The following is a 144,179-nucleotide window of genomic DNA, read 5'->3' as shown; positions in this document are numbered from 1 at the left end:
GGGGAAATCTAGGGAGACAAATCTCCTGGGCAGACATGAAGACCACTGAAATCAGAGATGTTTGGAAATTCAAACATTTTTTAAAATTAGACAATTTTCCTGCTATATAGTTTAAGCAAGGTAACATGCTACAGTAGAAAGAATGAATATCACTAAATCGTAATAATGTATTGAACAAAAGACATTAAGAATTATCACTTCAAATGTAATATCTCTTTTTAGACTAAGTCTCTCATCTACTCCTGAAGGAAAGTGAGAAGATGCTTTAATAATTCAAGAGTGCAGTTATTCGGGGAGGCTGATCTATTTGACTACTAAAGCACTGATGACAAGGATGTCTCTACTTCTCTTTTTTCATCTCCTGCTTTTCTGCCCTTCCTTGACAAGCCCATGTATGACTGTTTAAAATGATACTGTGAATTTGAGAACTGCTGTTCTTCTGATCAAAAATTCTTACTTATTGACAGGAAAAAAGTTTTGTTGGTAAAACAGCTAACTCAAAAAAAGTAGCAAGCAATTTGAGATGCTTAATGTTTCTAATTGTTAATGCGCATAGAGCCCGAAGTTACTGTTCCAAATCTGGGGCAGGGGAAGGCATAGTTGCAAATACTTACCTGAAATATACAGGAGCCCAACTCAGTGAATCTACCACCTTGCTACTGAACTAACAACAAAATTGCTGCTATAAATAAATGTGACCTAAAGTACTATATTTATGGCAGTGATAAGCTATATGTATACATTTATATAGTTGTCGTGGTTTAACACAAGTCAGCAACTAAGATGCATACAGCTGCTCGCTCACTCCCCTCACAGTGGGATGGGGAAGACAACTGGAAAAGTACAAGTGAGAAAACTTGTGGGTTGAGATAAAGACAGTTTAATAGGTAAAGCAAAAGCTGCGTGTGCAAGCAAAGCCAAACAAGGAATTCATTCACCATTTGCCATCAGCAGGCAGGTGCTCAGCCCTCTCCAGGAAAGCAGGGCTCCATCATGCGTAATGATTACTTAGGAAGACAAACGCCACCACCCTGAATATTTCCACGACCCCTTCCTCCTCCTTCTCACAGATTTATATGCTGACCACGATGTCATATGGTATGGGATATCCCTTTGGTCAGTTGGGGTCAGCTGTCCGAGCTGTGTCCCCTCCCAGCTTCTTGTGTACCCCCAGACCACTTGCTTGTGGGGTGGAAAAGGCCTTGACTCAGTGTAAGCACTGCTCAGCAGTAACTAAAACATCCCTGCAATATCAACACAGTTTCCAGCACAAATCCAGAACATAGCCCCATACTAGTTACTATGAAGAAAATTCACTCTGCACCAGCCCAAACCAGCACAATAGTTTTAAGCTGTCCCAAGTCAGCACATCCAAACTTCTTCTGAATGGAAATTCAGAGAAAAAGTATTTTTAAAAACAGAGATAGGATATTTCCAGGGCCTAGGCATTGAGTCAGTACTTCGTTCCAAAGATACAGACTGGAAAATATCTCAACTCTGTGCCTGTGATGAAGCATTTAGGGTTCATCAAACTAACATTTCCCAATAAAATCTTTTATTGGGAACTTCTTCATATTCTTATTGTACACTAACATGATTTCTGTTTTCAAAAGTACACTGTATATCATAAGCTACTATTACTTAAAATGGAAAGACGTTGTTACAGGGCTGTATTATTAGCTGGCCAAAACCAAAGAGAGAAAAAAAATCCCAAAGAAAAAAAAGGAAAAACTTTAGGAGTACAGTCCCTTCAGTCCTGTCTGCATCTATTTTCATATTCATGATATGTTCTCAGAAGAAGGAAACCTATAGTCAGATATAAAGCTGTTTGCAAGGTTTTGGACCTCTCAGCTAGAAACACACTGGTTTAGTATTTTAAATGTAAAAATATTTAATGAATATGGTTCATCTACAACAGTGCAAGGACATTTTCTTCTGAACAAAGTGTCTTGCTAGGATATTATAATAAAGTGAAAACAACAGAAAATAAATCTACCATATACATTTAGAACACCTTATAAGACATATCACTTGATTAACCTTAAAAGTGTTACTGGAGACTAAAGTTTGTATCTCAGGATACTGAAAATGGATGATGTGCTAGATTGAACTGAATCTCCATTACAGTTACTTCTAGGTGATGTTCCTAAATAAAGAAAAAACAGATGGATTTTTGTGACATTAATACACATTCATCTGCCTACCCATTTGTTCTTCTAACAAATATAAATATGAATTAAATGTAAATATTAATATATTTTGAAGTAACATGAGAATTATTCTATAACAATACTGCAACTGATTAGTTCAGAAAACAATGCCATTAACTATCCACATTTTCCCACAAAGATGATAATATTCTTGTAAATGACTTTTAATTTTGTGGAAAATCTGGGAAAACTAATGACTAGGAATAAAATGTCCTTTTTGCCATGTGGCAAAATTTCTCTGTCCAACAGAGAATTCTCTGTCCAACAGAGATACCTAATGAGCTAAATATCAGTATGATAACAAAAAATTTGAATGCTTAGAACAAATTAATAACTACTGTGATCTATAAGAAAAATATTGGATATACGTGTTCAGTTTTGCTTTTATGCAGTTATTAGATGTCAGCACGTTACAGTGAAAATAATTTTCACAGGATTGAGGTATCTGGCCAACATGTTTTTCACTAAACATAGATCTGTTAATGGCATATCTTTAAGAGTAACAATAAATTTTAGAAAACTTAGAAAATCTGTACTCTGTCAATTAACAGCACTGAAACTCCTAGGCAGACCTTCCCAGGGTAAAGCAGATCCACCTTTAACATTTAATGGCATCAACCATGATACAAAATAATTTTGGTTCTGTCTTCCATACTTTTCATTCTGTGTTGATATATAACATTGCTGTATTTAAAAGCAAAATATTACACTAAATATATTAAGGGTTGGATAGTAGAGCAAGATTAATAATTCCATAGGATTTCAAGGAAGAACTATAAACAAGTATTTAAAAGTTTTAGCTAATGTGGTCCATTGCGCAGTATGTCTTGCAATAAGGTTGTATATCTAAAATAAAACATATGTTGAGAAAGATATTTAACTTTCATTTATGATCTCTTATCCACTTATTGAGCAAGTTACTCGTCCTTTTAAATTATTCTATTCGTTTATTAAAATTAAACTGTAATATTACTATTAAAATTTGCACCATTTTCTTTCTGAATGTATTCAGCATCAGATTCTGAGGAACAGATTCACATATGTCTTTGCCTGGATAAAAACCACTTCTGTCTGACAAAGATTGTATTCTGATGTAAATAATATGTGATGGTAACATTGCTTCCTAAACTTGACCTTAATAAGCTAAATTAGCCAAAACACTAATTGTAGTAAAGATTTCTAGATTTTTTTTTCCAATGCTTTTCTCTTTCTTCCAATGTTGGTTTTGAGTGTGGGCATCAAAACTACTTATGTGATTCTAGTATGGATCTCAATAGCATTGTAAATTATTGACCACACTACTTCAACTAATTTCTCTAAGAAGTCAAGAAACATTTAACCTCCCTTTTTAGCCATTTCATTCCTTACATGTTTTTTATTAACTTTTCATCCATTGGGATGCCTAAGAATAAATTCCAAAAATTGGACTATTTTTTTTTTAATATTGAGTCATACTGTACAGTGATCTGACATGTCAGAAACCAAATTGCTCTGTAGAACTAATTCTTCTAATTACCCAGCATTTTAGCACTAATGCTTTAAAACGATAATGTTTTACAACTGCTGATTTATTAAAGTATGGACTAAGTCACTGAGCTTAGTCCTCATTTTTACCTGGATGAGATTTGAGTTAATCTAGTTCGCCTAAACATTTCCTGTTTTCTCAGCACTTCCTGCAACACACAGGCTGCCAAATATTGTGTATATTTAAAATACTGGAGATCTCTTTAATAAATATAATAGTATAGTGACTATTATAATGAGGGTAGATATATACTTCTGAAATATTTTGGTCTATTTACATGCAAACGACAAGAAATTAACCTGTACACATACCTTATTCTGCTTTATTTAGTGATACAGACAATCTCCGAGCTGTCTGCAGAAAAGTTCTGCAGTGGTAAAGAACATGCTCCCAGTATAATACCCTGCATCAGTCAGTGAGAGTATAACAGTGAGATAGGATAATTTTCTGAGACAATAACTCTCCTTTCCAATTCTAAGTTTTGAATAATTTCTTAAAAATATTTTACTACATGTACTGAAATAACCAAGACTCATAATTGACAGTAAAAAATTGCTTTTCAATGCATACACACTATGTAATATAACTAAAATTTAACAAGAATAAATTGTCCAATAGAAGAAATTAGCTTTGCCCCAGGGCACTGTATCCTTAAAGATACGTAAAATTTTATCTCTTTTCCAAAAAGCCAGCTTAACATTCCAGGCATGTCTCCGAACATCTACTCTACAATGACTGAAAGTGAAGATGAGTTAATCCAATAATGAAAATCAAAGAATGATTCTTCTTCTGAACCTTCATTTTTAAGAAAAACAAACAATACCCCCTCCCCCTCCCCCCCAAAAAAAAGAAAGCCCTAACATTTTTGTTTTCTGAAATTGAAGGAATAAACTTGAAGCAGCAGAGGTTTACAGTTCTGAGCTGTGACAAAATTGAATGCCATACTTTGTCCATTAATACATGGTATATATTTTTCTATGTTATTTACATAAGAACCCTTCTTGCCTTATTTTAGCAAACGATCTGGGGAAGAGAAGTTTGCTGGCCTTTTTCATACAGAAATACCAACACAGTATATTCTGTTCAGGCATTAATGTTGGGGTTTTGTTGTTGTTGTAGTCATTGAAAATCCTTCACCTGTATTACTCTTTAATCAGTGTAATTAGACCGCTTCTGTTTTATGTAACTGCCCTCCTCTTGTCCCTGCAGTTCAACAGTTTCTGATCCAGGAAATATTTTCATGTTAGATAATCTTTGCTTCTAAATTTCTGAAGGTCTATTTCTGCAACTATTTATATTTATTAACTGACTGTGTATCGAGGTAGCACTTCAAACCATTCAGTTAAAATCCCCACGTTTTGTATAGTACTTAGATTAATGTTTGATTTAGAAAAGTTTAGATGTGTTATAGATTTCCATTCAAATACACAAAGCTTTTTTACCTGGAACATTCTCTTTCATTGTATAACTCAGATATCTATAATTCAAGGAACCTTTCCAAAACATGCACCTGATTTTCCTAATTAGAGAAAGTTTAAAAAAAAAACAAACAACAGAACCCCCAAACCACTTCAAACCCAAACACCCCCCACCCCGAAAAAAACTCCTCCAAACAGAAACTTTGGAGGGGAAAAAGAAAAAAATTGCTCAGGAAGTGAGAGAAAACTGATGTAAAGATGGTGTTGGAACCTTTGAATCACTGATAAGATGCTGATACATGAATATAAATCTATATATAAAAGGGACATGTTTATCAAGAGCCAGCCAGTCGACTTGAGACATTCGGTGTAGTACTTGCAATAACAGACTGAGTAATAAAATTTCAGAAGATAATATTAAATGATAACTTTAAATATAAATTAATGCAATATTTTCATTGATTATTCATGGCTGCACAAGTCTAGAAGAATATTTCCCTGTGGTTATCATGACCTCATATGCAAGTCAATTTATGATAGTAACATAAGTAAAATGGACTAAGTATCCGAATTAAAAATAGAAGAATGTGATTTGGAAACAGGTATTTTTAAGAAGATATCTTTTAAAATTGTTAGTCTTAAACTCTAGTTTAAGATTTTTTTCTTTATCTTCTGAAATTTCTCTCTCACTAGAGCACAGAAAGGAGGGGTTTGTTGGAAAAAAACCCCGTAAGTCGAAATTCCTGCACACAGCATATGCTGGCAGGGTATGAGACTTTGTTTAATGCATGTTATCAGAGAAGAGAGAGTTCACAATAATGAAGGAACTAGAACACATCACAGATGTAGAGGAACTGTGTATAACCGTAACGATAAAAATTTTGAGGCTTTGCTGTGAAGGAAAAGGAGACATGTTATCTGAAGGAATAAAGAAGAGTAAAGTACTAGATAAAGTTGTTGATGTATCTAGAGCCAAAAATCTCTACGGGTAATACAATGCAGTTATTTGGGATAAAGCTGTCATCAAGGACATAGGCACACAGAGCTGTATAGCTGTATAGGTACCTAAACATACACATGAACATACCACAGAAGGAACAATTCACATTTGGTAGTCTAGTCCCTTTTGTAATACATCTATAAAGGCTCCTTCAACACCAAGGAAGCTCTGCCTCATTCTGATTGCTTCTGCAGTTCCCCTCCAAGGCTATACACAAAGCAGCCCTGTACTGAATGTTTCTAAATCTGGGAACGGGACACAATCATTGAGAAGCCATGGATTTTGTCCTCCTTTCAGAAGTATTTACACAGTTGAAAACACTGAACATGTCAGTTCATGGTAAGGTTTGGAGATGCCCAACACAGAGTTTTGTTGCATAAACTCAGACACCGGCAGCATCTAAACCCCAAGATTTAACCACACAGTGTGATGGGAAGGTGTTTCCTTTGCATGCATTCCTTTGGTGTGTTGCCTGCCAAATGAGTTTTGAAACAATGTCTGAATTAAGTGCCCCACAATATTGAGATTGGAGCATCCTGTAGCGAATCCTTGTGCCCAGCAGTTCCCTAGGAACTGCCTGCAGCAAATTATTTGACTGCATGAGAAGTGGAACCTAGCAAGCACATCAACATGAAGATTCAGCCTCTGCTGCTCAAGACACGCTTCACTAATTACAAAGGCAGGACAGGAAGAAGGAGTGTTTCTGGAATTTCCTACTGCGTCAGAGGATGTACTACGGTGGTATCTGTCTTGGGGTGGTCAGAGCTTCCTCCTGTACCACTTAACTTCTGTGCCCTGAGTACAGGTCCTGTGTTTCCTCTATGTCCCACATACCCAACCAGCACTGGTGCCGGTGTCAAGACATTGCCTTGTGTGAGTGCGAGCAGCCACCGCTGCTGCTTCTGAGTGCAGTGGAAGGGGAGCCTTTGCCACGGTCCTCAGCTGTCCCTATGACCAAAAAGGTTTGAAGGACAGGGCATTTAGAGGTACAGCTCCATCCCCATTTAAAAGATACTCTCAAAGATGTCATATAATGTAGCACAGAATAGGTAATTACTCTCTAGAATGCACTGGAGAGTTAATTCTTTCCTCTGCATGTATACGTATTTCTTCTGCCCCAAAGGAAACACTGTGAAAATAAGAGCCCTTCTAGGCAGACACCTACTCAGAGCTCAAGAACTGAGAGTTCCCGGGGACTGGTTGCCCCTAGACCTATTATTTTATATGGCAGCCTCTCAATAAAACAGCTGGTCAGACAGACACATCTAAGACGGAAGGTTTGTTATTAAAAAAGTAAATCAAAATAGTTAATTAAAAAAGATTGAAAGACATCTATTGGGAAAGTGAAGTCTTGACTTGAAGACCTTTCCATCGCTTAGTGTCGGAACAATGACGTTACCACCTACTGTTTGGGCTATTATTTACCACAATAGCCAAGAAAGAAGATGAAACGCATGCACAGAGATAGTGAGGAGAGAAAAATCAACTCTGCTAATCATACAGCTTCAAAGGGATTCTGAAAATACACCACGACACTGAATTTCTTTCTAGAATTGATTCATATTACAGCCACTGAATTTTCAAGTAGAGAAACACATGTACTTTAGGTGCTTTGAGAAAACCATTTTAGGAATCAGAGAGCAAATCATTGTTTAACCTCATATATCGGGATTTAGATATTTCCTTTTTACCACACCTTCTACCAAGAAGTAAACCATGGGTTGGCCAAGAGAAAGTTGAAATCCAGAGGGAAAAAAAATGAACCTGCAGACAGTTGGAGGTAAGCAACATTATAAAAAATAAAAAAAGGGAAAAAAACAACCACCCCAGAGATATCATGTTGAGTCTTAAAAAGCAGTTTCCATGTCCTGGATACAATAGAGTCCTGGATACGATAGATATAACAGGTCATATGTTAACAGATTTTTAATAGCTAAAATGAAATCCAGATTTCTTGTATGCTACACAATTACAACAGAACCTAATGAAAGTACATATATACATCTCTATATAAAAATGTATATATTTACAGTGTTCTCCCCCCTGTGCTAGAAAGACTTATCTGCACTGATATATCAAATTATAAATATTAAAGTTCTGTGAAGCATACATCAGTTTGCACACATGCGTATGTGTGTGACAAAGACAGTTATACAAGACAGTGAATAGAGAGGAAGGAGGGGTTAAATGAATTATATCTCATCCACCGATTCATCAACTGTAAAAATTGTTCCTGATCCTTTGAATGGAAAAGACATTTCTTTACAGAGATGCAATATTTTGCACATATATTTTTATCATCTAAGGAAAGAATACAAAAAGTAATTTTTTTAAATAATTCAAGACAATATTTCAATATGCAGGTTCTCCTAATTTGACAACATTGTTTTTGAAAAAGGACTAAACACCAAAGGGAAACCTTGAGTCAGTTCACTCCTCTCAAAACCCAGAAGAAATAAATATGATCTTATTCAAACTTCATTCATGAACTAAAGAACAATGCCATGATAAAGCCTACAACATTAATTGTTAATGATGCTATATAAAAGATATTTGCATTAGGTTAAATATCTTCACTATTTCAAAATAGAGAATTCTGAGATGGCTTACTTGGTGCAAAAGCATGTCAGTGTCAGAAGTACAATTAAAACTTCACAGGTTTACAAATCCTAGTCCTACACTATTAGCTCATGCATATATCTAAGCTATCAAGTGCAAAATGATGTCATACAGACATCTATCAATGTAAAAGCCTCCCAAAGCAGTGCATTTGGTCTGTAATATCATCTATGCATCAAAGTGACCTAAAGCACACTATAATACTCAGTTCTACAGAGGACCATTAACGTTACCAAGAATCAAGGCTTAGACTTCTGCTGCTGCTTGGTAAAGAATAAAACATGGTGGAATTTACCACTTTAAAGAGATCATAGGGAGCATAAACTAAGACAGAAGAGCTAGTGATACAATAGTAAAAGTAACTGAAAAGCAGCTTCCCCCAAAATGGGGCATATGAATAACAGTTATGTGTAACAGCAGGATTTAAATGCTGAACAATAATATTGCTGTAGACTTGGAAGAAAACACAAGCTACAGTCTTGTTTTCTGAAGTGTCAAATATGCGCCATGGAAAAGTGCAATAAGCATCTTTCCCAGTTATTGAGAAGAAGAAGAAAATGAGTTTTCTAGATACCTGAAGGATTTCAGCAGCCTATATGCTTAGTCCGGACACTTATGTCAAGCTGTACCCTGCTGAGCTTCAATTTAACATCTGTCAAGGTTGAGAAACGAGCTGATGAGATTTAAATTCTAGAGATTGCGTTTATATGCTGTGAATAAGTAATCCAATATTCCCTTGATTGATTACAATTTGAAAAACTGCAATGTAAAAGTAACACTTTCTTCTACTATAATTTCCTTACTGGGACACTTGTCAAGTAGAGGGACTATTATGTAAATAATAGAGCATCTCAACACATACCGCCTTTGTGTTTAGGTTTCTATCTGTAGTGTACATCCCTTTAATATCTATTTATATCATTCATAGCAAAGAGGATATACAGAGTGGTTTTTATACGTATGTATATGCATGTATATATATATGTGCATATGCATCTGTATATATATATGTATTTAACACATCTGTGGTTCCGTAGTGATTCATCGGTTTCACACGTTTTTCTTATGATTCTAAGAAACATCAAAAAAGAATGAAATTTCCTCTCAACTATATTGTTCCCCTTTTCTATCAAAAAGTAATACTGTAGTTCCTTTAAAAATTGCAAAATATTTACATTTGAAGGTGTGAGAAGACAAGACGTCAAAAGAATAAGGTCAGAAAAGGGAAGAACATAGGGGTTTTTTTCTTAATTTACAGATCTTTACCTTAGTACAATAAATGAAAACTAAAAATACATTTTTGTTATAGAATTGAAAAGGCTTGAAAAGAATGAAAAACCCCTACATGCTCAGTTCGTATTCTCTGTTAGTTTATATAATGATATTAGTATGAAAATCATTGATGCAAACAGATCTGTTTTACTCTGGTTTTCAGCTCAAGTAAATGTTCGATGGGGAAATTCTCATGTGATACAAAAAGCTAGTTTAAGTGGATCTGAGTGATGGTGAGGTTGGAAATACAGTACGGATACAAATTAGTTTATTAATAAAGCAGAGGTCTCCATTAGGATATTGATGATACAAGGCTTCTTTGATAAAAATCTCTTTCCTCTGTTTCTTTATTTATTGAAGGGAACTGGCTTACCATAATTTTAATATAAATAGAGCATTTTTTTCCTGCAGTGTCCTAACTGACCTAGAGAATCTAAATCCTTTGCAAATCTCAGATAATGCATATATATTCACTTCCTAGAATTAAGGAAAAAAAAAAGGAAAATAAGCCATCACTGCCTTTAACCCAATTAATTAGCTATCTTTATTCTATAGCGTGCATTAATCAGGATTTAGACTGACCTTCTCAGGAAAGGTATGATAGATATAACCAGTTAAGTAAACTAAGATATAACAGGAAATGTGTTATTACATGAGAGCATTAACTGTGAAAAGAGTTCTTGTTTATTTTCTGAAGTGTTGTTTCATTGGCACTGTCCTGGTTCAGCTAGGATAGGGTTAAGTTTCCCCAGCAGAGATGGAGAAGGGATCTCCAGCCGGGTTATTCATACCATGCTGACGTCAGGTCCGGCGCGGCAGCGTGGGAACTTTTTCCTTTGTGGCTTTGGTCGTGGGGAGCACGTGGCGGGCTTGTTCTGTAACCATTGCGGTATTTCTCTGTATATCTTTTGTCATGTTTACTGTTATTACTGTTTATTGTTCTTATTATTGCTATTGTTGTTGTTCAGATTGCTTATTACACTGTTGTATTAAATTTCTTCTTATTTTAACCCAGGGTTTTTGCCCTACTTGTGTCCAAGGGTGGGGGAGGGACAACGGCAACGTGGTCTCCGGTCCTGGCAGGGCTTAAAACTATCACAGGCACATGCTGTACTGAAAGAAGACAAAGCCATATGCTTGGTTTTCTCTTTGGACTTTTTTTTCTCGTAGAGAGTTATAGCAGTCAGGATTCCAGAAATATCTGTTCGTATAACTGGTTACTTAAAAGACCCATTTACAATGAAGATAATTTGTCCGGTAGCATGCCACCTCTTTTAACATGCTATCAATAGGATGCCTATGCCAACAGCCAGTTAATCATGAAGTTCCTGAATCCTAAGACATTCCAGCAACTTTTAGTCAACTAGGTCGTGTATCTGTATCTCAAGGAAGTTTTCTGTACTTTTCATGCACCTCTTTTCCTTTCCTGATTTTATGTTGATTAGAAAGAGAACTACATATAATGAGAACTTCTTTCTTTAACACACTGTCTGCTAGTTTCAGAAAAGCACTTTATCTCACAAATTTAGTTTGCTTGCTCTTATCTCCCTCTGTTTACAACTGCTAAACAATATTAATGCTAACTAAAAATACCTACTAAAACCAGAGCAAAATTAACAATGTCTTCTTGAAATCTTCCACTGCATCCTTATTAAATGAAAGCTCCTTATTCCATGACTCCCTTTACATCTTTGTACAACCCTGAATGCATGATCATCATGTAACTCTTACTATCTAACTAATTAGTTATTTGGTTTCACTACTGATTGGCCTAGGGAGCTTTTTGTTAGAATAGTCAGAGTTCCCGATCTCCTCCTATATAAGTAAAATATTGTAAATAGCTCCGTCTCAAAATTGCTCAAAAATATTTCAGAAAGAAACCAAGGATGTTTTTTCCTTGTCCTCTGCTGTTTCCAGTCCTAACAAAATAACTTAAGTATTGGAAGTTTAACACCAGAATTATAATATTTTACCAGAATTTTGTATGTCATCTGGGAGAAGGTTAAATGAATTCTACCTTATGTGCATCAATAAATTTCCAGAAAATTAGGACTACATTTTCATTGAGCCCAAAACTATAGACCGTTTTCTTTTGGTGCTGAAAACACAGGATATAGCCAGGAACTATTTTGTTGATTCCTACTCAATCAATTAGCAGCTTCAAGTTCCACAACCCAAAAAACCCCCAATCAACCAGCAAATATATAAGATTAAAAAAAATCATAGGACACCTTTGCAAGCTGAGACTCCTAGGTTGGAAAATTAAAATACGCTCTTCTCAGCCCCCTAACCCACACTGCTTCCTCAGTCCATGTTCCTAACTCAATACAGTCATAGCGAGAGAGAAAATATATTCTAAAACCTCTCAGTAACATGGAAAGCAGTCTCAGTAAGCACATTTTATTATGAACGAGTAGAAGATGGTTCCCAACCCTTTAAGATTTCCTGGCTTACAGTTCAACTTCTCTGTGCCATAGAAAATGAAATCTCACACACATTTTCAGGAATTTGTCAGGATCACTGTGTTCTCTAGATTTATTGCTACTTACTACATTTTATGATATAAAACTAGACTTCAGGTCCAGGAAATTAACATTTAAACAGTAGATATTTCAATATATGCTAATCAAGTAACTTTGATGGCAAGGAGTGTTCTGGTAAACAATGGCCAAAACCACTTCATGCCAATTATGTGTCACTCAGAGCAATTTTTCTCTCTTATGAAAGCTTATGTATTAAGAACATTTATAGAATGTTGTTTTCTTTCTCTGTTTCATGGAAGAAATACTTGAGCAAAACAAAATTATGATCTTATAAAAAAAACCCAAGCCAAAACAAAACCCGATGGGATTTACAGCTCTGTTCCTGACATTGCATGGTACAGGTACACATCGGGTGTACCTATATCACTCTTGCAAAACCGGAAAAAAGCCATCAGCTTTCCGAACTAAGAACTGTTATCAATCTCTGTGTTAATTAAGAGCTACTGGTTGGCTGAGGTCAGATCTATGAATATTTAATAGTAAATAGAAGTGCTAATTGTATTTGAGAAACACAGAATTAGACAAATATCTTCTGCATAGCCATTATAGGAGCATAAAACATTGTTCTAACTGGAGACTTTTAAGTGCTAGAAAGAAGAAGAAACATAAGAAAGGGCCAGTTATCTTATCAAATGCAGAAAAAATACAAACAAGAGTGATGACTGCTCAGGAGAATAAACATCTTTCTCCACAAACTGACTTCTTTGTATCAATGGCATAGGAGCACAGAGCTGCTTTAGGAGAGGAAGCACTTTCAGCATACACATCTTAACTAGTACAAAAAGGCTAGCAGCCATGTACCCTGAAAGCGGTCTACAGATTTACTGAATTACTTAAATATCCAGGTCTTGCCAATAACGATGAAAAGATAGCCTTTGAATCACTGCTAGCCTTTTTTTACACTGATGGGAAAATGCTTGAGTGAGATGCATATGGCACTATGGCAACCGTTTATAAACACCAAAGGACTGACTTTTGACATCATTCCAGATTTACTTCAGAGTAACTGGAGAAATGTCATGCTGCATATGGCCTAATTTTAAAATTATGACAAATGATTCATAAATTTTTGCTTCATGTTAGAGAATGGTTTCAGAAATGTTTTGGCCATAATGTGGTCATTTTTATTTATGTTAGAAAGTAAAAAATATCTTAGTAAATTATATTTTACTATCACTTCCTTATGTTTTGCCCACACAACAATGGTAGTAGAATTACTATTAGAGCTATTTTCAGGTTTTATGTATTCATATTTATAAGACAGGAAGAAAGCTCACAAGCATGTGTGGATAAGACGGGAACGTGTCAAGAAAAACTGAAATATTAAAATCAAATACTTTTGTTATTTAAGATAATTTGGGGATGACACCAGTGGGTGTTAACTTGTAGAACTTTGAAGTTGGAAGTTACTGTTGTTAAAAATAATAATGCTATCTTCAGTCATGTAGGTTCGCAGACAAAAAGCTTAGTTCATCATTGTATTTGTGTGCTATAACTTACTTTACATGGCTCCAACTCCGAAGTCATAGACTGTTTTATAGGAGCCCAGCCATGTTCTTCTCTTGGGTAAGCATCCTTCCTTCTACTAATGCAGACCTATGACAGATTTGATGTGTGCCCTTGCAGTTGAAGAAACTTTGGGATCCCCCCCTATGTCAGTTATACAACATTTTAAGTAGATTTGAAAAGTCAAGAATCTATGTTGTTACCACAGAAGATGAAAACGGAAAGAATAAACATTCTAACTGCAAGCACACTAAGACAAAAAATACATCTAACACATTAGTCCATAAAAATTAGTGAATTTAGAAAGATCAAGTGATATTTAAAATTTTACATTTGAGACTTGTTTTCTCAAAATTCTTAGTTTCTCAACTTAAAATTGTCCTTTTACACAATATTCTGTGATTTTAAAGCCAAGATCTTATTTTTCATATCTTTAAACAAAGCTCTTTCACATACCCTACATAATAAACCTATTTGGTTATTTACTTGAGGAAGAGAAAAATGGATCTATTCCATATAAATTTTCTCAAAATGGCTTCCTTATTTTTTTAATTGACTCAATGAGATCTTAATTGGATACCCATTTACCAGAGCAAAGGAAAAAATGGGATCTGTACCCATTTAATTTTACAGAAGGCAGATGTTCAAGGACAATAAAGAAAAGCAGTATGTAGGAGGGCTTTTTTCTATTTGTTTGGGGGTTTTTCAATATCAGAAAGTCACAGTGTACCTCAAATATAGGCACTCTTCTCATACACGCATACTCCTTAGCATGTCTACTAATGGCAAAGATTAACTGCAGCAAGGTTTCTCTTCTGTTTTAGTCTATATACATAAAAATGAAGAATATGGACTGAGAGCTACAGTATCTAAAAAACACATTCTGTTACTTAAACATATCAAACTTATTTTTTAAACATTTTTAAAAACATGGGGGAAAAATTCTTTTATTTCATCATACCAGTGGAATGGAGTCTCACTCTAAAGTAGCAAAAATAATGGATAAAGTCTGAGCCTGTTAAAAAGTACTGTGTCAAAGTACTGGCCAAGTAGATTAAGAGTGACTTGGATACATGGAAAAGTTGAATAAATTAATAAATAAATCTGAGGTAGGCAGGCCTCATTTATTCTGTTATAGTTGCTCCCAGCCATCTTTACCTTTGAATCAGTTGTCCCAGTCATTCATTGCCCAGGCAGCCACCAGCCAGTATCTTGTTCTGAATCAAGAAAACTAGATATGCATCATGAAAAATTATAACACTCAAAGATATAAAAACATTTGCAACCATGGTCCGTATAAACAAGACCACTTGGCAAATACTAATACCAGTAAAAGTAGTTGATTCTGTACGTGTTTATAGGGATCATCTCAGAATAATAGAGGACTGCCTAAATTCTTTGTTCAAGAATGATTGGAAATGCTAAGTTATTAAAACAGAAATCCCAGGGCAAATGTAGTTTATTCAGGGGATTACTTCTTTTTTACTTTTATCCCTTGTCATGTGTGACATGGGTACCAATGCCATCTTTCCCCAGGCTTGAACAAGGTGAAGACAGTAGTCTTCAATCTTTTAAAAAAGGTAGTCTGTGGAGGTGAATAGGCTCTTATGCAGAGATAGCCATAAACTGTTATGGCTATGCAGGTGCAACCAACTACAAAGAGATGTCCCAAAGTGTGGGCTTAGCAGCTACGTAGTTTCACCAATTTAAATGGTTCTGCTGAAGGAGACAGACGACACTGTTTATATTTTTTCACTGAGTTATGGCCGTAATTATCACTGCTCTCTGAATTGTATGGAAGCGTGCCTCAGAATATGGCATCTGGCCATTGCTGTGACTAAATCATCACAAGCGCCTCTTCCAGTGAATTGACCATAACAATATTTCAGAAGAAACCTGATATATAATAAACATTCAAACAGTAGCAATTAGTAAGTATTCTTAATATGAGCTAACTATAATGCAAATATTTGGTTGCTTCCTGTCTCAGAAATGAAGAGATAACACAGGGATACACAGTGAAATACTTAAAATGAAATCCCTCTCAGGATTAAACATATACTGCAGAAAAGGGTGAAAATCTTAGATGCTGTTTATAGAGGTGAATTAGTGCACAGTGAGCTTGTGTAGCCATTGCAGAGCAGTTTATTGCACCTGAAGTGTTTCATAAACCACATTCCCTTAGTGTATGTTCCCAAATTACTGGATCCACAAGAACTGGATGGGAGGTAACCAATGCACAGTAAATCTTCATGTAGCCCATGCAACATAATCACAGCTAATCTTTTAAATGCTCGTTTTTGAAATGTTCCTTAAAACTCACCATGTCTGAAAAAAATCTCCATAGGTATGTAATATGACTCTACAGAAATGGGTATAATAGCCTATGACTTATATAAAAGTGTATTGTAGAAGTTTTCATAGTACTCCATGAGACAGAATGTAATTTTCTATGATGTGCTATAGGACATCTATCACATCCACAAGGGCTTTTCCAAGAAATTATTAAATTTTAAGCATTATGCTTTCAGTAGCAAATGTGGCAAAAAAGATCCTTGTAGTTACAGTTAGTGTAAGTGGAAACTGCATGACTGATTCTTAGCATATTAAGAAGCAGCTTACTCATGATAAATGTTGGTGTACATCAACCTTTATTACTGTCTAGAAAAAGACCTGCTGCACAGAGGCAGCATCCACTGAAAAGATATACCTCCTTCTTCCGTAGGTGCAAATGCTGCACAACAGCTGGGGCCCACATCACTGATAAGTTACATGGGATGCTTAAACAAGTATCAAAGAAGTTAACTGAAGTTCTTACAAATAAAACAGTTCTTACAAGTAAAACAGAAGTTTCTCTACTAACAAAGTAGGTAAAACTAGCAAAGGAAGAAATATTATAGAAGGTTAAAACAAGCCAAAATGAAAAAGATCCCCAGGAATTGGGAAACTGAAATAATTTGTTTGCAACTGTATATGGAACGCTATGCACATTTGTCATACAAGTGCATGGGCAGGATATAGCATGGAGAGCTAGATCTGGTACCGTTGAACCAGATTCCAGAAGTACAGCTCTGCTTGGTTTAACAGGGGCAAATTGTCTATTACATAAATTCACCATTTATTGCCATTTAGAATAGCCCAAGAAAAACTGTAATACTAAAGACGTTTTTGAAACTACTTGGCATAAACCCAACTTATTTTTCTGATTTTATCTACCATGTACACAACAGACTAAATTCAGTTTTGTGGGCTTGCTACAGTAACAAGATTGTGCCTTGTTTAAGGATTATCAAAATACTTACTTTAACTGACTCATATTGTAGCTCAACTTGTCTTTTGTTACCTTAGTTATCTTCGGGTGGAGGTAGAGGAACAACCATCTATTAAAATATTCCCTATTTATGATGTATGAGAGACACTAAGTGAAGTCCATGAGAAAAACCTAGAAAGAACTGCTTGTTTAATTGTTGCTTCATAACTGGAAAAAATCTTAATAGAATATTAGATTAACATATCAGTGCAAATGCCTCTAATGGGCAATGAGGGCAGAAAGGGGACAACACAGGAAAAGCAATCATTTAATACATAAAGTAGGTACACAGCTGACAATCAAGCTCTTCAGATAAGGAGTTCACTGCAGTGATACTTCTCTGTTATACGGATACTGAAGAAGAGACACAAAACCAAATTTTACTGTTAATGTCCTCTTTTTCAGTGGGATGCTTTTATTTAGGTTCAATAAACAAAACTGATGCTTTGTAAAGGTAAAGGCTTTTAGGAAGGGGAGGCTTTTTTTTTTTTTTTTCAAATAACAACAAAAGAGAAAAGTCTCACAAATGCAACAGTCCAGATTTGCTTCTTATGAAGAAATGCATAGATAAGTCTATCTCAGCTACTATAATAGCAGCTAGTCAGAATTACTGAGTTACTCTTTACTGTGTGCTGGAATTGTTATTGGAAGAAATACTGTAAATGGACCTGCTGATTTCCTTAAAAGAAAGGAAATGTCTTTCATGAAATGTGGAGATAAAAGTGACAGAATTCTCTGGCTTCTAAATTATCCTTAAAACAGCCAGAACAAGTCTGAAATTTCCTCCTCTTTTAGGAATATCTCAAAACTGGAAAGATGGGTGAAACAGCTTTGTCATCATCTCATTTACCAGCCTCCCCAGTCATCTGAATTGGAGGAAAGGGCAGATATGGAGGCAGAGCCTGAAAAATAATAGCTCTTCTTACATTGTCAGAGAATAGCAAAAGTGATCAGAGTGTCTGGGTTTAATAAAATAAAAAGTTCAACTGAGAAAAATGCTAACCTTCTCCCTGCCTAATAATTTAAAGCATTTGGGTCTCCCTTAAATCTTTCTCTGGTTTGAAATGGCTGAGTTTTGCATGAGCAAGCAGGGTTCTATGGTCCCTCTTTTAATGTCAGTTCAATCAAAGCCACACTTCAACAGAAACTAAAATTGCATTTAAAACAAACAAAAAACCAACAAAACCATTTCTTCCTCCTTTCAATTAGACAAAATATCAAAATCCTTTCAGGTTGAAAGAGAGGGGACTGTTCCAGAAATGTCACCTAAGTGTAGTTTGTAAAAATGGCTTGAGAAACCACACACGATACTGCAGTTGACTTGGAATTTTTTGTTTGTGCCTCTGTTCTTACTCCTGCACCTCACTGGCCTAGCCGATGACATGAGCTGCTTGGTCATGTATAATGAAATACCAACTTTTGGTATTTCTCATACATCTGCATTATTCAAATGCCATCATAAACAGATGCTAGAGAAGCTTAAAATATTATGTTCTCTCTTTTATTCTTTTGTTTATGGAACCAGAGGGATGATAGTTATTGATAATTTTTACATCTGTACCTATCTTCTTTGCTTTGGCTCTCACTAGGGATGGAACACTAATCTTGCTGCAAAATTCTGATTATGATGAAGCTGATAAATTTTTTAAATGTACAGTGGAATAACTGCAGATCACATATTCCTAGCTTGCAGAGATCTAAACTCACTGAAATGAAAAGTTTTGCTTATGTTTAGGTGCCTTGCACTTCTCAGAAATTCTGTATCTACTACTGTAAACAGTTTATACAGTAAAAAACCCCTCACTCAAAAATGGAAAAAAATAGCTCCTTACAATACAAATTATTTCTAAAATAAGAGGAAACATCAAAGGTAACTACAGGGCAACTCAAGAGACTGAAGTCAAAACGAATGAAAGAAAAGAGTTAAGATACTTTAAGAAATAGAAGAGAAAAAAAGAAAAAAAAAAACAAAAACAAAAACAAAACCAAACAACTCCTATTTTCCTGAAGACAAGTTAGTAATGACACATCTTCTAGCAAGGATCATTCCAAGTTTTTACTTCCTCTTCCCAGCCACGCTGATCTGTGTGCATGCTATTCCTTAGAAAAAATGTGGTTTGACCATCCAAGAAGGAAGTGACTTGCAGTATTTAATAGTGTAATGCTGATTGGCTGCACGTGCCAATTCTAGCACAAAATCCACCTCTGAAAGGGTTTTCCCCACAGTACGATACAAAAGAAACTGTGGGACACGGAAACAGCTCAGAAGACAGAATGCTCGCATACAAATCACATACAGCAGCAGAGTTTGCTCTCTGTTTACAGAAGTAAATAAATATATAAAACTAATAATAAGAAAATCTTCATTTAGTGATTTAAGGGTAGGACCGCCATCTTTTCCTTGTTAGCTAAAACATTCTAAACACTCAAAATGAGCAACATCAACCTGCCTTTTCCTCTCTATTATACAAATGCTCTTGTCATTCACTGCACAAAGTGTTGCTTAAACAAATCAAAATGGTTTTTTGTTTTGTTTTGGTTTGGTTTGTTTTTTTTTTAATAATGATCATTTCTTTGCATACAAACTAAGAAAGAAAGGCTGATGTTGCCTCTCTTGAAGCACACGGGAGGGACTCAGGTTCTTCGTGTGCTCAAGGTAACTTGCTCCCGCCAACATAACCTCTGTAGACTTGACTGCATCTCCTTTGCTTACCAAGTGAACAGTGAGTTAAGCCTACATAGATCACACTACAGATGGTAAGAAGAGACTCTCAACTGCTTTTCATGGAGATTGGTATCAAACTCAGTGAGACTATTTGCAAGGCAAGATGCTAAGTGAATCCAAGAGCGTAGAATCCAGCACTATGTTACCATTGCATATTCGTTATATCAAAGAATCACGGAATCGTCTATGTTGGGAAAGAGCTTGAAGATCATCCCGTCCAACCATTAACCTAACACTAACAGTTCCCAACTACACCATATCCCTCAGTGCTATGTCAACCCGACTCTTAAACACCTCCAGGGATGGGGACTCCACCACCTCCCTGGGCAGCCCATTCCAACACCTAACAACCCCTTCTGTAAAGAAATGCTTCCTAATATCCAGTCTAAACCTTCCCTGGTGCAATTTAAGGCCATTACCTCTTGTCCTATCGCTTGTTACTGGGTTAAAGAGACTCATCCCCAGCTCTCTGCAACCTCCTTTGAGGCAGCTGTAGAGGGCGATGAGGTCTCCCCTCAGCCTAGACTTCTCCAGACTAAACACCCCCAGTTCCCTCCGCCGCTCCTCGTACGACCTGTGCTCCAGACCCTGCACCAGCTCCGTTTCCCTTCTCTGGACACGCTCGAGTCATTCAGTGTCCTTTTTGTAGTGAGGGGCCCAAAACTGAACCCAGGAATCGAGGGGCGGCCTCACCAGTGCCGAGCCCAGGGCTCAGATCCCTTCCCTGTCCCTGCTGGCCACGCTATTGCTGACACAAGCCAGGATGCCGTTGGCCTTCTTGGCCCCCTGGGCACACTGCTGGCTCCTGTTCATCGGGCTGTCAGTCAACCCCCCCAGGTCCCTCTCTGACTGGCAGCTCTCCAGCCACTCCCCCCCAAGCCTGTAGCGCTGCTGGGGGTTGTTGTGGCCCAAGGTGTGAGAGACGAGAAACCAGGCCTGTGAGAAACTAAGACAAACAACCTGGGAAAGCAAAAGTTGAGGCTGATTAAAGAAATGCCTCAAACACTCACAAGACAAAACTCTGAGTCCCAGGGTGCATCCTGTGGAGGCCGAAGCTGATAACGCTGCCCCATGCAGCTGGGGGACAGAGCCCTGTGGAGACAGGACGGCTCTGCCCTGGGGCACCTGGGCAAATTCCAAGGGCCATGTGTCCGGTGAATGAACTTTGCTTTTACCCACGAAATGCATATTAAAGTTAACATCCCTCAATATGCTAATGAGGGCTGTCATGATCATGCTATTTACATCATCCCATGAAACACCTTACCCCTCCCCGTACGTGGGATATGTAGGTCTGTGGGTCGACCTAGAGGATGGACCCAAGGAAAGCGGGTATATATCAAAGAGGAGCAGAAAGGACTCTCTCTCTCTCTGCCCCTCTCCCTGCCCCCCCGGCCATCTGGAGAGAGCAGTGAAGGGAAGAAGCCGGATGCCAGCGAAAAAGATGGCCGCCTCCTGGAACTCTCGCCGGCGAGATCAGCGTGGGAACCCAGACCAGTGATCTGTATTCCCCCATTCCCTCTATCTCCCTCTTTTCCTTTTTCTATTAAGAAATGAAAAGCATATTATATTGCTCGCCACAACTTGCTCTGTACTTAGCCAATTATCGTGTGTTCAATTAGTACATTGTAGGGAGTTAATAAATGGTTGAACTTGGAGACTTGTTGTCCGTTCCAATTGGGGATTTGCAAATCTGAGTCACTTGTCCCCCTCGTCGCAGCGGGACGTGACACAAGTGCAGCCCCCGGCATTTGGCCTTATGGAAACTTCTCCAGTTGGCCTCGGCCCATGGCTCCAGCCTGTCCAGGTCTCTCTGCAGAGCCTCCCCACCCTCGAGCAGATCAACACTCCCGCCCAACTGGGTGTCATCTGCAAACTGACTGAGGGTGCACTCGATCCCCTCGTCTAGATCATCAATAAAGATGTTAAACAGGAGTGGCCCCAAAACCGAGCCCTGGGGGACACCACTCGTGACCGGCCGCCAACCGGATTTAATTCCGTTCACCACAACTCTTTGGGCCCGGCCATCCAGACAGTTTTTTACCCAGCAAACCATGTGCCCATCCAAGCCACAAGCAGCCAGTTTTGCCAGGAGAATGCTGTGGGAAATGGCGTCAAAGGCCTTGCTAAAATCCAGGTAGACAACATCCACAGCCTTTCCCTTATCCAGTAAGCAGGTTGCCCTGTCATAGAAGGAGACCAGGTTTGTCAGCAGGACCTGCCTTTCATAAACCCATGCTGACTGGGCCTGATCCCCTGGTTGTCCCTCATGTGTTGCATGATGGTGTTTAGGATGAGCTGCTCCATCAGCTTCCCGGGCACCCAATTCAAGCTGACAGGCCTGTAATTTCCCGGATCATCCTTCTGACCCTTCCTATAGATGGGCATCACATTGGCCAATTTCCAATCTGTTGGGATCTCCCCGGTCAGCCAGGACTGCTGGGAAGTGATGGGAAGCAGCTTGGCGAGCACCCCAGCCAGCTCCTTCAGCACCCTCAGGTGTATCCCATCGGGTCCCACAGACTTGTGTATGTCTATGTGATGCAGCAGGTCACTGGCTCTCCTCCCGGATTGTGAGGGGGTCAATCTCCCAGTCTCTGCATTCTGGCTGAAGATGCTGAATTCGCTCAGTACAACTGGTCTTGTTATTAAAGACTGGGGCAAAGAAGGCATTAAGTATCTCAGCCTTTTCTCCATCACTTGTTACCATGTTCCCTCCTACATCTAGCAGGGGATGGAGGCTCTCCCTGGTCTTTCTTTTGCTGCTGACATACCTATAGAAACATATAGTTAGCTACCTCTTTATTTATGTTACATGTAACTCCTGGAGTATACTAATACACCAAAGGATTTTATCATGCCAAGCCATACAGCTATAGATCTAGTAATATTTCCATTCAGCTGCATTAAAGTTAATCTTGTGAAATTTTAGTTAATATATTGCCCTGATTAGCACTGAAAATCACTTCTGGTAGTTTATTAGGATCTACAGTGATGTTTCAAAACTTTTTTTTTTTTGACTGCAAAACTATTCCATGGGTGTTCTGCTGACAGTAAGCAGAAGTTTCATAAAAAGTTAAATAATTTTCTGAAAGCTCAATTTTTTACAGTAATTCTAATCACTTAGGTTAGAATTACTGAATCACTGTCGCTTTATACCTATAATCACTGTACATACCAACATAAGCCTTTGGTGGCAAATCAGTTTGTAATGTCAGAATAGTTTTTATGTTTGATGCAGTAGCCTTGTTATGAAAAATGCATAATTATTTCTTATAACAGGGACTCAAACCCAGACCTATCATTCTCCCAGGGTGTGTATTCACCATAAAAGTAATACCTAAATTCTTTAAGAAACCTTATCCCAAATAGCTAAAGCAGAAATCTGATGCTCCCATAAAAGTAGAATCACACTATGAAGATTTTAGTATTATATTTTTCTGAACTCAAACATAAGCACAGGGATATAGCAAAATCTTATACTTTTTTTTTTTTTTTTTTCTGTACAGTGACCTGTAAAAACATTTCCATAACTGCCAGTAAGAGGCCAGAAGCTTCATACTAATGGTGTTTGCTGCTCAGAGTGCAAGGTGCCAGTACTGACCTGCTGGGCCTCTTATCAGCTTGTTATGAGACCTGGCTATGTGAGCCTGAACTTGATATCACATGGCACTTGTTATGATGTGCACTTTAACCACAGGATAACAGCGAAGACTTTGACAATGTGGATACAGCTTGGAAGTGGAGGCCTCAAAACTCTAATGGTCAGAAAGTGCATCTGAAGAAGTTGAAAGTTGAAGAAAGTGTAACCTTGAGAGCTGGGGCGGGACTGGTTTTGGTTTAAGAAGCAGCAGCTCAGCAAGGAAAACAACGGCTGAGAAACAACATAAAGCACCTGCCCTGACAAAGTAACAGCCCTGAAAATACTTAGCCCAGGGACAGAGGCCAAGAGCTGAAAACTGTCTAGAAACTCAGCTCTCTTATAAAAGGGCAGATTTCAGACTCTGGGGGAGAGACAGTAGGTGCCTGGTTTGGTTTCGGCACCCCTCCTCACAGAAGACTTCTGAAGCTTGACTGCCTTGATGGCTACAACCATTAATGACCATTGCTAGCAGAGCCAATCAAATATCATAGCTGTGCCATTATTATATACTAATTTAGGTCAGTTTTCCAAATGCTTCTGTCACAGTGATCTCTAATTACCCAACTAACACACATTCATGTACATATATTCACTGTCAGGTCCACCATTAGACTCAGGAGTCAATGTAAAATGACTTTGCATGGTATTCTTCTCCAAATAATGTATTTGCTTTCTAAACCACAAATGCATAAGAGCTTTTTTGGGGGTTTTTTTTTGGGGGGGTTGGAGGGAGGGAAAAGACACAAGTGATGGCGCAATTTGGTCTATCACCGAGAAACACATATAGGAGTTTTGTTTTCTTTAATGAAGAGAATAATTACAGATCCAAAGATATTTAAGACCCTTTAGAAAACTGCCAGCACTGGGCATTTTTCTGCCATGGTCAAATTTACACTATACCTGTCATCATGTTGGTGACTTCATTCTGCTAAATTCCCCTGAAACTTCTCAAATTATTTTTTTACTTCTATCATAATAAATCAAGGGGTAGCTCATTCCATTTCTCTTCCAGATCATTAATGCAAACAGTACACTAAACCAGAGTGGTTCTCTTTCAATATTCAAACACACTGCTGTTAACATTTCACCCTCTTCAAAGATTATGAGTTATTCAGGCTCTTTGTTTTCTGTGTCTCATCCAACTTCTGACCTGTGACCGAATTTTAGCTTTCCCCTTAAGACTGATCATTTTTAATGGCTTCTTGTGAAAGACTTTGCCAAAACCTTATTGAAAGCTTAGACATACAAGCCTATCTGTCTCCTTCACTCATCATTTTATTGACACCCTCAAGGAAATTTACTACATTAAATTAGAGACATTTTTTTTTCCCCCTTATAGAAACCAATCTCCTTATAAAATGACTATCCACTAAGTACTTCATAATTTGATTTTTATATTGTTATTTCATCCAAATTATTTACTGAATATCTGTGATTTCTAGGATCTCGTTTGCCCCTCTCTCTCAAAGGTGGATAAAATATCTTCTGCTACAGAAAACTTTAATGAGTACCTGGGTTTGGAAATTTTATGTCTGGGGGTTTTTTGTTTGTTTTACAGGAGTTCAACCTCCTTCACTATGTTCCTTCAGAGCTCTTGGATGTGTCCCAGGAAATTCTGTTTTTTAATTTGTCATTTGTTAACAGAACTTCTGGTTTTGATACTTTTATCTCTAGTAGTGTCTCATCTTTAACATCTGAGAAACTGTTATCATTTTTCTCAAATATAAACATGAATACTTAGGATGTATTTGATAGGTATTCATTACCAAGTAGTGCTAGTCTCTCCAATTATGCAAATATATTTCTATTTGCTGGAGAAAAGATGTGAAGGTATTTCCTCTTTATCTTCTCCACTTCCCTGACAAGAAGTCCTCAAGTTCCTTTTACAAGGTTTTACCATAAATGAAGATGAACAAAACTGTGGGATTTCTCTTGAAAAATACTGGTAGTGTATTTCCAAGTACTGCACATATTGTTAGATTAATATTGCATGAATTACATGTGTCACTAAATACCTGGATCACTGGGAAAAAAAGTCAGTCAAAAATTCAGTATTTCATCTCTGTGTGAGCAGATTAATTTTCTTAAACTATCTTTAAAAATAACTTCTTTTTCATAAGCACTGGTGAAATTAGTTGGAAGCAATTCATGAACCCAGTTACTGGAGTGCCAGCAATATCTACCTTTTGAATTATTTCTTGTCACATGATGAATATTTCATCCAGATCAGCATGTCCATATTTATTTCAAGATGGTTTAGGAATATCATGTCCTGTTAAAATTGTATTAATTCCAACAATAACTATACTTTATATCAGTGAAAGAAAATAATATATTTCAGAGTAAGACAAGAAGGTATTTTTAAACATTAAAAATTCTTGGGTTTACATTTCTCCAACACTAACTTGCAAATTATTTAATAATGAATGAATGTTTCTTCACTTCTATCTTGAGTATACCGGAACAGTGATCTTACCTATGAGCTATATAGATTAATTTAATAACTACTGGGGAAATGACGCAGCTGAAGGACTCTTTCGGAAATGTCGTATCTGCAATACGTTCTAAGTGTTTGTGCAACATACAGAAGGCAGTGATCTTAATTTCTGACTTTGCTAAAACAAAACAGTGCTATGAAACAAGTAATTTTACACTAAATGTTACTGATTATGGCAATGACATCGACATACTTTAAAATGAAAAATCATTCTTAATAGGAAATCCTTAAAAGGGGTTTTTCTCTTCCCATGGACAAGCAGAAACTATTGACAGAAAAGCAAGAGATTGTTAAAGGCATTTAAAACAAACAAAACCAGCTTGTGCTTTCTAGCAGAGAAAATGTATTGCTTTGATTCATAAGTCCATATGTTTAACTTAATAAAATGGGTATTTCATACAATTTTGGTACTTATTATTAAAAATTATTCTGCTTCTTAAAGTAAGATCTTTCACTAAATCCTTTTTTGATATGTTGTAGAGCACCTCTATGAGGTCATGATTAGAATTCTGGTAGATTGTTAATTTTTTATTAATCGTAATTTAGAGTACTACAGGGAAAGTAGTACAGCTGAGGTGATGGCAAATCAGACGGAAGCATGTATTTTTAGGTTTGTAGAAAATAGCATATCAGCTTTTGCACAGGCATGGAAAATACCTTACCACTTCCTGATTAAAAGGTGCTAAAGAAAAAAATTCTCATATATATATATATATATATATATATATACACACACACACAATCTAAACTCTCATATTAGGAGAAGTTCAACTCTAAAATCTTCAATCATACTTGAAGTGAAATTCAATATTTGTTTAATCTGACAGGTGTTTAAGAGTTTCTTCTGTTCCTTTTAAAGCTGTCACAGATTCAACCTTTAAAGCTTCTAGTCGACTCCTTTGTTTTAATTCAAGAACGTTTCTTTAAGAAAAATACCTGCAGTTACCTTAAATACTTTTAAATGCTACTTTTTTAAAAAAAAATATTTTTCTGATGAAACACTCGTTTATCACCTTTTTACACTGAATTGCATAGAAGGGAAGCATACAGACTTTTACATTTTTACGGTTCTTAACGGCTTGAATGAAAGACAGTTCATATTCAAACTATATTAGGCCACAGGGCAATAAAAAATTGCATCATAGGTGAAGATAACTAAAATAAAAATCATGGAAATGTAATCAAAAGCTACACTTCCACTCGTATGAGGAAACATTACACTGTTCTGCAGCTCATGTGGATGGTCAGAGTAGGCAGGGATGGGAACCAATCCATCAGGGTTCGTAGTAGTTCTCTTAGGATCTGAAATTAGCTAAGCAGCAAAGTTCAAATCCTATTTCGGTTTTGAAGTCTCCCCAAACTGACTGATATTTAAAACAAAAAACTTCCGTTTCATCCCAACTCAAGTTACCATGATAAAATGTAGCAAGGACTTGTGTCAACTGCAGTCTGAGAGATCTGCTTTACTGGAGTGTTACCAGTAAAAGAACAACTAAGTGCACTGGCAGACATCAAGAAAAGAATTTATATTAATGTTTCAGTCTAAACTTCTGAATCATCTCAATCAATTATTATTTTTTTTCCTTTCCCATTTCTATCACTTTGTTCATGTTCATAACACTATGTAGGCTTTAAATATATCTAACCTTTACTGCCTGTCTGAACTCTGAAAAAATCCCACTAAATAAAAAAACCCCACACCACAAAACTCTTTATGACTTGATAAACAAAACATGGAATTACACTGTAGATATAGATATATGCATAAAGGAAAAATAATGTAATTTCACTGGTTATAAAATCAAATTAAATGGATAAATTAATAAAACTAATCCCATTTTTAAAAGTAGCTTACTTTACACACATCTAATCCTTGAAGGACAGTTCCCTCAACAGCGACTTCGTGATTTTGGCTGGTTAATTAAATTCGTTGCTTACATGACTGTTAAATTTTACTTCCATTTGATTTGTAACCACTTAGATGTGTACTCGTGCTTCAGACCACCCACCAATCATTCCTAGAAATGACAGCTACAAAGATAACTGTTACGTGCTTCTGTTAAAACTAAATAGGTTATTTTTAACTGCACCAAATTGTGAAAGGCAGCAGAGCAAGAAACAGTTTTTCTCACCCTGAGTCTGCAGAAATATAAGAACAGACAACCACAATAAAAATAATAGCATCCTCTTTTCCCTCTGCATTTGATTTCATTGAACACATAGCACTTCAGAGGAAAATTAACAAAAAAAGGAAATTTGACGGGACGTAAATAGTAATTTAAATGTTATTCAAATGCACGTTCTCTTTTAATTTTTTTTCACTACTTGAAGAATTTCCTTCTCCCTTACTTTTTCAAACAACTTTAAAGCATCAGTGAGTCAGCTACAGAACAAAAAGGTCAGACTAGTTTTGGTTTTTTGTGTGTTTCATATAATAGTGTACTTGTGAGATTACCAATCACATAAAGTCTATTCAGCAGATAAAAACTAATCTAAGCCACAAAATTCAGACATCTGGCAACAAAGGTTGTGGCTTGAACCTATCTGAGGTTCAAGCAGAATTCAAACTTGCAATGGGTAATGAACCAAAGCCACAAAGTCTCAAAAGCTCACTGCAATCCATCATCCTTATTCACTGGGTAAAAGTATCTCCAGACGTATCCTTTGAATAAGTTTAGGCAGAGTCTGCCTGTTTCTCATGTTTAAGTAATACTTAATTTTACTTAACATTATTTTAAACACTACTTTTGTCAGGAGTGTCTACCTGACTCTCTCTCTATCTATTTTCAGAGATTCCACTTTATGTTTCATGCGTGGTCCTCACAAAAACACTTGTTGGAGCTACTTGACTTCTCTGGCATACCAGAGAAGGGATATGTATGTGCTTTCAAATGAAGCAAGCAAAGACAAAGAACTTTCTTATATCTACGGTCATCCACCATCTTTATTGAGGTAGCTGTAAGAAGTAACCTATAAATGATGGATACAACTACCCAGAAAGTGCACAGTAAGATGTTCTGGGCTTCTTTTCATTATTTGAAATGTATAACAGGTTTTAAAAGGAAATAATTGTCATAACGGCAAGTATGTATTCCCTTTCAACTGCAAGTAGTGGTTCACAGCACCTCAGTTCTTACTGAGGCATACATTCAATATCTTCTGGAAGTCCTGGACATGCTGAAGATTGGCCTTTAGGATAATAAAGATTTAAAGCAATTGCATGAAATACCTTGGCAAAAAATTATGTTTCTCTGTTTTTATAGGGAGAAGAGTATTTGTACTTCTCCTTTTAAAGAGCTGCTTTCAAAAGTGGCTACTCTGAAATGTTAAAAGATCTTGTTGTATGAATATGACTAAGATATTTTGAAGATATCAATGTGAGAAAAACTGCTGGATGCCTGTCTATATCCCACGCACACTGCCTTTCCAAAATATGAAAAGAGAAACAAGGCAAAAATAGAGATATTTATTGTCTCATTTAGAGTTGCCTAATTTCCAACCCTATAGCTACAGCCTGTGAATTAATTTTCTTTGTCCATTTACAGGCCTATTTACACCACAGGCTTTAGCTTTCTAATAATTCCTAAAATCACAGATAAGAATTTTAGATTCATACTTACAAACCTGTTTCTATTATTAGGTTAGATTCTCAGTTTTTAAAATTCCAGTCACAAATGAAGTCTGACAGCTAGTAACAAGTGATGTTCTTCAAGGTTTCATACTGGAGCTGATAATGTTTAAAGTTTTCACTGGAAAAGAAGGAGGTGACTGGTGACAGCCAACATGGCTTCACAAGGACTAAATCGTGCCTGACAAATCTGGGGGCCGCCTACAACAGTGTGACAGCATTGGTGGATAAGGGAAGACCAACTCACGTCGTCTACCTGTATGTGTGAGAAGCATCTGACACCGGCACGCATGACATCCTTGTCTCTAAATTGGAGAGACACGATTTGACGGATTGACCACACAGTGGATAGGGAATTGGATGGATGGGTGTCACACTCAAAGAGTTGCAGTCGATGGCCGATGTCTGAGTGGAGAGCAGTGATAAGTGGTGTTCCTCAGCAGTGGTACTAGGAACAGTGTTATTTAACAATTTTATTTGTGACATGGACAGTTGGATTGAGTGCACCCTCAGCAAGTTTGCTGACACCAAGCCGTGTGGTGCAGTCAACACTCTGGAGGGAGGGACGCCTGGACAGGCTGGAGAGGTGGGCCCATGCAAACCTCATGAAGGTCAACAAGGCCCAGTGCAAGGTCCTGCACATGGGTCGGGGCAATCCCAAGCACAAATACAGGCTGGGTGATGAGTGGATTGAGAGCAGCCCTGCAGAGAAGGACTTAAGGATATTAGTGGATAGAAAACTGACTATGAGCCAGCAATGTGCGCTCGCAGACCAGAAAGCCAACCATGTCCTGGGCTGCATCAAGAGAGGTCTGGCCAGAAGGTCGAGCTAGAGAATTCTCCCCCTCTGCTCTACTCTTGTGAAACCCCACCTGGAGTACTGTGTCCATCTCCGGCGCCCCCAACATAAGGACATGGACTTATACGAGCAGGTCCAGAAGAGGGACACTAAGATGATCAGGGGGATGGAGCACCTTACTTGTGAGGACAGGCTGAGAGAGTTGAGGTTGTTCAGTCTGGAGAAGAGAAGGCTCCAGGGAGACCTTATAGCAGCCTTCCAGTACTTAAAGGGGGCCTGCAGGAAAGATGGGGAGGGACACTTTATTGGGGAGTCCAGTGATATGGTGAGGGCTAACAGTTTTAAACTGAAAGAGGATAAATTTGAATTAGCGGTAAGGAAGAAATCCTTTACTGTGAGGGTGGTGAGACACTGGAACAAGTTGCCCAGAGGGGTTGTGGATGCCCCCTCCTTGCAAGTGTTCAAGGCCAGATTGGACGGGGCTTTGAGCAAGCTGATCTAGTGGATGATGTCTTTGCCCATGGCAGAGAATTAGATGATCTCTAAGGTCCCTTCCAACCCAAACCATTCTATGATTCTATCATTCATTAATAGCCCGGACAATGAAAAAAAGGGGTCCTGCATCACATTTGCGGATGACATCAGACTGGATGAACTAATCTACATTGGAGAACTGGCATGGCATTCAGAAGGGTGTTGGATGGATGGAAAAGTGGGCTGATAGGATCATTATGAAGTTCAACAAATGCAATTGCAAAGTCTTGCATCTGAGATGAAATAACCCCTTGCAATTGTACAGGCTGGGAGCCAAGTGGTTAGAAAGGAGCTTTATACAAAATATTCTGGAAGGTTGTGGTAGACAAGTCGAGCAGAAGCCAGCAATACACCCTTTCAACAGTAAAGACAAATCTCACATTGTACTGCATTAGCAAAAGCATAGCCATAAGCTTCAGGGAAGTGAGTGGTTGAGCTGACCATCATGGAGCAGCAAGAACAGGACTCTTACATGGTGGAGGATGAACTAAAGGTGACCTTGGAACAGACTGGGGTACAGACTTCAATAACAAGGGTGCACTCCCACAGAACCAAGTAGAATTGGTGGCAGTAACAAGTTCAGCCCAATGATCATCAGACAAATGTGAGGTGAAAGTCAGGGCTGAGGTCAAGCTGTAAGTCCAACAAAAGCATGAGGAGCAGCAGGAAACCAGGCTGGGCACAGAGCTCCATACTCGACGGCTCAGGGATGGACTAGGGGCACAGACTTTTGCTTAAAGAAAGCTCCTGGACCAAAAGGAAGAGGATATGTAGGTGAACCGAGACTTGTCAGGGCAACTAGTGCTTGTGGGTGCTCTCAGAGCCCTCACACCTTGAGAGATGAGTTCTGCATAGTAAGAGTTTTTCCAGATTTAATCAGTTTTTTCCTAATGCATTTATAATGATGTGTCTATCAACCTATCTCTTCATATTCTCAGAACAGATTAGAACATTTCTTATGTCAGTTGCAAGTAATTAGTTTTTTTGTGCTTTTCAGCTGCATGCTGCAGGTGCAGAACGTTTATGCCTTTATTTATTCTTGCACTAGCTGATTATTGGGTAATTTTAACATATTTACATGTTCATTTATAAAGCATAATTATTTGTCCATTTATATTTTATGTAATCATACCTTGTAGTATGTCAGTAACCAAATCTATGTCTTACTCTTATCAAAAAGGCTGCAACATTACAGTCTGAAGCACACTAAATGCCAATAAATGTAGGACTTCTGAGTAATGACAGAAAATGGAGTATCCTTCTATTTCAACTTCAGAAAAAAAGGATATTTTTCTTGATATGTTAAACATGAATTAATACTTTCTTTCCATCTTTTTAGTTCTTTCCTTTAAAGTGATAATCATGACGTTATAGTTTTGGAAACTACAGAAAGAAGAACAGATGTTACAAAAATAATGGTCTCTTCTACATGAACTTGGCTGAGAGGTAAACATGAACCAGAGTAATTTAGGACAAACTGGGACAAACCACTCAGCATCAACACTCCGTCTAAGACATACAATATATTTTTAAACTTTTAAGAATAAAACTACTTTATTAGATTCACCAACATAGGCATTCTTCCAAACTTCAGTCAATCAAGTTTTCAAGATCTCCACCCATCAATATAAATTAATATAAATTTTATTCAGATACTCACAACAACACCACTTAACAGACAGAGTAGTACCATGAGAAGCATTACTACATCTTAAAAACACCTTCTCCCCACCCCTCCCTTCTTCCTGCGCTCAGCTTTTCTCCTGATTTCTCTACCTCCTCCACCCAGTGACACAGGGAGCAGGGAATGGGAGGGTGCAGCCAGTCCTGCTGGTTTTAACTCCTGGGCAGGAGGGAATTCCTCACATTCTTTCCCTACTCCAGCGTGATTCCCCTCTCATGGAAGACAGTCCTCCATGAACTCTCTCCAACGTGAGTCCCTTCCATGAGTCTCAGCATTTCCCTAGCTGCTCTGACATGGGTCACCCCTGTGTGTTGCAGTCCTCCCAGCACTGAACTACAACAACGGGGGCTGCTTCTCCCCACAGAGTCCCAGCCTCCTTTGGCTGCAGTCACCTGCTTCCATGTGAGGTCTTCCACAGGCTGCAGATTGGCATCTGCCCCTCCGTGGACCAGCATGAGTGGCGAGGAGGGGCAGCCCTGACATCTCACCTTGGGCTGCAAGGGAGTCTATGCTCCAGAACACTTCTCCCCTTCCTCCTCCTTCCTTCTACTGACCTTGGTGCTCACGTAAGTGTCCTCCTCACAACTCATCCTCACAACTCCCACCCCTCCTCCCAGATTCCCCTTCTTAAATATGTTGTCACAGAGGCGCAGCCACCATCACTAGTTGTCTCAGCCTTGCCCAGAGGCAGGTCTCACTTGGAGCTGGAGGACCTTTGGAAAGCTCCTCACAGCGGCCATCTCTGTAGCCACCTCTCCCGCTGCCAAAAACTCCCACCACACACACAAACACAGCACATCCCCAAAACCTGATGCCAGGTTTCTAGACTCTGTAAGCAATCTAAACAAAAGGAACAATTAGCAGCCAGCCACGTAAGTTAGTCAATGCAAAATACCAAGGCCTTGTAGAAAGGGTCACCCGTTAAAAGGGATACCTTCTAATACAGTATCCCAATTGTTACCATTTTACCCATGTAAGATTGAGATAGCATTCATTACTCTTCGGTTTCTATGACATAGAAGGCCCTGGAGTCTGTCTGCTCCTCCTCTTTAAGCTGTTATAACTTAGAGGGGACAAGGGAATAACAGAGGTCAAGATAGAATCCTGAAATATAATGGCAGACGCAACTGAGAAGGAAATGGAGTAGGTCACTGCAGAGAAACAGCAGAAAGAGAACAAATGCAACAACTATCAGTCAGAAAATATCTAAGACTTTGGGAAAAGAAAACTGACAGTACATGAACAAAATTATCTTCATGAAAAGGAGCAAAGAGGCAAAAATCTCAGGGATGTCTGACTGTGGAACAAACAAGAGAGACATCTTCACTATTTGGCTTGACATCCTTACAAAATGGCAAAAAAGAAAAGGAACGTTTCTGTCTGTGAAGGAAAGAGATAAGCTAAAAGAGGTCCTAGAGGTAGCAGCACAGCCAAAAACCCCAGAAGGTAGGACTCTGTGTGGGCATAACAGGGAGCAGGTTGTATTGAGTGTCTGCAAAGGTGGGGATGAACTTTCACTGCAGCTCTGCTGGATCATGAAAAGCTGCATTGCTCCAAAAGCTGCAGCTACCATTTCCTTGCGGGTTGTCAGTAGAAAGCAGACTATAAAGGCTCTTTTTTAAGCCTCCTACTGTTTTCTCAAAACATCAGAACTATATGAATTAAATTACGAAAAGGAAAAGAAAGACTGTGTCTGAAAAATGTCCTGAGGATGATTAACCAGAAAATCCTAATCCTCTCCAAGGGGTGGAAGCCCTGTTTCTTTTGACTTTAAGAACAATTCTGGGCAAAATGCTTGAAAATGCACAACAGAGAACATTTGTGCAGAGGCAGGAGATTAACTCAATGATCTAGTAGGTGTCTTTCCCCTCTAGCTTCTATCATCCTGGTTTAAATTGCTCTTTAAATTTGGAGAGTTAAAATTCAGTAAAGACAAGCTGTTGCATCAGTATAAGCCTTTTAAAAATCTGTTTGATTAATTTACCTGTGTTACAGCTCTCTACATGGGCCAAATCCTTCCTTCAATCATATTTGTCTAGTGCTGTTGAAATCAATATGAAAACTATGAGTAACTATTTGTTCTCTTTCAGAAGGAGATGTAGGTTGTTTGGGCAGCAACTGTCCTGAGAGTTTTACACCTTCAAGAACATCTGAGGGCTTACTGTTGATTATCCTGTATTTGAAGGCCTACTGCAATAACACACAGAAATGCAGCATAAAATTGATTCTGTGTGGGCCAAATACTGCTTTCAACTCCAGTGGCATAAATGACAGCAGAATTTACTTTGAGCTCCCATTGCTATTTCATGGTAAAAGCCTTGAAAGACAACTGTGAGCTGAGTTCCCCTGAGAAAAACAGACGTCATAACCTCTGCAACATCTCTATAATCTCTAAGAGTGTTATCAGAGCAATGGCCTGTTTCTTAAGTGGCTCTGCCAACTGATCCCTTCCCTGAGTTTCCAAGCGAGGTTGGAAGGGAAGTCTGGAGGTCATCTGGTCCAACCACTCTGCTCAAGCAGGGCCACCTAAAGCCAGTTGTCCAGGCCCATATGCAGATACCTTTTGATATAACTCCAAGGATGAACACTCCACAACCTCCCTGGAAAAGCTCTGCCAGTGCTCACAGTAAAAAGGTGTTTCCTGATGTTCAGATGGAGGGAACCTCCTGTGTTTCAGGTTGTTCCCATTTTGCCTCTTGTCCTGACACTGGGGCTTCACTGAAGTCTGGTTCCATCTTCTTTGCATTCTCCCTTCAGGTATTTATATACATTGATGAGATTCCTCCCAGAGCTTTCTCCTCTCCAGTATAACCAGTTGCAGCTCTCTCAGGCTTTCCTCATAAGAGACATGCTCCAGTTCCTTAATTAGCCCTTTGTTGGACTCTGTCTAGTATGTCCATGTCTTTCTTGTGCTGAGATGCTGTGAACCATTCTCATTTATAATCATTCTCTCATCTGCGTTAGCAGGCTGAACAGGCATGGACTACACCCACAGCAGTAATAGATTTGTGAGTCTTCTGACAAGTTCAAATGAGTTTAGAGAAGGACTATTTTCTGAACAAATGACCCTTTGTTTCTCTGGGTAGACTCAGAAGAAAATGAGCCGTCTTATCCCTTTAGTTATCTATACAGAATGTTGCTTTTGAATAGAACTTAAATTTGTTGTTACAGGCTTCCTGGTTTCCTTTATTATTTGTACATTTTTTAAAGAGTTGATTGAAAAAAGTTCATGAAGTAACCACTTGGAACAAATAAAAGCCTTTTATTCCTTGCTTTGCAACTGCAGTGATGTCAATTATGTCCCAAAGAGGGGCATATTATCAACCATAAAAGTATAAGTGAACTCTGCATCTAACTTATAAACTAAGCAACAGTAAGCATGTTACAAAAAATTGCTGTGGCAGGAGATTAAACTATTTTAGCTAGCAGCATGGTAACTCAGTATGGGGACCATTGCTAATGCAGGACTTACTGTTGTCAATTTCTAACACATCCACTGGGATTAGAAAATATAACAGCAGTCACAGCTAGATTTCTTTGATAATTATTTTAGTGGTAGGGAAATAGGTTCTTTATGTGGTGAGCAAGAAACCACTGCTTGCCTTCAAGGAGACATCCAACATCTCAGTCCAGCAAGGTTCTTAATCAAATATTTAATCCTAAATGCATAAGTGATCTTATTGCACTGAAAGGTCAGTCTGTAGAGAATCTTATAAAACAGAAATGCTCTGGCTACTTATGTGTACCCACACATCAATTCAAAACATACTCTCTCCATCTGTTATAAAGTGTAAAAAATGGCTAATGATGTATAAAATAGTACAGTATACTGACAGCAAATCATGCTCTATTCTTTGGCAATAAAAGGGGCATGGTATTCAGGCACTAGCAATTTATTGGTCAGCATGTGTTGATACAAAGCCTGTAACTGCCCCAAAGGAACAGATTAACAGACGTTTTTGCCTGAGCTCTTAAGTGTATTGTTTCCCACTAGGGGAAGAAAAACACACGTTTATTTAAAAGTATTGCAAATTCCACTGTAAAGCCAATTCATTTTTGCTCTTCTTGGCAGTAAGTCTGGTGTTAAAGTGGAACACCATTGTGGTGAACAACTGGTCTTCCACCTCCACAAATATAACTGGTGTGCCTCTTCCAGCCATAATTTATGTCTTATCACAAAAGTGTGTGCTGGGTATAGAGTTGACATTAGCTACAATATTAGCATATTAAGATTGACTTTGCAATGCACAGAGCAGGCCATAGTACAACTGGATTTGCAAGTGTGTGAAGAAAAGGATGTTAAGTGTGAATATTTTGTGTGAACCTGTACATCCCAAACACTGCACTCTGCCTCACAACCAGACACAGCTTATCTGTGGGATCAGACAAGTAAGTGTAAGACCACCATTACCGCTTTCAAATTCCACACTTTTCTGTAAGAAAGGGGTTTCCCTGAGGCAAAGGACTTGTCATATCCTACAGAATTGGGTAGCATGAACAATCTTTCTGTGGCTGGGTCACAGAGGGAAGTGATGTGCCTTGATGGGAATCAAGAACTTTCTTTGAGGAAATCAAGTAATTGGGAAGGGGGGGGACAATAAGAAGAAAATACATGTAAAGCTTCACAGAAAAACAATTTCAAAGACAGAAATAAAGAACGATAATGATGTACCTATGATTAAATTATTGGTTCAGTCATCAAGTGAGCCTCTAACAAAGCCAAATATTACGAGGTTTTTCTTTATTTTCTCATATTCTACACATTCTATATTTTGGCCTTGTTTTCACACACTTTCATAATCGTGAAACAACCTGTTATGCTATACTTGTATGAAGCTACTAAAACTGCTGATGCAAACTAAAACACAGTAGACATGAAAAATCTGTAGCAAAAGAATCCAGTTAGTCAGGAGTGAAAGAGTCCTCAAAAAAAGAGTACTGCAAACGGCAGACATTATGTGATGCTTTTTAGATGTTACTCCTTTTACAGAATGGTGAATGTGGAGTTAAAGTGAACATGTTATTACTGTCATTGGAGGTCTGAGACAACACACTCAACAGGTAATCACACTGGATTAACAGGACATTCAAAATATATTTACTGTTTCTCTATAAACTTCTCAGCATTATCATAACATAGTTAATAATTTTCAGTGGGATTTTGACTTTAATGCGGTTCTTTAATGAGGAAGCCTATTAACATTCACACTTGGGAATTAAAAGGTCATCCCAGTCTATGAGCGAATGAATTTTATTCCCCTTGGAAACTATTAGAAAACCTGTGTATACCTTTGATAATCATTGCACCTGCACTACAAGAGGATCAGAAAGTTTGGTGTTAATCTGCAAACATGAAACTTTGCCACACCTCTTGAGGATTTACCTCCTCATTATTTCTCCTTTGTTTTACCACAAGAGGTCGGTGTTTCATCAGCTGCATTGACAGTCTGTGACTCCAAGACAGTGCCTTTAACTTTACCCTTTAAACTGGTGGGATTTCAACTGAATATTGTAGTAGATTGCGAATGGGTGCATATATTTGAGAACACAGACGTGTATGATATGATATGGTTTAAGAGAAAATTACCACACAAACACAAACAGCCTAGGTTGTTCATTATCATGACAATACTAGCCAGAAATGAATGTTTAGCTTTCACATGTTGGAAATCAGATGTCATATCCATTATTTTGTAAAAGACCTTCTAACTTTCTCTGACATGCCTACATTCACATTTGTCACTCTGAGCTTGGGTTAGCCAGGAAAAACCCCACTGAGGACTACTGTTCAGGTACAAGTGTGCATTGAAAACGATGGGGTGCGTTTGTTGAACTTGTTTTTCAATGAAAAACAAAGTATTTTCCTCATGCCTGTAGAAAAAAGATGTCCACAGCAAGAAGTTATTCAATAAATTCTCACCATTCTGCTCAAAAAAAAAAAAAGCCAGGACAGTCAGGGTGTTGGGACCTTCTCATTTTTTCTACATGACAGTTTTGCATTCAGCCTCAGTCACTGCATGCCAGTGTCTTTGGTCCTGGGGACAGCTGTGGAAATTCCCGCTGAGGGTGACTGCACAAGCACAGCATATATCTAGCTTGAATATGCTCCTCATGTTTTCATTGCGTTGCCATGCAAAGGTTGATGTAAGAAAGTGTGCTGTCTGCAATTAGAAGGAAATGAGATACAAAGGTTTTACTAAGGTTTAGACATTTCTGGCGAGTATTCTGCTACACCCAAAATAAGAACTTTGATCCTTTCTCCCTCCTAATTCTTTTTTTTCGTAGCTACACCGTACATTTTTGTTTAGACGTGGCTAATGTTTTGTTAGTGTGTTTGGTTTTCTTAAATATATTTTGCTTGTTGTTGTTCTGGAAACTTATGCGTTGCCCTTCAGCTTTCCAATATATTTTCAATAATTTTGGCTAAAAAACCCAGCAGCTGCATTTAGTAATGACGCAGCTTCCTTTCTTTCCCCACACTTTTCCTAATAAATGCCAATGACTCACCAGACTATCTTGCATTCTCTTTGCACACAACCTGCTCTCTTTCAAATGCAACATAGGTGTTCAGCACTCCAGAAAGCATGCATGGGTAAGGAGTGGCTGAAAAGATAATATAATCAATTCAGAGAGTAAACATAGAACGGACAGGACACATACAGAAAGAGAGGACGGTTGTCGGGGGGGGGGGGGAGAGAAAAAAAGAAAATTACCATTACTTGGGTTTCAGAGAGAAATATTGTGATGGCTGAATATATAACAAGGTCTGGAGGAAAATAACCAGGATGTCAGGACACTGGCCACATTTTGCTACCTTCTAAAGCTCAATTTAGAGGCAATCCCACCATGATCTCCAAACCCTTTGTAGTATTCCTGCCTATGGGCTGTTGTACTCTGAATCACTAGGGTGGTGGGTTCTTTTTTTCTCCATAATCCATGCCAGTTTCTCTCCACCTTACTTAGTCTGACAGGCTTCTATTTTAGTAATATAATTCTGCTTTTCTCTCTCTCCTAGCTTTGTGCTTTGACTCTAAGAGCTTCTCTTTCTGCTGTGGCAGTCAAACGCACTTCTGCTTTCTCTAAGAGGACTTGCCACATTCATTTAAGATTCAGTTTGACAAACACGATATGCAGGCTTAATTTTAGGTTTGAACTTCAGTGAGATAAAGTACATGTCCAGTGCCTTCCGTGAATCACTATCTGTTTCATAATTCTAATCTCATGCTCTTCCATGGTGTTTAGGTAGTGATTAATGTATTTATGAATTAATAATCGCGCTGAAATTTTTAAATCCGTGTGCACACAGAAGAAATAGCTCCATAAAATGTGAGTTGAAAATTGCCAATCTCTGACTCTTAATCTAGAATATCTCTCTGAAACTGTGTTATTTGTGTGTGTTTACTGTCTAAAATCAAATCGTTACATTGTACCAAGCAGTTACAAATTCTGTTATTTGAGAAAAGAAACAAAAGTATCCTGAATTTATTTACATAGAAAAATGTTCATGGAACCTTTCCTTGCTCCAACAGCCCATTTTTCCTATGAGTAAAACGGATCACAGAAGTTGAAAGATAATTTTAATAGCAATTCCCATTGTACGCGACTTCTACTCCCATTATACAGTGCATGCACAGCCCCAAAAAGGCAGAGTGTATTTTTTCAGCTGCCTTCTTTCCCATTGCAAGCCTTTTGCTATCAAAATGCGTGCATGAATTTATGATAATAAGCTAATTCGAGGCACTGATCCAGAGTCTGAGCATCATTTCGTGGGTGTAAATCTGGAATAGCTATTAGTTTCAGTAGGACTGTTTGTATTTATACCAGTGTAATGACACTTAGATAAGGTGTGTTATCATTTCCTAACAGGAACAAGTATTGTTATTCTGTTCTGAAATGGAATTTTTGCTGCTGTGTTTAACAGTAGGGTTGAGCCTCCATGCCAGAAGAAAGCATTAGAGTTTTAAATCACTAATGACTCAAATAATATGTGGAAATGTCAAAATTATGGCTTCTCTGAGTTTGCATATTAGCAGCCTTTCTCTATTTCAGCAAAACACCTGTCTTAAAAGGAACTATCACAATGCTGGGAATTCAAGGACCATGTAGCATCTTTGCAGGCATGGAATCTACAGACACTCTCAAGAAAAATAAATCCTACCTTTTGCTTTTTTGCACTAAACTAGTTTACCTATTTACCGTGTCCCATTTTGAAGACAAAATATATTTCTGAAGCATGACACATTGACACATTTTTTTTAGAGTTCCACATAGCTCTTAGTCATTAGTCTTTGGTAGGTTACAGTCTAGTCATTAAGCAGAAATGTGTGTGATATATTAGTGCAAATAATACAAGATGTTTACTCTATACCTCCATTTGCTCCCACTTACCCCAACTCTGACCTCTACAAAATATCAGATAGAAAAAGCTACTTCATGATTTATCCTCAAGAACTAGTTCAGTAGCCTATTGAAAGTAAAAGTAAGTAAAAGTAATGTAAGTCTTCATATGAAATGGAAAATTAAGCCTCAGACTTTCTGTTACATCTTAAGTTGATTAAGCAATGTAATACTGTTGTTTGTTTTTTTTTTCCCCCTGCAGTTTGTACACAACTTTGTAGGCTGTTAAAAATATTCCAAAACTGAAACATACATTTACTTTACATCTTTTACACAGTGCACAAGCATATTAATTATATAACACAACATGTATATATATAAAAAATAATCACAAAAATATCTATCTATCTTAGTCTTGTTGCATTCACTAGATTTCTCTCCCAGAACAGATTTTATTACCCTTGGCCCTGACTCTCTTTTTTGCTTTTAGAGTACCATCTGTGATTTAGTGGATTGGCCCCTTACAGGTAATATACTTAAGCAGCAGCAGAAAAATTAAAATCTTTTTTAATTTGTAACCTGTTAATCACTTTTATTGTAGCAATGTCTAGTTTGCTTCTGAAAACAGTGTTTACTGAAAACTAATATAAGTTACTGCAATAAAAGCGGTGCAAGCCACAGCATATTTCAAGTTACAACATAATGATTCAGAATTATCTGAAGTAGTTTTTATGATCTACAGTTATCACTCCTTAAGCAGTAGCATGCTGCTAATAGGCCAGAGTGTGCTGGCCTCATATGCTGATCAGGAGAGATGAAATTGGACAAAGATGTTAGCTTGCTTGAGGGTCCTTATTTAAAATATTTTACAGTGCATTGTTCTAAAAAAGACACTGACATATTTTCCCTTAAAAATGTGTTGGGGTAACTTGATTATCTAAAATGATCTAAGTGTCAGAGCTAAGACAACATTAGAAAAAGCGTGACTGAATCTTAAGATTCTGAAACAATTCTGATTTAGTGAAATTCATGTTAATCCAAACCAGCAAAGGTAGACATATAAGACTGAAAAATATTCAAACTCAGAATCAAACAATCATGACTTATGTGTATGTTGGTTAATTTGGGGAATTATTGAATTAGAAGACAGACACAACCATGTGACCTGGATAACTAACCAACTCTGCGAGAAGATAATTAATCTTCCTTATTACTGTTGGAACAAATGTATGATTCAGATTTACTCCCTGAGTAAATTTACTAACAAGCTGAGAACTGTCAATATTTACCATATAGGAAAAATGACTATCAGAGAAATTAGTTACATTCATTAGTCTACTCAGATCTAGGAGTGAAAATCAGAATAAAATAAGTGCTGAGGATTAAAATAAGACTTCACCAGCTTTGTGAAACTTTACATAACATGCTTTTATTATATTTGTATCTTTCTATGATAAAGCAAGACTAGAATATTACATAATCATGCATTTAAAGTATCAGATAATACTAGAATTTAAGCTGTGCAGCCTTACTAGACTCCTTTGAGTGTACAAAATCACCATCTTCTAAATTCCTTCACCTGCTGTGAAGCAGTTCAGAGAGAGGAGACAATCAAAACCACTGTGAACAAAAACAAGCTGTTACTTTAACATTTCCTACCAGATAAGAAGGGAAAGATCATCAGCTATGTGTGGCCAGGTACAGTGGTGCAATAAAGGAAGATTATATAGTCCAGCATGAGTTGTCACAATAAACAAGAAAAATCATGAACTAACCAAAGCTTTAGGACAGGTGATGAAAGCCAGAGCACTAGAAGGTCATTATAATTCTTTTCAGTACGTCTTCTTCTGGCAAAGACACCATATGTTATTGAAAGGGAGATGACGGGATTCCTAAAAGGATAACAGAAAAGCTTTTTAAAAAGCTTTTAAAAGCTTTACATAAAAAAAATTTATTACCTCTGAATCCAAATCTGATGTCTTGAGAATTTTGCTTTCAGATATTTAAAATACCTGTATCTATAATGAAGTACCCATCAAACAGAATTTTTCCAGGGTCACACTAATTGCCAGTCAACTTGCATTCAATTTAAAATTGGAAAGAGCATTCTTACATAAATCAACATATACTATGTAGGGTCTATCAACTAAAGGAGATCAGTCAGTAGTAACAAAAGAAAATTCTATGAAAAAGGACTTGGAATAAGCATTGGGGGGTGTGGGGGGGTAGGGGGGTGGGTGGAGGTGGTGGTGGTGTGAAAAAAGCGCCAGGATTTCTTTGAACTCCTCCTTCTCCTGGTTTATCCCAGCTATGCTCAGTATTTTCATGTGGAAAAGTACAAATGCAATTTCTACTCTTATGCCCACAATCTGTACAGTAGCTGGAAGTTAGCAGAAAAAATAGAGTCAAGCTCTTTGTATGCTTGCATTCCTGAAGATTCTCTCTTTCATATGAGTTTGCATTGGTGAAAAAGGAAAACCAAGTCTGGTATGTACAAATTGATCCCAAGATGTAGACTAAAACATGCTACAATCTTAGAAAAACACCTTAATAAGATTAATGAAAAAGGTCAGATCACAAATGCATGTGAAAAATTCTGTATTATAAACTGTATTTATAAATGTATTGCACATGTAAAACTCAGTATGTGTAAATCTGTGATGCAATACATGTGCAGTGTATCTATGAATCCGTACACTTTAATTATAAATCAGGTTTATGCAATATATTCTATTACTTTTCAAATGTAGAAATAGAAATTAATAAAACAGTCAAATACAATGCAGCCCAATGGAGAAACCTCAGAAAAACATGAATACATAAGCAAGATTATAAATTATATTAATTCCACCGACACAATTTCAGCTTTGCTCATCAAAAACTTTGTGAATAACTAAAACAACAACAGAAATTTCAATATCACATATTTCTTTTTAGTCAACATCACTTGGAATGGTCTCATAAACAGACAGGAGAGCAAAATATATTTATTTAACAGATCTCTGGTGCAATGATACCAATTTTTAGCAGTTTCCAAATGTATTATACTGCATGATATGTAGTAACAGTAGAAAATAACAGATGGTATGGGACTGAATACAAGGAACCAATTCACTGTGGCATTCTGTCATATTTTTCTAACCCACCAATAGAATCAGCTCTGGAGAAACAAAGAAGTGAGAAATTTTTTGAAACAAAATTTTTCTGCTATAAAATTCTATCCAATATTTTATATGTTCATCATGTTTCATTTAAGGAAGAAAGTAATCTATGAAATAAATAGTAAATATTAATACTTTTAACATTATGGTGGGTCAAAACTTTAAAATCTTTCTCAGATATTTTCTTATGATTAAAAAATTGACTATTATTACATTGGCAGGGCTAACACTGCAAGACATTACTGTAAGAACTTAGACAAGAAATAGGCTTGGAAAAGTCTTTAATGAGTACTTTGGAACTCAATAGCTTTGGGTCAATATATGCAACATTAGAACTTGGACTATTTCCTTCACTGTGGCAATAATAAACATACTGTATGTATAGATCATTGCCAAAAAAAAAAAAAGTACCCAGAACAATGGACCTGGTTTATATATTTTCCCCGTTATGTAGCTAAAATACCTTCATTAGGAATAACAATGCATTGCTGACAACTCCAAAAAGCAATAAATGAAGTATAAACTTATAGGGAAGGTTGTTAACACAGAAGAAGGTGATTTAGAAAACACATATAGTCCTACAGTTTGGTGGGTCTTTTTTAAATATGAAGGGAAATATCAGGAACTTTGCCATACTACAAAATGGATCTGTGGGGAAATTCAGTTTTCACTAAAGGTTTTTCAAAACTAGCCACAGAATTCAATGCTCTCCACCTGTCATCTGGGACCACCAGTCAAATAAGGATTACCTTCATGAAAGGTTTATTAATTTCTGCCAATTGTGGTGATTTCAATTAAATTTTTCAGGACATTCTTACAAACTATAAAAACCCCACCAAGCCAAAAAATCACACTAAGAACTCTATTGGTACACAAACATTTGTCAAGCTCTGTCGAAAAGCAAGTAACAGGGAGAATACTGACTCATAATCTTTCACATCTTGAGAATGCTGTGAACTCTTGCACTAATACTCCAACCATAAAAACTTTCGTATTTACCGACAGGTTAGAGCAGGCACAACACAAGGCAGTCACTATTCCACACTAATTTCATTAGTGGCTAATAACATTATTAATTTCACTAACATAAGAATGGAAAACTACTGAAAAAATAATTTGACTTAATTTTGTATTGGGAAGAGAAAAAAATGTCAGAGAAGGAAGAAGTGACTTTTGGCAGAAACAATAGAAATTCATGCATCTGCCGTCGTCATTCTGACAAGGAACAGGAGCTTGTAAGTTGAGGAAACTCTCCAAATACATGCCATCAGAAATGTCACCTGAAGGCTTGTTTTCACAGATTCCCTTTCTAGGTAAAGAAAAATAAATACTTTTATTAGAAAAAGCTCCTACGCTTTGTGTTTGGTGTGAAAATTTTTATTCTTTAAAATAAAATTATTTCAGAAGTATTCACAGAATTGGATAACAAAAATTGTATGTATATACACAAAACTACCAGAAAACTAAGTAATTCCTTAGAAATGGAATATTCTCCCAATGTCAAAACCCCCAAATTCATACCCTTACCTACTCTTGAACAGACTGTTGGGAAATTTTGGCATGATATTTTTACCTGGTGAAATGCTCTCTTTTTTTCTTTTTTTTTTTTTATTTTATTTTTATTTTAACACATACTTTAGTCACACAACAAAGAAAAATAATGATTCAAGTATAACTGGTTAGAGCAGCCCTCTGGAAAATGGGAGAAATAGTTTTAGGGCTTTTTCCCTGTCTTCAATTTTCTGCATTTAGCACTGTTTCCTATCCTTCCTTAGAAAAGTCTGAAATATTCTGGAAGTAACATATAGAACTTTCTATTCCACACAATCCCTGTTTTGTTTCAATGAGAAATAACAAAAGCCCACTCAAATTCCAGGCTGCATTTATTTGGTTTCCTGAACTTACAGTGATCAGCATGACCTGATCTGCAGTCATAATGACACTGCTCGTCGTGAAGGTACTTTGTAAAGTATGATCTGCTAGTACTTCGAAAGTGACTCAAGATCACAACAAAGCTTGTGACAGCATTATTGATTTGTATTTGGAGCTTTTTTTCCACTATTTACCTTTTCAGCAGAAGGTGACCTGATAGCTGTCTGCTAAGGAGGTGCACAGGGAGATGGTTTCCAGCTGCAGAAGGTTCTTTATCTGGTATTGGGTGAGATAAGATTTCAAGTTAAAGATTAAGTGTTATAAATGAAGAGACTCTGTTTTTTAGTGTGGGTTTCGTTGTTGGAGTTTTTACCTGTAAGTTTTGATCTGATAAAACTGTTCTATTACAATAGCTTTAGAATAGCAAATCTGGGGTTTCACCCAGCTGTGAATGTTTTAAAAACAGAATCACACTTTGGTGTGAAACTTTCCATTCTCTTCGGAAAAAAAAAAAATCAAATGCTTGAAAAAGAAACGGCTTGAAGATTGATCCACATGGTAAAGGTACCCACAGAAGTTTTTGGTTTGGGTTTTTGGGGGTTGTTTGTCTGTTTGTTTTTTCTGAAAACTAGATATAGGAAAGGCAGCAAAATGGTGCATCCAGGCTAGAACTGGCAGCCAGGCATAAAGGCAGATTTTGATGCCATAATTCACAAGTGTTCTTTTCACACATAGAAGACTTCAAAGTGGAAACTGGATGTGGTTGTCATCTAATTTTGGAAATTACTTTTTCGACCCCAAACTGAGTGAGTTTCTTAAAGACACAGAACTTTCGATTTAGGATTGTCAATAACAGGAACTACATAATTCATGCACTTGTTCACACAATTATCTTCTCACAGCCAAAGGAATTTAACGTCAACTACAAGTACAGAATTATGTGTCAACTGCACCTTTCTCTCTCAAGTCTCCCTTCCTAAGCACCTTCCCAATAATTCATTTAAAGAAGATCTACAGTGATTATTGTAAATATCAGACTCTTAAAGGTCATGGTGACCTAGGAAAAACAAGCGCATTTCTTTAGTGGATGAGTAAACATTGATAAAGTTTAGTCCGGTGACAATGAAGAAACCAAGGAAAGCACAAGGCAAAGCGGTCCCATCAAAGTCAGATGCTGTCTACTACACCCTTATCTGCATTTACTGTTGATTAATTGTTGATCCTGATTTCCTTCCTTCACCAGCTTCTTTTATAACTCACATTAAATTATACAGGATATGAGGCAGACTATTCAAGGCACAACTTTATCAGTTTATTCTGTCTGATTAGCTAAAACCTTCATTGCAATATACAGTGGAATTCATTATGCCTCTACTGGAGTTTAACTCATACATAAAATGTTTAGAATAATCTCTTCAGCCTGAAATGAGACTGTTTTGTTTTCCCTAAACAGATCACTTTTATTTCCAAATCAGTGCAGATAAGGTTAGCTTCAGCTAAGGATTTTTTAATATTTTTTTTTTGGTTAGTTTTGTTAGCTGTAGAAACATTTTTCAGGTAAAAGAAAGAGGGATCAATCCACAACTTTTTATTAATTGCTTAAAGTCATGGGATAGACCAAACTTATGAAGTACCAAACAAATTCTTGTTAAACTCTAATTTTTTTATAAATTATGATTGGTTTTCATTTATGATAACTGATTTTCTGACAAGTTGGTGAATCCACTCTTACTCAAAACAATGCAGGTGCAAAGACTGGACAAACTGGTTTCAATTACTCTGAATATTAGATTTTTTTTGAATGAACTTCAAGAGTAGAAATACATTTTTAGAGTAGTGTATTTAATAAACCTGCTAATGATTGCTGCCTACTTCTAGCTAGATATGAGCTGCCCTTTTTACTGGGTCAGAATTTGAGTTTAATTTTACCTAAATCAATTTTAGACTAAGTAAAAAATTATGGAAACATCAGGCTGCTCTTGATTTTTTGTCTCCAAAGTTTATAAATAGGACAGGAGAGGTTAGAAAAGCTTTATACTGATATGATCCCCTTTCTATGAAATGAAAGTTTTCCTGAGACCTAGCTCAGAAAAACTCTGTTCTCCTCAGATGAAGACCTCTGCTACCATTTCTAGAGGCGTAACACAGCACTGGTGTGCCAATATGTCTTACAAGATGCCTTCATTGCTGGTAGCACCATATCACAGTGAGCATTATTATGTGTTCTTATAATAAACACATTTAGGAATCCTGAGGAGTCTGCAAATATGTTTATAAAATTTTGAAATGGTTGCTTGATACTAATGAGTACTTTTAAGCATTGTTTTGAAGCTTTGTATATTGAATTCAACATCTATTATTCACAGCCACACCAGACTGCAGAAGATAGAAATTGTTTATTAGAAGCTATAAAAATCGAGATTATATCTGTTATGAAGTCCCAGTAATTCATATCTTTGAGGCAGCAACAATATATAGAAAGCAGCAAAAGTAATCAGGAAAGTCAGGGGTTTGGGGAAAAGTGTCCATTATTTCTAATGAACTCTCTTTTACCAGTTCAGAAATTCCAGCGCAATTGCTTTTCTGTGGAGGCATAATATTTTTTATGATGTAATATTTTCTACACAACTGTTCAAATCAATAAACTACTTCTTAAGGGGTCAATTCATTTCTGTTCCACTAGGCCAAAATTAAATAAATTCCCTTGTGCATTTTAAATATCCTCATTCATAGGTAATTAGTCTCTAATAACATAAAATATTTTCCTGTTTTGGATGAATACGTCAGTTAAGCCTGAGGAGATAATTCTTGCAAAACAATACAAACCATACCTTTGTCTCTTCTCCAGAATTTCTACTGTGAAATATCAGAATGTCAGAAGAGAGAGGAAAGACAAAATACTGCTAGCTAGAATTAGGACTAGATGAAAGGCAAATTAATTTTAGCCAAGTGTTTAAAAATCAACCAAGCAAACAAAACCAAAAAAATCTAAACCGAGTTTTGTGTTTCATATGCCTGACTGATGCATGATGCCTGAGTGTTACCTTATCAGTATTACAAGCAATACATGACTGATACCTGATACCTCAACAGAAGGGCTAGTGCTCTTAATAGAATCTGGTCCCTAAATAGAAACGATGTTCACACACAATAACTGTGTTTCACACCAGAAACTAAAGTCTAAATCAAAATTAAGATAATCTGAGAATATCTACATAGAAAATAAAGTAATTTTGCACTGTGCAATCAGCAGTCAGAAGTGAAATATCATCTTTTATCAGTCAAAAATCCCGGGAGTACTGACCAAAATTATGCATGAATTTACTGTAGCAAAGCCAGTCCTGGAAATTTGCTGCAGTTCTAATAAAAGATATCATGCATTTAGAGGGATCGTTGTAATAACTGTCAGATGAATTCTTGTGTGCAGCGCATTTTAGGGTGAAAGGTCACCCTTACGGAGTATCTTTAGAGAAACACAAGGGACAACAACACCCACCGTATTTCTGTATTGCTACATTGAAATGGAAGTTATGAGTTAATCTACACTCTTTTTACCAAGTACCCCAATGACAAAACTGCGCATGTCAGTAAACACACACATACCTTTGTTGAAGCATTTAAGTAAGAGGTTAGCCTTGACATATCTATGACTAATTTACAAACTGAAACAGTTAGAGGTAAACCTCACACAATGTAATCAAAACAAGAGAAATTCCATAATTTTGTTTTGAATAAGCTTACTTTGCCTGAAATACTTGATTTCTCAAGAGTCATTAAAATTTCCTCCTGCACCTCTTGTGGGGTAACTCTATGTATCTCCCTATCACATTCCTATCTATGAATAACATTAGCATACTCTATTAGTATAGTAACATTAATATACATTCAACAATCACACTTTAGGAATTTCACATTATACAGGCTTCTTTTATTCTCATGCCAGAAATTACTTTCAAGCTATTGGGAATAACTCTTCTCCATCCAATATTGTTATAAAAGGTCTTCGAGTGCCTTTACAGAAACAAGTGGCTGCAGGAATGATAGTCTCCAAGCCACAAAAAAAGGGAATGTACATCTGCCTACAATAGTAGCTTAGAAGTCAACTCAAAGAAACTTTCATTGTTGGTTTGGGTGGGAGGTATGGTAGTAATGGAGGACAGCTCAAGTACAGTAGCATCAACGTACATCTCGATGAAAGAGGAAGGTAAAGGCTGATGTGTACAAACAGACAGTTTTAGCCAAAAATGAGCTCAAGTAAATAAAGATTAAATACTCAAATTTGGACGATCTAATTATTTCACATTACCCACTCTAAAGGGTATTCATGCTTTAAGAAATCTACCACTATCTTGCAGGTAATAGAGAAAAATTTTAGTTAGAAATGTAGCAGGAATAAATTCTAGTTCAAAGAAGTGAATGGTCTCTGTGGTTCTTTCTTCTTTCTAGACATAAATATTTGTAATTTAGGAGAATTATTTCATGAGTTCTAGGTTTCATAATGGATTTCTCTTGAGGTTTTGGGTCAAGATTTGAGTATAGCAAAATAGAATAGAGTTCTCTTACATGTGTCTGATGTTAGATTTTGTTGTATCAGATAACAATTTAAATAAGTGTAATTGCCAGAAGTCTTTTACAAAGATGACAGCTCCATTTTATTGTTGTTGTTTAATTCATTAAGTCATCTACATCATGATTTTGAGGTTGTTTTGACTACAAAGGTTCCCCTGGACCTCTTAGAATGAAGTGTTCCCAAGATGGAATTAGGATTGGATGTCTGAAGGCAACCTCCTGGCAAACCTCTGATTATCGTGGCTCACAAAGAAGCTACTTCAGAATGGTTATTCAATCACACAAATTAAAACAGCTTTCTAGAAACGCTTCACATCATTTGGCTTTGCTTGCCATAGCCCTGCACAGGCAATAGGTTTCTCCGAATTGCATCCAGACTGCAATTTCAGAACATGTGTAAGTACCCAGCATGACGCAGCAAGACCAGGCTTGGATGCAACCAGCAAGAGGGCAGCACAGGGCAGTCAGCTACACATCACCTTGAAATGCTGTAGCTCATAGAGAGTTTTATCCAATTGTTTGTCCAATACATGAAAGAGTCAATTCACCAGCTAGTGAAATGAGAAGAAGTTGACATTTTGTTTCCATCTATGAAGGAAGTGGAAGCATGAGAATTTCATATTAGTATTTAGAATGGTTTGGGTTTTCATCTAAAATGCAAATAAGGCAATGCAATTTAGACGCCCTTAGGACTATATTAACTTTGTTTTCAAAAATACCACAGCAGCTAGAATAGTTATTTTTCTGTAACAGACATAGGTGAGGATTTTCTTATAAAGAAAAGCACTAATAATATTTTTACAAGCTCAATCTTGCCCCCCTCCTCAAATTTTGCTTATAAAGATGAATATCTGGTTAGTCATCTCACTATCACAAAGTGAAATTGTTTTATTTTTAAAATTTTTTTACATGATTCAGATCCATTTAGCAGTAAGACCAGCCAAATCTATTTCAAAGGGTTGCTAATAGCATAGCAAGCTTTCAGGAACCTATGTGGAGAGCAAGTTCCAATATATAAGTTACAAAGAACTTTTCTGCCGAAATGTGCACAGAGACATGCTCACACATAAAAACATACATCCCGCCTACATCTTGCATTGTCTTTCAAGACTGAATTAATAATCAGACTCTATTTGACATTTATCATGAAAATTTCTTATGAAACCTAATAGAAGGAAAAGATGTTTAAAAAGAAGATCCAGCCAGCAAAATTTTGTATTTTTTTTTTCCTCTGAGGCTGAATTGCGTCATCAACCCATCACCTCCAAATCTAAAAAGACTTCTTATAAAATTGACTTTTTTCTCATGATGTGTTTGTTGGGGGTTTTTTTGTTTTTTTTTTTTTTTCCAATTGCTCCCACTACTCTAAGTACTAAACTCAGCTTTTCTCTTCCATCTTCACATATGACACTCTCTGTTTCAGGACAAATAAACTGCACCCTTTCCTACACTCTGTCCTAACTTTCTTCAGTTGCTTAAATATAGGAATCCACCTTTAGCTATGATTCTTCCCTTAACTTTTTGGTTTTTCTGTGTTTTCCTTATAGTCTAGCTGATCCAGATCTACAAAAGTACCAAAGCTTTTCTCAGTGAAACCAAATAACAGCAAAAAAGACAGAAATAAATTGACTTGAAATGTGTTTTCTTATCTCTAAATATTTTTGACTGTTTGAATCCAAACTGATTTTAAACATAATTTTGGGTTGCTATAATAAATAAATTAAGCTGAGACACCTTGCAACTGAAGGTCTCAGAAGTTCTCTCCAACAGTGCAGAACAGGGCTTCTCTTCCAGGCTAGAAAGAAGTATCTAGCCGTATGTCATACTACCTTGCAGGTAATCTGGCCAATTTCTATTGTAAAGTTGGCTTTTTTTTTTTTTTTTTTTTTTTTTTTCAGGATTGTATTTGAGGTGATATGTCCATAGTTAGTACAGTACTAAAAAATTGATATGTATACAATTCAGATTCTGAAAGTAGAAATGTTGGTGCAGAAATTGAAAAGGACCTGCCTGCATCTTGTATCACCTCTGTTCTCAAGAGTAAAGCATAGGAGCTATTGCCGCACAGGAACTGTAACGTGAAAGCAAAATCCCGTACTCCTCAGGTTATGGTGTTGCAGGGAAGCCTGGGACCTTCCAACATAACTCCTATGGCTTTCTGAATGAAGAAATCTGGATAGTTTACTGTTATGTCTTTAGTTACAAGAAACAGATTTTAACCAGAGCAACACCACTCATGGAAAAAAAATATGGCTGGAGATATGACTAGTTATATAAATTCACCTGGATGAAACAAACTTTGCTCTTTACTCTCAAAAGTGAAAATTAACCCCTCTGTAAGTTTTTATGGATAACTTGAACAAGTAATAACTTGAAATATTAAATATAGCATTTGCCTTACAGTAGCAGTCACAGAAGATGACAATCTTAGTCTTCACTGATATCGAACTACCGTTCAAAAATGAAGACATGGTGTCTGCCACAAAACTTTTATATTGTAGAAGCAGTTGTAGAAGAGTGAGAAAAGGACAACATTGTTTTCAGTTCCTTTTACAGCGTAGGAAAATGATGATATTCATTATATGTTTCACATAAATAACTTTGATCTATTGATTTCCTTGTCTTTTAATGAAAATATGTGTCAGGATTCTCTTTAATGAATGTAAACTAAATGACGGGCAGATCCACTCCTTTTCACTTTAGCACACATTCTGTCCTCCATCAGGAACTGTCACTTTCTCCAGGAAGAGTTGGTGGTATCACCATCTACCAACTTTCAGAATCTTCCATTTATTTATGAAAAGGTATTTTTATAATGATTAAAAATGGATGCTTTAGCTTCAACACACTGACAAGCATAAACCTTCAGCTAGCTTCTCTTTCTCTCTCAACCTCTTTTGATGTGTAATACAAAAATAAAACCTTTTGTTTTCTATCACTAAGAAAAATTACAGACCCAATAGGATCTGACAATATTTCTGCATCCTTCAGTAATGTAAAAAGAATTTAGTTATGTAACCTCAGAGTTTTGTTTCTCTTGACATGTTGGTTATTGTGTCTTAGAATCTCTGAGAGAAAGATTTATTCCATGGTTAATCCTAGACTTCGATGTAAGAGATTTTAGAAAAGTTCTCTTGAAATGACTTTGAAAATTTGAAGTGTCTAATTAGTTAACCCAGAATGATAAAATCTCTGAGCATAGAAATTCTACAGTTGCAAATACCCAATTCATTTCCAAATCTTGCATTTCACTAAGGAAAAAATCTTAATCTTAGCCTTTTTCTTTCTTTTTTTTTTTTTTTTTAATGCAGCAACAATGACAATTGCTTCCCTTCAGTAGTGTTCAAGTGCCTCACTGAGAATGCTGGGAAAAGTACCAGGAAAACAGTCTTAGTACATGTACAGAAAAAGAAATAGGAATTGCATGGTCTTTAACAGTGTAACATTACATTTCTGTTTACAAAGCTTTTCAAAGCAAAAATAGGATTGTAGCATCAGAAGAGTTTACAGTTCATGTGATCCTCAGAAATTATAAAAAAAAAAATATATATATGCTTTACTCTTGAAGACTCTCTTGATTTCCCTACAGGTAAAATTTTTGATTGGGTTTTTTTGCTTTGTTTTTTTTTTCTTTTTTACATCCATGCTATGAAAACTTGAGCAAAACAACGTTAAACAGACTAATCAAGGGTTGTGTGTTTTTGCAAAATATGCCATACCTTTACCAAGCTTACTAATGTGTACCAAAACCCTGGTTATGTATATACTTAAGAACAACTCTTCAATATTCATTGTGAGCATGAATTTATTACAGATCTTCTCTTACCATGTACAAAGAGAAAAGTTGTGTCTCTGCTCATGGAGTACAACTGACTTAGACCCACGGGAACACCTGTTGTACCAATATCTATTAAAGGAGCCATGAGTCACAAAGAAGAGTAAAAGGTCAATGATGAAGGAAGTCAAATATGATCCCTCTGTTCCTCCTCCTCTCTTACTCCTCCACAGCTTCAGCAAATTTGGAATTATATAGGTGTGAGCACAAGCAAGAGTGAAGAATAGAGCTGAACAGGGAGACATTTTCCAATGCGGTAACAAAGGCCACCATGAGGAAATCCCAGGGATTTTAGAAGTGTGTTGATGAAAAAGTGGAGGAAAAGATACATACAAGTGCAAGGACAGACAGCAGGTCCTTGATCAAGTCTCTCACCCTTACACCCGACTCAGAGCAGTGGGACCTCGTCCTGCAGCTCTGATACTGCAAATAAGTCCTTTTTCCTAGGTTTTGGATAATTGGTACAGGAAAATGTTCCATGTTAAACTCAAGAGTATTTTCAAGGCAGAAATTACATTAAAACTGAGGCACTAACCACAGTTTTCAGTTTTATTAGAAATTATTATACAACACTAATCATGACAATCAACATAAACTATGCTCAAAGTCTTCAGGGCAGGGAGACAATGTTTCAGTACATATGGATCTTCAAGGCCTTTGAGAAAGCAATAGAAACATCTTTCACGTGCCATTGAATTATCTATAAACCCAATATGTCACATGAAAATGAGCTGAAACATAAAAGTACTGAAACATTGGCCTGGCTTCTCTGACAGCTGTCTTCTGTACAGACCTGGACACAGCATGGCTGGAGTTGGTGAACAGCAGAAAAAAAAACTAGGATGGAAAAGAGCTCACCATCCTGCTTTTTGTTAGTTTGAAGGAAGTAAAATTTTAGTTAGAACAATGCTTAAGCCCCTATAAGAACACCTCTCCATAAAATTTTATTTTTCTTACCTCTCATTGCTGAAAAAGAGGGAGATGGTCAGAATTTTTTGTATGTATATAAAATGTGTATTTATATACGTGTGTGTGTGTGTATTTTTATATATGTATACACATATACTTACATATATGTATAAAAAAGTTGTTACTTTTAAAGAGCATTTCTCCAAAAGCAGTTGTAGTCATACTAAGAGGAGGTTGACACTGCATTCAGACAGTATGTATGAAAGAAGTTAGATAAACAGGGACGTCTCATAATGAAGTCTGCTTTGTTGATAAGAGGACAAGCTACCTGAATGCAGAATTCAGCTTGTTTACTGTTGTTGCAGAAATGTACTGTGTCAAGTAGACAGGTAGCAATGAGGCAGTCATTTAAAAATTGAATTTGAAGATGTAAAGTAATTGTTAAATCAGGGAGAGATTTTGAGAAGCTACAAATGCCTTGCTCACCTCCCACTTGGATTTAAATCCAGAAACACTTAAATACAGAGTCACAGAATTTGTCTCATTTGGAATTTTTAAGTTTGATACTGAATTCTATAAATGTACATTAAAAATATAAAAGGGAAGGTTATCGTTAATATTTATCTATATATTTGCTAGCTGGATAGGGACTACACCTGGAAAATCACTGGCTTACTTCAAAGGTGCTCAAAAGAAACTTTTTTATTGTCAGCATTACACAAGCATCTGCCATTTTACAGATTCATTGAAACCTGAACCCTATGGAGGACAAAATAAACAAACAAATAAGGTGCATATTTTACCACTATCAGCACCATAATTAGAGAAAGTCCACCAAAAGGATCTTGCAACTCTCTAGTATGTTTAGTTGCTTAAAATACAATATATGTGAAATACAAGAAATTATAAAATCTATAGAATTATTAGCAAACATTTGTATAATGTCCTGTTCAAGAGGTTAATATGTATCTGCAGGATAAATTCTGCAATCTTTTTGGGTACATGTGGTATGGTACAGCACGTGTTCTCAATATTACCCTACACAAGTATTACTCTTCATGAAAGAGTGGAAGAAATATATTTTACTCTAGAGTTAAAACAAATGTACACGAGCAAGAGCAAAAGAGTAAATCAGTTGTGTTTGAAGAACTTAAGCTCATTTCTCCTTTGACATGCCAAAGAAATCTGTAGGCATAACCAGTGGAGATAAGAATACTAATAAATAAAAAGATCTGACAGATAAATAGAAAGGAAGGAAGAAGAAGGAAAGAATGAAAGAAGAGAGTAATTTAGGAAATCAGCTACCCAGAAGCAGAATTACATACATATTGAATCCTAAGGGGATTTTTTGAGTTTGTTAAATTGACGCAGTCATTGTTAAAGAAGATAACATTTATTCAGGAGTGATTTTTTTAGCCTCCTGCTGCCATAGTGAGTCTCTTCACATCAGTAACCTCACTTCTATTTTCTCTAAATAAGAAAATTATCAATAAGATTTTATTTCAACAATGTTGGCTATACTTGAACATCCTGAGATTTTTTTGCCTTAATACATCCAGATTTAAGATGTAATAACATACAGCAGTAGTATTAGTTGTCTCACAGTTCAATTATTTTTCTTACAGTCATCAATAAGACAGGACCCATTTTGGTTTCTTTAGATCTCTCAGAAGCCTTTGATACACTGAAGGACAAGATGTCTGAGAATACAGACATGAGAGACAAGCTCAACTCACTGCATTCTTATAGTTTCTCTAAGTGAAATGAAAGCTAGAATTATGCATCATCTGTTCCTGGTCTTGGTCATTAAAAAAAAAAAAAAAAAAAGGTGTTTTACTTCGCTCCTATTCTGATGAGCATATATAAGCACACACATTTAGACATATAAATGTATAAGATACAGTAAAATTTGACCCGTTAAGAGTATATCTGAGAAAGCACAGCCTTTTTTGTCTGTATATTTAGATGCAGATGGTGTAATCACTCAAGGTAGTTAGATTAGATTAATTCCCTGAATCATTGGATTCATCCCTTCAGTCTTTCAGAACTGAAAACATTTAAACTGGGAGTTAAGTGTAAATTTTTCTGTCTTCCGGTAAACAAGCCCTCGTAAATGGGAAGAATGGCTGGAAAGTGCTTGCTCACTAACTGAAGATGCAACAAGTGTTATTCTGGAGTACCAGAAGCAATGGTTTCTCATCTGAAGAACAGGCTCACTGATAGTGACCAAGGTTTATATTACAAACATCATTAGACCCCCAACTATATCTGCATACTCAGCTTCAAGCTACTGTTGAAAAATATTGTTCCTCTGATCCAGGAATGTTTTATTTGCATTACAGGTGTATTACTTACAACAGTTTCTTTCCATCCGCACAAACTATTCAATCACTTTCTGCTTCAGTTTGCTTCTTACACAATTACTAGAAAAAAATCTGACAGTTTCTCACTCCAAGAGATATCTGCTTCTACATATCATTCTGTTAATTTTTGGGTTGGAGAGCATATGTGATCACAAAAGGGCTAAAGTGATCTCCCAAAGCATGTATGTTTTTCTATAAATCATATTAGATTACCATGTCTCCTGCTATCAAAAGCTGAGCATCCTGGAATTCTTGCTCATTGTGATATAACTCTCTTGAAATAACAAACCCTAGAAATAAGCACACACTGGCATGAGCACAGTCCACAGGAAATAACAGTCCATGACATTTGACTGAACTGATCTTCATCTCCTTGTGATCTTCGAACTATGAATCTGTGCTGTCTCACCAACAAAACTTCCTACACATGACAACATTTGTGTCTAGCTTCAATAGCTGTCCTCTCAGATAGGTCACTTTCTAGTCTGTCTCCCAGGTGCCACACACCTATTCCACTGAAAACAATCATATTAACCTTAGTGATGACTCTGTTTCTCTCCACTCCATCCTTTATACTTAACTTTTGACTCTCCTGTCCTAGTGCAGGTCTCATGGAAAAAATCACTTGCTCATTCAAACAACAAAAAAAAAGTTTATATAACTTCGTTAACAGCAAAAGGAGGATTAGAGAAAAACTCCCTCCTTTACTGGATGCGGTGGGAAACATGGTAACTAAGGATAAAAAAAAGGCTGAGGTGCTCAATGCCTACTTTGCCTCATTCTTTAGCATGGAATGGCTGTTCCCTGGACACCCAGCCTCAGGAGCTGGGAGATGGGGAGGGGAAGCAGATTGAGGTCAACACAGTTGACGAGGAGGTGGTCAGAGACCTGCTGCACCACTTGGATGCACACAAGTCTGTGGGAACAGATGGGTTACACCCAAGGGTGCTGAGGGAGTTGGTAGATGTGCTCGCCAAGCCGCTGTCTATGATTTACCTGAAATCATGGCTAACTGGGGAGGTGCCATTGGACTGGAGGGTGGTAAAAATAACACCCATCTAAAAGAAAGGCAGAAAGGAGGATCCAGGAAATTATAGACCTATCAGTCTGACCTTGGTGCCAGGGAAGGTCATGGAGCAGGTCATCTTGGGTGCCATTAAAAGTCATATAATGGACATCCAGGGGATCAGGCCCAGTCAGCATTGGTTCATGAAAGGCAGGTCCTGCTTGACAAACCTGATCTCCTTCTACGACAGGGCGACCTGCTTATTGGATGAGGGAAAGGCTGTGGATGCTGTTTACCTTGACTTTAGTAAGGCCTTTGACACCGTTGCCCACAGCATTCTCCTGGCAAAGCTGGCTGCTCGTGGCTTGGATGGGCACATGCTTTGCTGGGTAAAAAACTGGCTGGATGGCCGAGCCCAGAGAGTTGTGGTGAACAGAGTTAAATCCGTTTGGCGGCCGGTCATGATTGGTGTCCCCAAAGGCTGGGTGTTGGGGCCACTCCTGTTTAACATCTTTATTGATGATCTGGACGAGGGGATCGAGTGCCCCCCTCAGTCAGTTTGCAGATGACCCCAAGTTGGGCGGGAGTGTTGATCTGCTCGAGGGTGGGGAGGCTCTGCAGAGAGACCTGGACAGGCTGGAGCCATGGGCCGAGGCCAACTGCATGAGCTTCAATAAGGGCAAATGACGGGGGCTGCCCTTGGGCCACAACAACCCCCAGCAGCGCTACAGGCTTGGGGGGGAGTGGCTGGAGAGCTGCCAGTCAGAGAGGGACCTGGGGGGGTTGACTGACAGCCCGATGAACAGGAGCCAGCAGTGTGCCCAGGGGGCCAAGAAGGCCAATGGCATCCTGGCTTGTGTCAGCAGTAGCGTGGCCGGCAGGGACAGGGAAGGGATCTCACCCCTGTACTCGGCACTGGTGAGGCCGCACCTCGATTCCTGTGTTCAGTTTTGGGCCCCTCACTACAAAAAGGCCATTGAATGACTCGAGAGTGGCCAGAGAAGGGCAACGAAGCTGGTGCAGGGTCTGGAGCACAGGTCGTACGAGGAGCGGCGGAGGGAACTGGGGGTGTTTAGTCTGGAGAAGAGGAGGCTGAGGGGAGACCTCATCGCCCTCTACAGCTGCCTCAAAGGAGGTTGCAGAGAGCTGGGTCTGAGCCTCTTTAACCAAGTAGTAAGCGATACGGCAAGAGGTAACGGCCTCCAATTGCACCAGGGAATGAATGTTTAGACTAGATGTCAGGAAGCATTTCTTTACAGAAGGGGTTGTTAGGTGTTGGAATGGGCTGCCCAGGGCAGTGGTGGAGTCCCCACCCCTGGAGGTGTTTAAGAGTTGGGTCAACATAGCGCTGAGGGATCTGGTGTAGTTGGGAACTGTTAGTGTTAGCTTAATGGTTGGACTGGATGATCTTCAAGGTCTTTTCCAGCCTAGACGATTCCGTGATTCTGTTATTGTTGGCTAAAAACAGATGACAAAAAATTTTTATTTCTTTCAGCTGGAAGATCATTTCTGTCACTCGTATTTTAAAGGGGATTATTTTGACATCTAGAGAGAAATACTGAAGGCAAATTTCAAATAAAAATTAGTTGTACTCATAAATAACTCACTGCCTGAAAAAAAAAAACAAACCCTGACTAATATATATCTGATAAAGATATTCAAAGCTATGGTGGGTCGACTACTTAATTAGTATGAGTTAACCAATGGCACAGCTAGTTGTAGTGAGCAGGTTTCTGATTTTGTTAGGAATGGCACAATATAAAATATCCTGTGGGTGGGATTTTTTGCCTGATTTTATTCAGAATGAAATTACTTTCCTAACAGGCTTGTTTAGTCTACTGCCATTTTGCAAAATCTGTCATAAATACATAACTCAAGCAATTCAAGAAATTCAAACAAACCCATCAATTAATACCAGTGTGTACAAGGCAGCAGCAAAATCATTTGTGTCACTACAATTTAGGTCACAGTCTCAAACTTTCTTTACAGTGAGATAAATTCCAAGCTGTGAGAGGTGGATGCATGTAGGACAGTAAAAGTGCAACAGCAGTTCAGCGAGGGACATTAAGAACATTAATGAACAAACATAACAGTCTGAAAATGAAACTATTAAGAATGCAGAACAGTTCTCTGTAAAAATAAAACCAGGAAACCGTAACAGTTTAAAATAAAGGCATTCCCAACAGATGCACACAATGCAACTGAATGCAGAAACTCTTCAAATAGAGTAGCTAATTTAGAATATAACTGAGTCCTGCACAAAGAAACTAGCAAGAGCATATCGTTAATTGAAGACAAAGCTGTGAATTAGTCTCAAAACAAACATTTGGTATTATTAAATTCTATGCAACATACATGAAATTAGTCTAGCCGGAGATGAGAGGTGTTGCATTTTTCCTCTCATAACAGGAAAAGCTTCTCATAGTGGAAGCATTTTTTTAAACCGAATTACTGCTTCAGCAGCAACAGCCACCCATTGTTTGACTGCTTGTGTTCCCAACATTTCCTTCAATATCAGCCTACAGGTTTCTTTGGCAGTGTGTCCACTATAGAAGAATTAAAGGTTGCTCTCCGTTTGTCCATGAACTGTGACTGCTGTATGTAGCAGACTCGCATTCCTTTTAAGTGCTAAGCCAGATGGCAGGTATAGGATGCCCGGCTGACATTTTTAGCACTGTATGCCATGTATGACCATTTGAAGGATTCCAACATCAAGCAATAACACTAACAAGTTCTGGAAGTGTTTAAAATAGCTGAAAGCTCTATAGCTGAAGTGCTTCAAGCCTGCAGGTCTAGAATTAACATTGTTCTTCAAGGCAACCTCTGGAGAAAGCTTGTTTGCATACCTCTTTCCAGATAATGACAGAGAAGTAAACACTTCTGGATGCTTCAGTAATCACTATACTTGTTTGTTTAGAGTCTATACTGTACGTGATACCACAGGCTGAGCTGGAAGAACAGTTAAAGATAATGGTTTATCTTAGAAATAAAAATGAGGACCATGATTCCTGCAGAATGGCTTCATATAAAATTAATTATTCATTTACTTAAAAAGAGAAAAGAGATTCTGACTCACAACTTGAGTCATTAAGAGATTTCATGTGCTTCTTAGTGGCTTCCTTAACTTTCACCTTTTTTTTTCTAACTCCATCATCTTTTTTTTGTTTTTGACTTTTCTAAATATCAGACATAATACAACAAAAATTACATTGAGAGAGGTCTAAGACTAATGCTGGTTAAAGAGGTACATGTGCTATTAACTTTCTGTGATTTGCCTTGTTAACCAGACACACTTAAAAACACCCAAACAAGTAAACTTTAGAGAGATCTCTGATGAAGGTTACCAAAGGAGGAAGAAGAGATGGAAATTACTTCTTTCTACCAGTTGGTCCTCCGTGTCATTTTTAAACTGGCACGATTTTTGCCTAGGCATAATGCCATCCTAACAGACGGCCATAATTGCTGTTATTCAGGGGAAACCAAAATGTGCATCAGCTTTGAGGATTTGGGTAATATTCTTATCCAGGGGATATCAAAGCAGAAATCTAAGCCGGATTTTCTTCTCAGTTATAAAGGTGTAAAAGTGTACAAATGAAAAATTGATTTTCTTTTACATATCAGTTTTAGATCTATTTAGATATGAATCTTTACAAGTTGCTTCTCAAGGCTGATCATTTTAGGTTATCAGTCTTACAAGACTGGCTGCACACTTGGCTTGATCCTGATTTCTGTGAGTAGAAGATCTACATTGACCATTTGGTTTGAAGACAGATACTACACTCAGACTCGGAACTCCTCAGTTACCCATACAACCTACACAGTGTCTCAGTTTTTCATCTCAGGTCTTTATTCTGTTAGGGAAATAGAGGAAAATAGATGGACTGGCAATAACTCAAGCTTCATCCTACAAGCAATCTGGATACAACCAACTTAAGCCTCGCCTTGAATACAGTTAATAAAAAAAACCAAACCAAACCAAAACAAAACAAAAACACATTATTACAAGCACAGGGTTTTTTCCTTTACCTGGTCTGACTGCTTCTGGTTTTAGACTGGCTCTACCTTACCTTAGTACTCTACCTTAATGCATAACATACCAGTAAAATCAGATTTGGATTTCTTACTTCCTTTTCCTTTCAAGACTCTACAAGAATAACTGTCATAAAGGAACATCTTTTATTTGATAACAATATAATACCTAAAAATATGCTGTCTCACTTGATCTTATATTGACTACCAGCTTGGTGAGACAGCCTTTTCTCTGAGCCCAAAACTAAAAAAATATCATCTTGTGGCTCTACTTTTTCTGCTTCCTGCTGGTTTGATGTGCTTTGCTTTCTCTGAGAAGAGAACATGGGAATTATAGATCCTACTTAGACATTGTATCTTAATGACTCTTCAGGTTGTAGCAATCACTGGAGAACACTCAAGTTTTTCTGTCTACTGTGAAAAATAAAAAGATTTGGTTTTTTCCCTACAGTAGAGAATCAGCATGTTAGAGCCAAAAAACAACCAACAAAAAAACACAAAAAACCTTCACCTTAATATAATGTGCACACTTTTTTGCATAGACCACCTAGAAAAATGTCTATAGAGAAGACTAGAATTGTTACATGGGAGTCAGTTAAACATATAATGCACGTGCGTTAGATATGTCATGACCTCAGGACCTGTTCATCTTCTCTACTCAGTGGAGTCTGAAGTAGTTCTTCCAAACACCCTATTTTTATATTAATGTTAGACCTAATGCTTTAGCCACACATTTAAATGTCAGGAAAAAAAGAAACTAGTCGAATTATTTCTGAGTAACAGATTTATACACAATTTGTTTTCTTTTTATCATAAAACATGCACAACTATTCTCATACGGCTTTAAAAATCCCTTGCGGTATTATTAATGTAACATAACGTCTTCTTCTAATCAAAACTAATAAAACTAGGGAAGAAAGCCATAGATGTAAGTAAATGTGAGTTACATCTAGGAAAACCTGAACTACAGGTGAGATCAAACAACTCAGATGTCTGCAAGCAATGTTAGAGTAGAAAAAGAATTTGAAAGAAAACCATAGCCTGCATTTATAGCTAGGACATGATCATGCATCTGTCAACAGCCTCCAGTCTAAACCCAGCTGATTGCTGTCACCCTTGCCCCACAAGCTATTACTCCTGATGATTTTGCTAGCTATGGTTCTCATATAATTGTATGATAACCTCTTTCAGTCAAAACTATTTGTTAGCAAAGACCTGATACTTACTTTGCTGAAGCTCACATTGTCTAATTTATCAAAATAGATTAAAGATTCCTTTCAGAGAGAGTACAAAGCTAGTTACAAAATATCGTATGTTTCAATATTTCATAGAATCATCATAGAATGGTTTGGGTTGGGAAGGATCTTAAAGATCATTTAGTTCCAACCCCCCCGCCATAGGCAGGGACACCTTCCACTAGCCCAGGTTCCTCAAACCCCCATACAATCTGGCCTTGAACACTGCCAGGGAGGGGGCAGCCACAGCTTCTCTAGGCAATCTGTTCCATTGTCTCACCCCCCTCACAGCAAAGAATTTCTTCCTTATATCTAATCTAAATCTAACCTCTTTCAGTTTAAAGTCATTACCCCTCATCCTATACCTACACTCCCTGATGAAGACCTCCTCCCCATCTTTCCTGCAGGCCCCCTTTAAGTACTGGAAGGCTGCTATAAGGTCTCCCCGGAGCCTTCTCTTCTCCAGGCTGAACAACCCCAACTCTCTCAGCCTGTGCTCATATGGGAGGTGCTCCAGCCCCCTGATCATCTTCATGGCTTCCTCTGGACCCACTCGAGCAGGTCCGTGTCCTCATTATGTTGGAGGCCCCAGAGCTGGACACAGCACTGCAGGTAAGGTTTCATGAAAGCAGGGTAGAGGGGAGAATCCCCTCCCTCGACCTACTGGCCACACTTCTCTTGATGCAGTCCAGTGCACAGCTGGCTTTCTGGGTTGCAAGTACACATTGCTGGCTCATAGTCAGTTTTCCATCCACCAATATCCTTAAATTGTTCTCTGCAGGGCTGCTCTCAATCCACTCTGCACCCAGTCTGTATCTCTATGCGGACCTTGCACTTGGCCTTGTTGAATTCCATGAGGTTTGCGTGGGTCCACCTCTCAATCCTGTCCTGGTCGCTCTGGATGGCAACCCCTCTCTCCAGCACATAGACCGCACCACAAAGCTTGGTGTCGTCAACAAGCTTGCTGAGGGTGCACTCAATCCCACTTCCCATGTCACTGACAAAGGTTAAATGTCACTGGTCCCAACACTGACCCCTGAGGAACGCCACTCATCACTGCTCTGCACTTGGTGAGTGGTCCATCCATCTAACCCACATCTCTCCGACTTAGAGACAGATGTACAAGACGGTGTCAAATGCTTTGCACAAGTCCAGATAGATGCTGTCAATATTGGTAGTGGTCAGTGCATAACCTGTACCAAGTATACTGTTCTGTGTATATTAATAAACTGTGTTTACTTTGTACTTACAGTTTTCTTCATTTACATTTAACTAATCAGCTTGAACTGATGTCTTAGTGTTATTTATTTATGGCTGTGTTTTTCCAAAATGTACAGAAGCAGTTTTTATAGGTTACATTATTTCCAAAATATTTTACCACCCTCGAAGTACAGTTTTAATTAAAAATGCCTAATACTTTACAGTGCTGAATGACCTGCACTTTCTCTGGCTCCAGAACTGAGTCACAGTAATTGAAATTCTTAGTTTCAGCGTCAGAGTTTCAAAGTAAAACCTAACTATGACAGCGTGGCTCATTAACCCCTTTCAATTGCTTTAGGTGCTTTCAAAGGTGTTAGCTGCTACAGTGAAGGAGAGCATCTGAGAACAGACATAGATGATAAGGCAAAATGCATCTCTGTTACTAAGCGGTATATCATCTTTGTGACAACATTCCCCTGGAATCCTGACAGAGGAGAAGTGTTGACTTTTCTTGTAGTAGAGAAGTTACAACTAATCCTGCAGGAAATTTTAATCTTAAATTTAGTCCACTTTATTTGAAAAATGGGCATAAAGCACATTTCTATCTTTGAAGTATTCAAAAAAATAATCCCACTGAAGTATAGTATTTACTATTCTCAACTGTTTTTGACAGTAACTCTCAAGTGACATCTACAATGAGAGACTGAAAACTGAATTTGATTAGCACCTTAATCTTAACATATTGCTTCACAAATATTAACGGAACTTTTTCCACCAAGTTAGAGAAAAACTGTCTCATTATGATAGCAGATTGACTACTACTTCAATTTTAAATTTAAATCAACATTTTATACTGAGACTATTATTTGTTTATATAAGTACAGTAAGAAAATACAACTTTAATTTTAATAAGCAATGCATGTAGTCATGTAATCGATATTGTATTTTTGGTCTATATTTCACATGTTGAGTTTGAGGAATTATGTTGAAATTGGATAGTGATCTCACTTTGCATGTTGTTTCTGATAATTTAGTGCTATTTTCTATCAAAGATAATTTTATATATGTTTAAACTACAAAAGAAATACATTTTTTTCCCCAGTTCACTATTGATATAAGGGGAACCAGGAAGTCAAATAACTACATAGGATGCCCTCAGATATAACCTCTGCAATGTAGAAATAATATAACTGCTAATGCTCTTATGTTTGATTCACATCATTATACTACCGTTCTTTTGAAGTATGGAATGTATCAGGATATAGTAACTGCTGTGCTTATGTTACCAAGACATTCCGAACAAAGCAGAAGTACTCACATCTATGACTCAGCCAAGGATATTAACCTAATTATCTGTAATGAAGAGGATACTGTGCTCCCTCACTTAAATTTCCAGTGAAGTTTCCATATCTTATCCTCCACCCAAAGTCTTAAAAAGAATTTCTGGCTCCTACATTATATTTTTGCATCAGTGATCTGTTGAAAGGTAGAGGAGCACTATTTTCTGTGTCTGGTTCGGATTCAGCATCAAATTATGGATGCCTGGCCAGGACAGTTCATCCAGTGTGTATTCAATCCCAAACACTCTCACTGTCTCTGGCAAAGCAAAACTCAACTCTGAACTGTGTCACCTGATCATGCTATTTAGTCGAATTAAACATAACAAAGACTGGTAACATCAAGTCCAAGTCTTCTCTTGCTTTTCACCATACCTACTCTATATTTGCTACCTAAAACAGAAATCGATAATTTATGACCCCATAAATATTGTCCAATACCAAACACATGCTTTAACTAATGACAGAGTTTACCTAAAATCAAATTAAATTTACTATCACTTTCATGCTATTTTAGTTCATATGCCCATTTATGACTTTTTAAAATCTCATTTTATTATTTCAACAACACCCTCAAAAAACAAAACAAAACAAAACAAAACAAAAAACAACCTATTTTGCAAGATTTATTAATTTATTCATTTTACTGTAGTCTTTACCTAAGATACTCCTGTGGAAGAAGTTTGCAATGGAATCAGCTTATGAAGTGGAAAGAGTTTGTAAAGTTAGTTATATCTGGACTTTTTCTTTATGTTCACAACTTTCCAAAAAATACAAAAATGGAAAAATTAAATATTGAATGACAGAACATGGATATTCCAACAATGTCTGAAAACTATTTCAAGCTGTCACCAGCATTTTAATTATATTTACAGTTCATACACTAAGTGACGATCATATGCAACAATCTAGTCACAACAGATGTTTCCTTTTGTATCTACTTACATATTATGTATGTATGAGGGTGCAGAAGGAAAACATTTTAGAAAAGTGGACAAAAGAGGATATTTAACCATGTTACCTTTTTGACAGGTGGTTAGAGAGAAAGTAAACATACCACGGAAATTACAAATTTCAAATGCTGCTGCAGATTTTCAGTTTGTTATTGCAACATCAACAAATGACAGTTCATTTCAGTTCTGGTCAACAGTAACAACTTAAGCCTTATTTTGAAGGGTGTGGAACATCAGTTATTTATCCAAGCTAATCTAAAACATGGTCTACATTCCAGGCTCAATTCTATGTTGCTGTAAGGTGAATAAATAGGTCATTCAGTAATTTCTATTGCTCATACCTGACCTGTCCTAAAATACCTGACCTGCCCTAAAATACACAATGAATTTCCAGTTGCTTGTAACAGAATAAGATAGTGGGCACCACCTCTCCCTTAAACACAATGATCCATTTGCCCTGCTGTACCAGCCCCAAAAGAAAAAAACTCTCTGAAGTGAACAAACCCTATTCTAAAGCTATGTTAATGTTCATCACCGCGTTTCTAAGGATTTGAAAACTAGGGCCTTACAAAACTTTCCCCAGAGAAATAAGGAGCCAGCATGAAGATAAGGAAAACAAAAAATTACTTCTATTTTTCCCAAATTCTGACTTTTATCGAATGTAGTTCAAAAGACACGTTTTCAGACATATGACAGAAACAAAGCCTGTTGCTGCATTGCATGATGAAACATCATGCATCTAAATAGAGTTGACAGATTATCCCAAAGAGCGGGCTGACAGTACAGCTGTACACCACTCCCTCTAGTTGTTTCTGGCACAACAAAAATATTCCTGCACACCATTGCACAGTATGGACATGCTAAATGTCTTATATGATACATGTTGCACATGATCTCACTTTTCTAGAACAAGATAAATCTAAAAGTACATCCATTTTCTTATTACTGAAAGTACTCCAAGTACAGAATACATTAGTAACTGAACTGAGATTATTTTTCAACTATATTTCTCCCCACAGTTATCTAACTTGACTTGGTTGAAAGCAGACCATGCCAAAAGAAAAAGCATTTTGACCTAAAGTATTTATTTCTATGGACAAGATGGTATTTTACACAATATAAAAGACAACAAAGAAGGAACCTCTAAAACACCTTTAAATGCCCTGTTCTTTGTCTTTTGAATGATGAGGAAAAAATCTTCACCCAAATCTTCCAGTGTGGAGAGGCAGGGGAAAAATCCAACTAAAAGTTATATTAATTACTTGACGTACTTATTTTTGAGTCTACAGTCTATGTAATTTCTAGTGATGTGACATGAATCATCCTCAGTTTTCCTGGGAAGGAATAATCCCATGCACTAGTACACGTGGCTTCCCAGAGAAATTGTGCAGTCTTCCTCTGTGGAGAAACTCAAAACCCAACTGGAAATAATCCTGGAAAACCAGTTCTAGCTGACGTGCTTGATGAGGGGAGTAGGACCAGATGATCTTGAGAGGCCCGTTAACTCAAATCTGTGAAAAGCTTGGCAAAATAGCTCACTGTATGCAGAATGTAACATTTAATTTACTTATCTGTCATAATAAGTCGTGTGCCCTGAAAGACATTTTTAGAATAAAACCACCATTGCTTTTTGACACCATTGTCTTTACTTTTCATTAAAAAGAAACCACAGACTTTTCCTAGCTTAGGTTTGTGCAAGGGAAAAATAACACAAGGAAACTGAACGACAGAAACTTTTTTAATTTACAGCGCTTACCAACTCTCAGAGGACAGAGGAAATATTCTTGAAGTGTCAAAAGTTTGCAGTTCACTTGTTTCCAACTATCTGACGTTATGCCACAAGAATCCAACTTGCAGCATGGGATAATTAAAAAGGGAAACAGAAAATTATTTGGCTCTTATTTAAAGCTTCCAGTGGGAAAGACACAGACAAGTCTACACGATGTAGTACCTTGATAAGAAAGCCTTTGGGCTCCATTCAGAGCTACAGACAGAATGTCATCTTCCTCAAAGGCACATAGCCTTTAATTCCATAGACTTAGGTGTCTGGATTGTGTTTCAGTGGCTTAAAAGACAAAGAAGCCTCAATAGACTTAAACTTTCCACTGATGTAAAGGAGAGTAATTAGGACTTCAAAACGGACATCATCATTTTGCTGCCCTTAAAACTGAAATAAGGGTGAACAGAGAACTAAAGTCCGAAACAGAAATAAAGACAACTTATCTTCCTTTCTAAGGGAAGACATTTTGGCAAGTATAGAAATAATACTGAGAAATCATTCCTGACATTCATCTTGACACTCTTTCTAAATGTCACAATGCATATCATATCTAAAAGAAGTTTTGATTTATTGATTAGGAACTTAAGGTCAGGGTATCACAGGGGCTTGTGCAGAAAGAAAGAGTATCTGAGAAATATTGTTACATACAGGAAAGATTACCTCTTTTACTATATTCTTAAGGAAAAATGTATCATTTGAGTTTCTAAATAAGCCTGTGAAAATGATTGTAAGCTAGAAGCCTAACTCCAGAAAGATTCCCTTGAAACCTGCTCTTAGATCTTCTAAGCATGTTAATTTCTATTATCAATACGCAGATTAGTCACGTTCAAGAATGGTCAGGTGGTTAACAGATTACTGAAGTGTATAAAATCTGTAGGAATGGATATTATACAAATTTGAGTGGCATTTTTTCTCATTTTTTTAAAAGTAGCTATTTAATGTAATGTTTCTCCTTATTTTATATATGTGGGAAACTTCACTATAAATCAAGATGTTACTTTTTATGTGAAATTGTCTTTACTTAATAAAAAAACTGTTTAGTATCTAAAGTTAACTTTAACTGATATTTCCATTTTTTCCTATCTGCTTATAACTTGCTTAAAATCATGAATTCTCAAGTCACATATATTATTTCTCATAGAAATAGTTTTACTTTAAATACACAATGAAATTTGTTAGATACATTTCAAGTCTTTTTCCATTTTATATCAAGAATTTCATACGAGATTTTTTCTAGTTTTGAAACAGTTTTTATAAGTCTCAACTCATTTTCTTCTAGATTTTGAACCTTCAGTTTCCATTTCTATCTTTCGATCTGAACTCGCCTTAATGTTTAGACCTAACAAGCAGTGAGAGCAGATTGTAAAAGAATGGTTTTCTTTATTCAAGTTAATTATCTAGCAGCTGAGCAGCAAATGACTATGACAGTGCATTTTGACATAATGTAATAATAAAATAGGAAAAAGTTAAAATTTCATAGAGAAAAAGTCAACATCAGGGATATTAATAATTGAATATTTAGGAGTTTTAGCATTTAATTAGCTGATTCGTTTCATCATGAGTATTCCACAAGCCATTCTTTAAGCATAACAATATAAATACATTTTTTCTCATTAATATAATTTAAATCATCTCTCTTCAAAACTGATTCTGACATTTCATTTGTCAGGTATTGATGTATAAATCAGTTGAAATGAGTTGTGGATGTATTCTTTTCCCTTTCACTCATCATCATTCTCTCCCATTGATCTCTTCATGGAAGAATTTTCTATCATTTCTTTCTAAATATTTCCCCCTGTTCCTCATTTATACTTCAAAGTTGCATAAATTAACTCAGCCACTGCTCTTCTCATCACTCAAAAGATGTCAGTCTTTACCCCTCTTTATATACCTTCCCATTAGGTATAATTTCCATTATATTCATACAAAAAGTCATCAAGACCTTGTACTAGTTTATGTTCATTGTTACAATTTATACTCGTCATGCATTGATACAGACTGCACTGGAACAGCAACTAAACACCACACAGGCGCTCACTTACTCCCCTCTCAGCAGGATGGGGAAAGAGAATCAGAAGGGTAAAAATGAGAATACTTGTTGGTGGAGATAAATTTAATTTAATAATAATTAAAATAAAATAATAATAAGTTGTAATGAAAAAGAAAATAACGAGAGAGAGAAATAAAAGCCAAGAAAAACAAGTGATGCAAATGAAAAGCATTGCTCACTACCAACTGACTGATGCCCCGTCAGTCCCCGAGCAGTGTGTCCCCTGTCAACCTCTCTCCCAGTCTTACTGTTGAGCACGACATCATATGGTATGAGCTATCCCTTTGGTCAGCTGGGGTCAGCTGTCCTGGCTGTGTCCCCTCCCAGCTTCTTGCACACACCCAGCCCACCCGCTGGTGGGGTGGGGTGAGGAGCAGAAAAGGCCTTGACTCTGTGTAAGCACTGCTCAGCAGTAACGACAACATCCCTGAATTATCAACACTATTTCCAGCACAAATCCAAAACATAGCCCCATACCAGCTACCGTGAAGACAATTAACTGAATCGCAGTCAAAACCAGCACAATGCCTTTATTTGTGTGTAATCTTAATAAGCCAAGGTTCCATATGCATACTTTGACATTCTTTCTACTGTTAGACCAAATTGCACCAAGTAATTTCACTGAAGTAAATAAGTGTCATACCAGGCAAATCTGACCCTTCATAGTTCTGGTTTTATCCTTTCTTTTGCCCTGCTTGTTTGTCCACTTCATATGTTGTCGTTATGAGCCCACTATGATTGGGTAAGTGTGAGGGTGCATTTTCTTGTAAAGTACCTGACTGGGTCAGTGTCAAGGTAAACGAGCTAGTTTGAAAAGCAAAGACCAGAGAACATGCGTTACCCACCTCAAAATTTAGTGAATGCCGTTTAACTCTTGCTTGTTCTAAGACAATACGAGGGAAATTAGGTAACAACACTACATGCTGCAAATTGCTCGAGGCAGCTTATATCCAAAATATTGTATTGAGATCGAATTTCAGTGCGTTTGTAAACGCATACATACCCTATCTCATCCCTGCATCATATTCATCTTTCTTTTTTTTTTTTTTTATCTTTAAAGTTGGTGACTCACTTACTTCATGCAATCAAACACTGGCTTTCCGGCACCTTATTGAATCTGTTCGCAGGCAAAAGTAATTTAGAATGCTTTACACTTCACATTATAAGCTCAAAAGGTTATATCTGAGTTTAAGATCACAACATAAATTTTTTTGTGGGTTTAATGACAAATATCTTTCCCTTCTATAATACTTTCTGTCAAGCAGAAACCTCAGAACGATACCAACATAGCCAAGTTTCTGTCCAACAGAAGTGTTATCCTGGGTTTGAAATCAAATTGTGCATTTTGATCAAGGAACTATCAGCACACTGTGACTTTTTAATACATAAATATATGTACGTTTTTTCTGCGTCTAAAGTGCTCTCTCGGCTCCTCTGTTACCTGCTAAGCACTTGACAGTTAAGATCAGTGGTTCCACAGCTCATGACCTGTTAATGCGACCTACCTGTGATCTATTACAGATGCAGGGTCTATGATTTTGCAAAGCACCCTACCTACCTACAACAGTCCCTCTTGTAAGGCAAATCAATCATTCACATTCTTCTTATTTATCAGCAGCTTCTGCTGACAGAAGCTGAAGCGGCACATCTCTTCTAAGACTCCCATATATTTCATCCTATAGTATTATCTATAGCCATATTTTTTCATTTTGAGAGCTACTTTATGCTTGCAAAATACATTTGTCAAAACCCTCAGCATTTACAAATGCACAGTAAAGGTTCAATATAGTATCAGGCATAGTGGTTTTGCTTTACAATTGCAAAATTTGCTTACACAGATGCAGAATTTCCAAGCTTGCAATATCAAAATTAACAATTCATGTTCAATCTGTCAGTATTAAACCTTAAACATCTGATTTTCTCAGTTATTCTAAGGACGTGCAGTAAGATTAAGTTGTTTATTTCTTACCCACAGACCTTCGCATCTGCAATGCATGTACCAAATCTATGTAAACTTAAAGAGACATAAAAGATCTCTTCCATTAGAAGAGGTTAAAAACCCTCCCAAACAACAACAGAACCAATGACTGAACCAGTCGGGAACAGGGAATACTTCCATCGTCTTAGACAAAATTTTTAACCTACTTCTGTGTTTAATGCTTCACAACTAATTCTTTTCTATCTACGCACTGAAGCATTTAAAGTTTTAAGGGGAAAAACAATCTGTTCAGTTTCAATACACAAGATTCATTAACAGATTTTTTTTTTTGCTATGCTCTCCTTGAATTAGAACATCTTTGAGGGCACTGCATGTGTAATGAAGTTATTTGTGTATAAGTTCTGTAACATGAAGACATTCTACCAGCCTACCAAAGTCTCTGGAAAGGTCTTTCCCTGCTTTCTAAGACAACAATAATTGTCACCACTACACTAGGGAAACTGTAGAACACAAAGAGTAAGCAGAGGCATGGATGGACAATACTGGAGACTGAGACTCTACATAAGTTGTCCACAGTGACCGAGGGGACAATCATAGTCCGTGTTAAATTTGTGAGTGCATACAGCAAGCACCTCCTTCTTTTCAGATATTTTATTTCCCTGACATATAGTTTGCAATACTCTCTATGCTATATAAGAAGTTCAAAATTCTAAAAGGAAATACTAACTCCTGCTTTTAGAAATTAGTTTGTTTGCTTATAGATGTGTTCAGGAAAATGACAAGGACTAACTGTATCCTTTTCTGTGTTCAGAAGATGACGATGGCATGAAAAATCAGGCCAGATATCTTTCCAGATGATTTCCCACTGAATATATGGAACATTTCTTCAGTTTAATAGTGTTTTCTGATAGAGTGAGTGGTTAGCAGAAAAATATGGAAGATGAGAACCTCAATCCCCGTTTAACAGAAATAAATAAATACCAACAAAACACAGTCTTTCCCACAAATAAAAACAATAGGTCTTCAACAGTACTATTTTAAAACCTGACTTTGGAAAGAGATCTAACTAATTTGGAATATCCTCGCTAGAACAGAATGGAACAGAAGAGGACAGAACAGAATAGTTTCAGTGGAAGGGACCTACAATGATCGTCTAGTCCAACTGCCTGATCACTTCAGGGCTAATCAAAAGATAAAGCATGTCATTAAAGGCATTATCCAGCACAAACAACATCCAGAGGCTTTAATTTACTTTTTCTGGTTATTCCAAATATGATTCACAGCTCTAGATAGGCATTTCTACTTATAGTTAACATACATTTCCAGGAATCAGCAAATCCTTCCTTTACATACAAAGGCAACCCTTTTCCTCAAAGCTATTCTCCTTATAACTGCTTTTTTAAAAGCAAGTACAACTGTCCTCCATCCTCCCTGAACCTGGTAGTGGAAGATCTATGACACTCGTCTTTCTCACAGGCACTGCAGGTAGTCTTTCCCTTTGTAAAAGGATACACAAGGTGAAGAACATGTTAAGGATTCTAACCCCCAAAATGTTCTATCTCGCAGCTGCTCTGAGTTACAGCACACTGATCTGGATGCATTTTTAGTTTCAAAAACACTAACAAGGTGTGAAGCGTTTGCAACTGTGATTACAAAACCAGAAAGGACACAGGGTGGTTATGACTGAGGGAATTAATGTTTGGCACCCCAAGGGACTGCAGGAAAATTTTTTGTCCTCCAAGGCATTTGTAAAATGACTCAGAAGTGTGGTTATCATCACTTCTTTTTTCCTTTTTTTTTTTTTTTTTCCCCTAAAGAGCAAGATAGTGTTAATGCTATCCTAGTTAAGATTGCTGTCAAAACTATTTTTTTGTCTTTAGTACAGAACAGAATCTGTCCCACACCGTACAGGAAGCACGTCAACAGAGGGCAAGAAAACCAAATTTGATTTTTTTTAGTTATTAAAAAAAATTGTTAAATTTATTAGCTCATACTGAGTTTATAAATTTTTAACTGATAAAAATTTCTGAGGCAAAGAGAAAGTATGATATGTTTTCCTTTATTTAATTATTTCCTTTAATTTTTATCTTTTTTTTAAACATACTGTTGAGCATTCTGTTCTGTATGGCCTCTGTCCCCCAAGTACAACACAATCTGATGCTTTTAAAATCCAGACAGATTTATGGAGACTAACCAAATACTGGGACAACTTCCACTCAGCAAATTGAATGACTTGAACTCAGATGTTAATGGAAAACACTCATCCAGCCATATTCTTCAGTCCTATCGGACTGCTTGAATCTGTGAGTTTGCTGTATATGTAGAGTGCTTTGAAAGCTAAATTCAGTTCTCTTCCTTAATGCATAAGTTTACTCACAAGAACTTCACTTGTGAACTAGCACCAAAAATTCCTCATCCTTCCTCTGCAGTAGCCTGTCAGTTTGGGAACTGCATAGCAGTCTACACAGCATTTATAAGGTTACTAAAAGAAGTTGTGAAGAGACACACACACAGAGGGAATGTTTTTCACTGTGGAAGGGTGTTTAATTGTAGGAGAGCTGGAAGTTTTGCATAAATGTGATGAAAAGTGTGAAAGTGTAGGAAAGCCTTAATCCAAAACACTTGCACAGACCCTCAATAAAGCTGGAATGGGATCAACAACAGGGTGCTCGTGACTGCAGTCAGTTGATTGGAAGAGTAACTTAAACAATGATAAAGTTTGCTATTAGACAGGCTCTATTTGTGAAGCTGATTGCAGTTTTCTGCATAGCTCACATTTTCTTTCCAGTATGCTCTTCATCATATAAAGCAACTGAAGCCCTCTCAAAGCTTTCCTAGTATTATTTCAGTATTAATCTGATGCAACATAGTAATCTATGGTAAGCCACGCCTACCAGTTGACTGAAAACTCCAAACCTCGTCAGGAGACAATTAGTCCCCAGTTGCTAAAAGTTTTTTCACAACAAAGGCCTTTCAAACTTAGGAGCCAAGTTACTTTAACAGAGTCTGTTGAATCACATCACTTTTGAAGCCTGTGACCGGTGTTTCAAGCGTAAATGAGCACCTGACTCTACACATCTTCATAAAGAAATAGTTATGTGGCACGGTATTAGGATGCTGCCTTAAAAAGGCAGCATCTCCAGGACAGCTGTTATGGGTGAGCTAGAGACACCACTGTTTGTTACTCACAGCAGAGTCCGTATGCTTCCTTGGTTAAGTCATAGTCTTAGGTGCAAATCCTGCTACAAACCAACTGAATGCTCTTTGTACTGCAGCAGCCATATAATCTTGCAAATGAGAATGGGATGCTAGTATTCAAGCGCTGTTTATGGGTCTTTCTGCACTAGATGGAGATCATACATCATTCACTACCTGTCACTCAGATTCTGTTAAAAACATAAATTAGTACTTATCCATAAAAAAAGAGAAGGAAACCTATTTTATTAGTCCCCTGGAAAATCTAAACAAACTATGCAACATCACACTTCCACGTACTAGAAAGCAATAAATTATGTATGTAGAAAGGGGAAATAAAAGTGGAAGTATCAAAGAAGAACAGAATATATCATAAGAATGCTGTTCACACTACAGGATGCAAGGCTCAATTGCTTTTTCTATTCTGAGCCAGTATGCTCTGGGGATCATCTCAGCCTTAGAGCAATTCTTTTCATTTGACATAGTACTCTAAAGTGGATGTGCTGTGTTTCTTTTGTTTCTGTCCATTTCTGTAACCAGCAAGGAAATACTAAATGCCACTGTACAGGCACCTGTATTAGTGAGATACAATAGGCATTTACCTCATATAAAATGTCAGCATGAAAATGTATTTAAACTAGGCACAAATACCAGTATTACCAGATACTCAGAGTTTAGGATAAAATCACTAAGAGGTAGAGACTGGGAATTACCTCAGAATTCCAAAGACAGGTTATCAAGTACATTCCTGGAGAAGTTTGAGAGAGGGGGGGAAGGAGTAGAGCAAGTAACAGACTGAAGTCCTTTGTCAGGGAAAGAGCTAGTTACTTATAGCTTTCCAATTACCTTTTGGTACCCAAGCAGCTCAAATTCTTCAATTATAGGTATCAGGAAACCAGCTTGTGGGGTTGTGGGTTTTTTTGTTGTTGTTGGGGGGGGGGGGGGGGGGGGGGAGGGGGGCGGGGGGGGGGCAGGGAAGAGGATATTTCAAAACATTTGCCTAAGTCAAATCTGCACATCTTTTTACTTTGTTTTCTGTTTTGTCTAAAACTGTTTGAATTGAGTCTGATTTTTGACAGGACACCAGGAATTTGCATTCTTCAGTCTCTCGAGAGGAAATTCATACACAGTGCTTCTAGCTCTTTGACTGTTCTGGAATCATCGGTTAATGCACATTCAAAGCTGTTTCTAATGTTTCAGCAACATTCGTTAACAACATCAGTCACCAGCCACCACAACAAGGGTGTAACTGTCATCTAAGATTTATACCGCAGCTTATTGCGGTGGTTAACTTCAACAGGCCTGTTGTGCCAAATGCCAGGGCATAAAGTAGATCCCAGTCATTACATTTCTGCATCTAAAATGTGGGCTCCTGCATATTGTTGCAGCTGCCTTGATCTGCCTAGATTCATCCTTTCCTTGCAGAACATTCTGAAACTCTTCAGGCTTAATTCTATTTACTGTTCATAGAGTTATGAGAAAACAGCAAAAATATCACATTGACCTTTTCCCATTGAATACTTTGCTGTAATAGGAAGGCAGAATGCAGGCTGCTAATCATGCTAAAACTGAGACAGCTTTGGCTAATGCAGGCAAGACATGATTTTCTCCTAAGTATAAACTACATTTTGCAAGAAAGGATACAAGATATCTTCAGAGTTCAGCATTTAAAGCAATAAAGTTTCAGGACAGAGGATATTTTTTCTTAATTATTTTTATATTTACATTTGGTAGTTTTATTCATAGAACACCATCCAGCTACCATTTTCGATAGATCACACGATTTCCTATCTACAGTTTCAGAAAGCAAATCTAATATTCAGAAGTATCATCTGTGAATTATTTCCCTCTGATTCACATTCCTTCAATTTTTAATCTATTTACTAAAACTTCATAATTGAAGAGCATATTGCCTCATCCAGATTTCCCTGTAGTTTATGGTAAACAGGTTCTTCTGTTACTAAAGACGCTAACAAATCTGAGTCCCCATAAATGCGTACCACCATCCCTTTAACTTCTTTACTTCTGTAATACCCTGTTCCTTCCTTGTTCCACCTGCATAACTAGCTGATAATATATCATAGACACTGTATGTTGGTTCTCAGTTTGTCCTTTAAGTTCTCTCACAAAGAGTAACTGGGTCAAAAGAATTCCCTTAAGGGTTGCTCTTGCTTTAGGTAGGAGCTAGGCAGACTCTGGGCACAGAAGATTCAGAGGTCTCAGGGTGTCAGAAGTGAGCAGAAAGCCTGCGGAGAAAAGGGGGGGGGGGGGGGGGGGGGAGAAGAAAAAAAAAAAAGAAGAAAAAGGAAGAGTCTCACAGCCCAGTGTCGGAATGTGACAGAAGGAACCTGTGGATTAGTGGGAACTGAGTATGCTGCAATTCAGAAAACCATGTTGTTATTTCCATACTTCAGGAATTCCTGTGGTTAGCTGTATGGGGAAATAAAGAATTCACCTTTCCTCTCACCCACACCAATGCACGTATTTCTTCCTTAGAAATAAGTAATTTTGCTTCCACATAAAAGGAATGGCCAAAGGTACCTAGTTAGAATATCTTTGCTCATATTGGTCTGAAGTTATTGCCATATTTATGGTCAAAAAAATTTTTCCTGAAAGTTAGTTTGTTATATATTGCTTTGTAGTTCTTTCTGATGGAGTAAAATATATGCTAAATTAAATTTCCAAACGTCTTAATGAAGCGTGTACTTTTGGGTCCTTACTTTTAATGCCTTTTATCATGCAATCTCTCCTCCTGATGTGAGCTATTTTGGAAGAAACAGAAGCTTCTAAATGTTTCTTGACCAAATACTGCTAAGTTCTGCTGTCCACAGTCAAAGAATCCCCGCCTCCTAAACATCGCTTCCAATCCTTTGGGATCACAAGATAACTCTAAATAGCCACTGTGAGGATGTGGAAGATTACCACAGAGCTGTCCTTCCTACAGGAAGCATGCACAGAGGTATTGATATGTGGTTACAAAAAATAAAGAAATCATTCTTGCAATCACACTGTTGGTGCAGTTCATCAAAGGAGATGCCAGTTCCAGTTCCCTAAACGTCATTATAAGGCTAAACTGAAAATAACGTGAAAACTAGACTCTAATGAAGTTTTGGGTTATAAAAAGAAATTCTCTTGGTTATTTTTTAGTTTTGGCCTTCTGAAGATGCATTATAATCACAGAGGTGCAGAAGACAACTTGGCCTCCTCCTGCCTGCTTCACCTCAGATCTTTAATCCAAAGCTAGACTGGAAACCTGAGGAGCAAAACTGCTTCCTTCCTCTAGGTTGTTCAAAAGTGATTACCTCTGTTCCTCTTTTTCTCCTTCATTTAGAATTTGTTCCTTACCTGTTCTCATTCTTACTGTGACTACCTGGTCATTCAAATACAAGAGAGGAAAATACCATGTAGTATGAATGGAACAGTCTAGTTTTCTGTGGGCGCATAAGGAAGCAGGGCACAAGAGGGTTGTGTCTCAAGTCTCAATAATTTTAAATTTCAAAGTCTATTCTACAAAACATATAGCATAATTACTCATAATATATGCATTTCTTCAAAAACACTATCATGTATTTATAGCTTCTTATACAAAGACCACATGACATTAATGCATATGACAAACTTAGTATAACAGAATTATATAAAAAATTTTTCACATTCTTTACATCTTCATAGTATTCAAATAAATTATTGGAAGAAATCCCAGAAATTATTAAAATCAATCCATCAATTAATCTATACTGTAGTATTTCATTTTCCTAGCCAGTTTAACTGACATCATAACAAGATAAAAATCTGGAGCAGAGCAGGAATCATATTGCAAGATCTGAGTATCCATCTTGAAAAAAGATTGATAAGAATAGTTCTAATAAACAAGGTCATATATAAATAGATTTCATTTAAAAAATCCACAAAAGCAAACACCTTTCAGCAGGACATTTGTTCATGTGCTTTAGCCCCACCTAAACTGTTATTTAATAATGAACACATGTGGCAAAGTAGTCCTCACAGTATGTTGAAGTATCTACAGATATAGTAATATCAAGTGAATAAATGGTAACATAACTATCATGGAAAATACATATAATGATTTCCTATGCCTTTTACTCCAAACACATAAATGCTATTAGTTTTTTTGTTGTGTGGGGTTTGGGGTTTTTTTTTCCTTATCTAGTAAGAAATTCCTTACTGTCACTGTTTTGGAGACAGAGAGGGGGGTCAGAAAACAATTTTTGGCAAAATAATGAATGGAACAGACCGTCAGTCTTTCCTTTGCTAATTTGCTCTTTATTTCACCAGAATACTTAAGTTGTTATTAACTTTAGTTCATCCTTGCATCCATACAAAACGAACACAGAGAATAAGGAAAGAAATCTTGGAAGAAGAGAATTGCTGATCTTGTACTATAAAACATTCATAGTTTAGCTAGCTAAACTAGCTAGCTTACTATATTTATGTTTGTTTTATAGCTAGCTTGCAAGAACAGAAAATAGTATAAAGATGATTTTTCAATAAATATTTCCAAAATGAACTGTGTTTGCACTGGGATAAAAACTCATAGCTTGAAGCACACAAAAATAAACAGACCGAACAGAACTAATATTAGATCTAATATTGGAACAAGCTCCTATGAGTTGTTTGCTGTTACTTTGACACATAATAGTCCATTCAGCCTTACTACTTACCTTTTTCTACTACAGAGATTACCCTGACTACTTCTTTAAAAACTCTTGAGTTAGGTAAGAAAAAATTGAGTCAAAGGCTTTTTTTTTCCTTTAAACACCATGGTATTTTGGAGTAGCTTAAGTCATAAATCTTGATTGTCATACTGTAAAAAATGTATCTATCCTTGAGTGTTTGATTGTCATCTAGCTCCCTGAATTTCTTGTACACTGAAAACTTTTGTTAGAGGGAAAAATTTCAGTATATTCTTAGTTTCTCTAGATTTGGAGAATCCACAGACCAGGAAAATAACAGAAACATTGGAAGATTAGTTACAAAAATAAAACATAAACAAAACTTCAGAAAAATTCAGTAACTGCTATTTGGCAGACATATATGCACGCTCCAATACATTCAAACCAACTCTTTCATCTCTCACCTAAGTTAAAATTAACTGCTTAAATGTATGAAGTAATAGTGTTTACAGAACACAAAAGGCAAAACCTTATTACAAAAAGCATTGAAGAGAATTAGCACTATGGGCTTAGTCTAGGTCACATAGTAATTTTTGAAAAATGGATTAATAAATGAAAAAATCCTTATGTGCAGTGTCTCAGTTGCTGGAATTTGTTCATATGTGCACAAGGACTTTATGGTTGCTCGAGGCAATCAGTTGATGTCAAAGGAGGTTCTTCAATTACAATAAATTTACTGTGTACAGAAGACAAAGTCAAAATATTTTATATGAACATAGAAAATTAGAGGACATCAACAGGTATAAACAGTGATAGGAAAAAATTTAGATGCAATTCTTCTTGTAGCAGGTTTTTTAATACACTTTGCTTTCAGAAGCTGACAAGTCTCACATTCTTTTTTAAATAAGTTAGCTTAAGAAAGCAGGTCATCATGGACATTTCATGTTGTGTGCTGGCACCCAGTGTTCCAAATTACTACATGTCATCACATTGGAACATGTGGTGAAAAATCTTATGTTTGCTTACAAAAACCCCAGAGAACTTGGCAATATTAATCTTAAATGATGTTCCAGTGATTCTTCCACCTATTTTCACTAGTTAGAGTAGGATCTCTTAATGTTTGGATCCACCAGAATAAAGAAGCCTGGTGACTTCAGAGCACATTCACTTCATACTGGTCAGCAGAAATGATGAACTGTAGTGCCCTGCAGTCAGCATTAGCCAGGTATAAATATAACACATAACATTTGCTCCTGGAACCCAGGTTGATGGGGGTAGGGGAAAGTTATAATCATTTGTAACTTGGCTTCATGAAATCTGGAAACTCCTCTGAAACCACTGACACCTATAAGCTGACATAAGTAAATCCAAGCTATATAGCATGACAAGAATACACAGGCACTGCTAAGTAAATCCTGTCAAAGCAGATTCTATAAACAGTTTCATAAAATTACATAAATATTATCAGATATTTTATATTGTCAGTATGAGAGAAAAAATATCTGCAGTAAATCTGAATTTGATAACATCTCCTCAGACTTTTTAAAGAACTTGAGACGAAACAGAAGTCTCCTGAGATGAAATAAAAGTCTCCAGATACCAAATTTCTTGATTTTTAACATTATCTGATTAATTTTGTATTTTATGCATCACAGTAATAACATGAATACATGTGGCCAAAAAAAGTGTATACATATTCTTAAGAAAAAGCAATTGAACTCTGGTTACTAATCAACCTCTATACTTCTCAGGTGTTGTGAGGCATTCTAAAAAGTTTTAAAATCGTTTAAGCCACATTTGGAGCAAGTTGTATAGATGGAGTGAAAAAGGTTTATCATACGTTTGCAAGATCGGCTCAGGCCTCTTTTGAGACCTGCTACATTCATACACATTTCACGTATATGAAATATACGTGAAATGTAATATATGTTGAGAACATCTGTTTCCTAATAGATTGAAGACCATAAATTCACTCTATTCTTACACTTAGGAAAAGAATGCTGCTGTTTTCTCTTGACAAAGTCATTTATGTGAGAGCAGCCAGGGACAGACTAAGCTGAGGTTCTGTGCTTTTAACTCTGTACCAGCAATATGCCACACACCTCTGCAAATCTCGTTTCTTGATCAAAGAACATCAGCAAACTCCCTCTACACTGTGTAAAGTCTCCTCTCACCCCAGACGTCCCTACATATCCACATTATCGCTACTCATTACAAAACAGAAAGAATATGTTTGGTTTTACCCCCAAGTACTCCTGCAATTTTTCTTATCAAAATTTACAGCTTTAATTTATTTAATCTCAAAAGCCAATTTTATTTTCTAGAAGAAACATTAAACTTTGCTGCTTTCTGCTATGCTACAAAAACAAAGGAAGTTGTAGCTCTCTGGAACTATGGATTATTATTGCTTGTTGCAACTCTAATTATAACATCTTTGCCATTAGTCCATTTTTAAGAGAACTTTTAAAATAAACAAAATTTAATTTTTAAAAAGCTGAATTTAACAGGATTGAAATTTCTCTGCTGTTCAAGTCTTCTCCACAGACATATGCAAGATCAACCACCTAACACCCCCTTTCCACCCACTGAGATATCAAATCTTACACTTGAAATCTTTTTCAGCAGTCTGCTCTTATCGTACCCCAAGGAACAACAACACTCGTGAGCTACTTGCAAACATATAAAATGTGGTTTTGGAGGGGACTCGGGGTGCCACCCAGTGCAGTTGCCTTCTCCAAGTAAGCGCAACCTCACAGGTAGACCAGTTTTCTTTGAACCTCACCCAGAGGTGTTCTGAAAACCTCCAGAGCATCTCTGAGAACCTGCCCAAAAGGGTCAGTCACAACAAAGAATTTTTTTTCTTTGCACTTCTACATCCTATTGCAGATTAAGACTGCCAATTCCTGCCCTTTAATTGTGGATGTCTGCAAAGAGTCTAGCTCTACCTTCTTTGCAACCCTCCTTTACATTGTGGCAGTCTATGATTAGATTTTCCCTGCTTCCACAACTTTCCCTTTTGCAGGCTAAGTGAAACAAGTTCCTTTGAAGTCTTTTTGTGTGTCTTGTGGTCCAGCACCACCAGTCATCTTAGTGGCACCTCCACAGTACCTCCTCCAGCTTGTCAGCATCTCTTTTGCACTGGGGAGCCCCAAACCATAAAAAGATCCCCTGAAGCTGTTGTCAAGCCCTTGAGGGAAGGAAAAAGTATTTTATAAAGAGAGCAAGTGTGGGATGGCTGACAAACAGATGTTTAGGACCTAAATCTAAGCTTCATAAAGGATGTTTAACAGAGGGGACAGAACAGATGTAATTTAACTCTATTCCATGCCTACTTCATCAACCTTATTCCATCTTTCCCTCAGAATTACAAAATGATAAATATCTAGGGGTATAATAATTGCTATAAGGTCCTAGCCACTATCCTTCACTAGATAAACAGAAAACTTGAAAAAGAAACTGCATAGAAGAGCTAAACAGTATAAATCTAGCAAAACAGACCCATAAAGCAGATCAAGAAGATACTACTCCATCAGAGGAAGAGGAATATAGAACTGGCTTGAGACCATCCCCTTAAGAACACCCTTTAGATGAGCAGTAGATAGAGGAGACCTTATACTGTGTAGTCACAGAAAGACTTATGCAAATTTCCCCTCACCCTGACACATAGACTTAGGAAAGGTATTAGAAAGAATGAGCAGCTGAGAATGTGAAGATAGCGCAATAGCAACGTAAAATAATTCAAGAAATGTCCAGTATCAACTGTTGTCTGTACCTTCTGAATCTTTCCCTCTGTATTTTGTCTGCTTGCTGCCATTCCTCTCCTTCTCATATAGTAATTTTCAGCTTTTGGCATTTTTATTTGTTTGTTGCTTTTATATTTTTTCCCTTCTTCATTTCCCTTTAAACATTTCTTTGCAGCGAAACACAAGATTGCTTTTTTTCTGAATTTTAGTTTTAATGTCAAACTCGAAACCTTGGGATCTAGGATTTAACAGCAAGCTGAAAGTCACCAATTACCTCTTAAAATTATACTACTCACCAGAGCCAAGTGGTGGGCCACTCAGAGTGCTCTGCTGTCAAGGTCAAACAACAAAGTCTGACAGCTCTCTTCAACCCTCTCTCCCCCATCTCAGCCACTCAGGTTTTCCCACTACTTAGTTATGTGTGCATGCCTCAACCTGTTTCATTCTTTTCATTTCATTTTATCATATAGGACTTAAGCACAAGTTCATTTTGAATCATTCACATAGAAGGCTAATTTGCCCTAAAGCTAATTTTATGGTATCTGCAGTCCCTTATAAAACTCAACCCAAACTCACGACAGAACACACAAGCTAAGATCCTTTTTTCCCCAAGATCTGTGAGAGAAATATAGTTTATTTCCAACAAGCAGTCTCTTGGGTTTCCCTTACCTGAACTGGATGCTGTCTTTTGTAAACCTATACTGATATATTTCAGATCAAGTAAGCTTTGTCAAGCTACTTTTCCTCCATTTCCCCACCAACAAAACCTCCTGCTGAAGAACACATATGGTGTAAACCCACCCCTGCAATGAACAATCTGTTTGTCTCTCCATTTCTTATATTTTTTCCTATTTTGATTAATAACATTCCTAAAGAGGGACATTTTTTTTCACTAAATCTTTCTTATTTCTTCACTGGTAAAGTTCCTGACAGGGTTAAATTCTAGGCACAACCTGACAGTTGAAATAATAATAATAAATAATGTAGAAAAAATTCTCTCTTTCTCTCCACATCCAACAGTAGATATGACTTATAATATGTTTCTGAGAGTGATCTGCGTATGATATGTCTTACTCAGTCTTTTTACTTGACCCAAGAGGTGAGATTATACAAATTTCTTAAACTTCCAATATGATAATTTTAAGGGAATAATGGAGATCTCTTTCAACCCTTCCTTCTAGCTTTTATTAACATCATTATGAAATGATACATACACTCATAGGATATAAACAACACAATACTAAATTTCTAGTAGAAAAAAAAAAAAAAGTACTACAATAGTACTGCAAATAAGCAAAAATCTAGATTTTTCTGCAGTGTTTCTGAACAGAATACAAAGACTAACAGGCTTTAAATTCTCCTTACTAGCTAGATTTCAGCGATTCTGAAACTTTCCCTTGTTATTTTCTGAAGGAGATTGGAGTAGATCAATGGTTGCCTTCGCATGTTACTGTTTTCTATTTAACATCTACCATTAGCTCTGTTATTGTTTCCAATTTTTACAGCACAATGTAATCTACAACAAACACTAAGCCCAAAAGGAGCCAAAAATATAGCTAGAAGACTCTGGTCATTTATAGTAAAGGGGATTTTTAAAGCATCACATTTCATTTCAATAAAAAGCTTATTGTCTGTAATACATCTAGGGTAATTAAGACCTATTTGGAATTCACTCTCACTTTTCAAAGAAGAGCTTTCTGTGAGGTATCTAAATCTATCTTTAAGTTTAAAATGATACAGATTTTAAATTCTGTTCCAATACAAAGTGTGTTTTGTATTTAATCGTCAGTGGTAGTTACATCATGCTACAAAGGGATGAGCAGAATTGCCAGTAGGAAAACTGTTGAAATCCTAGCAATGAAACTCCCTCCTATAATACATGATCTATTTTTTCTATGTTTTTCCTGGAATACATCATATCTTTTTTATGTGTTTTTCCTCTTTATACAAAGAAAATACGACTTTAATTCTCTTGACAACTGTTGTACTTTGACAGCACCTTTGTAGAACAGACTCTAGGAGTAAATTTGCTGCATCATTATATTTTACAGTTTTACAGTCACAGTTAGTGTTCTTTTTTGGAGTCAGCTAGTAACATTTTGTTATCAAAAGTGTGAAAAAAACATGTAAGAAAAGCATTTTTCTAGAGAAAGGGCAACAAAACCAAGTACTTATTCTGAGAACTTGTCAACAAGAAGTCCAATAAAAACTAAGATTTAACTTTTGTACTGCTAATAACATGTTGAAAAGTCTTCATTAAGAGGCTTGCTTTATTTTAGTCTGTCACTTTCACAGAAAAACGTAAGTTGAATATTTTACCTCTCATTATTATGCATTGAAAAATAAACAGGAAAGATGTTTTCAAAAAGACTTGCTCAGCTGCTGTTCATAGTTAAGTAGATCAAGTTAAGTGAAGTTACTCTTTGGCTCTCATGTACTTAGAGTTTCTTCACTAATATGAGTCATCAAACACTTTACAGGGTTTATGATAGACACCGTGATGCCAAAATGACAGTGTTACGGGAAATTTTAGAAAGATATGAAAGGAACATCCCTCTGTTTTCTATCCACAGGACATGCCAGAAGATATTTTCTGAAACAAAAATTTGTATTTTCAGTCAGACTTTTCTCCAGCTATTAATAAAAACATAACGCCTGTGAAAAATAAAAAGAAATTGAAAGCTTTTGAAATGTATCCAGTCCACTCACAGAGCACTATTTATGTAAACACATCAGTTCAAAATAGGGACATTTCAGCTTTGGACTGTAACTTCAATTTTCATTTGAGATTTTCAGGTAATGCAGCTGTAACAGGATGTCTTATGGCTAACCTCAGGAGCCCAACAGAAGCTTTGCAAATGTAATTTTGAGGCAACATGCACTCAGTAAAAATTTGGAAATCTGTGTTAGATACCCATGGACTCCCAGTAAGAGTGATGCAAACCACCCAGCTTAGTAAGACAGAAGCCAAAGACAGGGTCCTTAAGTGTGCAGCTCCTTACTTCTTCAGATGACTAGAGATAGTCTACAGAAAACATATAAAGACACCATTTGTCTGGGTTCAATTAACTGTATTATATGAAGTCTCTTCATATTGTTTGGTACCTATATTCAGGAACTCTTTCCTTAAATTAGGATCTTTCACTCAAAAAATGAGGTGGAGTCATTCCTTTATTTTTTTTTCCCCAATAGAAAAAGACTATTAGACCCTCCTTTAACAGGGGTTAATATTAGGTTTCACAAAACCAGAGAACAAGTACTTTGAAAGTACTGCGTATTTCATCCTCACATTATAATGTATTTGGCTAAAGTTACACCAAAATGTGCAACAGATCAATTAATTATTAAAATAGTTTGGGGAAAATTGATGTTATTCTAAATACAAAGAGATTTATTGAGTCCATTGTTATTTTTCAGGGAAAGAAGAAGAGGTGATAGAGAAGTAGACGAGATTTCTTTTTTAAGGAGTTTTCAGGGGTTTTTGATTTCTCTAGCAAGATTCACTTGCCTCACTAGAACAAATAACAACCTATACAGAAAGAATTGGAAAATATGCCATATAATGAAAGACTAAAGGAGTTCAAGCTATTTAGATTACCAAATAGAAGGTTAATCGATCTCAGTTTATGAGTATCTACAGCAGGAACAAAACTTTGATAATGAGTTCTTCAGTCCAGCACAAAAACATACAATAAAGGTCTCAGAGCTGGAAAACAAAGCCATACAAATTCAAACCAACAACACAGCACACTTTTTTACAATAAGAAATTAATCATAGGAACAGTTTAGCAGCGATTACAATGGATTCGCTGTCACTGCCATTGCTAATAATATCTGATGGGATGGCTAATTTTTTTTTTTTTTCCCCAGGAAGCTATATTGCTGCTCAGGGATACATGGAAGTCCTATTTAGTGTGCTACAGAATAGCTGTGATCATGTTGTTTCCTTCTTGCTTAATCATGTATGAGTAATTACATCAGGTACTACTAAAATGTACACACATTAAAGGTTTCCATCAACAAACAAATTTTAAGTACAAGTGATGGCATATTTTTCCTTGCCTTAAGAGGATGTGAGAGATGACTTGTAACTTCCAAAAAACAAGGCCTGAGAGAAACAGGCCCATGAGGAAAAAACGGTCTGAGAGAGATAAGGGATGGAGGGGAGTGGAGGCCCTCCGAGCTGAGGAACATCTCAAACACTCACAAGTAGCAAAACTCTAGTCATAGGGTGGGTAGTATGGAGTTTGGAGATGATAAAGCTGCCTGGATAGCACAGGATGCAGCTGGAGGAGGGAGTTCTGTGAAGGCAGGATGGGCATGCTGTGGTACATCTTGTAAAGTTTCAAGGGCCATCTGTCCAGTGAATGACCTTTGTTTCATTATCCACGAAATGCATATCAAAGTTGACATCCCTGAATATGCTAATGGAGATTAACAAGATCATGATAATTACATCATCCCATGAAGCACTTTACCCATCCTCATACATGGGATACGTAGGTATGTGGATTGACCTAGAGGACAGACCCAAGGAAAATGTGTATAAATGAGGGGGAGGGGGGGGTGGGGTGGGGTGGCGCAGGGAGGAACAAGAGGGAGAAAGAAAAAAAAGAAAAATGACAAATGAAGAAGTGAGCAAGAGGGATGCATCCCTGACAAACTCAGACTGGTGATCTCTATTTCTCTATATTCTTTCTCCCTTCTTTCCTTTTTCCCCTTTTCCTTTGCTACCATTAAGTAACACAAGGCATACTGTATTGCTTGCCATAACTCACATACTTAGTCAGTTATCATGTATCAAATTAGTACATTGTGGGAAGTTAACAACTGCTTAGGCTCTGATACTTGTCTCACCATTGTCCACTCTGTTGGGGATTTACGAATCTAAGTCACAGAATCACAGGATCGCCTAGGCTGGAAAATACCTTGAAGATCACCCAGTCCAACTATTAACCTAACTTGTTTCCCTTGTCTGAGCAGGACATGACAGAGGAAAACATTTCCAGAAATCTTGAAATTAGTCAGATTCTGATTTGGAAAGAAGAATATGCCCCTGAAGTACCATAGAAGGTATGTGCACATTCATTTTCATTCTTTTTGTTAAGGGACTACCTGGCAGAGAAAGAGAAAGCTCCAGTGCTTCCCACAAGAAATATCCATGTTTCTCTGTTTACTTGCCACTTCACAGCCAATGTCATTCTGTGAAATGGCTACTTTAAACAACAGAACCTGATTCTCTCTTCATGTGTAAACCAGCTGTAAACTATGGGCTTCAGGCAGGAATGACAAAGTTAAATTCTGTACTCTTTAATTATTCTGGGCAAGCTAATACAGCATCAATAAAATGGGCACATATAAAGCAACAATAATTAAACATACCTGTTCACTAAATGTATAGATCTTACGTATTTTCTACTTACTTTTTCTCCCTGTACAATTTTTTCCGCTTCATTTGCATCCCTAAATTTCCTCTTGGGTTTCAGAATACACTATTATCTAAAGGGAAATCAGTGTCGACAAAACAGTACAACACCAAGCTCGGGTGCGCTTCAGTGGCAGTTTATCACAGTTTCCTATCCACCATCATTCCAATATGGTGGCAATGAAAACTAAATCCCACTAGCTTACATAGACTTTTCTTTTTTTTTTTTTTAATCTCTCCAGTATAGTTTTATCTGAATTACCTGAATGCTTTATGTACTTACATTCTGCCTTCCATCCCAGAACTTGCTACATTTCATACGAGCATAAATTTGTAAAGGAAAAATGACATAAAAAGGTGCTATACAAATGAAAAATTTTAATGCTGATGAATTTTATTATCAGATGTCTTGTCACCCAACAGACTTGTTCAACTAGAATCTGGATATAATAAGAACTGTCTTTTAATATGGTTTAAAACTGCTATTGACTCTGTACTTCCTAAAGGTTAGACCTTTGTTCTCTTCACTGCTATTTCCCCCCTCCTCTTTTTGATTGTCACAACCAATCAAGACATACAATGATTACACATTGAACTTGATATGAATTGCCCAGAGTGGATTAAAACTTGCTTTATACTAAGATGCTATACAATTATCTGGCACATACCTTGTTTGGTTCAGGTAATCCTAATCTTTTTTTTTTTTTTTCCAGGAAAAAATTCCTATTGAATGTCAGTGCTGAAAACTGTCCTTACTTTATAATGTTATCCTGGCTTTTAGTGAGTGGAGGGGGTTTTTGGTAATGGGCAAGGGGGATACAGTGGTGTCCCACTGTGACAAACTTCTCCAAGCTCCCTCAGCTCCAAGTTGAACCTGCCTTTGCACCCAGGACATGCCAACTAGCTGCAGCTCTGTGATAATGTGTTTAAAAAGAGGAACCTGGGAGGATTCGTGGGAGTTGTGGGGAGAAGTTGAAAGAAGAAATCCCTACAAACCCCGAGGTCAGTGGAAAAAAGGAGGAGAAGGGGGAGAAGTGTGCCTGAGCAGACTCCCTTATATCCTGTAATAGGATGGCAGGAGGTCTATGGCGGAGCAGACACCATTGGTGGAGCATCCTGTGGGTGGCCCTGTACTGTGCCAGGTGACTGTGCCTAAAGAAGGCTAGGGATCCTGTGGGAACAAGTGCCCGCTGTTGTGGTTTGGTGCTGGGAGGATTGCAACACGTGGGGGTGACCCATACCAGAGCAACTCGGGAAATGCTGCAGCCCGTGGGAGGGACTTATATTGAAGAAAGTTTGTGGAGGAACGTCTCCGGTAAGAAGGGAACCGTGCTGAAGCAGGGGTAGAGTGCTTTCCACCAAGGTGAAAGAAGCGGCAGGACAGACCACACTCCCCCATTCCCTTCCCCCTGCAACACTGGCAGTGAGAAGGTAGAGATAGCAGAAGCAAAGATGAGCCTGGAAAGAAGAGAGAGGTGGGGGAAGGTGGCTTTCAGGTGTGATAATGCTTCCCACAGTCCTACTCTGTCTGTTCCATGTGGTTGTTGTTAGTGTCTGTATTCAACTTATATTCTTTTTTTCTTTCCCTAACGAGTCTGTCTTTTGCTCATGACCATAATGGGTGAGTCATTCCTCTCTGACCCTATCTCGAGTCTCAAGCCTTTTGTTTTATTTTTTCCTTCCCAGCACTGGGGGGTAAGGGGAGAGCGAGTAGCTGAGTAGTGCTTAGTTGCCCTCTGAGCTCAAACCACAACAAATATGAAGGTCAAGCAAAATCAAGCTAGGTTTGTGGTGGTGGTTTGTTTTCTTAATTACTGCTTTTCATTTAAAGGATTTAATTATTCCCACTCCAATAAATCATTTCTTCTGTCTAGGAAAATAAACTTCACAAAAAGATGGGATGCATCCATATAGAAGGTAGAAAAGATTACTTTCTCATCTTTAGGCTAGAACAGAGAGACAAAAAATTTTCTTTCTTATGGCAATATCCCCAAACTATTTTTTATTTAAGGCTTGTGGTATGGGAAAAACCACCATATTATATCTAGCCCATAAGAAAAGTTCCATTGTATGATGAAATTCAGTGTAGATATTTTTCTGTGGAGCACTCCCCACACAGTTGATGGAAGTGCAAAAAATGTTAATCAATATTGATATTAGCCCAAGAACATTGGTTGGAGAATAATAGCAGACTGGGGCTGGATAAGAAATGAACTGCACATCAAGTATGAGAGATTTCCTGCAGAATGTGCTTGCACAAGGCTTTACCTTTAGCTCAAGAAATAGACCATGTTCTTGAGCAGTAAAATGTTTCTCTTTCAGCCCTACAGAGGATTTTTCAATATAAATTACTTTTAATTGCACATTTATTTGTGTGTGGGACTGTAAGCAGGTATACATGACAACCTCTGGTTGTAGTTATATAGAAAATGTCACATTATAAATGATTTTTACTTCACAAGTGAAGAAAGAGTCAATAATTCATATGTGGTGTAACCACAGGCAAAATTCCTAGGTATTTCTACACATACCAGCAAAAAATCTATCCACGTACTCTACTGATTTTATTTGGGACCTTCGTTTCACTGTTTCTAGCTATTTGGTCTTTTTCTGACTATAATTCCTTTGTTCTTTCTCTGGTCCTTCAGGTTCTAGACCCTGACATTTACTTCCTTTTGTTGCAACCCATTCTTACAAGTTTGTGAACAATTTCAGTGACTAAGAGAAATGTAGTCTTCAAAAACATGTAAGTATTGAGGTTACTTTGAAATTCTGTTCTGATTAATACAGCAAAAATAAGGGAAGCACCTGAGAAAGCAGTGCTCTAAAGCATATAATTTAAATCTCTGATCCTTCAAACAAATATATCATTAGGAACAACTACTGACAGAAAACAAAGTCTTTACTGGTTTTGATTGGTTGGCCTGTAGATTTGAAGAAACTGCTGATTTGTTTTAATTTCCTGAAAAGTAATTTTACAGTGATGCCTAGAACATATGACTGGCACTTTCCCTTGCATAGACATAAATCTAAAGAAATAAATGGTAGTAGTGATAGTATTTTCCTTCCAGATAAAACCGTTATATTTTGCTGAAAAAAAAAAAAAAAAAAAGGAAAAAAAGGAACAGGTAAATCAGTTTCTCATAACATCAATTTAGAATCAATTTAGCTTAGCTGCATAACAAAAATGATATGACAAAACTGTGCTGTTTTAAGTGTCAACAAGATAGACATACGTCAAAACATTCTCACCTTCAGTTACTACAAAGGTTACCATTTTGTATTGTTAAATTCTTTAGTTTTACAATGATCATTTGCATCAGGAAGAAAGATAACTATAGAAACATTATGTAATACCATCTGCAGACAAACTGGGAATATGGATAAAATAAACATTGCAAATATGCAGCCGGAGAGTATCACTAGAAAAATTTTGTTTAAAAATTTTTCCCCAAAATCCATTAGAAATTTGTAACTGCTCATAATTTCTATTCTTATCTAAACTGCTACTAATGTGCTTAACGGTATATGTACCAAAAAGACATGGATTTTCGAATGCCACTGAATTTAAGTACTACAGATGAAAGAATTCATCCGACTTAGCAATCTAAAATAATAGGTACAAGGAGACATATCTGGACAAGAACTTAAGGATATGACTCATTATAAGGATTAAAATGGTACCAAGAAAGACTAAGGCATTATAGATAAATTGAAACAAAAGGAAAAAGTCATGCACATTAAAAAACTAGCTGGAACTACAATCCTGAAATAGCTTTGTTCAGTGCTCATCTACTTTTTAAAATTTGACAAGAATATAAAACTCCTAATTCTGTATTCTCCATGACCCAAAGTAAGATGTGGGATCATTAACTCATTCACATCTCTCGTGGATTTCTGATTCTTAGGTTTTTCCAAATTTCCATTTCATAGAATTTTAGAGAGTGACACAGTATACATCTTTCACATGTCTGTTGGGGTGATTGTGAAGGGTGGTGATGATCACACACTGAAATCTTTGAATAAAGGTTTGTTGACAACAAAAAAATAACAAAATTGATTTTAAAAGCCTAGCATGTTAAAGGAACAGACCAAAAGGATTAAAGAAAAACTAACTAACTTTCAAATGAGAAAACATTAAAAAAAAAACCCAAACTAGCAAGTCAAATGTAAAACTACAGTAAAGCAAGAGAGGTAATACTTTAAGATGAAACATGCAGGAGGAATAAAAGATAATAATAAAAATATTTTCTAACACAGAAGTAGGACAACTTTTTGAAGAATTTTGAAGAAATGTCACTTGGAGAAGGGACGTGATTGTAGCGAGTCAAGACTGTAAGTAATACTTTATACAATTCCTTAATTTTTTTTTTTTTTTTTTTTTTTTTTTTTTTTGTACCATGAAGATTTATTTCTGTTAAATGGAGTTGGTGCATCAATACTCATAGCTATGCTTATCTGAAAGGAAGGAGCAAATATTTGTCTGCTGGGCTATTTGAACTCTGAAATGAGCACTTGCTCTTAGAATAACAGAAATATTTTGACTCTCTTAGGTTGAACCATATTTGGCGTCTCTATTGAGTCTACCTAGTAGGTGGAAACATGCTTACAAGGAACAGGGACATACCATCACTACTCTGTAAGAAGCCAACAAAAATTGATTCCATTGTGATCGTATACAGTTTTAAATATTTAAATTTACTCTGTTAACCACATGGCATCATTGAGATCTGATCAATTAGCCTTCAGCATGCCCTGCACTTCTCTTTGGACCTGTGGATTACCTTATAATTATAGGCTTTGTTATTTGCTGCATGAGAAAAACTCATGGCTGCTGAGTATAAAACATCTGTGATGGATCTTTCCTACACGAAAGACCTTTTAAGCAAAACACAACCTCAGTCCTCCTGGTTCCTCTCACAGATTCACTCAATGTGATTACTACGACAGATGAAGGATGTTGGGTCCCCAGAGTATACACTTTCCTGTTCCACTAACTTTAACAACAGTTTCTAGTACTGCATGAATTCTTGCTTTCAGTTTTCTCTGGAGAAAACTGTCAAGAGGTGACAATCTATACTTCATGCTTCTCAGTACCCCTTAAGCTTAGCTTTCAGTCCATTTTTAACACGTCTTCAGCCTTTCTTCCTCTTGATCAATTTGCAGTCTAATACATGAACTTTTCAATAGACAAGACATGCCTCTTTTGTGAGCTAGTATGAAAAACAACCGATGGAAAAAGCACCCTCACGTTCGGAGTCCTAACACCAAGAGCTGTTAAGAATTACTAGTTGATTGAGATAAGCAGTAGGAGAGAAAAAACTTCAAAGACCTGTGATAAATATTTTCCCACATTGTTACCCTAGCTTAGACCATATCCAATCCATCTTTTATCTGATTTCTTTCAAGTAATTTTTATTACTTGCTACTCAGCCAAAGTGACTTTCTTCTTTTAGGTGCTAGTCTTAACAACAAGATACCACTAGTGACCAGTAAGTAGTAAGAATTGCAACTCCAACCCATAGCCCAGCTAGATGTAGGAAGAGTGACTCCTTTGCAAAGATCTGGAAGCTCTCGGGGAGCCCGAGAACACCACAAGTAGATAAAGCTTGTGTCATGCTGCTTTGAAACTGGTGTATATTTTTGGGAAGAGCAGTACTATAACTGAAAAGACTTTCAGATCCAAGAATTTCCAGTTCTACATTACCTCATTTGAAAAAAAAATAAAAATGCTAACAGTAATAACCATAAGATGAAAAAGTAAAATGGCAACCATTATCCCTGGAATATAAAATAATGAAGAAAGTATAAAATTCTAAGTAAAAGAAGTTACGAGATTTTCACTGAAACGTGGGCTATAGTTACTTCAGTGTAATTGTTACTTATATACATGCTACCCAGACATTGTTATCCACTGCAATTCTATTAGTGTGCAGAGTGAAATAATCTCATACATTTACCAATATTGGTATGTCTGAGTCACCATCTCACACAGGTCCAATTGAGCAAGACATGAAGGAATATTATTTATTTGATATGATATATTTTTAATTATTATTTATTCTATAGTATTTCTCATTAGGTACAAAATTCTCTGTTAACATTTATTCTGTTTAAATCTGAAAGGCTGCCTACACCTCATTAACGACTTATTAAGCTGTTTATTTCTATCCTAGAGGTCTGCAGTACAATACATGCTTTATGCAGTATAGCAACTCCTTGTTTAATTCTTACTTAATCTCTCCTGTGTGTTGTATTGCAATGCAGAGATTTCATTTGTGCTAAACTAAGATCACATTTTTGTTTAAACAATGACATTGGCCCGTGATTTACTTGATCTTGATTAAGTTCCATGTGATGGTATCATTTTCTGTTTACATAATCTATTACATTTTCTGTGTAACTATATTACATTTTCTTTGTAATTATACTAATTAGCAGAAGATTAAAATATTCAAATTTCTTTTTATAAAGAAAATTAACTCTTTGAAGTGATCTAGTAGGAAAATTTCTCTGCATATATACTAAGTTTATGAGCAAAAGAGTGCATATAAAATCGGTTTCAGTGACTAAGGCAGCATTTAGAACTTTTTGTTTCTGCAGCTGTTACAGTTATGAGGCTGTTTCTGTCATCTAATGAGCTGGAAGAGGCATACTTTCATGGAATAAATGATACTATGAGTAAATCGTACACTTCGTAGAGTCAATTGGAGAGGATTTTTATTCTTGTACTGCCTTATCTGGCCCAAAAGAACACTGGTCACTTGAATCTCCGATTGAGAGGCCTTATTAAAAAAGAGAGCAAAAGCAAAACAGTTAATGATACCAAGATTTCAAAAGTTCGGAGCAGGTAACATCAATTATTGTTGATAGGTACTTGACTTTCATGCAACTGCCATCTACTTCATCCTCTCCTAAAGAGATGCTTGATTTCAGCAGCAGTGAACAAATAGTACGTGATGATTTATTTCATGTTCTCCTTGTAGTCTTCCAGTATTTTGTTCTTGCTTTCACTATGCAAGGAGCACCAGTACAAAAATGATTCCTGTAATTGTAAAATGGCATTACTATTCCTTTGTAAAATCTGGAAGCAATGAAGATCATATGAGGAGAAACACAATAAGCCCTGTTTATCTTCCAACTTGAACAGAAATGAATTGGTGTGCCTAGAAGTCGCACAGCTGCATTAGCACAAGATTGTGTTTGAAGTAATAAGCCCTGCTTAGAGCCATGATGTAGGACCGAAGAAGTGTTTTTAATATTGCTCTACAGGGAATGGCACAAAACCAAAAAGGTAGAACATAGACAGGAATTCTGTGTACATTTAACAACACTGGATCTCCAAATTCATTAATCTGAACTGTGTTGTGTGTTTTTTAGTCCCCACAGAGGGTATGGATCTATTTCTCAAAACTTCCATCCAACTAAGATGTAGAAGGGCACTTGAATACTTTAAAATCTCAGCCAAAGGACTGACAGACTCTGATGGAAAGGTGACTTTTCAAATGAGATTTTTTTTTTTTCCTCTTTATATGCAATAGCCCATAATGAATGAGCAAACTGCATTTCAGGATTGTAGCTCAACTGGAACATGGAAATTAATTGTGCCAATCAGTCAGCAAGTAGCAACCTGTCACAAATGCCTGCACATATTAACTACGAAATGAGTCAAAAGAATAAATATTCAGCATTAAAACCTTCTGAGTGCATAACACAGTTATGTCTGTTTCCACTAATATTCACAGCACAGCTGTATTTGCTGTGCCAAAAGGAGATACAAGTCTAAAGCCAAAATAGGATTAATTAAACAAGGGTTGCAGGATCACCACAGGCTGATCTCAGCATCACAGATGAGATGAAGACTCCTGTTCCTCCTGTGTGCTGGCCAAAATAATTGTTCTGCAGCAGGCTGTGCTTGGAAAGATGGCTCTGAAGGCATGCTATTTGGGTAACCTCTTACAATTAAGCCATGGATTAATCTGCTTGTTAATGTTTGTCATCATGGAAAGACACTGTAAGAACCTTAGATACGTTATTGCTGCCTAGTATGACCATCTGCAACAATCAGCTCCTTGGAATAAATTTCAAAGTAGTGGTACATTTTGAGCGAAGACCATGCTGAAAATGTGTAGCTTGGAAACACTGTGGATTTTATCAATGTTATTATATATGGTGTGTAAACCATGTAAATGTAGTATTATTTCTGTATTAAAATTATTTTCACAAAGAAACATTTCCCAGACAAGCCTTGATTTCTCTGTTTCTTTTAACAGTGAATGGCTTGGCTACCATCTTGTACATGTTCCATTGCTGGTGAGAGGAAACCAACCAACCAACCAAAAGAACTACTAGAACTATTTTCCTAGCAACTGAACACTATGGATGCAAAGCTTGCAATTAAGGGAACCATAGATCCCTATCAGAAAAGAAGTGGAGAGAGAGAACTCAGAATCTATGAGAGAACCCCAGGCAGACAGGCTGAGGATAAAAGGGAGTTGCTCAACAATTGCCCAACAAAACCTTAGGGCTCAGTATTGAAGGGTAGTACATACCCTCAAATTTTAAAATACTGATTTAGGACAGGTCTCAATAACACTGGATGAGACATACCAGAACAACCAAGATGAATTTTTTTATTTAGATATTGGTAATTTTGCTAATTAATTTTTCTCTTCATAATCTAGTCTCAGGCCTCATAATTAAGAGCAAAATCTTTTTGTGTGCTAAAATAATTTTGTGTCAGTTCCGACTGACAGAACACTTTGTGATAGAGAAGCATCTAAGTGAAGGCAATCTGCAGCACATTTCCCCAGAATCAATAGACTGAAATCAAACGGTGTATAAATGTCACATGTATGTATACCTGAAAATAAATTAAAGGCCTCAGGTACTGTTTAAGGTACTGCAGCATCCTGCCAAACAAAATTAAGATTCAGTGTGAGGACTGGCAGCACCTCTTGTTTTCTGGGGAAGAATTTCCACTGGAAGCATAGAACAGCACCTGTTCTGTAAAGAACAGGCAACAAGCACCTTAAATTTTCATGGTAATTTGAGAAAAGAAAAAGGAGGTTTTTTTATTTATAAGGATACTTCTTTGTGTCTACTTACAACATTTTAATATACCTACTATGATAATATTTATGCACCACAATTTATATGGACATTAAATGAAAAAGATGAACTAATGCATTTGGTTTAGAATTTTGAATTTTCTTTCTATTTTTTTTGTCTTTTTTTTTTTTTTCCCCTCCCACTTCTATTGAACATTACTACTTGTACCTAAACAAGAACTGTGATTAAAGTCCTAATCCTGCAAAAAGTTTACGGCTTCTGACTCACTACAGGAAATGCAAATAGAGAAGAGGCACCTCAAAACTGACCTGTAGACACACAATCAGAACACTATACAGCATCCCTGCCTGGAAACTTACGTTTTGTTTAAAAGATCATTTAACACTGTAAGCAAATAGTCTTTTTCATGTTCTCACACACAGAAAGCATGAGGCATGACATCTGCCATCAGACCAGTGAGCACTACTGCCATTAAATGTGTTTAATGGGAGAAGAAAAGCTCAAGAAAATCTGGAAAACTCAAACACAGTACTGTGGAGGGAGTATTTCCTAATACTGGAAACATTAAAATCTCTGTAATGGAAGATAGGTATTTAGGGTTGTGCTACATCAGGTTTTCAGAGTTAATATTGAAAGATGCCTCTAATTAGGAAGTTTAGTCTAAGTGTCCAGGTGGAAGTTTGAAATTATGACATCCACTAGTATAGAACAATTCACAGACTTAAGCTAAAAGTTACCAGGACTCAAGACAGAAGACAAGATAAACCAATTATAAATATGTCCTAAGAACTTTCCATATATGCTGTGAAAAATATCATAAAGGCAAAAAGTATGTTCCACAGCCATCAACAGAAGGTTGTGGAAAAATTATGTTCTAAATTTATGATTTCTCCAGTAACAGAACTAACAAGTCACACTTGAAATTACACAGCTGAAATTTGTAGTGTGTTTTTTAAGCAGACGAGGCTTTGCACTGCATATAGTAGCTGCTGTCTGTTTAACTACCTTATTTCAGCACTGTTAATAGACAATGGCCAGTCACCTTCTAGCTAGATTGCGAAGTCAGATGTAATGGAATCCTTGTCACAGTGCTGGGTTCCAGAAACGCTAAGCAAGGACTTCATTTTAATGTCCATTTGCAAATGCTTACCATAAGCAAGAATTCCATGAAACAAAGAAAATTTGGAGTTTAGTTGATACAGAATACTGCACTTCTCAGAAGCATAGAGTGAGCACTGTAAGAGTTGAATACAATTCTCACCATGTGAAAGAGAAAGGAGATGAATCTCTAAGTACACAGATTAATATTTATCAAGGTATGCTTTCGGGAGCTAAGCATGTGGGAAACAAGCTTGCACTAGAAATGTTTTCCCCTATGGAATCCATTGGGGAATCAAATGCAGAGTTCTGTCTCCCACCAGAAAGTCTGCATCATTATAGCACCTGAGACTGCTTTGAACACATCTGCAGTCTAGTGGGATAACTCTAAAGTAAATTTGTACTCACAAAATTACTAACGAGTTGTTACCTGGATTTTCCAGGGGGTAGGTGGGAGGAAAATCAAATTATTCTGACTAAAGAATATGAAAAAAATTATTTATAGGCATGATCAGCTTTCTGAAGTATGTATGTATGTACATACAGAAGCTTGGGGGCTAGTGAGCCAAAAATAAGTGTTTGATGAAGAAAAACATAAACAAAACTCCTATCCCCAAATGTTAAAACGATATAGTGCTCATGCAGTCCTTTTGCGATGCCCTGGAAACCAATGTTAGGACCAACACTAACCAGCATTTCTTTGTAGTTGCTAACAGAGACGTGACCGAGATGGACAGTGATTATGATCAAGTAGAAATGTACAACTTATTGCATACATTTTGGAAGTGACAAATTCAGTTTTCACCTTTGGGGCAAAAGCAGACTGGAAGTTAAATTGCAAGACAGTTTTGTGATGAAACTACCACTTAGTTGATCAAAACTCTACAACATTCCCCACATAATAAGCTGATTATGATAAGGTACTAGAAGATGGTCCAAACAGAACACACTTTACAGTATATTTATGCACAAAGAATAAACCATCAACATGTTACAGTAAGGCTGTATGTCTGATGGAGGACTTGAAACAATGCAATAAAGCCCTGAATTATTAGGAAGCATTTCTGCACAGAAGGGGTTGTGAGGCGTTGGAATGGGCTGCCCAGGGAGGTGGTGGAGTCCCCATCCCTGGAGCTGTTCAGGAGTAGGGTTGACTTAGAGCTTAAGGATATGCTGTAGGTGGGAACCGTGCAAACATTCTTATCTGTGCTATCAAAATTTAAAAACCCACCCTACACAGACAAGCAAACAGCCACTATATATCAACGAAACCCTAAGTATCCTCTTATCACCTACCTCTACTTTTTCAACCCATAAAATAGTATCAGCACCAACATCACCTCCCAAATTAGATCTGTATCATTAGATTTCCCTTCTCTGTTTTAAGGATTTTTACCAACTAAGACATACTTTATTTGTATATAGATAAGCCCAAACCTATGTTATAAATATGCAAATATTATTTTAGATTTTGTGTTCAATCCTTAAAATAAACACTGGGTCAAAATAATTAAAAATAAATAATAAAATTTCTGGGCCATGCTTAATTTGTTATCTGATGCTATCTCAAAATATTTCACCATCTTCCTGCTATGAGTAACTTTAGTGTTTGCTAAGGAGGAACCACTGCCTTCTGAATTCATGATTGACTTAAAACCCACTTTATTTGTTTAGTTCTTCCCTATGGATATGAAGTACATCAAAACAAGTTACAGTGTCTGGATATGAAGAACTTCTGTTGAAGGAAAAGCTTCCTTCATAATCTGTATTCTTCAGTCACCTATTTTTCGCTGACTTGTCAAAACGGATAATAAATAATGAAATTAATAAGATAGCTATGGACATTGCTGTTCTTTCATAAAAACCAAACTCACTCCTATAACATGAAAGAATATAGCATCTCTTAAAGTGATAAATATAAACCAAAGACTAGCCCTAGGAACAGTATTCTGGTAATGTAATAATACATTGTTCCCATCAGGCTTCGTTACAGTTCCTGGATTTATTTAATTCTATTCATGCCTAGCACAGCTCTCAGAAAAAGCTATTAGAGGAAATCATCTAAGTTGTCACAAAATAAATAAAAGTCATAAATTTCAATCTAAAAGTAAACTGAAAAAAAAAATCTAAATCACTTTTACCTACTCTTTCAATGTGTTCATTCTTCGTTACTGTTAAAGTTTCGGTGACATCCATGTAATGACAATGCATAGCAACACCGAGATCTTGGAAATGACCATAAAACTTCTTGAGATATAAGCTGTGATTTTTGTCTGAAATACAGAGGTGGAAGAATGCAAGTTCAGGAAAACAAAGTGAAGTTTGAAAAAAGCAAACCAATTCCAGTGAACATTTTAAACTTATACACATACAGGTTTCTTCTCTGTAAAGCTGTCAACAAGTTGAAAAAGCTTCAGCGGAGAAGGGGATAAATTCAGATTACTGTTCCATTCGTCAGAGAGAATGGTCTCAGTGACTATCACAGTATGGAATTCCAATTTCACTGTTTCTTTAGCAAGTTTTTTCTGTTCACGCTGCCCCCACACCCCTCAAAAGAAAAAAATACTAGTCATTGTTTTCATGCAAAATGTAGTGCAATTAACTCAAATTAGAACATAATCTTCACATAGGAAAGGAACAGGCATGAGTTCCAAGTACGATGTTGAATACAATGAAAATGTTCTCTCCTCCCTTCTCATAAAGAACTTCGACTCAACCAAATAAAAGCATCTACAGTGAAACTAAATCAGAGCAGCACATTAAACCACTAATACACCTTTTTTTTTTTTTTTTTTTTCAATAAAAACTAGAGAAAGAACAGTGTAGAAGCTGGGTTTCCCCTTCTAAATAGAAAGGAAAAACGTTTGACAAAAGTAGTATTGCAAATTTTAGTTTTCAACAAAACTAGTATTTAAAGTAACTTTTTCTAAGACATATTATTGTGGGAATGTAGCTGTGATACTTTTGCAGATGAGTCTATAAACGAACAACGATATTAACACTCATTCAATTTCGAACATAACACTCAATTTTGTTGACTGTAACTGCCTTCCGTCTCAAACCAGCTTACCAGAAAACAGGCAAACGCTGAAAAGTAGAATTTTTTTGACCACATTGCATACTGAAGACTGATTGGTCAGCTTACATTGAAGTTAAGAATTTGAGAAATGTAAACAACCATTTTAGTATCATTTTGTTGCAAGATACAGTAAGCAGTAAAAACTATTACTAGTTTATAAGATATTCACCCTTCTGCTTCTCTCCCCCATCCCACCAGTGGGGAGTGAGTAAGTAGCTGTGTGGTGCTTAGTTGCCAGCTGGGGTTAAACCACAACAGGTTGTTATTTAACATAGTAATCAGAGAAAAAATGAAGTAAGGGTTGATTTATTTATTTAAAACCTTCCCGTTACTTTCCTCTTTTTATAAAAATATTCTTTTATTAATTTATCAAAGTGACAAATTTTGATCATCTGATTAAAACTGCAATAACAATTGTTAATTACAGAGCAGTTTTCAACATGCAAGTCTTTGTAAACCTGTCAACATATTTTACAAGTCATCAGAAGCAATTTATTGTAAATCACTTCAGAAAAATCAGGATTAGTATAGGAACACTTAAATGACAACTATCCACAAATACATGATAATCCTCTCAAGTAGGCAGAAGCTTAGGGCTGCAAAACAGTCACTTAGGAAGGATTCAGCTGGTTAAGAGATAGGTGCACAAGACTGAAGAAGCCTAAACCTCACTTTCAGAGGAAAATTACTGTCACTGACCTCAGCAGGATGGATGGCATTCTGGCTTGGAACTATTTTACAACTGCTTACAGAAGTCTGCATGACAACCCTAATCTAGGTACCTGAATTTTAGATGCACAAGCTTAGGCAAAAGGAAACACGTCACTAGATTTTATTTATTTATTTTAATCAAAGCATTTTTAAGACCACAAAAAGCATCATCTAGGTGTTTCATCTTTTATAAATCACTTGTAGATTCTCTGGGCAAATACTCCAGATCCGCTATAAGACTCCCTTCTCCAACTAAGGTGGAATTAAAGTCTTAAATCATCTGAAACCATTTACTCTCAGGACTTTCAGAAATTGAAGATTTCTATAGTAACCTATTTAGAACTTTCCACGTTTTGATTATACTAAATAACTGCCTGTGTTTGCACCTCTGTGCAACTACAACCCACATACCCTTTTAGAATCTTACTCTTCCTACTCGAAGTCAAAGATCTTTCTCTGTATTTTACCTTATGTAGTCACTCAGCGATAACTAACAACAGTACAGTAACGGCAATTTTTTTTAAGAATCACAACAGCAAGTGAAGCCCCAGACCCCAGAAGCACTGAGCAATTTCAGCCATAAGGAGCCATCCTAGAGGAGCAGTTCTAGTATCCCCCGGGAGAAACAACCTCTTTGAAGTATGAGGCCTCAGAAATCTCTCCTATTTTCTGAATACAGTCAATTTTAGTATTTGAACATATTAGACACAACTTTTTGTTTTATTTTTTATATTCCCTTTGCCTTGTGCTCTGCAAATAGTAGTTTCTATTCTTTAGTACTCCAGTTATTTTTACTAAAGTTTTCTCTTGATGGCTATTCTCTAGTTAGAGCAATTTTATTTTTCCTCTGGGAAATGTGACTTTTGTGTTTATTATCTGAGTGAAATGAGGAATGAGAACATCTAGATTTCAGCTTGGGTTCAACCAAATCCTAGATCTGATCTCTGTCAAATATTTCCAGTATTTTGCTTACCCTTATCTCTCCCTCTCCTCTCACAAACAGTTGAAAAAACATTTTTGTCTATAGAGAACAAGCTTTTCTGGGACCTGAAACTTCCTCTTGGCAAAAACTGTTCTAACTTGCCTATCAGTTTCCATTTATGTGAGAATGCATTCTGTTACTATTTTTGTTAAATGTAGACTTCTTGAGGGTGTTTTTCCATCACCTAAGCAGTAAAATGCTAGAATTGGAAACACGTTTGAGATTAATCCCATTCACTGCCAAGTCAAAATATGCATCAGTTTTGATGAGGTAAAATAAACATATGCAATGGCAAAAGGACTGACATATATTATCAATGTATATTCTAGATTCCTTTGTCCAGCCCAAAGTTGTAAGAACTGTCAGTGACTTCAAGTAACTTCCTTTCTTTTCTCCTGAAGTACCAAATTTTGTTTACACATAGACTGTATGAGAAAAAGAAATTATTGTACTTCACTTATTAGTTAAAAGTGGGTTCAAATGACTTTTCAATTAAACTTGTTCACATGTATGATTGTGGTCTCGGGGCAAAGACAGATGACAGACTCGTGGATCACCAAAAGGTTTTAATAGAAATTTTAAGTTCAGAGCTTTCATTTTACTAGCTATAGCCTGAAGCAATAATAAATCATTTTCAAGCAGTGTACTGAATAAAAGATAAGTACAAATATCACCAGGATCAATAGCCTGGGGTTTTATCATTGTACTATAATTACTAACATAATTTAGCTTTAACACTATCTAAAAAATGAGTTTAATTACTTCAAGGCACCAGAACAATAGAACTGAACATATAAACTAAAAAACCCTCTTTTTTTAAAAAAAAAAAAGAGAAAGAAAAAACCCCACAGATATTCAGTTGAAACTACGTGCTAACCATCTGAGACACTGATCAGCCCTATTTGAACCAGTGTGACCAATTTCAAGACACAAACAGGAAAACCCTAGGGAAAGGAGTTGTCTGTATACTAAATATTTGCTAGAAAACATTTTGTTTGTGTTCCTCGTTTCTGTGTTTACTTTTCTATTTGATGCTGAAACTTTAAGAATGCCACAATAATCCTTTTTTGATAATGAAATTTTAGAGACAAAAACCTTTTATTATTCTATTAGTAACTTTGCTTGGTGCTGCACCATTGCACTTCAGTCCTGACCTATAAAAGCAGTCTTTTATAGAGATAAGAGTAATTGCGTCTGCATCCTCAGTGAAGCAAGAAAACCTGAAGGTTGTCCAAAATGTTGTAAAATTTTTATTTATGTTATTAAATAAGCGGAGCTCAACTGCAACTATGTTTGTTTCAAATGTGTCCTTTTGCAGAAATTATTAAAAGAAGATACTGAAATTTGTTCTGTTTAGTATACTTGGAAGGTAAACAATGGAACTAGTCAAAGTACACTGTTAATTTACACTTTCATAACATAATGTAACTTCATCATTGTTAGTGATTCAAAGTGAGTTTAAATTAATTGTATTTAGTTGTTATTCACTGTTTAGAATGATCTGTACAGTGAATATCATTCCTCTTCCCACCTAAGCAGATACTTGTTCTGTTACAATGACAACTTCAGAAAACAGATTTATATTAAACAAAACCTTCAGCGCAATAAGCTAACAAAGAAAACCCTGTATCACAGAATCATGTAGGTTGGAAAGGACCATGAAGGTCATCCAGTTAACCTAACACTGACAGTTCCCAACTACACTGTGTCTCTAAGGGCTAAGTCAACCCAACTCTTAAACACCTCCAGGGATGGGGACTCCACCACCTCCCTGGGCAGCCCATTCCAACGCCTCACAACCCCTTCTGGAAAGAAATACTTCCTGACATCTAGTCTAAACCTTCCCTGGCTGTCCCGATCCAATATCGAGGAGGGTTCTTAAACAATCCCAAGACCGAGATTAAGACACAAGTGAGGTCAGATGCCATACAACCTTGTAAACTTTATTGTGCACACAACAGATAACAGCGATAGGACAGAGAGGAAAAGAAAGGAAAAGACAGAATCCCTAAGCAAGCAAACAGTAGAGAGGCAGTGAGACTAATTACCGCCACCATGAATCCAGTGATGTTCTGTTGGCTCGGTCTCGGTGCAGGTGATGATGTTCCAAGCTCCAGGCTCCACCAAAGTCCCAGCTCCGAGGAAGGATGAGATGGTAAGAGTGAATAGTGCTCCTGAAAGAGGAGTACACAGTTCTTTTATTGTCCCAGTCCCCATAATCTCTGCAGAGTCCACCCATTTCCACGGAGCTCACTGTATTACATGCTGCCCCACGGTCCCATGCTGACTTGCACGTCTTCCTCATCCTGATTTAACTCTGATAGGATGTTGTGGTCCCATTGGAGACAATTCATCTCCTTCAGAGTACTCCTCCATGATGACAGGATGCCGAGGCCAGGAAATGGTGGTGGTGCAACACAGATAACACAGTCCCTTACACTGGAGCAACGTGAGGCCATTCCCTCTTGTCCTATCGCTTGTTACTTGGTTAAAGAGACTCATCCCCAGCTCTCTGCAACCTCCTTTGAGGCAGCTGTAGACGGTGATAAGGTCTCCCCTCAGCCTCCTCCAGGCTGAACCCCCCCAGTTCCCCCAGCCGCTCCCCAGCAGACCTGTGCTCCAGACCCTGCCCCAGCTCCGTTGCCCTTCTCTGGCCACGCTCGAGTCATTCAATGGCCTTTTTGGGGTGAGGGGCCCAAAACTGAACACAGGAATCGAGGGGCGGCCTCACCAGTGCCGAGTACAAGGGTAAGATCCCTGCCCCGTCCCTGCTGGCCACGCTATTGCTGACACAAGCCAGGAGTAAGTAGTTTGTAGTAGTAATACGTTTTTTTAGTAATAGTTTCATGTAGTTCTCATAGAAACAAAAACTGAGTTATGAGAGCAATTTATTGAAGACTAATTTATGCTGATCAGCTGTACTGCACTCCCTCTGTAGGAAAACAGTGAAGATTGTTAGCTTGAGCAAAGCTAATACTCAGCATAAAGGTAAAATAATCTTGCATAAAATGCTTTTCCTTAAGATGCCTTTAAATACAGACATAAGAACTAAATACACTGATCTATCTCTAGCCATCAATGAAAACCATAACTTCAATTTAAGAAAAAGTGTTCTCCAAGAATTTGTCCCTAAATAAATTACATTCAAAACTACAGTAATAAAGATGAGTGAGAAGAAGCATGATAACAAGCCAATGGAATGAAGTTAAGATGAAACAAATTTTAAAATATTAAGGGTGTTCAAGTGCTACAATTATAATAAAGTTTAAGAAAGTGAAATTCACTTCTGCGTGTTTTAGAATATAGGAGCAACTGGAATGATTGACTCATAAAAGTTTAGCAATTTCTCATATCTCCTTTTTGGTTTTTTCCTCCCAGTGCTACACAGAAGGGAGGCATCTCCCAAATGGTTTGTTAAAACTATTCCACCCTTCCACAGGTGGGAAAGCATACTGCTTTACTTCCCACACCACAGTGCTGCAACACCAGTATGGATAGTTCCTTATTATGTTACTCTGTTCCAGACATGTTTGCTTTTGCTGTTTGTGTTTTAAATAGTTATGAGGAGGCAAAATAAAATTACTTCATTTAAATAGCTGGGGGGGATAGTTGTGATATGACTTAGTATAAGCTGTCTATATTTTTCCTCTCACAATCACTTTCAAAAGGCAGATTAGTTGCTTGTAATTCTTCAATATCTAGTGACATAGTCAATTGATTTTCCATGCTTTTCACATTTTCTTCCTAGATTTCTTTCTGAAGCTGGAAGTCAGAATGATCTCTTACAGTAATAATAAAAAAAGTTGTTTATTTTTCTATTTGCTGTCATAGCTGATAGACTAATATTAAAACCGAACTGGATCCTTTACCACAGTAGCTTTTTTATTCTTTTGTCATGATTAGAACAGATTAAAAGTTCTAATGACCTAGAACCGGCAGGAAAAGAGCCTTCAAGATATAGTGAGTGATTGGTATGAATCTGCAAAGGTGTAGGATGCGGCAGCATGGTTGCTTAATTCACAAAGGCTGCAATGAGAGGGGCTGACACTTGGCAGGGAGTAAGAGAAGTCTGTAGCGATAGTAGTCCCTACTGTAGACTGAATTGGGTACTATATCCTACATCCTCTTCCCGTAGTACACAATTCAGTCTTAAGGAGAGCTCCAAAGTTCGCTTAGCTCCTGAGTACTTGCATATTTATAGTTTCAGATCCACATAAATTCAGCTATTCATTTCCACAGCTACAGAAAGCACACAGATTCCTTCTCTAACCTCTAAAACCTCTAAAGAGATTTCAACACTGTATATAATTTTGCTGTTTCAGAAAACTTGGTGTTTGGTAAAGATGTTAAAAAATGTTCAGATTTCTTCACCCTGCTATATTTTCATTCCAAGAAAGTATTGATAATCAATTAGATATTGTTTGAGAGAAATTAAAAGCATTTTTATTAATAGATATTCTTTAATCTTTAAAATTCAAAACTTAATATATTTCATTATTCTTTGAATAGTTCTAAACAACATGGTCCCCGCAGAACACACAAATTAGAGCTATTATCAGTTATTTAGACAAAGAAATAAGTCATACCAACAAACCCAATTTGCTTCCAACAAAATTTGAGAAAGAAAAAAAGATATATTGTTCTACAACAATTACAACTTCTAATATCAAACCTGTTTTTTTATGGAACACAATATCTAATCACTTTTAGAAAGATGAATTTAATTAACAGGATTTTTAAGTTCATTTTGAACATTTCATACATTCCAAATGGCTGTTTCAGTTATTACACATGTATAACTACCTACTTTCTCTGAATGGAAAGAAATAATCCATTATGTATAGTAGGAAAGTTAGAGAGCTCATAATAAAAAGCATAAAGAAGACTTCTATACTGTACTGGATCCCAAGAGAGCCTACAGCTTTGAGTTTTTCATTTTATTTCACTTGGTTACTGAAAAAGATAATCTAATACTTTCCAGAGATGTCAATCTATTTACACAGGTCCCTCATGAATAATACTCATTTATTTTATAACTCGTGTCTGAAGAGATGGTTGTAGAGGTTGAAAACTATTGGTATATCACTGAAGTCTGCTAAATGATCTGTGTCAGAAGACTTGAAGTTGCCACATGCTATGTTTTATGAAGATGTACTTTTAGTTTTGAAAATTTTTATTATTAGATCCTAACAGTAACACATCAGCTCGTATAGCTTTCGTGAGCCCTCTGTCCCTTATACCACCATCAGTGCTTTCATTCTACCTCCTAGCAGTATGCAAGATGTATCCTGAGGGAGGAAAACTATTGTCGTGACCTCAGTCTTCAAAGTTATTATTGCACAGTAAGTATTGACAGAAAGTCTGTGTAGCAATATAGTCCAGTTAGAGACCGCTAAATCACTGAAGATGCACAAAATTCCTGGATTACTCTATAGATTATCCAGAAATTATAAACCCTAGTTGTTGCAGAAACCAGTCATCTGGCTCCACCATAACCTCCCATGTTTTATTTGAAGGTGAATGAAAAGTCTTTGCCTGATATATTTTTAATTGTCCTTAATCAAAGTATGCCGCCTTTGTGGAAAATCTGCCATAAATGCAAAACCAAGGTTCCCATTCATTTTTACACATGGTAAAAGAGTTCTTAACTCTTATTTGTGCAAGAGGAAAAAAGCCCAACATGCACAAGGTGTCCATGGGTCACAATCTCAATTTGAACCCCATTTCACTATTGTCTGTCTTAATCTTGCAACAGGATCCACTGTGAAATTTAAAGTCTGCTGTGTCCCTTGATCTTTCAAGAAAGTGTGTTAAAAGTAATTCTCTACAAATATAATATGACTCAAATCATGCATTTACAAACATACCTGATGAAGTAATTTAGAATCATACATTAACTATTATATGAACCATCCGTACAACAGACTGGAGAGCTGAGTTGATGTGAAGGAATGTTCCTGAGTTCTTAAATCTTACTACTAGAGTCCCTATTTTTAACATAATCTTTCTGTCATCTTTATTAGGAAATTTATCTTCAATATATTTGCTTGTTTTCAAGGAAGGTACAGTGATATGGAACACAAAGTAAGAATAGCAATAAAATTGCCAACAGACAGGAGTACCAGTAATTATAATGCTGACAGTATGCTTGTAATGCTACTACTCTGGAAATTCACCCAGTAAAAGAAGAGATAGTTTTAAATAATTCACCATTTAAAGATGACAAGAAACTTGGATGGGTAGGACTGGAAAGTAAAAGCTGGCTGAGAACCACAGAGAAGTATCTTAAGAATTACATGTTCATCCACTTTCTCTGATTTTGAAACTAAAATATTTTCATGGGATACCAGAATTGCTGAATAGTTCTTTCCATACCAGAATTGCTGAATAGTTCTTTCCAGAAATGCCTTTGGGTAAAAGCACTTAAAAAAAATGGGTTGAGTACTTCTATATTATGTTATCTACCTATGTTCACTAAATGTATATTAACACTATTCATATTATATTAGTTTCATTTGTCTTCCCATGAATCCAGAACACTTGAAGGATAAGCTACCTTAGGAAAAATACTTCTAAATTCTGCATTTTGATTCTGAAAAAAATACCAGTCTTGTACAAATTGTCAGCAAACATATGGATATAGTACTTCTTCCACACAAAAAAAAAAAACCAAGGAACAGAAAACAACCTCTCCAAAAGTACACAAACAAAAAAACAAACTACAAGCCACACACAAAAACTACCACAATAACAAAAACCCAAAACCAAGCAGAATTTTTTTACTGAAATAACAAAATTCACCTTTATGGAATTAATATTCTCTGAAAGATCTTGTTATACAGTGTAACTTCACATGATACAGTTGCTGTGGTTCATTCTTTAAGCAGATAACAAGAATAAAAAGCTAGATGACAGACCACGTATTCTTAAACTGAGGCAATTTACCTCAGTACCACATAACCTTCACTGAAAATAAAAAGGTCATGAAAAATGAAGATGTGGCTTCTATTCTCTTCACAAATCATATTTAATTGTTATTCATTATTTTTTTCCTACACAAGCAATTGAAAGGTATACATCATAAAATTTTATGATTACAGGAAGAAGTAGGTAATATTCCAAGAAGGTAATAATTTTATAAATTGTACAGAAATTCATGGCAAATAGATTACTGGTGCTGCTGCCTTTTAGATACACCCTGCAATAACATGAATTACTCTAAAAGACTTTTATTCAAATGTTTATGTTGAGAAGTCTTCTTCAATACAGAACATTCATTGCTTAATGCCAAATCCTACAGCCTGTTTACTGCTGTTGGACATTTTCCATCTCTTACCTGTATAATTTTGGGGCAGTTGGTCTTAATATTGAAGAATTTAGAACTACTAGGGTAATTCAATCAACATAGATGGGAGTTTCTGACTGCAGTACAGGTAATAATATGTAAAGAAGCTGACTTGAAGAAATAGGCCTAACACTGCTGGCTCATATTCAGCTTTCTATTGACCAACCAGGTCTTTTTCCATCACTTTCCAGCTTCTCTTCCTCAAGCCTGTGGTGTTGCATGGGGCTGTTGTGACCCAGGTGCAAGACCCAGCACTAAGCTTTGTTGAATCTCATACTATTGGCCTTGACTCATCAATCCAGACCATCCAGATCCCTCTGTAGAGCCTTTCTATCCTCAAGCAGATCAACACTCCCACCCAACTGGGTGTCATCTGCAAACTGACTGAGGGTGCACTCGATCCCCTCATCCAGATCATCAATAAAGATGTTAAACAGGAGTGGCCCCTGTACTGGGTCCTGGGGAGCACCACTTGTGACCAGCTGCCAACTGGATTTAACTCTGTTCACCACAACTCTTTGGGCCCGGCCATCCAGCCAGTTTTTAACACAGCAAAGAGTAAACCTGTCCAAGCCATGAGCTGCCAGTTTCTCCAGGAGAATGCTGTGGGAAACAGTGTCAAATACTTTACTACAGTCTAGGTAGAACACATCCACAGTCTTTCCCTCATCTGCCAGCAGGTCATTTTGTCATAGAAGGAGATCAGGTTTGTCAAGCAGGACCTACCTTTCAGAAGCCCATGCTGACTGGCCTGATTACCTGTTGTCCTGTACCTTCCATGTGATGGCACTCCAGATGTTCTTCTCCAAAACCTTCCCCAGCCTCGAGGTCAGACTGACAGGCCCGTAGTTCCCCAAATCCTCCTTCTGGCCCTTCCTGTAGACGTGCATCACATTTGCTAACCTGCAGTCAATTGGGACCTCCCCAGTTAGCCAGGGGTAATGACAAATGATGGAAAGTGTCTTGAAGAGCACTTCTGCCCTTAGTACCCTTAGGTGGATCCTATTTGGGTCCATAGACTTGTGTGTATCCAAGTGGTGTAGCAGATTGCTAACCATTTCCCCTTGGATTGGCTTCATTCTGCTCTCAGACTCTGTCTTCCAGCTGAGGGGCCTGGGTACCTGGAGAATAACTGGTCTTACTATTAAAGACTGAAAAAGAAGGCATTAAGTACCTTGGTCTTTTCCTTATCTTTTGTTCCTCCTGCACCTGATAAAGGACGGAGATTCTCCTTAGCCCTTCTTTTGTTGATTATTTATAGAAACATTTTTTACTGTCTTTTACAGCAGTAGCCAGATTAAGTTCTAGCTGGGCTTTAGTCCTTCTAATTTTCTCCCTGCATAATCTCATGACATGTTTCCTGTGATGAGAGATAGAAGAGAAATAACAGGGCCCTCCTTGTCACTCAGAGCATGCTTTGTACTTAAGTTTTGCATAAAACCATCCCCCTTGTCGGTGGGTAACGTGCTGGTCTTGTTCAAATGCACAAGTGAAAGATAAATGTGCTGTTCTAACAAAAACACTGTAGAAAACTACATTTGCTGAAGAAGGAACAAGAATATCAAACAAGAAATTCAGAATGTTTTTTACTCACAAGTGTTTCAAAGATAGGTTTTCAAAAAAAAAAAAAAAAGGGGGTGAAGAAAAGGAAGGACAGTAGGTACTTTTATATGTCACAATTTAAAGTAGATAGGGGCATTACAGGTACTGCACTAACCAGGTGATATGTAAAAATTTAAGTAGCCTCAGATAATCCAATACAAAAATGGATTTTGCTCTGGGAATTTGAGAAAAAAATCAGCAAACTAGAGGATTAAAGAAGTCTGGTGGTGGACAGTAGAATGCTCCAGGCAGAGAAAAAGAATTTGCAGTCATGTAATAATGATTACAGCTAGTGTCTGTACTTCTTTCATTTTATGAAGCACTGAAATAAATGTATGAAAGTCTAGTTCCCATTCTGTCCTGGCCTATGGTCTTTAGGGAATGAGAAAAATTCAGCTCATTCTTTTAACGGTCAGCTTTTCTGCTGATGAACTAAGAAATAAAATGATGCTTATAGTTCCTGTGAGAGCAACCAGTTGCTTATGAGAACTAAAAATAAAAAAGGAATTACAACTTTCATAATCCAGTCTGTCATCGTGTGTAATCTGCAAGAGTGTGAGAGACTACATAAAATGGAAATTCCAAGCACATTTTTGTTCATGCCTTACCTAAAGTCAATTAAAAAAGAATTAGTGGTGGAAACCCCTTTTTTTTTTCAGTCTGAATATGCTGAAATTTAGCTGTTATAAATACAGACAATCTGAATTCCGGTAAGGTCAGCAGAGTGATTTTACTGTGGTTTATACTTGTGTGAAAGATTATAGTACAATCATGAATTTCAAGTATTTGCATGTTACCAGCCTAGCAAATTATTCTACACAGATTGTAAGATTAAAATGGAACCCTCCATCCATAATCACAAAGAATTAAAATGCAATTAAGTACCACCTTAGGGTATAAACTGTCCATAAATAAAAACGAATTGGTAATTTTAATTCATAACATCCCCAACTCTCTTTCTGCTATTGTTGTTAAAGCTGGGTTTCACAGAATTTTATAGTCATTGTATTTGACTTTCTGCTGCACAGACCAGATCTAATGCAGAGTAAAAGAGGAACGGAACAGGAGATAAAGTGCAGAAACGTAGACCATTGTAAAAAATGCAGATAGAGATGTTCTTAAATCTATTATCTTAAAAGATGTAATTAGTAAACAACAAATAGGTTTAGTCTGTGAAGGCTGTTTAATGGGAACCTTAAGAGAGAGCTTGCACTTTACTTGTATAGAGTAATACTAGGCATTGTGGGAACTGTCAGTCAAAGAAAAGTGTCTGTCTCTTTCCTTGCCTAGCTGGTAACATTATAAAGAAGCAAATACCACCAGAAATGCTATTCTACTGCAGAACATTGTGGTAGAAGGATTTGTGTTCAGGATAGTGTAAAAATCACATTAGATATGTCCTACCTACTTGATCACATAGTGAAAGGCTGAGAAGCGCTCCGAAGTACCACTCAAGTCAATGCATTACTGAAAAAAAAATAAAAAATCTCAACTTTTTTCTGTTTCTATATGGTTCCTTATATTCTTTCCAGATAATTAAACCGACAAAAGTGTCCATAAGTAGAATGAAAGTGTAAAGATCTTAATATAAAGGGCTTCAATAACTACTGTAACTATCTGTATCCAGCAGCATTTACTTTTAAAGTTTCATCCCTGTTATAAGCTGACTTCCCGAATTGATGTGAGTCAGTGCTTCCGATTTATTTAGCAAGCGACAACAAGCAAAACAGCGCTGGGCGGCCGGGGAGTTCAACTCCACCAACGGCGCGCGCCTTTCAAGTCACTCTGTTTTAGTTTTATATTACAAAGCATCGCATATTCATGATAAGCCTATACATATACATTATCTAAACCCCGCCTACTCCCACTTTGTATGGTAATTAGCTTATCAGTTCTTTACGCTTGCGCAGATTCTGCTAAAATTGTGGGCAGGGGTCCTCAGATCATGGGTGGTGGTTTCCGGGAGGAAGGCCGTAGGTCTTCCTCACAGTGTACTTTTCACCCTTGGCCTGGAATGTGATGATTCTACAAGCTTGCAGTGCTCTTATCAGTCTAGGCTCACTGCTGGCCTTGAGCAAGGAGATTTATGGACGCAAATATCCTCCTGTTTATTCAACTAAGCGCCTGCGGTTAGCCTCGCACAATATACTCACGGTTTGGTATATACATGAAGTATTTACAAGGCCTTTGTTCATGCTTTATAAAGTACAGACACTTCTTTTTTACTCTTTTGTTGTTGCCCCCCCCCCTCCCCTTTACACAACATCATGTTATCATGTTAGTTCAGCTAAGTGCTTGCTGTTAATTCTATACAGTGTGTCAATTTCACTTTTTGCTGAATTTGATGAACAGTTTACTATCCATCACAATCCCCATACGAACTTCAAGAACATTAACGAACAAATTCTTTCCTCTAATGAAAACAGATATTTAAAAGGTCCACACTATCCTTGGGAACAGGGAAATGCCTTAAAAGCAAGGTGTAATTTTACACTTCTCTCCCAAGAAAATACAAGACACCTACATTTAATTTCAGGCAAGTTATGAATATGAAAAGCCAGAGGGCCTGCACAAACACAGAAGATTTGATTAGATATGGTTTAAGAATCAGCTTTAAGTGTCCAGTATTTTATTTCAAACATTTTTGCATCATTATTTTTCCATTAGCTAGGCAACGTTTCTCCTGCCACTGAGCACTGTATCAAATACACTGATGATTTGTTGTTCAGTGCAGGAAAAGATCCTTTGAAGCACTGTTGCTTCTCCCCCTCTCCCAACTTTGTATGAAGTCTTTTATAAACAAAAACAATTCTCACAGAATCTACACCAACAGATAGCAGCAAATCCTCTGATTAACTCCCCATTCATTGCTATTTAGGGAGTTCATTGAAGGAAGAAGATTTGTAGCCACGTCATTCCATTCTTAATGACGTTTAACATTTGTCAGATGTTTTTCAGCTCAATCATTGTATACAGATAATTACAAGCAGTGTTAACTGTAACGGTCTGAAAATCTGATTTCTCCCTATTATGGAAAAACTTTGGGTTTTTTTTCCCTAAATTTAATTGTTTAAACCAAGTATTTCAGAATCTTCTTTTTAGTACGGAATATTTCAAAGGAAACTGCTAAGTTTAAAATTTAGTAGAAACTTCCAAAGCCAACTTCTGTGCAAGTTTATTATAGCCACTCCTGGGTCTTTTTGAGTTGTTATTAATGCACAGCTTTCAGCCCTGAGAACATTTTTAGTTGGAAAATTTTATATTAATTCGACCTTTGACTTAGCTGTAAGTCTACAGCCAGTGTAAACTGAATATTCATTATATCTCACAGTTTCTTTTATATTACACTAACTTAAAACTTGCAATATGTGAATGGCATGTACTATTTCCACATGTATTCCATTATCAGGATAGCATTTTAATTGTTGAAGCAACAGACAGGTCATTTCCAGTCATAAACAACATTCAGAGCTTTCTGCAATACTCCATGTATAAAACACCCTTACAGAACCCTTCCCCTTGCTGCCAAACCTGAACACCTGAATCAGGCAGGGGAGATCTTTCAGCAACTAGTGATTGAGAACTATGTGCTGTGTCACTCAACTTCACAGACTCTAAGTGTTTTTAACCAGCTAGTATTTGTTTCCCTCCACATACCCTCATCAATCTAAATAAATTAATAAATTAATTCAAATAATTATCAATTTTTGTGTTCTCAAAAAACTGAGAAAAAAAGCATATTATTTAAGGATGTGAATTCTTGCTTTACATGTCCCCTAGTGACAAACTTCACAAGGGTCTTGCATTATTCTGAAAACCATCATGAATTTTGAGTATGTGCCTTAAAAAAATTACCAGTTATTCTGTAATTCTAAGTAGTCTCAAATTGCCTAAAATTTTTCAGTAGTCAGGTCCTGTCAGGTATTATTCTACTTGCAGTTTTTAATATTAATCTCGCAGAAGAAATCAGCTGTTTAAAGTATTGTTAGAATTCAACATCCAGCAGCTGTTTGGTCAATTTGCGTCACACCAGGGTTCTCTGTTCTTCAGAATTCTGTGCAATCTGTGGTAGATTTGTTCTTTACAACAGCAATGGGAGCTAATCTTTTACTGACTCTAGCAAAGAGCAGAAAAAAAAACTTGCTGTTTTTCCTTAAAAAATTTACTTTTTATTAACATTTCTAGACCTTTTTCCTGTTACATGAATATGCATAAAAGGCCATTTTCAGAGAAACAAGCTACCTAATTTCATGATCACAATAAAAACTCTAAAGACAAAGAAATATTTTTTAATTAAATACATTAAAGTCATTACTAAAAATGGTTTAAAGTTAAATCCAATTAAAATTAATCATTCATTTAAAATCAAAAGTAATTTTTGATACTCAACAGGTTCACTTAATGATTTTTTAAAGAAGTGTAAACATATTGTTCAGGTATTTATTTAAAAGAAACATTAAAAATAAGGAATTATAAAATTTAAAGGAAACACCTCTTAACTAAAGCATTTGTGCGTGTTAACATCACATATCCGGGGCTTTCATGCCACTGGAAAAATAAACCAAAACCACTTTTTTACTTTCTTTCCCTCTCTCAATAGTCTTTACCACAAATTTAGCAGAAATTAAAATGTAAAGCTTTACCAGATTGTTTCTGTCCCTATATTATACAATAGACTGAAAATTGCTGAATCTTAACCACTGCGTAACTGCACCACCCCATGGTTAGCAGCCTTTTGTGGAGAGGATTAGTTTATGAAATGTTTGTGTAATGACTCCTGGAACAGTCTGGGACAGACTTGCTAAAGGGACCGGGACCTTACCTGCTTCTCCTTCAGCCATTTTTTCTGGTATTGCCAAGCGCTATAAAACTGTCCATGGTTAGAATTCTGGTTATCTCATCGCTCAAAGTCATCACATTTCATGAGCTGAAACCTATGCTGCTGTGATTATCACAGGGAACAAATGGGATGAAGAGGCACCAGGCATTGATGGGGAAGGCACAGCAATGGCAAAGATTACAGGGAAAGACCAGAACTAATCTGCTTCTATAGAAGCACCAGTTATCCACTTCATTTTCCTAAAACAACTCAGGAAAGTGAGCACCTTGAACGAGGTTACTGGAAAGAGCAATAAGGTGATATTGAAGCCATTCTGTGAAGAGGCAAAGAAAAATATTTCCACTGCAAAATGAAAATAAAGATGATTCTGCCAGAAACTCCACGGTAAAATTTATCAGTAAAATCTCAGCCCCTGTTATGGAAATGGCATCAAACTTTTTGCATCATAAACAAATTCTGCATCTCCCCACAATGGACAGGGCCCATTGTCATTGACTAGTCAGAGGATTTGCACAATTAATATTCTGCAAACATCAATGAGGTGCTCATCATGAAGATCAAAGCTCTTCGATTCCCAACAATTTCCCAAGCACAGCACAAAAACCATGATAGACCACAAAAGAATTTGTCACAGTGGGATTTTTTTTTCTTTCAAGTTAAAGTCAGTAGCTTATGGTTTAAAGACTAGCATATTAAGCAATATTATCGGAGGTTTGTTGATTACTAAACATCTAGCAGTTTATCAGTTTTACCAGGTTTACATTCCTTATCTGTTATCCACATTCCTACTGCTAATATTTTTCATCCACTCATTTAGCTGCTCTTGCTTACTCTCAGACGTAATAATTTTAATGAGATTTACTGGTTTAGCTTCAGCTATTTCCCTTAAAGCTTAGATTGTCATACAAATAGAGAGGATACACTTTTTTTATGGCAGTCAAAGTGCACAGAAATTTTAACTCACTATCATATTGTTACTAGTAATAATTCATCCCTGTCTGCACCCCATGGCCTGAATTAGGGAAAGAAATAAAACATATTCTAAAGTCAGAGTCTGGAACTTTGTACCAAAAAAATGTTTTAAGAATCTTGAATGCTCTTCATGAGACAAAATGTAAAGCATATTTTTGTTTCAACAAGTCATTAACAGGTCATTAAGTAAATAAATACTTTGTATAGGAACATAGATAATGTCAAATATTAGGCCCTAATTATTCTGGCAGGTCTGAAGACCATTTGCTTGAATCTCTGGAGTCTACCTGTGGAGAGGAAGAGGAAACAACCAACCCAGTCATAGAAATATTAGTTAATATTATTTTCTGTCTGAACTGTGAGCATTGCACTGTTCTGCCAACCTCCTTTTTATTTTTAAAGTATCCTCAAAAATTTACACCATAAACTGGGGGGTGGTGGTGTTTCTTTGTTTGTTTTTAAATAAAAGTGAGGACCATCAAAGCAGTTGTTTTAAAAAAAAAAAAAAACAAAAAAAACCCACAAAAAAACAACCAAACAAAAACCAACAAAGAAAAATCCCACCACCAATAAACCTCTCTCTCCTGCACACACCAAAACCACACTTGTTTCCACATTTTCAACTGCTGTTGGAAAAACTCCCCTGCCTAAAGCAAGGAAATACATCATCACAAGAAAGCTGTAGTTTAGCTATCTCTTGAAGATTTTGTTATCCTCAATATGGAAACACATAGTTATTTCTCTTAATATTTCAATCACAAATACTGAAAAGTGCATACATAATTAAATAATGAGAATTATAATTTGATGTAAGAGAGCAAAAGGAAAACATCTGCTATTCATTTCTAATGATTCTGATGTAACAAGAGAAAACAGAATATAAAATCCCAAAGATCTTGATAATAAGTTCTATTAATAGCCACTTGTTTCTTACATTTCTGTAAAATCTTTGGAACCAAGTCCTTTGTGTTGGCACTTTGGACTGTGGTTCAGCCACATTACTCCTAAATAATTTCCACCTTTCCAGATTCTAAATGAGAAACAACAGAATTTCTTCCTATTTTTTGTCTTAGAAAAACAACGCCAAAAAACCTTCCTCTTTAAATTTCAGATTCAACTCTTCCCTTGTCCTTTCATCAAACTCCTCAAAGAACAAGAACAAAAAAACTTTTCTTGTTTACAACTACAGTGTATTTTATTATGAATGCACTAAAGATCCTTTGAAAGGATCTGATTAATTTTACACCACTAAATGTATCATATTTAAAAAAAAAAAAAAGTAAAATAAAAAGCCAAGCACACAATCTTAAAGGAAAAATTAAATGGTTCCTCTGTATGTTTTAACATCAATGGAATCAATTTGATTCCTAACTTTATGATAATGTCTTGCAAAAGATGAATTCTGCATACATAGAGCACATAATCTGACTGACAATTAAATATGCAGGAATGAAGGAAACAGTACTTGACTTGAAATTGCAAGATTCTGCTAATATGTCATAGCTCAAAAGGTCAATCTATTTACATATGGGTGAGAACACTGATTTAAATCCAAACTAATAACAGTCTCAGAATGTTAATCAGACCATGCTGCAACATATAGATCTTAACTCAGTCACAGCATCACCTCGTCACACTACCTTGTAAAGTTAAAGGAACTGTTAAAATCTGTGTAATACCAGAGATCAATTCATTTAAGTTCCCATATAAGGTGAAGGGGGTTTACTGGGCATTAAGTTAGTTATCTGCTGTTGTAATTCAAATCGGATACCTTTTTTTCTGGTGAATGGAAATCGTAATTCCTTTAGCTGGACAAAAAAAGGACCTTATGTTTATGTGTGTGTTTATATATGGATGGCTACATATAGTCACAGTTTTGCTGTTAACATTAGAAAGTAATGTAGAAACAAATAAATACTTTATGTGTAAAACCTACCAAGATTTCATTATTAAGCATCGTCTTAGTTTTATGCTGTAAACGTTCCCTTTTTTGTCTCATCTGGGGAAAATCCCTGGATTACAAGCGATAATATATGGAGACAATAAAAGTTGCTACTAATCTCAGATTTTCTAGAGTATCGTATATTTTATTGGGTCAATTTTTAGGAATTTGTCATTTCCACAGTGCTTACAATCTCACGGTATCCAAGTGTTAACACCCAGCTGCACAAAGCGGTAGTATTTTCCTGTATTTCTTCTTTTAAATCTGCTGTACTGCAACAGAATCAAGTAGGTTTGAGTCCACATTTTTCTATTTGTTATTTAATAGTAGTGATATCTGTTGAAGCTTCCAGAGAGGAGTTGTAAATTTCCTTTCCATAGCTGACACATGTTACAGGAACATCGCTTAAGTGCATGTCTCCATTTCTCACCAAAGAAAGAGGAAGATTTTATTTCAGCATATATTTTCTCTCTGAAAGATATCACAACAGTCTACTCTCCTCTTAAGGACCACTGAAGATTTACTTCCTTTAGGAATGCATTCTCACCGAGTTCAGAACTGTGTGCAATGTAATGTTAATATCAGTGTCAGAATGCCATTTCCATTCTCTGGATGTTTTAAAAAAGAAAAGAGCTCCTTCCACCTCACTCCCAAAAAAACAACCCACACCTATTTAACCTATTTACTTCTGACCATAACAAGTTATACCCTTGTGTTTCTTACGGATCTGTGCAGGCTAACATCTTTACAACCACAGAAGGGATTTTGCGCCCACCCAAAGGAACTTCAGTAAACAACATTTCGGTGACAGAACACAACATTTCTTCCAAGTAACACTTCCTAGTTTATGAAGGAAAAACACACAAAAGGCTATCTTCATTCTTTCTTAGCAGTGCTTTCTGCAGCAAATTAAGTGAAGCATGATCATTTCTCATCTTAAATCTTACCAGAGAAGGATAAGATTTTCAGCTCGATGATTCTAAGAGGCCTGTTCAGGTCTGATAGAGGTTATAGGGATAAACTTGCATTATACAGCACAGTGGCTTAAAGAAGTATTTTAAGACCCCGTTTTTATTGAAATATTCACTTGCCTAAATGTGCAATAGTAAGCTGTTGGTACGCACAGAGCACTGAGTATGACATTGAATAATGTATGTCGTCATTTCCCTGTAGTCCTGTTGTTTATAACTGTAAACTATTTCTTATTTTGTACGTCAGTGATAACCTCTGGAGCAGTCACCACATGTGTTGTGTCTGACCAATGAATAAAACCCTTCTGTTCACAGCTGAAGACAATGCTACATAAGCAACTAAACTGCTACACAAAAACGGGCTGCTGTGAATAGCTGAGGACACTTGGGTAAAACTTATAATGTTACTTTTTTTTTACATTACTAATATTTTATATAGCCATATACTATTATGATTATGTTTTTTAATTTAAATAACATTTAAAGGAAATAATATCAAAGAACAACTCAGCACTTATGGAAATTATTTCTGCATAAGAGACAGTTCTTAATCAAAATTACTAGTGTTTGCACTTCCCTGTCCAAAACCCTCCAGGTCCAACTGATTTCATTGTATTTAAAAGCTTTAGACTCCCTCCCTGCCCCCCCCAAACTTTCTTTTGACTGGTTATCAGATGCTGGTGGGTAAAGGATTTATATTAAAATTCTTGCAACTACTCAAACAGTGCATTGACATTAGATAAAATGTTGTAGGTGTGGAAACCAGCACACTACTACCCAAGTAAAATTATTTCTTCATTATGTGAACAAGATACGAAGTAATCTGAAGAGTTTACAATACTGTTTTATCCAAAGATGCTTGGATGCAACTAGCAAAGCAAGCTTCCAAGACCAAGTCCAGATAATAATTATGGACGTATGAAATGCATTAGATAGCCTAGCATTTTACACTTCATAAAGGAGATGGGCTTCATTAAAAAATAAATTAAAAGGAAAAAAAAAATCACTGCTCAGAATACCCCTCAAGTTTTGCTAAGGGTGATTGGGCTGCTTTTTACTTTACAGTGGTGTAGGTCAACCGAAACAGTTTCTCTCCTTAAATCTCCAGATTCTCCTCTAATTTCTGAAAGACTCTCTTAAGCATTACAAGCACTTCCTTACTTCAATAGCCTGTTCCTTGAAACACTGACTAAAGTGAACTTCATAGAAGTCAGCTAAGCCAGGTGTTTACGGTTCACTTTTTATAGCACAAGCAGTGTCCTCTTGAACTGCAAAACCAATTCAGCTAACTCCAGAAACACATTCAGCAGTTCAAAACTAAATCTACTATACTTAACATCATAAAGACTACTTCTATTACGGGTATCTTTTTGCTTCCAGAAGCTAACTTAAAGATTTTTGCCACACACACACATCCTAATTTAAAGAAGCATGCAACTGCATGTTGTATTTTACATTGTTGGCAATACTTTCAGAATACTTCAGAAACATACAACAGTATAAATTCTTGCAAGATGATTTTGAATTCATATGTGATGCCATGAAAATCAGGGAAGTTATCTGCTTTAGTATGGATTGTAACACAATGCATAGTAGTGTGTGAAAAATTACTTCTTGCGTATTTAACAAAAGAAAAAAAACAGTTAATAAAACTGTTGCGTACCTAGGATCAACAGATGCAGGAATAAAATAATTAAGTTCTAATATTTGACTATTTAACTGAGCAGTTAAAAACAGAATTTAACATTTTAATGGATTTTAAATGTCATACAAGCTGTATCACATCTAGCCTGCTAGTTCATATTATGCACATTAATGCATACTTTCTGAGAATTCATTGTTGGCTTATTCCTAGAATTTATTCTATTTCTATCACAAAAGTATATCATAGAATGGTTTGGGTTGGAAGGGACCTTAACAATCATTTAGTTCCAACCCCCTGCCATGGGCAGAGACACCTTCCACTAGCCCAGGTTGCCCAAAGCCCCGTCCAACCTGGCCTTGAACACTGCCAGGGAGGGGGCAGCCGCAGCTTCTCTGGGCAGCCTGTGCCAGTGTCTCATCACCCTCACAGGAAAGAATTTCTTCCTTATATCAAATCTAAATCTACCTTCTTTCAGTTTAAAGCCATTATCCTTCATCCGATCGCTACATTCCCTGATAAAGAGTCCTTCCCCATCTCTCCTGCAGGCTTCCTTTAAGTACTGGAAGGCTGCTATAAGGTCTCCCCAGAGCCTTCTCCTCTCTCTAGTCTGAACAACCCCAACTTTCTCAGCCTGCCCTCGTATGGGAGGTGCTCCAGGCCCCTGATCATCCTCATGGTCCTCCTCCAGACTCGCCCCAACAGGTCCATGTCCTTCTTATGTTGAGGGCCCCAGAACTGGGCATAGCACTGCAGGTGGAGTCTCACAAGAGTGGAAAAAAGGGGGAGAATCCCCTCCCTCAACCTGCTGGCCACACCTCTCTTGATGCAGCTCAGGACACTGTTGGCTTTCTGGGCTGTGAGTGCACATTCCTGGCTCATAGTCAGTTTTCCATACACCACTACTCCCAAGTCCTTCTCTGCAGGGCTGCTCTCAATCCACTCATCACCCAGCCTGTATTTGTGTTTGCGATTGCCCCGACCCATGTGCAGGACCTTGGTGGACTTCATGAGGTTTGCATGGGCCCACCTCTCAAGCCTGTCCAGGTCCCTCTGGATGGCACATCCCTCCCTCCAGCGTGTCAACTGCACTCCACAGCTTGGCGTCATCCCTGAACTTGCTGAGGGTGCACTTGATCCCACTGCCCATGTTACCAAAGATGTTAAACAGCGCTGGTCCCAACACCTACTCCTGAGGAACACTGCTCATCACTGCTCTCTGCTTGGACATCGAGCCATTGACTGCAACTCTTTGAGTGTGACCTCCCAGCTAACTCTTCATCCACTGAGTGGCCTATCCATCAAATCCATGTCTCTCCAATTTAGAGACAAGGATGTCATGTGGGACAGTGTCAAAGTTTTGCACAAATCCAGATAAATTATGTCAGTTGCTTCTCCCTTATACACCAATGCTGTAACCCCAATTCATCAGGCCACCAAATTCAAGAGGCATGATTTGCCCTTAGTGAAACCATGTTGGCTATCACTAATCACCTCCTTATTTTCCATGTGCCCTAGCACAGTTTCCAGGAGGATCTGCTTCATGACCTTACTGGGCACAGAGATGAGACTGACTGGCCTGCAGTTCTCAGAGTCCTCTTTGTTTCCATTTTAAAAAATGAGTTACATTTCTTCTTTTCCAGTCACTGGGAATTTCACCAGACTGCCATGACTTCTTAAATAGGATAGCTAGTGACTTAGTTACTTCATCCACTAGTTGCTCAGGACCTGTGGTTGCATCTCATTAGGTTCCATGGACTTGTGCACCTTCAGGTTTCTTAGATGGTCTTGAACCCGACCTTCTTCTATAGTGAGCAGTTTTTCCTTCTCGCAGTCCCCACCTTCACCTTCTGCGTCTTGGGCAGTGTGGCTGGAGTACTTGCTGGTGAAGACTGAGGCAAAAAAGTCTTTGAGCATCAGTCTACTCTGTATCCAAGGTGACCAAGCCTTCTGTTTCCTTGGTGAGAGGGCCCACATTTTCCCTAGTCTTCTTTTTATCACCAACGTACCTATAGAAGCTTCTCCTGTTGCCCTTGATGGCCCTGGTCAGATTTAACTCTATCAGGGTTTTGTTTTCCTAACCTGATCCCTGGCTACCTAGACGGTTTCTCTGTATTCCTCCCAGGATACCTGTCCTTGCTTCCACCTTCTGTAGGCTTTGTTTTTGTGTTTGAGCTTGTTCAGGAGCTCCTCATTCATCCACGCAAACCTTCTAGTGTTTTTGCCTGACTTCCTCTTTGTCAGGATGCATTTCTTCTGAGCCTAGAAGAGGTGATCCTTGAATATCAATAAGTTTTCTGGGGTTCCTCTTCTCTCCAGGGCTTTATCCTATGCTACTTTGCCAAGAAGATCCCTGAGAGGTCAAAGTCCACTCTCCTGAAGTGCAGGTAGCAAAGTTGATGTGGACCATCCTCCCTGACCTAAGGATCTTGAACTCCACCATTCCATGGTCACTGCAGCCAGGACTGCCCTTGAGCTTCACGCTCTCCACCAGCCCCTCCTCTATCACTTGTACAAGGAAGTTATCGTCAATGCATTCCGGGAACTTCCTGGATTGCTCATGCACTGCTGTGTCATCCACCAATAGATATCAGGGTGGTTGAAGTTCTCCATGAAGATGAGGGACTATGAATGTGAGGCTACCCCTACCTGTCTACAGAGGGCCTCCATCTGCTCAGTCTTCCTGGTCAGGTGGCCTGTAGCAGTCCCTCACTATAACATCTCCTGTCCCTGCCCTCCCTTAGGCCTGATCCATATGCTCTCAGCTGCCTCCTCATCCATCCCCAAGCAGAGATCCATGCCTTCCAGCTGGTCATTGACAGAGGGCAACACGCCCTCCACATCTTCCCTGCCTGTCCTTCCTATAGAGCCGGTATTCTTCCATTCCAACGCTCCAGTCAGAGGACCCATCCCCCACCATGTCTCCATGATGCCAATAAGATCGTAGCTCTGCAGACGTCTGCATGACTCTAGTTCCTCTTGTTTATTCCCCACGCTATGTGCATTTGCACAGAGGCATTTAAATTGGGCCCCGATGAAGCTCACCAACTGGCTGGAATTTCTTTGTGCTCCTCCCCAGGTGCTCTCCTGCTGACCCGTGATCCCTTTTGAGGCTCTGAGCATCTATTGTTGGCACTGGAATCAAGTTGGTAGGAGTGGGATGGATTGAGGTTACCCTCCTCCAGCAACTTTAGTTTAAAGCCCTCTTCACCACATTGGCAATCTATGACCAAAGATGCTCTTCCCCTTCTCTGACAGATGGACCCCATCAGCCCCCAGCAGGCCAGATTTCTTAAAGCAAGTCCCATGTTCTAAGTAGCCAAGCCCCTGGCTGTGGCACTAGGCCCGTACCAGCTGTTGGTTTACCAGTTTCAACTGGTCCTTTCAAACTCCTTTTCTTTGACCAGGAGGACAGATGAAAAAACTACCTATGCTCCCTTACCACTGCTCCCAGGGCTCTGTAGTCTTTCTTGATACTCCTCAGATGGGTCCTGGCTGTATCATTGGTGCCCACGCAAAACAGCAGCAGAAAATAGTCAGTGGACTGTATGAGGCTCAGCAGTCTCTCAGTGATGTCCCTGATTCAAGCCCCCTGTAAGCACCACACCTCGCTAGAGTGTGTCCGGTCAGCAGATGGCTGCCTCTGCACCTCTCAGAGAAGAGTTGCCTATGCCTACCTCGTATACAAATTTTAATAATCTTGAAACTATTAAGAGCTAATCTGTTTTTGTTTTGTAGTGTGTTGGAAGAATGATTTATTTCTTCTGTTAGTAGTAAAAGGAGACACGCAAACTTAATTTGGCATGACTTTACAGAGTAAATCTTTTAGTTTCTATATATAATCTCCATCTCTTTTAGACAACATTCATGGTGGCCTATGTATTCCATTAAACAGTGCAAATAATATTTTATCTTTTTCTTCTTTCATACTCCACTTTTTTTTTGTTACTATTATTTGAAAGCAATTCAGGTGCTTCCCAGCAGTAAAACAGACTGCTTGAAAATACAAAGAGACGATTATCCTAATACATCAGGTGAGAAAATTAAGACATTAAAGGTCAAAAGGTCTTACTGAAGTGGTTATACTCGAATTTGATACTTCAGTGGATTCATGGCAAGCAAAATACGGAATTGTTTTAATCAGTTCAATTACACCTCTCAAATCCCTTCAGACTTGGTGCTCTGTTAACAGTGTTTTTCACATTACTATAGAAAAAATATAAAGGTTTTCCTCCCCCACTTTTCTCCATACAGCTGTTCCTATAATCTTGCTAGCTAAAGTCCTTTGGATGCAAGGCATCTTTTCAAGCAAGATATCTTCAGTGTTGCCTGCAGCCACTACAAAGCAGACATTTTCTTTGACCTCAGAGCGGCATGCAGGACAGTAAAGAAGCATTGCAAACCCCAGAGGACATAAATAACCACATTACAGAACATGTTTCTAAGGAAGATTTATTCTACTGAAGCATGGAAATGCCTTCATATAGAAGAACTCTTGGGCTTCATCTGAGTATTTTAATTAAGTGCAAATGCCAAAACTAAAATCCTATTAAAGTTCTAGTTCTGGTCTTGTGTTTCCCCAGGTGGTAAATGTGATATGATAACATGTCACAATGGGAGGAAAACCAGGAGGTGTTCAAAGCATCGCTGAGCAGAAATACTCAAGAGTAATCTACACACGCTACTTATCACGTAACTTAAGCAGTACTCTTTAATTGAAAAGTGTGTAACATGATTTGATCTGCCAAGCATTCTTCAAGGTTTTAGTGATAAAACCCTTTGGAGATATCTTATCCTTAATAGCACAGCGTTTGCAGCATAGGATGAACAAAGCAGCATTACTGAATCCCTGTTTTTACTGTGAATATCTCAGTATGATTACCTATAAAAGTTCACAAAGACCCTCTCTTCAGAAAATGGAAATCACTGTCAAAATAAAAACCAAAAGATGTCCAGACAGACTGTTGTCTATCACTACACATAAGAGAAATCTCCTTACCTCAGAGGGCAAAACATTAGTGATAAATAAGAGTGATCGTGCAATCTCATGCTTTGTGTCAGTAGGGAACTGCAGTTAATGATCCAAGAAGGCATTTCAAGTCCTATTTGATATGGAGAGGCAAAAAAACCGCACAGCAGTATGCGTTTTTTGCAGCATGCAAACCAGAGTTTAAGAAATCAAAACAAAACAGGAACAAAACTGTAGTTTGATCAACTAGAATTGCAAATGCATCTAAAAATCTGACAAAATGTAATCAGCTGCCAGGGAAATAAAGACCAGTGTGACCAAAATACTAGATGGTTAAATACGGATTGTATAAGGTCTGCCTACAAGATCAGCAAGGGATCAAATATGTCTTTATTTTGCACACAACTAGTAGTGGAATTGTTGAACTAATTAAGGTTAAAAAGTATTTCTTAAAGAAAAACAGTATAAAAAAAAATATTGAGTATGAAAAAACTGTTTTGCACTACAAACACCCTTAAGTTAATGTTCTGTTTAAGGTCACTATCATTGCCTAAAACACCTTTTTTGCTTGGCAACTGATGCATATGAGGAAAAACCTTGAGTGGGTTTCCCACCTCTTCCCATCTCCCCCCAACAACCCCCACTCCCAACAACTGAAGTGCATTACTTCTGGAGAGAGACAAAGGACTGTGTGACTCACTGGTGGCACCTGTCTCAAGAACAAGTATATTCTAGCAGAGGATTCTCTCCCAGGATTAGCACTAATATTGTCAACAATAAAAACTCCATTCTATTTACATCCCATTTCCCTAAAATATAAGTATTTGCACAAAGCTTTTCAAAGCTCTCCACAAAGAGCATATTCAAGCTGCAACCAATATCCTCTACATTTTTCCTTAAGCTGCTTAAATCTTACCAGTATACTCACAAGAGGTGTGATCATGATTACATTTTTACCTCATGCAAAGTATAATATAAAAAGCAACTATACTTCACTAAAACTGAATTGTGACTTACATCAAATCTGAATTCCAAATTTTCTCTGAGTTTGCTTTAGTGCTTGCTGCTATATTCAAAGAGTTGGCTGATATCAAAGCATAGAAGACTGAATAATAAGATGTAAGGAAGGCATATTAGAAGTTGAAAATCACTGAAAAACACTGACAAAGAAAGGTGAAATAGTGGAGTTGCAGAAAGAGGTAAAAGGAAATACAGTATTAACAACTTTGAAATTAAGAAAACCAAATTAATAAACATCCTAGCCATAATGCTAATGTTAAAATCTTCAGTCCAGAACTTCCACCATACCATGTTAAAACTGCATGTTCTTCCCTGAGAAGATAGTGACCTCCTCCAAGTGCAGAACTATACTGACTCCATAACAGTGTGACTATACCTCTTTCTAAATATTCACATTTAAATGAAAAGTTTAAAAAAGGAAAGTCAGGGAAGTCTTTTTCTCCTACGAACTTTGAAGTTTTGCTCCTCCCCCCCCGCCTCCCCCCTCCACCTTCATAACTTTATTCTAAGTGAATAAGCTCTCAGCATGAGCACTCTCATTTCTGTAGCACAACTAATACATATTTATAGTTTTTTAAAGCTAGTTATCATAACCCAAATCAAGATAGTTGTATCTTTAATTCATCTCTCAATTTTAATCAACGCAGAAACTATGGTTTCATGTTTTACTTTTTGCCTCTATGGATGCAAGATCAGAGATTACTCATAAAAAGTTTAAAAGTTCCTTAGATCTAGTGTCTACAGTGTCACATAAATAGCTTAATTTTCTTTTAAGCAAAGGATGTAACCTGAGTTATATGCTGCTGAGAATATTCTATTTGCATCATGTTTACTTTGTTGCCTCCTTTCTATGGTTCTATTTCATCACTGCTGTACTCAGCCTCATTAGCTAATCTACTTGGAGGTCACCTCAGGTCATGCTTATTCAGGGCAGACAAGTTCTACTTCATGAAGCTGATAAATCAAAGGGATCACAGACTTGTTTAGAACAGAGATTTGTTTTGGATTCTTCTCAACAGTTCTCAAGGACTGTCACATCACATACAGACAACTCCAGCCAGACAGGGACGTGGTTAAGGAAGGTTATCCTACAATCAATTCTAGATAGTGTTCTTCTGATGGATCCCAGCTGTTTTACAAGTCCTTCTCTGTATTTCTACACCTTTATTTCTCATGATAATTAAAAAAAAAAAATTAAAAGTCAACTCAAACGATGGAGTAAGAATAAAAGACCAGATCTATATAATGACTTGGAAATTCCAACACAGAAATACTAGAGAAACGTTCAGCAGTTTCCTAACAATGCAGTTCGCTAAGCCCCCATACTCAGGATTCTGCTGTTGAAGTCTGTCCATGCCTTATGGTGCTTGTGGTGTGCCATCAATGAAATCTTGACCCCACCAAGTGCTTGGGACTTAAGGCAAGGATTTTGAACAAGTCAGCCTGCTCACCAGCTGAATACTTTGCTTATTGGCTCACAGTGTAAAGCAAAACATACTTCTTTTTCCTGTTACCAAAAACCCACCACAAAACAAAAACCAAAAAACCAGCCAGATTACAGAAGACAAAACACTAGCAAATACAATTGTTACCTGTGATATGCTAAGGATATTCTGTCTCATGAATGAAATATAACAGCTAATTTCTTCCACACTGACATCCACCGGATTACACGGGACATTTCACATAAAAATATTTTATTCACTGCTGATTGTCAGACAAGCCTGTCTTCTGAGCCTCCCCAGCTCTCTACTTTGTCATCCAAAGGAAGACTTGCAGCATAGATAATCACTACTGGGATTACCGAGCAACTAGTTATGACCACCAAACAGGAGCAAAAAAGCTAGTGTACATCATATGGCCACCCTGCAAAGAAATTTCTTAATAATCCTTCTTTGGCATCTATGCAACTTACATTTATACAGGTAGTGTGAATTTTAATTGCATTTTCACAATACTCTTCAAAGGTATGAAGTATATTCCCACTTTTAAAGAAATTTAAGAGTTTAGCCCACAAAGTCTACCATGTAACAAAAAAAAAAAAAAGAAAAATTTTAAAAAAAATCAACATTTTCAACTGGTGCCTAATACTGAAAGAACCACAAAGAAAAGCTGCCCAAAATCCTTAATCAGTATTATGAAAAAACATTGTTTTATCATTAGACTATCTAGGCCTGATTCTAAGCATCCTCCAAATATTCTTAAACAAGGCACACCCTCCAAAGACAGCAGCATTAGGAATTGTTTCTCCCTCACATTTGCCTCGTAGTTGGAGTTCTTTAAGGAGTTAAAGATAAGATTTGAATCTCTTCCTCAGGGAAGCTCCCAGGTATTTCTACACTGTGGTCATGCTGCAACCACAGGTCACCCATCCGGATACCTGAGCCAATGTCAAAAGCCAAAGGTGATTACTGTAACAGTGTAAATATGTCAGTACTTATCCCAGTACTGCCATTGTTCAACATGCTGAGCTACATGCTGCCAAAATAGTATTTTGTTTGACAGTACCCAGGTAGCCAGGTATACATACAGATGAGTTTTAATTATATTCAGTCTTTTTAGCTAAAATGACTTTTTTTTTTTAAAAAAAAAAAAAAAAAAAAAAGGCTTCCAGATAAAATCCTGGAAAACAAATGCCTATAAGCTTGACATCTACATTGGGAAATGTAACAGAAACTACCACAAGAGGACAAAAAAGTAAAACAGCAACCCTAAAACACACCAAAAGACACAACACTAACTATGATATCAGAGTCAGAATGTTTTTTCAAAAGTGAAAGAGCACCGTTAGGCTTGGGAACTAGCATTTGAAATAGTTAACAAGTTTGTGGGTAAGGGAGATCCACTGATACTGTCAGCTACAAGGCTTTCAAGATTACTTGCCAAAGCCTCTTAAACAAGCGAAGTAGCCAGGGGTTGAAAGGAAGGTGCTCTACAGTTTGTTGAGAGATTGGATAAGGTGAATTTTATAGCAGAGAAAGACTGTGAAGAGGGTTTCACATGTGCTGGATTACATGCTCTTCAACACTACAGATACATAAATGACCTGGAAAAGAGAAAAAACAATGAAGTGACAAATGTTGCTGATGAAATTACATTGTTCAAAATAGAAGAGTTGAAGAATGACTGCAAAAAACTCTTAAAGACTTTATGAAATTTACTGGATTCTAAATTGGCAGATGAAATTGAACATAAAATTGTGAAGTGATATAACAACAAAAAAAAAATCCCAGCTGTCTATAGATATTAATGGGCATACCCCTATTAAAAGAAAACAAACTTTGGAGCTACAATAGATAGTTCTGAAAAAAAACGACAGTTTATAGCATAATAGCAGTCAAAATAAACTTAGTAATTATTAGGAAAGCTGCTGTGATTGACAGTGTCCACTGTGAAACTATTTGGATCTCAAAAGTCCCCAAACATCTCTCAAAACGCTCAGAAGCTGAAGTGTAAATTAAGAGCTCAGAAAAACCCATAGTTGAGAGGTAGTTGTTTTCAGAACATGTTAGAAGCCAGCTATGTGGAATGATTTCTCAGTAACAGCACCGAAACAAATGGACTCGTAAAGAAGAAAGCCTCTTTCAACGAACATACTGCACCAGTTTACTCCGATCACAGAAATTTACATGTACTTGACCAGTGCTTACAGAATAACCAGTAGAAAAATTCATATGAGCAGCATTATATTCCTTTACAAGATTTTAGAGGATATGTTTTCTGTGTTGAGCCTGATACCTGTTATGATTTCTCCTAGAATCAACCTAAGACAGGGGAATTTGCTCTTAAGTAGTGGAAAGAGCATGACAGTCACATAAGGGCTTCCCTTTCAAAGTAGGTCATAGAATTGCTTTATTTCTGGGATTCAATTTGACACATTCCTAAATATTCTCAAAAATAACTGTAGTCAAATTTAAAACATCTCTCATGGGGTTTGTCTTGTAAATTTATTGTTACTAGGATGGATTTATTTGTATGTTATTTTTCTGCTTTATTGGTTATGAAGTCATTTACGCAGCAGATTTCTCTTGCCCAGCTGTTCTTCCTACTTTGATGCTGCAGAAATAACTAAAACTAAAGAAATAGAATGTTACTTGATCTTCAAAATGACACTATACATTCACAAATAATACAACCCCTTGAATATTTCAAGTTCAACAGTTAACTTTAAGTAGACTCTTTAAAAATGTAGATCTAAAGGACTGTGGGTTAAAAGAAAGACCCCTTACTAGTGATCATAGGCACATGGTATCCATCATCTTACACTGAGAAGTTTGATACCCAGTAGTTTGTACTGTAGCTTTGAGCAAAACTATAAACCCTTTGGATTTCCACCAGGTATACACTACAGTTTTATTCTCTCTTCTGGTAAAGTAACAAGTTACAGTAAACACTTGCTGAATAAACCCCCAAGTAAACAGAGCCAGAATACGACCCACAGTTAGAGCACAAGCAAAATCACACATGCATCTCTGTATTTGCAAAGTATTGACAACTTCTCAAAAAAAACCCCAAAATCTGCAAGAAGTAAGGTGTTTTGCTGAACATCCAAGGAAATAAACAGAAAAGGAAAAACTTAGTGGATTAGGGTAATGTGCAGTGTGTTAACTATAAACCACAGCTTCCTCTTCTAGGTACAGTAATCTCTGCAACCACCCCAGGAGCATTTGGCTTACCTAACAGAGCCTTTAATCAAATCTACAAAATGTGCAAACCTGCAAATTTATTTGATCGGTCATAGTTTATAACTAGTACAAATGCTTCTCCAAAGCTTTTAATATATTAAGACATCTGATGGAGAGGATTCTTTTCTATAGCTGCTTCTTCAAAATTATAATTTTGTACATGTTAGTCATTAGACAGTGTTCCATAAAGAATCCCACAGTTTCAAAGATCACATTTTCATTTCAAGTGTAGTGTATTTGGCTTTTGTGGAGGTTTGAAAAACATATCCAAAGACATCAACTTTGTACAGAAAAAAAAGGTACATATTAATATAGATATGTTTTTCATTAACTTATTTCATGGATTTTTTCCAATCAGTAAGAAATTAAGAGACAGGTTACTAAAGCCATAGAATACTTTCTATTTAATAATATTTCAAGTATAATACCCCAGTTGTGTTACTTGCTCTGATGTTGCTTTGAAAGGAGTTAGGGGCACTGAAGCCTATATTTGAGACTATACTGGAAAAGAGCCTGAATGAAGTCACACACTGCAATATTCCAAGTAAATATTTATTTTTTCCTCTCGTCAACTTTGCTTTCACAGATGCATTGCTTTCACTTTCTTGATGTGGGAAGAACCCACCTCAAAGCAGAGGGGTATGTGGCACCTCCTGATGCTGCCCTGTCCAGCACCAGCAAAGCTTTCAGTAAGTAGGAAGAGCACGAGGTGTAGGGACTGATAACCAGTGAAGTAAGATAACTAACCAGTGTATCTGACTAAGCTATTCTGTATTTGTCCAGCTCCAAAGTCCATATTTAAATGTTGTGTTCCCTCCACATGCTAATATCTATGACAGGCTAAAACTCCAAGAACATTGTCGCTTTAGCTCATTTGAAGACTACAAGCAGAGATGGAGCTTTCACTTAAAATGAGTGGAGAGCTCTGATCAAAAAAATAGTGTTCTCTTTTCCTTTCTCATGGAATGCTGGGTTAGACTAAGGGATGCCAAGTCCTGGCAAATCTTATTTTCAATTAGTCTTGTATCTTTACAGTTGTTGTCATCATTGACAGTAAGTTATGGTATGCTTGGAGTTTTTGTGGAGAATATGTTTAGCGGTTTTGTGGTTTGAACTCGGCTGGTAGCCAATCATCACGTGGCCAGTCATTTACTCCTCCCCCCAGTGAAATAGGGGAGAGACAAAAAAAAAATTCATAGGTTGAATTAAAAAGAAAAATAATTTGGTAGTAGTAACAAAACAACAGTAAGCCCAAATGGGTAAAATACAGCAGTTACCCACCCACCAGCAATCAGTATGCAGCCCACCCCCAGCAGCAACCCCGACTCCACCAGAAATCCCACTGCCAACTGGGAAACTGAAACCAAAAATGAGAAAGCGTGCATCCCCTCATATACTAAGCATGACATCACATGATATGAAATACTCAAATGATTGATCCAGGCCTGGGCCTCTAGCTGTGCTCCCTCTCAGCCCAAGGAAAGTTAACTCTATCCTGGATGAAACCAGGGCAAGTGTCATTCATCACTGTGATTTATGGAGATCCCATAACAGCAATTAAAAGTGGTTATTTAGTCATATGCTGTCACCAGAAGAGGATATAGCCCATAAAGTGGAATGGTTCGGGAGCCTGCAAAGATTTTATTTGATAGTCACACCTAAAATACCAGCCAAACAAATGATTTTTTAGGGTCCTTTACACATTTCAAGAAATCCAAAAGTCTTGGCCAGTAAAGAATCTTCGGTTTAAATGCTTGTTTTGCCTCTAAAATCAAATGAAACACTTTATTAACTCATTCATAGCCAAAATTCAAAATTACAAAACAGATGACTGGTTTTCTTTGTAAATAACTCTGTGCTGCTACTGGTAAGCTTCATTTGGTGTCAAACAGAAGATCTGAGTATAAATGCCATTTGCACAACGCATATCTCGGTGCATAAACTGCAGTAAAATTTGCTGGAAGATTTAGACATAAAGGTGATGAAATAAAAAAGGAAGCATTTCTTTTGCTCCACAGCTTGAAGCTGTTCTTCACATCAGGGTTTCAGAGAGACATACAGAAACACAAAGCTTTGTATCCTGAAGATCCTGTGGTGATATATACAAAGGAGAATTTAAGTTTTGGCATTCCTAAAGTGAAAATAAACAAGGGGGTTAATATAAGACTACCATATCTCACGTAATAAATAATTAAAAATCACTAATAAGTACAAGATACTTTTCATCAATTCTATCCTGTTAGGGCACACTTCAGAGATTTATAAATATCTGCTCAGCAAGCTCTTTGGAGTGGTGAAATAAATTCCAGGGGATATTACTAATCAATAAAAGTACATGCAGAAGTGTCACACTGTGAGCTGTCTGCAGCACAGCAAACAACTGCTTCGCGCTGCAGTGCAACTGCATGGGCATCCACGCCAATATTCAGTGAAACAGCAAATCTACTTTAATAGACTCAACAAATCAAATAAAGGTGATCACTCCTAAGTGCAGCGGGAAGTGATGCATATCCTATAAAAAACATTATTTCACAGAAGCAAGTCTATTGTAAGTCTCCAAAACTATCAGTGAAATAGCTGGTGTGACCTTCAGTTTCTAATCTGCAAGAATTTTTAGCAATCTGTAACTGTCATAGTTGATGAAACTTTCTGCTACCATACCTAAAAGCTTTGTAAAGTTTTCTTCCTGAGTAATCGGTAATGATGTGCTGTTGTTCTAACACGTGCTTACGCGTGACTGCAATATTAAGAACATACGCTCTGATTTAAAGCAGAGGTAGCTTAACAGGAAGTAGCATATTGATTTTCAAATTTTCATAGCTGGTTTACTTTAATAGCATTTCAAAACTTCAAATAATTTCTTCCTTCTGCTGTAGAATATTTTAATAAACACTAAAATCATTACATTTATCTACTTTCCCAGCTAAAAGATTAATTTGTTTAATGAAAACTGCAAGATGGAAGAAAAATCATGATGAAGCTGTTATATGTATATCCTTGCAACACCAAGTTAGGAAATTTAATTGTTGTGAGTTCTTAAGTCAATCCAAAGTTAAATACAATCACATTTTTAAAAGACATTATTATAACCAAAGGAAAATCTAGAACTTTAGCTTAACTAAGTATATCTTACTTGCTAAGGTTACAGGAGATTTGGTGTTTATTCAGAACTGTTCCTCTCTGCATATTTTTCTGTGGCACTTAAAACTAATTTACAGGAATTATTAAACAGTTTCTTTGTGAACCAGGAAAATAACAGACAAATATACTTTGAAAAATTTTCTGGTTTAAGTGCAGATATCAAACATCAGGTCACACAGGTATTCTGCAGTTCACTTTAACTACTCCTCAGGGAATGTATCACAATAGAAAGCAGATAGAGAAACACCTCGTAGTACTCAGTATAAGTTATTAACAAATATTTGTGTTGGGTTCATATGGCAAGGTTATGACTGTGGAGTCACGCAAGGTGGCTTCTGTGAGAAGAGACCAGAAGCTGCTCTCCATGACAGACAGAGCCAGTTCCCACTGGCTTCACTGCTGCCCAAAGCTGAGCCCATCAACAACACTGGTGGGTGCCCCTGTGATAACATATTTAAGAAAAGGTAAAAAGTGCTGCATGTCAGTTGTGAGAGAGAGGAGTGAGAGAAATGTGAGAGAAACAGCCCTGCAGGCACCAGGGTCAGAGAAGGAGCACGAGGTGCCCCTGGTGCCGGAGCACATGGCCTGCAGCACACGGAGAGACCACGGTGAAGCAGGTTGTCCTGCTGCAACCCATGGAGAAGGCCACATCAGAGCAGATATCCACACTGCAGCCAGTGGAGGACACCACATCACAGCAGGTGGATGTGCCCTGAAGGAACCTGCAACATGCAGAGCACCCACACAGGAGGGGGATGCTGTCAGGAACTGCAGTCTGGGTAGAGTGGCACATGCAGGAACAGTCTGTTCCTGATGGACAGTACTCCATGGGAAGGGCCATGCTGGAGCATTTCATGAAGCACTGCATCCCATGAGAGGAATCCCACACTGGAGCAGGGGAACACAGTGAAGAGGAACGCAGCAGAGATGAAGTGTTATGAACCCCCATTCCCCATCCCCCTGTGCTGCTTGGTGGGGGAGGATATAGAAGCATCATGAGTGAATTTGAGCCTGAGAAGGGAGGGATGGGGGGAAAGTGGTTTTAGTTTTGTCTTTGTTTCTCACTATCCTACTCCATTTTTAATTGTCAATTAATCTTCCCCAGTCGTTTGTTTTGCCCATGAGGGTAATTAGAGAGTGGTCTCCCTTTATTTATCTTGACCCATGAGCTTCTTTTCATCTTCTGCCTCTGTCTTGCAGAGGAGGCGGATGGAGAGAACAGCTGGGTGGGGGTCTGGCAGTCAGCCAAGGTTAACCCACCACAATATTGAAAATCTAGGACAAAAATTATGTAGCTCTAAAAGACTCTGGAACAGCCTTCCAGAGTCATCTGAAACCAGAAGTTAATTGTTTTATGAAAAGGCTGATGTGGTATTATTTACTGCAGAGTGACACAGGACATCAACAGCCCCAACATCTTTTGTACTGAGACCTCCAAAAGTCATACCACTAAAAACTGCCAACCAACCCAAAACAAGCTATTGAACTGTTTTGATCTGCACTTAGCACAAGAAAGCCGGTGCTATGCATAAGACCTTTTAATCAGACCCTTAATGCATCTCTTCAGATAAATGCCTTTAGAAGTGTATTCAGTGATGACCATTATCAACATTTTGGAAAACAGCAGCAAGTGAATGTCAGTGACTGATTCCTGAGAGTATTCAAATCTAAATGAAATAAACCTTCATTTTATATTACCCTGACTACAATTTCAAACACTACTAGTGATTTTGGATTCCCGGTCTGAAATCACTTAGAGTGTGATTTCTAGAAGCCAGGTACTCAACATTGTCTGAAAATCCTTTAACCCAACAACATCTTTTAAAAAGACTCACTTTCAGAATTCCCATTCCAGTTTTACTTACAGATAATTCTCAGCACAAAGGCGTAGTTACTTTAGTTTAATGAAAGCAAACAGGAGAGAACAGAAAAAAAAAAAAAAAAAAAAAAGGCTCTGTGAAAGAGTACCAGCTACTGAATTTAACAGCTTTTTGTGCAGGAGCACAAAATGCCCTTACTGAGCTGTAATATAACATTTCTTGCTTATACAGCTAAATTGACAATATTAAAAATTATCCATCTTTAAGGAACTCGAGTATGGTCTGTGTTTCAAATGAATATTGGAGTAAGAAGACCTTCAAATTAAAAAAATATCACTATGAAGATAAATATAAGGTTTATCATGTCAACAGAGAATTTTAGATGTTTTTTTAAAAATACCCACATGAAAGCAGAATGTAAATAAGACCTGACAATATACACAAACATCCTGAGGAATATCAGTCTAAGGGAAGAACTCCGACTTCTACAATAGTTTTTTTCTCACAGTACTATGACATCCAGTGTCTTGCAGATAAAAAAGCAATAAAAAAGGCTATCCTGGTTGTAAGCTCTAAAGTAAAGGATTACTGTGTGTCCTGGTTCAGCTAGGATAGGGTTAAGCTTCCCAACAGAGAGAGAGGGGGAAGGGATCTCCAGCCGGGTTATTCATACCACGCTGGCGTCAGGTCCAGGGGCGGAACCTTTTTTCACCTTGCTCTTTGGCGGGCAGGGTGGCGGGAATCCTTTGTCCGTAAACCAGCTAGCGGTATTTCTCTGTATATCTTTTATCTTGCTCACTGCTATTGCTGTTTCTTGTTGTTATCATTGCTACTGCTGCTGTTCAGATTGTTCTATCACTCTGTTGTATTAAATTCCGTGTTATTTTAGCCCGGGTCTGTGCCTAACTTCCAGCCCGACCGGCCGCGGGTGAGGGAGGGGCAACGGCAACGCACTCTCAGATCCCGGCAGGAATTAAACCTGCACACTGTGATAAAGTCAAGCAGTTGTCTCTGTAGAGCATTTTACATTGTCTACAGCAAAACCAAGATGAGAGTTAGACGTAAGTTCAGGAAGAGACTCTATCTAGTAGCGTTTGACATTAACTAGTGAAAAGGCCCTCAAACTGTGAGGCTGGTGCTCCTTCTTCCTAGAGCTCTTACCATGTTCCTTCAGGCTGCAAGGTGTTGAAAGTTTGGGTTGGGTTGTTGGGGTTTTTTTGTGGCAAAGAGTACATGGTAGGTTCTCCTGATTTTACAGGAGAACTCAGACATCCACATACATAAAGTGCGGAAATCATAATCACAGTATTAAAAAAAAAATGTTGAACCCAACACTTACAATGTAAAAGTACAAAACTCTGGGGAAAAAGATATCACTGTAATTTCCCAGTGGCTTGGAAAGAATTGATTCCAGGTGCTGCAATTAATTCATTGGGAAAGAAATAAATGGATAACAGCAGAGAATACCAAATTCCCAAGGTTGATTTATTCACAATTATTTGTATGCCTGAGCAGGTGTCTTGATGGCAACATCAGCAGCAAATTTTACAATTCACAGGTGTAAGGCCCCTTTCAGAACTCCAGCAAAGACAGCTGCGTTTGAACAACTTCATCCTGCCAGCAAACAGTTTCTCATATTCCTACTTTTCCCAAGATGCTGTCCCTAAAACTGCTGCAAGCTTGTTCCACTCGTTCACTACAAAGAAACTAGTCTCTTTGTGCTTAGGCACAATCGTAAGGTTATTTGATGTATTCTTGTTTTGTGACTACATATATAGCAGGATCAGCAATTCACTAGTATACAGAAGCAAGGTTTGCAGTCTTCAAATTTTCCTCAGTTACAAGTCATGAAAAAGTCCAGTGAAAAGTTTGAAGTTTGCTCCAGAACTTAAAAATCCATTTTAGATATTCATGTCTCTTCCAAAGGCGGGGTAGGTGACTCACAACCAATAATGTATTTATCTTTATGCCATCTCTGTGGAAGATTATTACCTTGATTTACAGGGTGGGACATCTGAAACTAGAATCCTGAATCCACGTTACACAACTGTGACTCAAATGTCTAGTCATTAAACAGAGGAAAAGTCAGTAATTTCATTATAGGATTAAAAGGCACTTCAAGGCTTCATTGATAAAAAATTGTGTCATGGGTGCAAAACTAAAATATGCTTTGTGCTGTGGCTGCTTTATTTTGACATGCAGGAAGAAAAGATAGTTTTATTATTAATTCTCAGTATGGAGATATTAAAATTGCAGTTTACATGTGCTCTGTATATTCTCAGATACAACAGATATATTCTGATTCATTACTGGGGTTTTTTTTCGATGGTGTGAACACAGTTTAAAAAAATTATTTTAATGGGTATTTGAACACAGTAAAGGAAATCAACATGAGGAAAAAGTCTCTTCATAGTACATTTTGTTTATAAAGACTGAAAGCTGTGAGAAACCAAACTTAAGCTATTGGTGGCTATTAAAAGCCACCAAGGCTGAGGTACCAAAGAGCATTAATTCAGTAACGCAGCAGATTTATTGTTCCACCGATTTTCATGGCTTATCCTCCCAAGGTCTCTCTGGTCTACATATGAAAGCTAAATCTTTTTTCCTGTTGGATATGTGGTCTAGCTATCCCAAGGAGTGAAAGCACAAGGCTAGTAGAGAACAAAAGCGACTGCTGCACTGAAGGCAGTGCTTTTAAGAGTGACATTTCAGTTCTAATGAATCCCTTCCTGACATCTGAGATACCAGAAGTACAGCTTTTTTGTACCATTGTGATCTTGGTTCCCTGCTCCTCAGTCAGCAGGGGCTGAGACTGACAGCTCATTTAACTTCATAAGGGGAAGAGACTACCTCTTGCCTCATGTAACTTGAAAGTGAGCCTTCTGGCTGGATAAGAGAGACGGTCTCCAATGGGAGAGACATCTGTTCTTACTCCTACAAGGAAGGTGGTTCTGATGACAGGATTCAAGGACAGAATAATGAAAATAGAGCAGAGTGGAGGAGCCTTTTTACACTGAATGATACTTATGATCGCCTAGTGGATATCTCCTATGTTAAACTTCAAATTTTATTCATATCTACAACATCACGTGTCTTGTTCATTAAAATTGTTATAATCAGACAAAGCCAATTTTTATAAAAATATATAATTTTATTTGGGTTCAATCAATTTAGGGTGGGAAGCAATAGGCAAAGCAGCGCTGGGTGCATGGAGAGCCGCAGCTCTGCCACACGCACCCCGAGTTCCAAACAGCAGCGTTTTTTATACCCTTGTGCCATCGTCTTTAACCGATCTCCTCCCGTCAGATAGTTGTCCTGCTCTTTTCCATTGGTCATTTGGGTTGCTGGGGTGCGTGTCCTCCTCCTGTGGGGTCTTTCGAAAGTCTCGGAGCCTTGGTCTCCTGGCGCGCTTTTCTCCTATTGGATCTTTTAAAAGCCTCATGATCTCATCCTTTTGGCGGCTTTTCTTCCAACAGCGGTTACATGTCAGCTCTAGGTGGGGTTTCTGAGACACGGTTACATTGTTCCAATCCGAATGGCCACTTTACATTTAATTGTTTAACATTTACAGACCATTCAAGTGTACCTACCCGCCTTGCCCAGCCTAGCAAATTAGTTACCATAGTTTATTACAGCACCCGCCTTGCTTAACTTAGCAAATTAGTTACCATAGTTTATTACAAAATAATTCAATATCATTATAAAATGACATTTTACTGTAAAATATGCTCAGTAACTGCAATCAGGTTATAATTGCTTCACAAATATATTTGTAAAACCTAAACAGGCCCTTAGAAACTTAC

The sequence above is a fragment of the Athene noctua genome, unplaced genomic scaffold, assembly GCF_965140245.1.
Source record: "Athene noctua unplaced genomic scaffold, bAthNoc1.hap1.1 HAP1_HAP1_scaffold_156, whole genome shotgun sequence".
NCBI lineage: Eukaryota > Metazoa > Chordata > Aves > Strigiformes > Strigidae > Athene > Athene noctua.
Note: the sequence above shows the minus strand (reverse complement) of the source record.